We start from the raw sequence: 107,651 nt of genomic DNA on the forward strand, positions 1-107,651 counted from the left end.
GCGGCGGCAGCTGGCCATTTCATAACGCCTTGTCGTCGGATTGGGCCGACATGGTCGACTGGTTCCAGAAGTCGGCGCTAGAGTCGCGTCTTGGAATTCCGATTATATATGGAAGTGATGCTGTTCATGGGAATAACAATGTTTATGGCGCTACCATTTTTCCTCACAATGTTGGCCTCGGGGCCACCAGGTTCATCAATCTCTTTTTTTTCTTTTCTTTTTTTTTTTTAACAATAAATATGAAACTTTCAAGTTCTAAATTTACTGGTTGATTTGATTTGATTAAATGATTTGCTTTTATGTAATTAATTGATATTATTATTATCCTTGTATCTTGTAGAATCATAAAGGTATGACAGTAAAATGTTACAATCATAAATTTTGATTTCAATGATTTGAAATCAATTTTGTTTCCCCTGCAATTAGTTATTTTGAATTATTTTCATCATTTAAGATCAAAGGTATCCGCGATCCATTTAATCAGATACCAAATATTATAAGTTTTCTAGGCTAAATTTAAATTAAAAAAATACCATAAACTTTTCTAAAATGTTCCAATACTCTTTGGTGTTCAACAAAAATTAATATGACAACTAATTACTGAAACCTGCAAAATTGGATAGACAATAGAGGAGGAAGAAGATTTTTTTTTTTTAGTACAAAAGTAGGAAGAAGTCATTTAGATATGAAAGGATAGAGATATTTTTGAAAAAAGGACCAAGATTGGTTATTTCCTTCCGAGAGATTTACAAAAATTGTACAAAAGAAATAAGTATTTATATATAACATTAAATTTAAAATTTCAGAAAAATGACATATATTGAAAATTAATACAATCATATAGGACCAACAAAATGTCACACGTTAAAAACAATACAGAGTATTGATATTTTTATATATACATGTTTATTTTCTGTCATTTAGTATAAATACATATGTATTTTATGTGATTTAGTATAATTTCATTTTTTCTTTTAAATAAGCATTTTTTTAATTCATGTTTTATCTGTTTGTCTACGAGTGGAGAAATTCTAGGTGAATAGGTCTTGTTGCTGGTTCCATTTTTTTTCTTCAAAACATAAAAATAAATTTATTATTATTATTATTTATTTATTTTGCAAAGGAACATAAAAATAAAATTGCATTTAAGTATCTATTCATTTCTTGAATTTTCCTTTTTTATTATAACAAATTAGAACCATATTTTAGTAAAATGTTTCTCATCTCTCTCGCATATTAAATTAAAAAAAAAAAATTAAAACGTTCATTGAAATTAATTTTTCAAAATAAAATATTAATATTTTTATGTTGTATTTAATTTTTTAATATTTGTCATTCCTTCTCTAATTATAAAATTATAAAATAATACATCTTATGTATACATGATTTTGTTTTTAGTTTAAATTTTTTAAGAATTATACTTCCTCCCTTGAAATTTTTCTTAGAAGAATTCAAAAAACAATAACAAATTTTTTTAAATGATTTTTGTTTAGTTTTCAAACTTTGATTTAGATATAAAAATATATAAAAAATTGGTCAGTAAAACAAAGAAGCGTAATTTTCAAAAATATAAAAAAAAGAAAGAAAAAAACAAAAAAACAAAAAAAGAAAAAACAAAAACAAAATGATTATCCAGCCTTAAATTTTGTTGTGCCCTGAGTTAAAATTTATACACAATTGTCTGAAGATTTCTTAAAAGTTAGAAACTTGATGTAGTAAAAGTTATCAGACCAACAATACTTGTGTTTATACAAAAACAGAAATAAAAAATAAAAAACAAGGGTGAACTATTCTTGATTTCTACCAACCTTTGGTTAAGGCATGTGTCTCCTACCAAAAGATCATGTGTTCGAACCTCACCCTCATGTGTGTCCTTTCATTCTCCAACTTTTGAATTTCACTAAAAAAACTTGACTCTTTAAAAATTAAGAACTATTAAATATTAAACGATTAAAAGAGATATGCAAAAATTGTTTTATTATTTGCTTTTCTCTGAGAAATTATTTGTTTTTCTCTGGCTTTAGTAGAATCTCAGTATACTTTAAATGGATGACAGAGATGCTGCTTTGGTAAGAAGGATTGGGACAGTAACAGCTCTAGAGGTTAGGACGAGTGGGGTTAACTATGCATTTGCTCCTTGTGTTGCTGTAAGTAGTAATGCTCAGCTCAAATTATATAAGAAAGTTAAGAATTTTGAACATGGTTTCCTAAAAGAAGATCTTTATTTGTTATAATTTGCTATATTCTTCCCTTTGGATATTCTATTAGAGTGCAAGTTGTATTCACTACAAATGATTACTTCAGGTATCGAGAGATCCCAGATGGGGAAGGTGCTATGAGAGTTACAGTGAAGATACTGACGTTGTTAGACAAATGACTTCCTTAGTTGAAGGCTTGCAGGGGAAGCTGCCTGAAGGATACTCAGAGGGGTATCCATTTGTAGCCGGAAGGTATAGAGACAAGTTTTGTCCATATTTCCTGTAGACACTGTATTTGGTCTGGTTTATTTTTAATTTTAATTTTAATTTTAATTATTTAAGCTTTATAGAGAAAGGTTTTGTCCATATTTCATGTCCATGTTTCATTGACTCTATCGTCACTTATGTCTGGTGAAAACAATTGGCCAAATAATATAATAGTAAGCTCAGTACATTTGCATCTACTGGCCTTGTAGATCCCTTCTAATTGATACTGTCTTTCTATTTACCCTAGAAATAATGTTATTGCATGTGCAAAACATTTTGTTGGAGATGGGGGGACTCATAATGGTGTGAATGAAGGAAATACCATTTCATCTTATGATGACTTGGAGAGGATCCATATGGCTCCTTACCTGGACTGTATTGCTCAAGGAGTTTCCACTGTTATGGCATCCTATTCAAGCTGGAATGGAGGTCCGCTGCATGCTGATCGTTTTCTGCTGACAGACGTTTTAAAAAATAAGCTCGGGTTTAAGCTACGTAGGACAATATATATGATGTGTGAAGGATCATATTTTTGCTTCTCATGATTTGTTAGAATTGAAATTAATTTTAGTTTATACTCCTTCATGGTATCAACTTATACGAAAAGTATGTATGATATAATGAGGCTATTACGAAATATTTACTCATAGAGGCTCTCGTCACAATAAGAAAAATAAAGGAAAATTAATGATTCTCTCTCCTCAAACAACCTATATTTCTCGAAAAATAGAAGAAAATTTGCTTAGAGTGTTTATGGTGGATTTGTAGTTGTCCCTAGGTCCATTTTAGTTTTCTATTATTAGATCATCATTTCCCTTATGCTTTGGTTTCTATTACTGCTAATGGCTGTTACACTGCTGGTGTTACTTGATGCAGGGTTTTGTGATATCTGACTGGGAAGCACTTGATCGTCTTAGTGAACCAAGAGGTTCAAACTATCGGTCTTGCATTTCATCTGCAATTAATGCTGGAATAGACATGGTGCGTTTAACGTCCAAAATTCAAACTCATATTTTATTGGTTTCCAGAGTTTTGCATTTACAAGGACTAAACTAATCGATATGCAGGTGATGGTGCCCTTCAGATACGAACTATTTATCAACGACTTGCTATATCTGGTTGAATCTAAGGAGGTTCCAATGGCTAGAATCGATGATGCTGTTGAACGAATATTAAGAGTGAAGTTTGTTTCGGGTGTTTTTGAACATCCTTTCAGTGATAGATCATTGCTGGATCTCGTTGGTTGCCAGGCAAGTTTCCAACTTTTGTCATATACGAGTAGTCTATATAACATTTGTGATTACTGTAACTCTTAATTGAGACAATTAGACAACTTTTGTTGCTCTTTACCAGAGAAACATAAATGTTATTCTCTAAGTTGACAACATTTCTCAACATCCACGATCTTCAAAGAAATCAAATTGTTTAGTGAAGTACTTATAGGTAAGAATGGTAAAACTAGGCTTAGTGGTCATTACCAATGAAAAATGTGAACGATTATCACTGAGAAACATAAGAGATTAGACCTAATGAGTTCAAACCATGGTGTCTATAACTTATCTAGAAATACGAGTTATTAATATATTACGAGTTTTCTTGACAACTCTATAGAGTATTGGTCTAGTAGTTATCCTCTTAGATTAGTCAACGTTCAAGCTAGCTTGGACTATTTCCAAATAGCAGAAAAAATGTTAAGAGCCATTGAGTAACTAAGGACCGGAAAAGAATGAGCAATGACTATTTTTCACTGCCATGTGGAGAAAATGCGTTGGGTTGATGAGTAGTGTAGTAATTGATCAAATACTTGTTGTTGAACCAAGTCCTCTATGTTGTAAATGCTACAAGATCAGGAGCTTGAACTATCATTTTGACTATAGCATTGGTTGTCCAAAGACCAAAAATGTGGCTTCTGTTATAGCTTACAACTCATATTATAAAAGAACTCAAATAAGTTCTGTACTCCAAAGTTTTTCCTACTCAAACGTACGTTTCAAAATTCTCTTTTGAAGATTCTTCTTTTAATCTCCCTTTCAGCTTCACCGAGATGTAGCGAGAGAAGCTGTTCGGAAGTCGTTGGTTCTATTGAAAAATGGAGAAAATCCAACGAAACCCTTTCTTCCATTAGACAGGAAAGCCAAGAAGATTCTTGTTGCTGGTTCACATGCTGATGATCTTGGATTTCAGTGTGGAGGGTGGACAGCTACTTGGAATGGGACGACCGGCAGAATCACAGTTGGTACATAACTTGCTTCATTGTTAAGGATGAATAAACAACTACTCAACATAAAAGCTTAATTAAATTTATGGATTGGATAAATTTAATTCATATATAGATATCTAAACAAATTCAAATCTCGAATATTGCCATATATACTTGGCACTTTCAACTTCACAAAAAATGAGTGGTGTTTTTATTAGGTACCACCATCTTAGATGCAATCAAAGAAGCAGTTGGAGACCAAACAGAAGTTATATATGAACAATATCCATCAGCAGACACTTTAAATGATAAGGATATATCTTATGCTATTGTGGCTGTTGGTGAAAGTCCATATGCCGAGTTCGCTGGCGATGACTCCGAGCTCATTATACCCTTAAATGGAAATGACGTCGTAAAAGCAGTGGCTGACAGAATCCCCACACTGATGATTCTAATATCTGGGAGACCCTTAGTTTTGGAGCCAACAGTACTGGAGAAAGTAGAAGCTCTCATTGCTGCTTGGCTTCCTGGAAGCGAAAGAAGCAGAATCACAGACGTTATCTTTGGAGATTACAATTTCACCGGTCGTTTACCCGTTACATGGTTTAAAACGGTCGAGCAACTGCCAGTCCATGCAGAGAATAATTTGCAGGATTCGCTATTTCCTTTCGGCTTCGGGCTATCATATGGTGAAGAAAGCTCTTCTGCGTGATCACATAAGCTTGGACTCATGAACAGATTTGGATCCACAGAGCTGATGAAGAAATTGACTGTCCCTCCTTGTCCTTAATATAGGTAAGGTTCATCCAAATCTTTCCACTCTTATCCCCATTGTTGAACTATGTATTTGTGCTTACAGTTTATGGGAAAGTTTGTATTGTATGTCTTGTCTTTATGTTGTGCTCTTATATTTCACCAAATGTACTGGCTCAGATCTATGAGAATAATGTGTGTTTGTATAATAAAAACTGATTGTCTAATATATGTTGTGGCCTGTTTGATCAATCAACTTATGTTGTTGGGGCAAACTTGCTAGGCTGTTATTATATTTTTTGTTAGTTTATTTAATTATTTTTTAATCTATTAGTGTTTGGGCCAGATTAGGTGCACCTAGACTAATCTTACTAAATTACTACTTCACCGTACTACATCTGGTTACCAAGAAAACTCATAAGATATTAAATCCTAGGTACGGCGTAGCCACCATCATGGTTCTTTTTCTACATTCTTTTTGGGTGGGGTATTATAGGAACATATTCCGTTGGGGTTGATGGAGTAGTGGGCTGTTCTGGATACTTTAGCTTACCATCTGTTCTAGATAAGGATGCTTCAACATTGTCAACCTTAGACGTCTTACCCTCTTTACTATCCTCACCTGACTCGTGACCCTCTAATTCTATGGTCTGTGTTCCACTGTCCTTTTTGTCTCCCGACTGCTCTGTATTATGCCCTAAAGTCACGCTAGCTGACTCATTTGGCTGTTTGGCCTGACCTCTTTCCTCGAAAATTTCATTTTTGGCTCTCTCTCCATCATTGTATTCCTCTTGCTGATATGCTGAAGGTAGAGCTCGACCGCTTCACAGTGTTAAAGCCTTGTATTATTGCTTTTTGCCATCCCTTTTTGGCTGCTCCATGTCACTCAGGAGCACTCCCTTTGGCATGTTTTCAGTTCTGTTGCCAACTGACCAATCTGTACTTCCATATTCCATAAGGATGTTGCATGGCTCAGAAGTAACGAGGCTTGACTCTGAACATTGGCATCATTTTTTTTATCATGTAAGCCTTAAACATCTCTTCCAAGCTCAACGTCTCAAGAGGCTTTTGAGTGACCTGTTGATTCTGCCCTGAGAAACTAGGTGGATACTGAGTCTTCTATGGATATGCTTAAGCATTACTTGTTCCGAAATCGTGTCCCGATTGATTTCCCCCCCCCCCCCCAACTAAAGTTGGGGTGGTTTCTCCAACTTGGATTATATGTATTCCCATACACATTATTTCTATTCTGCTGCGGACTATCCAAGTAAAACATTGAGGCGTGATTGCCTGGACAATTCTCAAAATCGTGTTCACCCTCACAATACGATGCATAGCATTCACCTTAGCCTTGGATGCTCCAGCATCACTTGAAGTTGCATTCTTCATTACTATATTACACAACCTGGAGATCTTTAAGTTTAGATATGCTATTGGGTCCTCTGCCACTAAACATTTAGGTGTTGTTAATTATGTCGCCTTGGATTTTCACTATTGATGCTTATTGCGGGAAACTCTCTCCAAAATACCAAATGCCTCTCCATATGGTTTTGACAACAACGTTCCATTTGTCGAGGCATCTATCACCAAATGTGTAGCCTCATTTAATCCGTTGTAATAAGTTTCAATTTGGATGCAGTGTGGTATGCCATGATGAGGGCACTTCTGGAGTAGTCATTCAAATATCTCCCATGACTCGCTTAAGGACTCTCCAGGAAGCAGTTGAAAGTTATTGATTCTATTCCTAAGCTCTGCATTTTTGAATGGTGGGAAATATTGCATTAGAAATTTCACAGCTAAATCATTCCATGAGGTAATAGACTCGGTAGGCAAGAAATCCAACCATGCTCCCGCAGTGTCCCTCAAAGAGTAAAGGAATAACTTTAAGCCCATAGCCTCCTTACTGACTCCTTCTACCTTAAATGAATCTGCCACTTGCATAAAATATCGTAAATGTTTATGAGGATCTTCTGATGCAAGCCCATAGAATGGCCCCACGTTCTGGAGCATTTGAAACATTGTCGGCTTCAACTCAAACCTATTAGCTTTAATTATAGGATCTGCAATTACGGGATTGAAGTCATAGAAAGTTGGAGCCACGTATGCTCTAATTTCCTGCTCGGTATCATCAGCGAGCAAGACAGCATTCAAGGGAGGTATTGGCACAGCTTGGTCAGCTCCAACCCTTTCTATCCTCTCTACCTCCAATTCAGGTGAATTTGGTGCATTCAGATTCATTGCAACTTCTCTATATTGTACCCTCTATTCAGCCCTTCTTCGTCTTAATGTATGCTTTAGTTCTAGGTCAAATGCAAATTCGAATGAAAGAAAATCATTCATCATTGCACAAATTACCCGAAACAAAAGTGAGGAACTCATTAAGCACCGTATTCCAAAATATCAAAAATCAAGATATGAAATCTAGTTCCCTGGCAACAGCGCCAAAAACTTGTTCACTTCCTGACAACTAGGAGAAAATTAGTACAAGTATACACTAAATAACCCGTCGTAGCATAAAAAAAACAAGGTCGTCTCCTCAGAGAATTAGATTATACTTTGATTCAATAATTTCAGAATACCAAAAGAAAAATAAAAAGATGGTTTAAATCAGATTGTTGTATTTAAATTGACTTAAAATAAGAAACAATAGCTTGGAACACAGCAGCTGATTTTTAGACAAGACCTTAAAGCATCCAATACAGAAAACATGCAAGTTACTCGGAAGAAACGATTTGAATGTAAATCGAGGGGGATTTTGCTTACTGCTTTCACTTAATGATATTTATGCAATATCGATTCATAAATACTGATTGCCCAGATCGTCATGGCTCTCTCCCGAGATACCAAAACATGTTTTAACTCAACTCCCGCCGTGATTAAACAAGCAATAAATTCAATCCACAGTAGGGTGAACCTCATCCCTGAGTATTCACCATCCTAGTTCAGAGATAGGAATCTACAGCTAATAGAAAGATACAGTTGCATCTATGTTGATTTTGTAAAAACCTTCCTCTGGTGGCTTCAAAAAACTGGATTTCGGGGATGATTCTGGTGATGAATTTTGGCCTCCGTTGTCGCATGTGTAGAGCGATAGTCATCCATATAAGAAAAGACCCATTCAGCTATAGAAGATGTCCCAAAAGACTCCTCCCTCTTAAAAACATTAGCATTCCTCTTGTTCTGAAGACCTCAAACGAAAACAACCAGCTCCATAAAATCTACCAAATTAATCCTTTCTTTCCAATCCCTGAGCCCAGAAACGGGTCTTGATTGTTGACAAACGACAATAATGTCAACAATTTAGAGAGTTACCACAACCTCAAAGAAAACTTGCAACCCTAAAACACATGTTTTATGGGATCAAAATCGACCAAAGAAATGGGTCTATACAGACCAAAGAGGCCCAAACCAAGCTACGATGGAGGAAAGATCGAGCCGACCTAGGCTCGGTCTCGACCCCTACTCAGCCTGGGCCGAGCCCATCTTCCCTCCTCTCTCGTTGGTTGAGGTGCCCCGGTCCATGAGTCCTTGTGATCCAACAACAACAAATTAGATGAGCTCAACAAGAAAGATATGGAAGACAGAATTCTTATAAATAGAACTACAGACTAAACCCTAGGGGTAAGCAAAAATACCCTAATTACTTTACTAAGTAATTCTCCCATAGCTAACTTAAGCAACGGAGCCTGTGTGACTGAAGTCACATCGGTTTAGTGTTGCTCGGTTTTGCAGGTATTCAGTCCCGTGATCATCGAGTTTGCTTCAATTTTGACGAGAACCAAGGAAGCCAAATTCCAGCATCAATAATTAACACCGTCTGTGGGGAGCGATACGATACAACCGAGCAACATGAATCTGGAAGAAATTCCACGACGCTCTGATGAGGACCACCATCCGAGGAGGAAGCTGAACATGGATGCTCCCCTGTTAGGAGGAGTTGAAGGTGAGACGAGTCGGCAGATTGTCGAACAAATTTCTAGAAAGAATGATCGACAAGTTCCAGAATATAGAGAGGAGCCATTCGAGATCCCTAGGGTTGAAGTTCCTAGGTAAACCAAGGACAAGTTCGCGGCTCTGGAAGAGAAGGTTGAGGGAATGTATCAATGCATGTCCCGATTACTCCAGCAATTGGAACAGCGAGAAGTGAGCCCACCACCCCTCGTCAAGGATCCTCGGAAGGGTAAAACCCTAGAGTTGAACGAGGCAGAAGAGTCGACTAATAACGCCCAGAGCAAGTTGAAGATTGGAAGGAATGATAAGTGGCGAACCTGAATCTTCGACCCATCGGGTCAATAGCAGGTCATGAGGCAACCGAAGTCCCCGATACCCAAGGGGGGCAAAGAACGCCAAGATGACCGAGGAGACCTTGGACTTATCGACAGGAAAGGTCGTAGGATCGACCTGAACCATCGGAGAAGCTGTTGAGCCAAAAAAGAATGGATTCGACCTCGAGGAATTAATAGACCAGGCCGACTCTCCGTTCACAGAGGAAATAATGGGAGAAAAGGTTCCTCCAAAGTTTAAGCTCCCGGTCATAAAGCAATATGACGGCTCGGTCAACCCAGTGGATCATCTCAACGCCTATCGTGAATGGATGGACATCTACGGGGTAACAGAGGCGATCAGGTTCCGAGTGTTCTCCTTCACCCTAAGTGGTTCAACCAGAGTTTGGTTTCGACAATTGAAGAGGGGGTTGATTTCGAGTTTTAAGAAGCTGGCTAGGGCATTCCGACTCAGTTCATAGGAGGACGAAACAGAAGCCGACCAGTGGCCTACCTCCTGACCATAAAGCAGAGGACGACAGAGAGCCTAAAAAATTATGTGGCTCGGTTTAATGAAGAGAAGCTACAGGTTGAAGGTCTAACCGACGTAGTGTCCTTACTGCTTTCACGTCCGGCGTGAAAGATGAGCACCTAACATTCTCGTTTGGAAAGAAAACTCTGAGCACCTTCTCAGAAGCATTAAGCCAAGCCCATAAATATATGCGCATAGGGGAATTCTTTCATTCAAAACGAGAACCCGAGGGAAAGCGTGTCGAGCAAAGTGCCAAAAGATAAAGGTCTGGAGAAAAGCAACAGGGGTCGAGATGGGACATAGCAGAGGCCAAGCGAGATCGAATTGGCCAAAGGGATCCACCCGAAAGTTCAAGAAATACCTCGACCACGGAGCCACTCGAACAAATGCTAATGGAGATTAAAGACCAGAACTGCTCAGATGGCCAGAAAGGATGAAAGAGCCGCCAAACAAAAGAAGTAAGGGGCGATATTGCCTCTTTCATCGAGACCATGGCCATACGACACATGACTGCTTCGACCTCAGGGAAGAAGTGGAAGATCTCATTCGAAGGGGATACCACAAGGAATACGTAGAAGATCCCAAGGCGGCCCCGAACGACGAGTACGATAGCAAATCCACGGTCAGAGAGATACAGACAATACTAGGATGTCCTACGGAGAGAGAATCTGGCAGGAAGATAAAGGCGAGTGTGCGAGAAGCTAGGGTAAGCCTAGGGCTATGCGAAATTTATCATACATTCTTTGCAGATCAAACCTCCAAAATTGAGTTCTCAGAGGATGGATAACCCACCTCTTCCACCCACATAATGACGCACTGGTCATTGCTCTAAAAATAGCTTACACAAAGTTGCATCAGATCCTGGTAGATCGGGGTAGCTTGGCTGACATCATATCACTGGCAGCCTATAAAGCCATAGATTTAGGGGATAGAATGCTGAAAAGTAGCCCAGCCCCACTGGTAGGATCCGGAGGAGAACGGGTCATCCTATAAGGAAGAATAGAATTGCTAGTGACGTTTGGAAGGGGGGCGAAAAGCATCACTAAGATGGTGGAGTTCTTGGTTGTCGACTACTCTTCCTCTTACAATGCGATATTGGGGAGACCGACCATATACATGTTAAAGACAATACCCTTCACTTACCACCATTCTACGAAGTTTCCGACGTCGGGAGGCATATGCAAGGTCAAAATAGAGCAACGGGTACCGCGTGAATGTTACTACTCCTCACTAAAAGGCAACGACAGAGGGCAATAGAACCTCTATCACAGTATGACTATTTTTGCTCGAAATTCATTGGCAAATGAGTATAGTTTTTTATGTTTAGGGTAGATGCACTTTCTTTGGTTTTATTTCTTTATTTTCTTTCTTTCCTCTTCAAAGAGATCTTAGATTATATTTCACAATGCATGTTATTTGATTCCGTACTCTTGGTTTAATAAAGTTCTAATTATATACATACTTGAGTAATAATTGTCATTTTTCAATCAATGCACTCCTCAAGTAGGGGGCATGAACAGTACTGATCGACGAAAACTGGAAAACGGTTAAGATCTCACAGTATTGATCGACGAAAACTAGAAAACAGTTAAGATCTCAACCAGGGCCAAACCAGAAGCGGGCCACCGAGCCTAGCAAGGTTAAAATATAAGGCAGGGCAAATAAGACGGGCCAAGCAACTAAACATATAGGTATAAAACCATTGGTCAAAGGCTAAAACAGGTTAGAAACCTTGGGAAGTCGGAGGCCTGAGAGCCCAGCCAAAATTTGAGTCTAAGGCCAACAAATTCAATGGTGAATTAAACCAAATGGCAGCGCCAAAAAGAGACTTAATTGAAATTCCAGAATAGAGAGGATCCAACGAAAGTCGACAAGATAGTAAAGGATGATGTCGCCAAACATGGAAAGGGAGACAATACAAACGACTAAGTTCACTATTTTTCTACTCATCATTGTCGTCGTCCATGTCATAAGGAGCGTCACACTCGATTCTAAAATGTTTCTAGAGGAAAGAATAGTCCGTCCCAGGATGCTCATTGGAAAGCTGATAGAGAGATCACGAAATCCCGCACTCTATGACGACATTCTGCAGATTGACATATTCCACAGTCTTCTTCAATTCTCCCGCCAAAAACTCAGAATTAGAGAGCTGAGTCTTCACCTCGTCAAGTCTCCTCTCTAGGTCTGCCAACTCGGCCCGAGACCTCCTCTTCTCAATTTCAAGCTCACGTTGGGCGTTCTCCGGCAGACTATTGGCTCGGTCCAGGGAAGAAAGAGCTTAATCCAACTCGTCCCGGGGGCATAATTGCGACGAAGATGATTTATCTCGTCGATGACCTTTCCAGAAAATACAACCAAGCGATTGAAATTCTGTCAAGCCCAAAAACAGACATTAGAATATATACTACTTTGGGTATACAGAAGTAAGTACAGTAAATGACCTGATGATGGTCACTGAGACAGGTGTTGATGCTCTACTGAGGATTCGAGTATCGAAAACTCGATCCGCTAGATGATTCTCCAAGCCCTTGCCAAAGGTAGAACGTCCTCTCTAGTTAAGCCACCTCATTAGTGCCAGCTGTGTATGGGCCCGAAAATGGGAAAGCCGAGGCATAAGAAGAGGACCCCAAGTGACCACAAGAAGAGGATGAGGTAGATAGCCCTTGGAGACGAAGCAGGCCAGCGAGGAGCAGGTGGAGGCATCAAAGGCCAAGCTTGATGCTGATGAGATGGAGGATTATCCTCCGTCAAGTCAGTTACTTCAACATCAGAGGCTCGATTGGACCCAGCTTCAGAGCTCCGAACATTACGCTGGTGTTCCCTCTTGAACAAGGAAGTAGCACGCCTTGACATCTCTACAAAAGAAACATGAAGCTAAAAAAACCGACTTGGATATAAAATCATAAGTAGAGCTCGACCATCACCTGGAGTCCGACGAAGGGGTGCCAAATCAAAATCCACCAAGTTTTGCTCCTTCACCAAGTCAGGACCCCACCGCTTAGATTTAGGTAACTGGAGAACAGTATTGTAGAAGTCCAACACCTCGGCAGTGAGCTCGTAGTTACGGGGGGCTGGCAACAAAAGAAAAATAATATTAAAAAACAACAATGAAAGGAAGTCCCAATAGAGCTAGGGGAACTACTCACTTAACTCCCTACACTTTGTCTGGACAGGAAAGTATAGCCCACTGTCATCACGAGCCAGCCAGTCACCACCAATTCATCCTTCCAATTCTTTACAGAATAAGGACTCATGATTAAGACTTGATTTCGAGAGCTAACATAGAAGTGTAGGTTGTCATCAGGATTGTGTTTAAGATAGTAGAGCGAATTTAAACATTGAAGCAATTTAAATTAGCAGCGGTTAAAAGGCTGATCACCCACTAGGCAAGACCACAAGATGAAGCAATTGATCAACGTGGACCACCCATTAGGAAAATTTAGGAAGGGGCCAGTTGGTTGAAAGCTAGAAAATTTTAAAGAAACAAGGGAAGAGGTAAACGAACATCGAATTTAAACATTGCCTCATAAAATACCACTTCCCCAGGGGAAGACCCATCGATGCTTTCGCCGGGACGTGGAAGTCGAAGGCTAACGGAGTCCGGGATATGATACTTTACGTGAAGACAACGCAGCTCTCTAGTAGTGAGGGTAGAGTTATCAAACCATGAAGGCCGGAAAACCCCAATTTCAGAAGACGGGTATGATGACAACTCTGAAGGGATGTGAATCCCGGAGCGGAAGCGGATTTTCGTTGCTGATTTTAGGGATACAAAATCGAAATTGGAAGAGGGAAAATACAGAGGAAATACGAACCTTTGAAGAACGTTTCTTCAACAAGTTTCCCTCGAACACCACCACTGTGTCTTCCTCGCTATCCTCTTGGGTCTCGGGATCGTGCTGGTGGGAGCAATCCTTTGGAACGAGAGGGAGAGCTTGAGAGAGATCTTTTTTATTGAGAGAAAAATGGTTGGGAGTTGTTCTTCTTCCGTTCTGTGTTTTGCAGAACTGCAAAAACAAAACAGAAGTAGTGACGTGGGGTAACTCCCCACGTCACACTAACCTCCCACTCCCCTGCAATTTTGCACGGGAGTTTAATATTATTAATATTAATAATATATATAATATATATATATATATTTATATAATATATAATAATAATTATAATATATATAATAATATATATATATATATATAATAATTAATATATATATATAATTAATTAATATAAATAATTATTAATCCAATTAATAATTAATAAATATATATATATATACATAAATAATTAACACTTAATTATTTATTATAAAATTAGAATCATATTCTAAAACATTTCTCTCGTATAACCTATAGTTTTAATGTACATCTTATGCACATTATTTTTAACCTATAAATTTAATATGAATCTCATTCATATTAATTTTATTTGAATCTCATTCAAATAATATCTTTCATAATATATAGTTTTAACTATATATTATAATGTATCAATATACATATAATCCCTTAAGTAATTTGAACAATTCAAATTCTTCCAAAAAATTTGATCCTCGTTTTACCCGTTATGAACTAGCAAGGGGACCTACAGATCCGAAGCTCCAACGATGCAAGATTAATCGGTCAAACTCATTGACCGAGTTAATCTAGATTCGTTAACTACAGGTCATTCCACTAAAGACCCGCAGTTGCACTCTTCTCACTGCAGAATGTTTTCGTGTCCATGGATATACGACCATTAATGACGAGTCAATCCTTCACGAGTGTTCGTAACTCAAGTTGGGTCAAATTACCGTTTTACCCCTGAGTTACATCTTACTCCTTAAACACCACTGCTCCTCTAATGAACAACCCGGTTATAGTCCAACCAATAACCGGAAGTCCCTCTCGACCAATGAGAGGGTGGGGCCCCTTGTTCAAGTCCCGGAGTCAGCATTTAAGGGAACACTCATCTACTCCCCTAAAGTCGGGGAGGAGTGAATTCCATCTTGCGAAGTTATGTTCCCAGCTCCCCACTCGGTCTCGTCCCCGAAATGGTAGGAATATTGAGTCGGCGACTCGGGCCACTCTCACCCATACAGATCAAAGGAAGAGCCCTCACGGGCAGGAGTCCATAACTCACTCAGGATTGAGAATGAGTTGCCTGGTCATCCTAAGAAATAGCAATATATTAGTTAACGGTGTTACGCCTAAAGATTGCCTATTTCGCAGTCCGATCTTATACAAACTCATTGTGTAGGATACCCCCACTCGCATGTCTCCACACAAACGACCTGGATCGAGTCGTCTGTAACCTTTATAGAGTGGGTCGTATCCATAGTGTTGTCAGGATAAGGTAACCAGCCTTATCCATATACTATAGACCCTTTAGGTTATTCACGGGACATTATCCATTCATATATCAGGGTTATATCAAATATAAACCCCGTATATCAACTATATACCCAGTATATATACTGTCCCGATTACATCATAAATAACCTTGGATGTTTAGTTTATTGGATTTTGGACAATGCAAAACTATGATTCAACAAAAAATTTATTGCATAAAACTTTATTAAATAGACATTTGTTTTTACAAAATACAAACTACGAGTTTAGGGCAACACACCCAACAAACTCCCACTTGAACTAAACTCGAGTGGGGTGTACATTATCATAAAGCAAAGGGAAAATACAATAAACTAGGGCATACACTATGCTCAATTACATTTCTCCCACTTGCCCTAGACTAACTGTACAAAGCTCGTAAACCTAGACTTTCTAGATGGCCCTCAAACACTTTAGCCGTGAGTGCCTTTGTAAAAGGATCAGCAATATTGTGCTCTGTAGCGATCTTCGTGACAATCACATCTCCTCGCTGCACTATCTCCCGTATAAGATGGTACTTCCTTTCGATGTGTTTGCCTCTCTTATGGCTTCGAGGTTCTTTAGAATTTGCCACAGCACCACTGTTATCACAATAAAGTGCGATGGGCAAGTTCATGTTTGGAACGACGTCCAAATCTGTCAAGAACTTTCTAAGCCAAACCGCCTCTTTTGCTGCTTCACAAGCTGCAACATACTCAGCCTCCATCGTGGAGTCTACGATGCATCCTTGTTTGATGCTTCGCCAAACTACCGCTCCTTCGTTAAGAGTGAATACTGACCCCGACGTGGATTTCCTTGAATCCTTGTCTGTTTGGAAGTCAGAGTCAGTGTATCCTGTAAGGATCAAATCCTTAGCGCCATACACGAGCTTGTAGTCCCTCGTTCTCCTAAGATACTTGAGGATTCCCTTAACAGCAGTCCAGTGATCATATCCTGGGTTGGATTGGTATCTACTGACTATCCCTACCGCATAGCAAATGTCAGGCCTAGTGCACAGCATAGCGTACATCAGGCTGCCCATTGCTGAAGCATAGGATATACATCTCATATCCTCAACTTCTTGAGGTGTCTTAGGACACTACTCCTTAGACAGATGAATTCCATGCCTGAAGGGTAATAAACCTTTCTTGGAATTCTGCATCGAATATCGAGCAAGCATCTTGTCGATATAAGTTGCTTGAGACAGGGCTAACGTTCTGTTCTTGCGATCCCTTAGGATTTGGATGCCAAGAACATACTGAGCTTCTCCCAAATAGTTCATTTGGAACTCAGTCGCTAGCCACTTCTTTATGTCAGTGAGGTATCCTACATCATTCCCAATGAGTAGGATATCATCCACGTACAACACTAAGAAGGCTACGGTGTTGTTAACGATCTTCTTGTATACACAAGGCTCATCAACGTTTTGGTCAAAACCATAAGATTTGATCGTTGTATCGAACCTTATGTTCCAAGATCGAGATGCTTGTTTCAGTCCATATATGGACCATTTAAGCTTGCAAACCTTTTGCTCTTGACCTTGTTCAATGAACCCTTCAGGTTGAGAAATATAAATACTTTCTTCAAGATTGCCATTCAGAAAAGCAGTCTTGACGTCCATTTGTCATATCTCATAGTCATAATATGTGGCAATGGACAAAAGTATTCTAATAGACTTAAGCATAGCTACAGGGGAGAAGGTTTCTTCATAGTCCACCCCTTCCCTTTGTGTGTAGCCTTTCGCCACAAGTCTCGCCTTATAGGTCTGTACCTTTCCTTCGGCGTCTCGTTTTCGCTTGTAGATCCATTTGCACCCTATTGGTTTTACCCCGTCAGATTGATCTACAAGTTCCCAAACGGAATGAAGTACATCGACTCCATTTCCAGGTCCATTGCTTTGACCCATTTGTCCTTGTCAGTATCTTCATTGCCTTCTTATAGGTCAATGGAGCCTCGACGCCGTCATCAGGTATGACAACTTGAGTTTCAGTTAAACCCACGTAGCGGTCAGGTTGTGACACAATCCTCCCACTACGTCGAGGCACCCTCAACACTTGAGGTGGATGCGACTGACGCGATGTGCTGGCTTCATCAACAACTCTTGTTGTAGTGCCAGTTTGATCAACAACTCTTGTTGACGTGTTTGTAGCCTCTTCGGAAATATCGTTAGTTACTACCTTACTTCGTGGTTTATGATCTCGAACACGGCCTTCTTCTAAGAAAGTAGCATTTGTCGATACAAACACTCTGTTTTCTTTATGATCGAAGAAGAGACCACCTCTCGTCTCTTTAGGGTAACCTACGAATAGGCATACTTTTGAACGAGGTTCCAGTTTCTTCGGGTTAGTCATGAGCATGTGTGCCGGGCATCCCCAAATGCGAAAGTGACGTAAACTAGGTTTACGACCCTTCCACAGCTCAAAGGGTGTTTCAGAAACACTCTTTGATGGAACTACGTTCAAAATATAAACTGCAGTCTCCACTGCATAACCCAAAAACGAGTTAGGCAACTGAGCATAGCTCATCATTGGTCGAACCATGTCCAACAGGGTTCTATTTCTCCTTTCTGATACACCGTTTTGTTGAGGTGTACCAGGGGCTGAGAGTAGGGACGATATTCCATGTTCTATCATATAGTCCTGGAATCTCAATTCCATATACTCTCCACCCCGATCTGATCGAAGTGTTTTAATGGTTTTACCTAATTGATTTTCAACTTCAGTCTTGTACTCCTTGAACTTTTCAAGGGCTTCAGACTTATGTTGCATTAGGTATAAATAACCATACCTTGAATAATCATCGATAAAAGAGATGAAGTATTCATACCCTCCTGGAGCTCTAACATTCATCGGACCACAAAGGTCTAAATGTATAAGTTCTAAGGGCTCTTTGGCTCTATAACCTTTTCCAGTAAAAGGTCTTTTAGTCATTTTGCCTTCAAGACAAGACTCACATGGTGGTAAAGAATCGTCTTCTAACTCACTTAGAATGTCATTCTTAACCAACCTCCCAATCCTATTGAGATTAATGTGACCTAATCTTAAGTGCCAAAGATAGGTATCTTCCTTTTGAGAAACTTTTTGCCTTTTATTTTGAGTTCTAGCATTTTTAAACAACTCGGTATTTAAAATTGCTTTAGTTATGGTTGGTCTTAGCACATACAAGTTGTTTTCAAGCAAAGCAGAACAAATATTAACACCTTTTCTCGAAATGAACGCTTCATTCATATGAAAAGAAATTGAATACATATGTTCTAACAAACAAGAAATTGAAATTAAGTTCCTTTTAATTTTAGGAACAACATACACATTATCTAATAATATATACATATTCTTATTTGTAAACAACTTGAGCTCCCCTACCGCCACAGCTGAGACGACCTCTCCCGTTTCGACCTTGAGAGTCATCTCTCCGGCGTCAAGCTGCTTCCAGGAACTAATTCCCTAAAATGAAGAACAAACGTGATTAGTGGCTCCTGAATTCAGTATCCAGGCGGAGTCATCATTCTCCACTAAACATGTTTCCAATACAAGTAAATCATATTTACCTTCGTTGGCTTTCTTCTTCTCGGCCAAGTACTTTGGGCAGTTGAGCTTCCAATGCCCGTCCATGTTGTAGTGGAAACACTTTCCTTTCTCTGCAACCTTGATCTTGCCTTTCTGGGCAGCAGCAGCTGAGTCAGGTTTAGACCCCTTACCAGCAGCCTTCTTCTTCTTAAAAGTCTTACTTCCAGAAGAAGAGAGCGCAGACCTGGTTCCAGAGGACGATCCTCTGCTGAACCTCTTTGAGGTGGCAACATTTGCCTCCCCTTCTTGTCCCTTACATTTCATAAGAGACTGGTAGGTCTGAAGCTCGTTTAGGAGCGTGGTAAGAGTGTACTCCAGCTTATTCATAACCGTATTGCTGCGGAATGGAAGGAAACTTTTCGGAAGAGATTCCAGAATAAAGCTGACCTGACTCTGCTAGTCTATGACGGTCCCGTTCGACTCAGCCACGTTGAAGTGGACCATCAGGTTGAGAACGTGTTCTCGCACTGATGAACCCTCCTTCATGCGGGAGTTGTAAATGAACTTAAGGGCTTCATGTCGAGCTTGTGAGGACGGTTGTCCAAACATGCTCTGCAGCGAGTCCATGATCTCCTTAGCGGTGACCGTATCCTCGTGCTTCTTGGCAAGCACATCAGATATGCTCGCCAAGATGTAGACCTTAGCCTTGTCATTGGCCTTCATCCACCTGTCATAGGCGTTGCGCACCGCCATGGTGGCGTTAGGCGCAAGAGCTTGAGGACAATCCTCTTGCAAGACGAACCTAAGATCATCTATCACGAGAATAGTATTTAGGTTTGACTTCCATTGTTTGTAATTTTCACCATTAAGTCTTTGCGCGGCTAAGAGTGCAATAATAGAAGTAGACATGCTGAAAGTAAAAACAAATCTATATTAGTTTCATGCATTAGCCTTTTAAACCCAATCAAAATTTAGCAAAAGTAATTAAGCACCCTAACAAAATGGTTTTGCAACGACGCTTTAGTGATTTAGAGCAACAGCCACCGTAGGGCGGACATGTACTCCTTCACTGAATTGAGACATTCTCAACTAAATTTTACACCAGAATAACTCTTATTCCTATAAATTTTAGTCATCGTTTATTTGGTCAGAAAATTGCTAACTAACTTAACAACTTCTCGTAAGTGTGACCCAACATTTTCAGACCTCAGAGGTCCACCCCAATAATCATGCCGTAGGGAAGGAAAATATTGGAGCAAAACCTAAGAGACTCCTATCCATTTCTGGAGTTTGCCTTGATTTTGATTCTCATACAATGAACCCTCTGTAGGGATGGTCGCTCCAGGACGACACGCAGGTCATGTATGAAACCGCACGGTGCAAACCAATGGTGGAGACCGCAGGATGTGTTGTCACACGTCCTTCTCCCACTTACTATGAACACTATCTCCATTCACCTCGATATTGAACCATGCAAACACCTTCCGTAGGGAGGCCACGCCCAGGACGACACAAGGCCGAGCATGGAACTCACAGCGTGAATTTAAAGGAGAACGTGAGAGAGAGAGTAAAGTATGTTATATATACTTTGTATATCAAATATATACGTTGTATATTACATATTCTCTTTTGCTCCCACTTAGTATTCTAAGACTAAGGTATATTACTTAGATAAATTCCGGCTAAGTGAAATTAACTAAGTGTATTTTTAGTCGGCCCAATATAACTATTATATCGGAAGTTGTACAATAATGTTTTAGTTTGTTAAACACTTTAATGAACCAACGACATTATTGCTTGTATATAAAATATTGACTAATTCAACCCCCAGGTCAGTTCCCAAGTAGAGGTGTTCCCTTACGGTCAGCTTAAATACCTCAGCCTAGACAGAACTTTCCTCAGACAGGGTTCCCTTATAGACAACATTTTATATTTGGTCTTTTTTTTATTTCATTTTAAACCTAGTTAAAACAAAATAAAAGACTACCCCCTAATTACATTAGAAGATATAACCTAAGGTCTAATTAATTTTAAACTCCTTTAAAATTAATTAACTTAGACCTTATGTTTGCATGCAACTCTTTATTATAGATTTTAATTTCTATCTACCGCATTTTATAACTCTTATAAAATTTTAAGAAGTTAAAACTATAAACATGCATTGAAAGCATACATTAATATAACAATTATATTATCCAAAATAATGTCATGCTCAATGCAACTTTATTTTCATCTAATTAATACAACACTTATATTAATTATGAAAATAAAACATGCATTCATATATTATAACATTTATAACTATATGATGCATGACGATACATACATACTATATATCAAACATACATATTATGCATGTAACCTATGGTGAGATTTTAAAACTATATGGCATACAATATGCAATATGATTTTAATTAAAATACACATTCATAATGCATAAAATAATTAAATAGCAAAGTTGGAACGGTTTTTGGCACCCTAAGAAAACGAAATAATACAAAATAAGAAAACCGACTGCATCTGCCCTCGAACCGCGAACCGGAGCCTCGGAACTGCGTCGAAAACACCCGGGACAGCGCCTCGGCGCCTAAGGGCAGCGCCGCGGTGATACAGTGCAGCGCTGTGGCGCTCTGTGCTGTCCCGCAACGCCATGGCGCTGCTGCATAGCGCCATGGCGCTGTTTGCGCAGTCTGCTTCGTCTTCTTCGCTGTTTTCTGCAATTTTCGCCCAATCCGACGCCACGAACGACTTTCGAGCGACCCAGACTTACAAAAACAATACAGAAACTAAATGCCCAAAACACCGGGCCCTTACATGATCAAATCACAAAGTAAAACACTATCTAGGTGCCAAAAACCGGAAATTTTCCAACCCGCAAACCCATATTTCGAAAATATGAAATCACCCACCAAACTTAACGATTTTGATCCCAAAAAATCAGAACTACAACTTGGCTTTGATACCAATTCAAGGGATGTGAATCCCGGAGCGGAAGCGGATTTTCGTTGCTGATATTAGGGATACAAAATCAAAATTGAAAGAGGGAAAATACAGAGGAAATACGAACCTTTGAAGAACGTTTCTTCAATGAGTTTCCCTCGAACACCACCACTGTGTCTTCCTCGCTATCCTCTTGGGTCTCGGGATCGTGCTGGTGGGAGCAATCCTTTGGAATGAGAGGGAGAGCTTGAGAGAGATCTTCTTGATTGAGAGAAAAATGGTTGGGAGTTGTTCTTCTTCCGTTCTGTGTTTTGTAGAACTGCAAAAATAAAACAGAAGCAGTGACGTGGGGTAACTCCCCACGTCACACTAACCTCCCACACCCCTGCAATTTTGCACGGGAGTTTAATATTAATAATATTAATAATATATATATATATATATTTATATAATATATATATAATAATTAATATATATATATAATTAATTAATATAAATAATTATTAATCAAATTAATAATTAATAAATATATATATATACATAAATAATTAACACTTAATTATTTCTTATAAAATTAGAATCATATTCTAAAACATTTCTCTCGTATAACCTATAGTTTTAATGTACATCTTATGCACATTATTTTTAACCTATAGTTTTAATATGAATCTCATTCATATTAATTTTATTTGAATCTCATTCAAATAATATCTCTCATAATATATAGTTTTAACTATATATTATAATGTATCAATATACATATAATCCTTTAAGTAATTTGAACAATTCAAATTCTTCCAAAAAATTTGATCCTCGTTTTACCCGTTATGAGCTAGCAAGGGGACCTAATGGACCTACAGATCCGAAGCTCCAACGATGCAAGATTAATCGGTCAAACTCATTGACCGAGTTAATCTAAATTCGTTAACTATAGGTCATTCCACTAAAGACCCGCAGTTGCACTCTTCTCACTGCAGAATGTTTTCGTGTCCATGGATATACGACCATTAATGACGAGTCAATCCTTCACAGTGTTCGTAACTCAAGTTGGGTCAAATTACCGTTTTACCCCTAAGTTACATCTTACTCCTTAAACACCACTGCTCCTCTAATGAACAACCCAGTTATGGTCCAACCAATAACCGGAAGTCCCTCTCGACCAATGAGAGGGTGGGGCCCCTTGTTCAAGTCCCGGAGTCAGCATTTAAGGGAACACTCATCTACTCCCCTAAAGTCGGGGAGGAGTGAATTCCATCTTGCGAAGTTATGTTCTCAGCTCTCCACTCGGTCTCCTCCCCAAAATGGTAGGAATATTGAGTCGGCGACTCGGGCCACTCTCACCCATACAGATCAAAGGACGAGCCCTCACGGGCAGGAGTCCATAACTCACTCAGGATTGAGAATGAGTTGCCTGGTCATCCTAAGAAATAGCAATATATTAGTTAACGGTGTTACGCCTAAAGATTGCCTATTTCGCAGTCCGATCTTATACAAACTCATTGTGTAGGATACCCCCACTCGCATGTCTCCACACAAACGACCTGGATCGAGTCGTCTGTAACCTTTATAGAGTGGGTCGTATCCATAGTGTTGTCAGGATAAGGTAACCAGCCTTATCCATATACTATAGACCCTTTAGGTTATTCACGGGACATTATCCATTCATATATCAGGGTTATATCAAATATAAACCCCGTATATCAACTATATACCCAGTATATATACTGTCCCGATTACATCATAAATAATCTTGGATGTTTAGTTTATTGGATTTTGGACAATGCAAAACTATGATTCAACAAAAAATTTATTGCATAAAACTTTATTAAATAGACATTTGTTTTTACAAAATACAAACTACGAGTTTAGGGCAACACACCCAACAAACTCGTCATCTGAAGTAGTCCACTCAACGTTTAAACTACTACTGGACGCTATAGAAATGAAAAGACAAAGGAAAGAAAAATGTAGATTACTTCAGACGATGGAAATGAGCAACGTTCAAAGGGAAATCATAGGTTTTTATAGCCCTAGAATTGAAAGAGCACGATTCAGACCACTGGTCAAAAACCATCGGGCCGAGACCTGCTCAGTTACAAGAGAGCCGGAGACATCTCGGTCATGGGTCTAACCGAGATAGGTCATTACTTGATGGGACGGGTCATTCACGGGTATGACAAGGATGTGACAACACACTGTGTGATAAAGACGAGTCGGTCACGAGTTTATCGGGCACTGCACAAACCAGGAGTAATTAGTGACGACTCTCCTTATGAAAAATCCATGACCTAGACATTCCGACATTTACAAAAATACTCTCAAAATGATGAATCCAGACAAGTGGAAAGTATATCATCTCGAGAGTAGGGGCAACTATTTTGGGATCGGAATCGGCCAAAGAAATGGGTCGATACAGACCAAAGAGGCCCAAACCAAGCTACGTTGAAGGAAAGACCAAGCCGACCTGGGCTCAGCCCCGACCCCTACTCGGCCTGGGTCGAGCTCATCTTCCCTCCTCTCCCATTGGTTGAGGTGCCCCATTCATGAGTCCCTGTGATCCAACAACAACGAATTAGATGAACTCAACAAGAAAGTTCTAAAAGACAGAATTCTTATAAATAGAACTATTGGGTAAACCCTATAGATAAGTAAAAATACCCTAATTACTTTACTAAGTAATTCTACCGTAGCTAACTTAAGCATTGGAGCCTGTGTGACTGAAGTCACATCGATTTAGTGCTACTCAATTTTGCAGGTATTCAGTCCTGTGATCATCGAGTTTGGTGCAATTTTGGCGAGAACCAAGGAAGCCAAAATTCCAGCATCATGGAAGTTATCTTCCCTCTTTCTGTCGCAATGAAAACAACAATAAACATTGGCATTCCTTTGTTCCAAACACGTCAAACGAGAATGATCAGCTCCATAAAATCTACCAAATTAATCCTTTCGTTTGAATCCCTAAGTACAAAAACGAGCCTTGATTGTTGACAAACTACAATAATGTCGAGAATTTAGAGAGTTGCCACAACCTCACAGAAAACTTACAACCCCAAAACACATGGAAGTTATCTTCCCCTTTCTGTCGCAATGAAAGCAACAATAAACATTTGCATTCCTCTTGTTCCAAAGACCTCAAACGAAAACGACCAACTCCGTAAAATCTACCAAATTAATCATTTCTTTCCAATCCTTGAGCACAAAAATGAGTCTTGATTGTTGACAAATGACAGTAATGTCAAGAATTTAGAGAGTTGCCACAACCTCACAGAAAACGTGCAACCCCTCTTCCCTCTTTCTGTCGCAATGAAAACAACAATTTTGCACATCCACACCCTTTGAGCATATCTAAATTTCAGATCTTACTCGGAATATTCAACTTCCATAGCCCATTCCACCAACTAGCTTGCATATCCAATGATGACGAATCCAAAAAAATTAGGATTCTCCTTTGAGCTATTCTATATCCACTCTTCGCCAAATAAACACCATTTTCTCAAAATGTCATACCAAGCTGTCTTCCCCATGTGAAGAGACTAAAGGGATTGCTAAAATGTGTTTAGCCTCGTCTTCTGATAAAATGTATTAGATAATATACTTGTGACACTGACCCCTCTTGATTTATCAAATGGCTAACCTTTGTATCAAGTGAAAGTCTAGGCAGTGATGAAATTTTAAGCAGAGGTTGGTTAGGCACCCAATTATCCTTGTAAATCATCACCTTCTCGTCGTTCGCAAACCTCCATCTCATCCATTCTTTCAATAAATCATGACCCTAAACAATGCTTCTCCATATGAACAAAGGGTTCCATCCTATCTTTGCAGACATAAAACCACAATCTCTAAAGTACCTTCCTTATAGAACTTGAGCTAGAAGGGAAGAACGATTTTTTAAAATCCTCCACCTTGGTTTCGCCAGCAGAGCTTTATTAAAAAGCTCTAAAAGCTCTAGATCATGGAAACTCATCCCACCAATATACTTTGGTCTACACGTAGCTTTCCACATAGCAAGTTGTTTTAGCTCGTTTAAAAGCTTTTTAGAAAACTTGAAGCAAGACATATAATAGCAAGAATCAATAGCTTAAATTACCGCCTTAATAAGGATTTCCTTATAGAAAAAAGTTTACCTTTCCACCCTTGGAGGTTCTTCGACACCAAGTCTTTATTATAGTTGAAATTTGCACTGCAACACTACGGTAAAAACGAAATGAGGCCAAGATACTAGTGGTGGCAATCAGCTAGTCTCACTACTGATAGAGAACTGAGCAGAGATCTGTTCTCATTGCTGGCATTAGGCATAAGCGCAAGTATTGATTTATCATAATTAATGACTTGCTCTGAAGCGACTTCATACTGGTTCAAACAGTATTTAATAACCCTCCCTTCTCTCGTTGTAGCTTTAAAGAAAATGAGGTTGTTATTTGCAAAAAAATTAATGAGTAATTGAAGGACTCCGATTGCCAATAGAAAACCCCGACACTAAATTCACCTTCTCGGCATCCGGGAGTAAGCATGAAAGTCCCTCTTCACAGACAAAAAATAGGTAAGGAGATAAATGATCCCTCTGGCGGAGACCCCTTTAAGGAGACAGAACTAACACATCTCATAATTATATCAATCTAATTCCTATCAAACCTCATTATGGTCATAACGTCTTTCAAGAAGCTGTTTTGCCCAATCTTTTATTCCGAAGAGAATGAATGCACCCATAGCCTAAAATTGCATTATTCATGATATACCTTTCCGGAATAAAAGCACTCTGGTTGGTAGAAATAATGGAGTTCAAAATATTCTTCAACGTGTTAACAAACACCTTCGAAATCATTTTATAGCAGTTCGGCCTGAAATCAGCAACCCTCCTTTGATCTTTGGACTGTGGAATGAGAACAAGCATGGTTTATTTGACACGAGCCATATCCATTTTATTGTTGAGAATATTAGACAACAAACAGTGAGCTCCTTTCCCACAATTTGCCAGAAAGCTTTAAAGAAAGCTCCAGAAATCCCATCAGCCCCAGGAGATTCATTATGATGAATCTGACTAACTGTCGTATTGATCTCCTCTTCACTAAATCTCGTCAGGAACTTGTTGTTTACTTGTTGGGTGACCATTGCCTCAATATGCTGAGTTAATTGTTGAATATCAAAATTAGGAGGGGAGGTTGAGGAAAATAGATCTGAAAATAGTTTGAAATCATACCAGCTACTAGTTTCTGGTCAACTTCCCATCTTCCATTCTGATCTAGGAGTCCCTTGATTTTGTTCACTCGTTTTCTATGAGAGACCTTATTATGAAACCATTTTGTATTGCAGTTTCCCCCACTTTAAGCCAATGTTCTCAGGACCTCTGCTTCCACTAGATTTCTTCTTCGAGAAGCAGCTGTTCGAGTTCGACTTCAGCACAATTTAACCCGTTCTGGTCAGTCCGATGAGGAAGATTCTGAATAGCTTGTTCTATTTGCATTTCAGCCACTTGAATTCGTCTTTTGTAGTTTTCTGTTCGATTGGAACATCAATTGGACAAGGACTGAAGGCAAGATTTTAGTTTGGCTTTTAGAGAACTAGGACTGGCATGGAAAGGGCTACTCTACCAACCATTACCCACATCTTTTAGCCAAGTTTCTTCAAACCGAAGAATTCTCTTTGATCTATTCTGCTTCTTTACAGCCTCAACGGCCACTTCTAACCTCAACAATCTATGATTAGAAGTTCTATAACCCAGATGCTTGACATTGCTATTAGGGAAAAGAGAGAGTTAAGTTGGGTTACAAAAAATCCTATCTAACCTTTCAAAAATAGTTTGACCATTTGACCACCTGTTGCACCACGTAAAAGGGTTCCAATAAACCCTATATCCATAAGGCTACAATCATCCACCATCCTACTAAAGTTGATAATCAACCTATCATCTTTCCTATGCCCACCTCTTCTCCCCATGTTCTAAAATGTCATTAAAGTCGCCCCCAATTAGCCAAGGTGTGGATAAACTACCCCTTAAACTCCTCATTAGATCTCACGATAACTTGCAACTCTCCTCCTCCGGGTAACCGTAGAAACCTGTCAGCTTCCACTCATTTCTTTTGAAAAATGCACCCAACCATCATTGTGGTGGTTGGAAAAAGAATTAAGAGTAAAATTCACCTGCTCCTGCCATAACAATACCAAGCCTCTACTTCTACCCTGACAATCCACCGAAAAACAGTTCCTGAAACCGAGTTAGATCTTCAAATCTTGCCACTTGTCACTCATCACTTTTGTTTCGGACAAAAATAACACCTAGGGTTGCTACACTAAATTGTGCAGACTTCGTAATGTTCGAGTTTCTCACTACTAATTTCACTCACTGTCTCACTAGCTACTTTCTTTTGTTTACCTAAGCCTTGGGCAAAATATCATAGGCCTTTTCACGACTAGCCAGGCCTCTGTCCTGCCTTTTCCATGTTTGCTTGGCCCCCTTTCCACCTTTTTGCAAGGGCCCACCCCAATTGTGGTAATTATCCACCATGTATTTGGAATTATTCGTGGTCAAATGTCCCCTTCCTTTTAAATCACCTTCTAATTCAGCAAATAATTCAAATTCCATATAATCCGCATACCATTAAATTCCTTGTTTTTCTTAATTGCCAAAATTTCTTCCCTCCCAGAAACATCAAGAGACATTGATTGTAAAAGTAAAGAGAGATCCACGATTTCTGCTTAAACTTGTGCTCTTTCCTCCTCCATGGTCGGATCCTCAGCCTCCCGGTGGTGCGCCGCCTCTTGGTACTTCGTGTCCTCCCCCGTCTGCCGCTGCTTAGGTAATGGTTCGTTGGTAGATCTTTAGTTGTCATCACTCTGCCTCCAAGCTCCCCGACCACCTCGACCTCCTTTAAGATGGTGACCCCTACCCGATCGACCTCCCCATATGCCCCTCCCATCATCCCCAATCTTAGATTTCTTTAGGATCGAAGCTCGTAGCAATTCGCCATACTGTTCGTGTTTTCCTTTATCCGAATTCATGTGTCGTTTATCATATTCTCTAGCAAAGTGTCCCAAACTTCCGCATTCATAACGAAAGTCATGCAAATGACACCAAATATCCTTTCCATCACTAGTTTTTACTTTTAGCCTTCTACGGAGAGGTTTTGAGATATTAATTTGACTTTCACATGTATGAAAGGTCCTGCCTAGTCATCAGAACTTGTACCATCAATTTCCTTAACTTTGCCAACTCTAGATCCCAGAAGCACAGCCATACTTTGGTCATACATTCGAAAGGGATGCAATGTATCTGGACCCAGAAGGCACAGAAATTAAAGTTCATATCCAGGGGTTGATCCGTAACTGTTGGTGATGTCAAAATAAGGAGCAATTTATCCAAGGTCCATAGTCTTGAAGTCAGAACCTTCATTTTCTCTGCCAAAGTCTTTAATACAAAACATATATCTTCATTCCTACAGTCTCAATTTGTGTGGAATAGTGGACTGTCCACACTGATTTCATTACCAACTTAAAGGCTTCCTAACTTATCCTTTTGCTCGTAAGGAGTTTCCCTACTAAACAAAGTTGAATGTTCTCTACCGTCATGATCGGTTTCTGGTCGTCAATGGTGACAGTCACTTCCTCTTCACTAGTAAGGGTGAAGTTCTCCCAAAGCTCTGTGATTTCTCCCATTGAAACAGGAACATAAACCACTTTTCTAGAGACCGAATTAGGATTTGGTCACTGTGTCGCCGCCTGACTCTCAAGTAGAGAGAAAACTCTCGTGTAGAGAGACCCCAAATACAAGACCCCAAATACAACTAATTAAGGTTGATTTCTCATCTTTACAGGTAAAGATACTGATGGAGCGTTTTAAAAACTTATTTTTTTTAATGTTTACAAATTTTACAGTTTTAGATTTATAGATTTAAAACTTTTTCCAAATATCAAATTTATCTTTATTTATGGCATTTATGTTTATTATAATTTGTTTTTTATTTAACATATAAAATATTTAATGTTCTTGATTTTTCAAACATTAAATTACTAAGTGATTAAATTTATTACAAAATATTTTTTCATTTCATTACAGAGATTAGGGCTTCATGGAATGAAGGAAAGAAAAAGGGATGGAGATATGATTTTTGAGAGAGAAATAGATTTGAAATTGAAAAATCCCTAAATTACGTATGGTTTCCCTTGTTTACAAGGGTAAAAAGTGTTTTCTATCGTTTTACACTACACTCAGAAACTGTGTTTTAAGTTTAGTTTACTGTCCATAATCTGTCATTTGGGGTTATCTTAGGTTATACATGCATATAGGACATGTTTACATGCTTTAGAGTTGATTTCTAATGAAAATTACAATTTTGTGCAAAAAATACCGAGCTAGACGTCTGGAACCTTCCCCAATTCCAAGAATGCTCTTAATGTAAAACGCAAGTTTTTATGTGTTTTGAAGCTCCCCCAAGCCTCTCCACGTGTCTTCCATGCATTGATGATAGTCAATTCAACCAACAACCCAACTAAAATATGTTGTAAAGGGATGACTCTCCATGAAAGTCTCAACCTCCTAACCACCTTGAAGTTCCTATAAATACAGCAGCTTCCCTCATTTTCAGCTTTCGACATTTTACTCTCAGCTTCTTTACGTTTTCCCTTTTAAGTTTTTAGTTGTTGTTTTAAACTTTGTTTATTTCAGGTTCATCCTTTATTTTCCTTGTTATTCTTAGATTGTAAGTTTGATCTTATTCAATTAAAATTCCAGCAAGTTCCTTGATATCCATCTCTCTCTCTACGAAGTTGTAATCACACAATCTTGTGGAATCGACTGAGTATTGTTCCTCAATCTTGAAAGAGAACGGGTTAGGGTCATTCAGGTTACAACTCCACCATTTTCAGCTTGTTTAAATTCTATCTATCTTTTAATCATGTCTCTTATTTCTATCAACGTTCAATTTTGTTTTTCATTTAAAGTTATGAATTAAATTTATTTTCCCAAGCCTGGTTATGGATGATTAGCTAAAGTTTTTAAAATTCAATAAGGCAAGAGGTGTTTTTCTCTTCTTTTATCATTTAAGGTTGTTTTACAAAGTTACAACTTGATTTGGCCAATTAGTGTTTTAACCAAGCATCAATACTGAAAGGGTTGATACATTTTCACAACTTTAATGATTTAACTTTGGAGAGAAATACTTTAGACATAAAGATTTCGCTCGGATAGCCTAGACATAGGACCTCGACCTAAAGTTATGGTTTGTTTTTATTAAATTAAGTTCAATTTTCTAATAGACATAGTAGGGATGAACTTATACCTTCAAAATCACTTAGACATAAGAAGATGGCGAAGCAAAATCGATGAAAAAATTAAGAGGCACATGGCGCCTAGTTGGAAAAAGTTGTCGTATTTTTAGCTAATTCGAAGTAACTGGGCTGAGTTTATTGCACTAAGTCTTAAAATACCAAAACCAACATTATCCTTGATATTTGCTACCCCAAATTCAATTGCAAAGTCACCAATCAACATCATTTTCATTAAAAAGACCTCATTTGTCTCTGAGGATCGATACTCGGAATACTTATTTCGTTTTACTACTTGGACGGGTGTACACTTGTGCTCTATCATTTATTTTCATTCCAAAATCCCAAACAACACACACAGAGATTAGGGTTTCATGGAATGAAGGAAGGAAAAAAAGGAGGGAGATCTTATTTTTGATAGAGAAATAGATTTGAAATTAAAAAAATCTCTAAATTAAGGATTTTTCCATATTTTGAATTTTTCTTAATTGTTTATTAAATATATATTTAAGAGGGTAAATTTGTAAAATTCTAGAGGGGTTCTATCTTAACCATTTTAAGACAAAAGTATAAAATCTCGAACATTAATCTATTTATGTAAATTTAGTCTCTATATAGTCTAGTAGTTTACTTATGCCTTACAAGTATAACACTAATTTGCAAACGGGTCCTTAATGGTTTTGAAAGTGGCTGTATTTTATTCGCATGGTGCTCCTTCTCCCATAGCTTTTTTATACTGTTGAACTTGTAGTGGTATTTTGGAAGCAAATATGAATTATTTTTATTAGTGGTTTTTAAAATTAAAAAAATAATAATAATAATCAGTTTCTTATTTGATTTTTTTAAAAAAAAAAAATCAATCAATTACCTTTTCAAATTTCAGTAACTAATTTTGTTAGACTGGTGTATTTAATTTTAATGATTTTAAGGGTGTGTTTGAGAGTCTTTCCTTTCCATAAACCATGTTTGAAAATTAGAAGTTTGATTTTAAAAAAGTTTAAAATCTTTTGTAAGGCGTCACTTAGATGGTGATTTTGAAAAATTAATTATACTTAAATCTTTTTTTTTTCAAAATCACTCATTCTACCATCACTCTCCAAGGTGTGTTTGATCTCTTTCTAATTGATAATTACATAAATTCTTGGTAATCGAGATCACAAAGAAGTATTAAATCTTATTCTTAGGTAGCTACTCTAACTCTCTATACCCCACAAAATTGCAAAAATATCCTGCCTCCCAAAGAGTTTTGCCCTTATTCCAAAAAGGTGATACAACAAAACCTCCTCCACCATCGTCCTGTATTCTTCTTTTCTCGTCCTAAAGTCTCTAAAAGGCTCAAAAGATCACGCTCATGACATACTTGAGATGCACGTTGTTTCAAATAAATTGCAGATAAAAAGAATGTATGAAATAAAGATAATTGTCAAGAAAAGTCACTCAGGACTTTATACAACAATCAATCCTATAGTTTACAAATTTAAATTTACCTACCAAAAGGAAAAATAAAAAATAAAAGGAGCAAAATCTCCATTGTAGCATAGACTCATTCACAATTGAATCACCCGCAAGCCAAAATAACAAATGAGAACCCAACAAGCTTTGAAAGAATCTCAACCTTGGCTTGAAATAAGCATCTGCTTTCTGTTGGCCCTATCAGAACTGTTGGTCTTGAGACACAGCTCTGAATCTGATATAGTACACTTCAGTTTCATTTCCAGATTTCTTCTGCATACCTAACAGTTGGGAAGGTCATTTGGAGGAGGAAGAAGAGACTCCTCTGGCCCTTTGCCATTGTCCACTAGAAATGCCATCTTCAGTCCCCATGTGGTGTGCACTTCCAAATGGCAATGCATAAACCAAACCCCTGCCAATATGAAGCAACAAAAACCCCACAAATTTCATGACATGTTCATGTCAATCAATAGATTTTAAGTTTTGTAGCATTTTCCCAATCATTTTCCTTCAAGTCTTTCCCGTCATTAAACATTGAAAGAAAGATGACGGTTGAATTTTGAATTTCAAAATGATATTCCGATGAGGTAGTTAGTTGTTAGTATGATAGAACTCAAACTAGAAATATATTGAAATATAAAAGATATAAGAACTACAAAAACTCCCAAGTAATTCTACGTACTTGGACCCTCCCCTCTCTTGAGTATTCTTACTCAAGCGTAAACCATACTCACCTATTGCCTATCTCACTCCTCACTCACTCTATTTATAACCAAACCTCCTAACAACTTTCCTAACCAATTTCTAATATACCCTTAATACTCTAATAATATCCTCAATTGTATCCTATTAGCAATCCTATCACGCTTCAAATGAGTACATTCTATATAAAAATAAGCCATATTTGATAAAACATGTTAGTTAATATAATGTCTTTTGATGATGCTGCATAATCACTTTGTCTATTAACTTTAACATCTTGTGACACTAAAGTATAAAAATCGAAACTTTTAAAAGGTTTAGAATGAAACTAAAAAGAAAAAAACAAAAATATTGAAGACTAAATTTATACTTTGCGTTCATAAAATTGCCTCTAGTTTCCAGCAAAGTAAAGGTGTTACCTGGATTATCAGCCCGGAATCTGATAGCAACCCATCCCCCAGAAGGAACCCCAATTGTATTTCTCTCCACAGGGTCAATAAGATTGAATTTCTTGGGATCTTTCTTGGGATTGAAGTTCCCTAAGCCACTTCCAACAACAAAGAAGTTGAAACCATGAAGATGAACTGGATGGTTTTCTGGAGCTATCATAGCAGTATCTTGTAACACCAATTGAACCGTAGAGTTATAAGGTAGTCTGTAAAGCCTAGTCCCCTTTGTCGTCTGCAAGTTACTCGGCTGCTTTCCCGTATAGTTGTATCTTATTGGTGGATTTGCAGGAAAGTCATCAGTAAAGACACCATTAATTTTGAAGTAATGAGCTTGAAGAAGTGAAATGGAAGGCATAACAAATGTCACATTGTTTATATCAGCCACCACTTGGTTGCCACTCGAGCATGATTTACAAGGATTAACTCCGAGGCCAACTGTGAAGAGCAAAGAATGATCAACTTCTAATGGGACTCTCGCTGGATAATGTTTTGAGTTCAAGCTGCGGAGGGAGTTTGTGAACTTTGTTGCAATGGGGGTGGCGTTTTGAGGAGGCAGGCCAGTGAAGCTGGTAGGGGTAGTAGAAAGTGTGCCTGAGTAATGTAGAGTGGCAGTGGCAGTCACATTATCAACCGCAACAATGGGGGTGTCCATAAAAGTTGATGCCGAAACCGCATACTTGCCGCTCTCAAGGTTGGCTGTCAAAAGGGCGTTTGTGGTTTGGCCCGGTGCTATGAGGATGGTGTCGGTGCTGAAGGGTTTTGTGTATGCGGCATCGACTTCGACCACAGTGAGCTTGTGCCCAGCAATCTTGAAGAAGAGCTCTTCATTCAGTGCAGCATTGATGATTCGCAACAAATATGTTTTACCAGGTTGTACTGGCACGGAGAATCCTGTGAAAACCAAATATGTCCTTAATCATATATTAGGAGTGTCAAAATTGCCGATGCCTCATTAACAGCTATGCGGCAAATCTTCATTTTAAGTGAGATTAAATATATCCTAAACTATTAGCTTTAACTTTTGGCTTTAGTATTAGTTCAACATGGTATCAGAGAGGTCCTATGTTCAAACCCTACCCTAACAATGTTATGCTCATGCTAATTTCTAAACTCACAAACAAGAGAGAGTGTTAATTATATGTATATATAAGATTTAATATAATGAAACTTATCAACTTAAGCTTTTGAATTTCGCAGAATTTTGAACACTATGATGAAGAATCCCTAACTTCTTTATGCTAAATGAAAACACCATTACCTCAAACAGACAAACCCATGCTCCTGAATTTGCTAATAATGCCTACATTTACCTCGTGTGAGACAACCATGGACAGGCCCAGGATGGCCATTGATGGTGTGAGCATCAGAGACATTAGGAGCCAAACCAGACTTAGTAGCCTCATTAATAACAGCTTCAACATCAGACTTCCACCACTCACCTAAAAGTAAAACAACCAAAAACAATAACAAAGAGTTGGTTGCGGCAATTCAACAAACACCTACAGTGCATTAGCCGAAAAGGGTGGAAATAAGCTCAATTAAAAAGGGCGAGTACCTAATACGAGAACGAGTTCCTTATGGGGCGTGGGGAATGGGTAAGGGACGCCGAGCTTGGGCAAAATGACGATTGCGCCGTAGAGAGTGGCTCTGAGCCAAAGAATATGGGCGTGCCACAGAAGAGTCCCTCTCTGGCCGGTGATGGTGAAGTTGTAAGTATAGCTTTGCCCGCGTTGGATTGGGCACTGCGTTATATAGGCTGGCCCATCTGCCCATCCCGTTCTCAGCTGTCTAATGCCATGCCTGTGTGACCAGACCGTTCAAAAGAGCCAAGTATTATCTTTTTTTCTACATTTTTATTACGATTTATTTCATAAATTTTAATTTCTAACGAAAAAGATCTTTTCCAAAGTTAAGTTTCAACTTAGGTTAGGTAACAATTTACTCTTTGTAATTTATAAACGTTTGTCTCTCAACATTTTATCAACCTACATATTTAGAAACTCCATTAGATTTTAACAACATTTGTCACGATAGAGACCTAAATAAAGTATAAAGGCTAAACTGTTACAAATTTAAAAGTACATTGACTAAATTGTTTACCAACTAAATTTTAGGGGCTAAATCGTTACTTCAATGAAAGTATAAAAATGAAAAAAAAATGATTTTTAACCATATTTATATAATTTTAAAACTTTAGTTAAATTATAAATTTTATCCCTATAATTTGGATCAACTGAAATTTAGTTCTTATGATTTTAAACTTTCAATTTGGTCCCCAAAGGCGGGTAGACTTTACAAATTGTCACTAAATAATGATAGAAAGTTTTGAAACCGTATGAGTTAAAATGAAAATTAACATAAATCACAAAGATCAGATTTGTTTAACTTAAAATTTTAAACTTGTCCTCATTAATGATAGTTTATATTTAGATAATCTTATTGAAGTTTACAAATTAAAAAAAAAAAAAACATTAGTAGTCTAAATCATGAGGTTGTAAAAATGTGCGAATTCAATTCCTATTGAGATATGGAGAATTCAAACTCACGACCTCCTGATCGAATCTCATGATTAAGTTGGCAGTAATCTATTATAATTAATATGATCGTTTTATGAAAATTACACATGTCAAAGTATCAACCAATAGATTGTGAGTTCGATCTCCACCCCACATGTTGTACTAAAAAAATAAAAAGAGATACAATATGTTACTAATTTTCCAGTCAATTATTTTGAAAAAAGAAAATAAAAATCTTATACATGTTTAATAATTACTCTGCTTTTCTTTTCTTTTTTTCTGAAAATACAAAAACTATATGTAAACTTGTTGTTTTTGTTTTGATTTCCACCTAATTAATAAGCTTTCTGTTTACTAAAAAAAAAATAATAACAAAAATAAGCTTTCTGATTCTAGGACAAAATTTTAAAACCATATATATATTTTTTAACTCTTAAAATTTGGCCAAAACGTGTAAAAATATTTCTAGAAAAAAAAAACTTGTAAGTAAACAAATTCATTTGTTTAAAAGAATTAAAAATAAAATATTTGTAAAAAAGAAAAAAGAAAAAAAAAGCCTTGCCATTTGATGAAGCTAGCAAAATATAGTTTTATAAATTATTATTTGAGCACAGTTATAGCAATAAATCAATAATTAATTGTAAATATAACAATAAATTTTATGATTACAAATATAATAAAAAATGGAGGCCTAGCCCAAACGAAAGAAATGGAAAAACTGTTTATACCAATCGTATTGATATATATACCTAATATCAACTATATCAGTGATATGAAGTATATCAGTAACAATGACAAAATTGAAATAAAAAAAACGAATTTTATCATATTTGTAAAATCAACCGACTAATATTATAGTTATAAAGTGGTAATTATTTGCCATGAATGTTTAAGACCCGAGTAACAACGACCCATCAAAATTTTTAGAATTGATATTATTACAACCTCTGAGACATGAAGCATGTAACACAAGAACAGGCTATATTTTGTTTTGTGTGTGTGTTTTTTTTTTTAATCTATATATTTTGTTAATTTTATGGATAAATTTTGAGGTCCAGCTAAATTAAAAAATTTATGAAATTGAAGACTTCAACTCAATTAAGTTTAGTTGGTAGGAAGATAGGATTAGTTGGAAGTTAGTAATTCAAATAGGAAAATTTGAATCAATTTTAATACAAATAAAGTTTTAGTTAATTTTGTTTGAATTATTTTTTTTTAATATAGAGATTCGAATCAATGATCTTTTATTGGAGATAAATATCATAATTAATCAATTGAGCTAAATTTATATTAGAAGTATTTAAATAAATAACATAAAATAATTATATATTTTCATATATATCAAAAAGTTTAAAAGAGAGAATTCAAAATCAAAACTCAAACTAAAATATATGTAAAATACACTAAAATAACATCATGTTTTTATTCGGAAAAATCCTCAATTCGACACTGTCAATTCATCAAAATAAAATTGGTCAATTTTAACAGGTAATTTTTTGCAATAGTAATTCAAAATTATTAATTACATAATAATAACTTAAACTTAAAATTAAAATTAAGCTAAGAGCAAATTTAATACTTTAAAAAATAACTCAAATGAAAGGTGCCTTTTTCATTTTTTTTTTAATATTTTTTTTTCTTTTGAGTATAATAAATGTAGCGTATAGAATAGATGTCTTAACCGATTATTTATACTAAGATTGATTGAAATATTCAATTGAGAGAGGCTGACCAATGGATGCTAACGTTATATGGGACATGGTTGACGACTTTGACCAAAACGGTGTCGTCTTCTCTGGCATAAATGGTGGGACCCGGGAACTTCCCATTTACAGTAACTATGGACTTACTTGAACAAAGCCTGGTAACTTTCTTCATCACCACCTGTTGTAAATTATAGAGGTGAGAATTTGAATCTATAATGTTTTAGAGTGAATAAAGATACTTTAATTATTTAAATATACAAATAATATACTTGAATTGTATAGGTAGAAGTTGATTGTATTAAATTTATTTTTTATTAAAATTAATGGTAAATCCATTCATTTTATGAAAAATAAAATTGATATTGAAATTATTTTTTTACAAAATACCCAATTGTGCGACAACAAGACGAACCAAATACCAATCCAACTTCTTATTATCAACCAAAAAGTCGGAGATTCGAATTATCACTCCATATGTTGTTGAACTAAAAAAAAGAAAAAAAATATTATGTTTCCATGTATATTTTGTAAAATTGTATTTTAAAAATGAGTTAAAACTTCCATACAAATATTTTTTATTAATTTAATTAATGAACATAATTCAACGGTAAATGACATTTAGATTAGAAGTTTAAATTCTCATGCTTCATATTTGTTAATACCGTTAACAAATATTAACGTTCAATGTGACATATTGCACGTTGATTTACTTAAATCGTGTGTTGTATCATGTTAATTAATTTATTTAAAATTTGTCTAATAAATATATCAATCGATATTTTTAATAGAGAACAAATAAAAAAAATTAAATTATAAGTTTGGTCCCTGAACTTTCAATAAGCCATTATGTACTTTAAAAACGTTTCTAAGACGTCTTTAAAATTTCAAAATTATTTTATCTAATTTGTAAAAGGTTTTTGATAAATTCCTTAACTTCAAATTTTGTGTCTATTATTAACTAATTCTTTATTTTAACTATTACATCACCAAACACCTATATATTTGCTTGTGATTAGATGGATAGAATTAGCTTAGACAGCATGACACACGTAATCATTGAATCATTAGAGTGTTAACAATATGACTTGTGAAACACAAAATTAAAAGTAGAGAGACATATAACTAAATTAGAAACATTTTAAAGTACAAAGACTGATATAGCTACAACATCGAAAGTATTGGTTTTAGAGTTTGGTAACCGTTCTTATTTCTCGTTACTTATTTTTTAAAAAGTGTTTTCAAAATTGGGCGAAATTTTAGAAACAACAAATAATCAAATTTCTTATTTATTATTTATTATTCCCACTTCTATTTTTTCCAAAACATAAGATAAATGTATTATTTTATTGTTGAAATACGCAATAAAATATAACATAAAAGTTTTGAATATTTAATTTGAATTCAAATTAAAACTAAAATTAAGTAGGATTAAGTTTATGAATTATAAAGCTAACTATATTATATCTTACATTGAACTTGTAATGACGGACGAGGCATTCCACCGGCGCCGGCGACAAGAAACAAGAAGCGGCCAGCAGCAGCGCCGCCGCTAAGCCTCTGAAGAAGCGCAGCCCCGGCACCGGCACCGCCATCTTCTGCTTCTCTATATTTAACTGTAGCGGCGGAAGAGAGATCGATGGATACGAGAACGATGGATCAAACTATGAATATATAAACAATTTTTTGGGCAGTTGAATTGAATAGGTTTCGTTACGATGTCATTGCATTAGTTAGATTGCCCAAAGGAATTCTCAACACCTAAGCCTTTTTTTTTCTCTCTCTCTCTCTTTCAAATTTTAAAGATGCACCAATTGGGTACCTAAAGAAGGAACAGTATGGAGGAGAGATAAATTAAAGTATTAGTAATTTAGGATTGGTTTGTTAAGAGTGGTTCGGTAAAGTTTCTGTTTATTTATTAAAAATATAATTGCATGTCCCCAACACTCATGAGTTCAAACATGACCAAACACCATTTATATATATGTTTTGTAACAAATTGGAAATGGAAACAAAGTAACAATAAATTTGTGTTGACTGTTCTCAACATTTCTATACAATTTTGAGAATGTTTCCAAAAAATGAGAAACAAGAAATATAATTAGTTACAAAATGTTTAGTTTTCTTAATAAAATTTGGAAATGAGAAACAATAAATAGGAACGTTATCAAGCGAGTCCTAACGTTCCTAATTCCTCTTTTTTTAATAAAGAAAAATATAATTCATGACTCTCAACCCCATAGATGCCAGAATGGTTGATTTTTATTGATGTTGAAACACATTGGAATGAGAACTTTCTAAAATTTCTATATAATTTTAAAAATGTGTTTAAAAAAATATAAACAAAGAAACATAAATAGTTGTAAAATGCTTAGATTTCTTAATAAAACTATAAACGATAAATAAGAAAAGAGAACGTTACCAAACGATTTTTTTTTTTTTTTACCAAGCGAACCTTCAATGGTTAAATCTTGTTTTGGTTCATGAACGTATAGATTTATACTATTTTGGTTATTAGGGGATCATTTATTGGGTGAGAATCAAAATACATTATTTAGATTCTTGCGTTTGTTTTTTAGGAATATAGGATATATATCCAAACACATTTTGTGAACAGATGTTCCGATATCTCAGAATGTCAATGCAGAGAGACATCTAAAGGAGCTTTTGATGGCCTCTTGAAATATATGAGATTTGTAAAGACCCGTTTAGTAACGTTTTCGTTCTTAGAAACGTTAAGCAGATGATAACTATGTCTGTTTCTTGTTTTCATTTTCTTAGAAACGTTTTTTAAAATGGATAGAAATTTTAGAAACAATAAAATCAAACTTCTGGTCTGTGGTTCCCATTTTCCATTTTTTTCCAAAACATCAGGTAAAACTATTGTTTTATTGAATAATATTAAAAAATATTTATAGCATAAAAATATTTGAATATTTAATTTAATATTAAATTTAAAATTTTAGATACCTTACGTTTCTTTTTCAATAAAAAATAAAGAACAAGAAACAATTTTTTAATTTTATAATTAAAACAAATTAATGTATTTATTAAGTATTAAATAACTCTATGGAATTAAATATATTTATATATTACATTTACATTTAATGATATAATATCTCAATTTATTTTTAATCGAAATTGAGGTGTAATCTTCTGGAAAATTTCTAATCCTCCCGTAATAGAAAACTTTCATGCTCCTTCCATTTAAAAGTTGCCACATCTAAAGTATCTTTATTATTATAAAAAGTGAAAAAAATATATAATATATTTTACGTGAAGTCCACATATTTAGAAACAATATTTATTCCATGTAATTTACTTTCTCTCTCTTAATTTAATGTTACATTATCTCTCCTATTTATTACTCTTATACATGATTATTTATTTTTATTTATTTTTTAATCTATTTCTCATCTATTTTTTTAATCTATTTCTCATTTCAGTACTATTTATATCTTCAATTGCTTATCTTATTCTCAATTTTCATTTCCTTAATTTTCTCCCTTAAGAGTTTTCATTTTTCTTACAGAAGGTTGGAACTTCAACTATTTGTATTTCATCATTTAAATTACGTATGACTTTTCAATCTATTTTTAATTTTTATGGTTCTTTATTATTATTATTTTTTTTATCTATTCCATTCTAATCATTTTATATCTTTTTCACTTTTTCTTGAATGCATAAAATACTTTAATGTCTTCATCCACACGGAAAGAAATGAATCTTAAAGTATGTTATGTTTAATTTTTTTCATTTTTATGAATTTTATTATTTGATGAAAATACACTTGTTTTTTTTTGTCATTTTGAGCAAAAACATTGTTGAACTTTAGTTTAACTGAAAATTTTGTTTCATATAAACGGTTAGCCCATAACATTTAATTCAATAAAATGGAAATAAATGGCTAGCCCATAACATATAATTCAAAAAATAAAATTTTCAGTTTTAAATATATGTAAATTAATTAATCATGTTTTATTATTTGATATTGATACGTATATTAAAACAAAAGTTGGATAACAAAATAGGTAACAAATAAAATACATTGTATTTACTTCTTAAGTATTTTTAAGTATCTAGTTTTAAAATTTTTGTTTTTATTTGAAAAATAAAGTTACAAATAAAATTTAATTATAATATTGATTAAATGATACAAAACAATTATTTAACTATTTGAAAATAAAATTACAAACAAAATGAAAATATCAAAATAAAATAAACAAACCTTCTTTCTTATTTTAGAAATCTACGAATGACAATAAAAAAATAAGATATAAAACTACTTAAATACAAATTTTATTGGTTTGAAGAAAGAGAAAAAAGTGAAATAATAGTTACATTAACAAAAGAAAGCAAATCTACCAAATGTAAACTTAGCATAACTTAACTAGTTAAAATATTTATCCGGATCAAAAAGTCATAAATGCATATATATGTCCTGCTGAAAGAAGAAAATTAAGATGTAAAAAAAAACAAGGAAAGAGGAAAAAAGGAAACAAAATAAAGAAAGAAAAAATTAGCAAATAAAAGTTGAGAATAAGAGAAGTGAAAGATGTAAATAAGAAATAAATAAAAAAATTAAAAAAATAAATAATCATATAAGAATTAAGAGTAATAGATAGGAGAGAGAATGTACGGTTAAATTAAGAGAGAAGATGAAATACGTAGAATAAATATGGTTTCAAATGTGGATCCCATGTAAAATGGAAGGAGTATGGAAGTTCTTCATATAAGGAGCAATCTTCTCTTTATTTCACCCTTTCCAATTATTTTTCACTATTTTTGTAACTAATTATTTTTCAATATTTTTGTAATTAATCATTTTTCCCTTTATTTTAATTAAGATGCATCCTTCTGTACCATTGGAATTGGTTTTTTGTTTAGTTATTCCGTATAAATTCTAAAAAACAAAGAATGAATTCCACACGGAGACGTGATAAAAAAAAATTATATCATAAATCAGTATTATTCCTTTGGATTTTTTCTTTTTCTAAACTTGATAATGTATAAATATAAGCCAATGGCCCTACTAGAATATATATATATATATATATAATCCAATCAAGATATTATCAATTATGTAATTGGCTTCTTTTGAAAAAAAAAAGAAAGTTCAAGTTGAAATTGAGATGAATGGCTAATATTAGATATTTTATATATAGAAAAAAAGACTCAAATTAATACAAATTAATTTGTTTTAAAAAATAAAATATAAAATTGGTATAAATTAAATTCATGAAAATACAAATTATTAAAGACATAAAAGTTAACAGTAAAAATTACATAAATATTCGTAAAAACTTTCTTAGAAAAATATATAATTATAAGATACCCCAAGTATAAATCAGGCGTAGCTATTCAAATATACGCATACATCATTATAAGTTTTCTTTTAAAACAAATGTTGTTATCTAAAGATGTTAGATACCTAATTAAGATGTTTAAAATTTCGGACATCTAAAGATGCCGAACATCAAAATCTCACAAAACAAACAACCCCTAAACTTTCAAAAGGTTGGTTTTATTTATAAACTTAAAAAGAAAAAAACTTTTAGTTGTCCTTAAACTTTCAAAATATCTTTTTAAGTCATGAATTAAAAAAAAATATAACCGTTTTGGTCCTTGGTGTATCATTTTTCCATTTAATGTTTTCATTTACCTAATACTCGTTTCCAACATTTGTAGTTTGTGTACATGCTCACATTAATATGTTAATATAGAGATATTCCAAGCAACATTAACAAATTGTTAAAAAAATAAAAATAAAAAATAAAGATCAATATGTTTATTTCTCTAAAGTTTAGGAACTAAAATAAAATGAAATAAGCAATTCAACAACCATAATTGGTATTTAAAAATTTCGAGAACAAAAAATGGAACAAACCTTAAAGTCAAAAGGAATTAAATGAGATCTTAAAACCTAATATTATGTAAGATTAGGTTTTCTACTTTGCCAAAAAAAAAGTTTATTTTCCAAAAAGAAAAGTGATTATTAAGTTAAATCATACATTAGATCAATTATCTTCCAACGTTTGTATCAATTATAGAGGTCAAGAAATGATCCTGCAATTCTCAAATTTACCTTCAATGTATAAAAAACTTTCACATCATTCTACGAAAATTATTAAAATCAACTAAAAACAAGGTGATATCATTAAATTATTATTATATTAAAACATATTTAGACAATCGGATATATAATATCTAACAGAAAACCCAACAAGTTAGACCATCAAAATCTATTTAAATTCATTTATTTCAAGTGGAATGTTCCAATATTAAAATATAGTGATAAAACATTAATTTAATGACACATAAAATGGATAGAAAATAGAATCCTAGAAGAAGGTATAATATAATATAAAAAACTATTAATAAAAGATTCTGAAACTTGAAAATATATTTTAAATTGGGAAGTTGATTTGTTTCAACGAGACGTAGGTGGCGGTAAGAGAAGGCAGTTGCAGGATTTGGTGCAACCGTATTGGGGTGAAGTACACCCGATCCTAGCTAACATAACCAAACACTTGATTCATACAAAAACGGTGGAAAATAGAACTAATAATAATTTTAATCCTAAAAAGTTTTTAAAATTTTATTAAAATCTATTCCTCATCTTTAAGGAAAAAATTTACACGACTCATTTTTTTGTACCTTCAATTTTTTTTTTATTTTTTATTTTTATCATGCTACTTTATTGGATTATAGTCTCAACTCATCAATAAGATGAAATTTATAAGGGTTTGTTGGTGTGAACTTTTCTTAAAAGTTAGTGTTGGAAAAAATCGAGAAATGCCACGTCGGCTTTGGGTCACTGATGTGCGGAGGTTGGCAGTCTAAACTTAGCCACGCAGCAGGAGGTTCCTACAGCTTGGTGAGCCTGAGTTTCCAGCCAGAGCACCTCCTCTCGCGTATATTTGGGAGTAATTTTAACAGAGTTAATAACTGTCAGGATCATGCCGCGATCCTCACCTTAATTCTCATAATAGGAATTCCCATATGAACTCCTATAAGTACACTCTCATTTCAACCAAGCAAATATGCAATTGATCTATCTAAAATCGACTTAGAGATTCAAACTTACAACTGACTTGAGGGTCGAAGCATCTTTTCGTTATTTGCAGGTCTCCTTGCCAAGCTCGCTCGACTTAGCTCGATCTTTCGGATATCATCACGTAGATTTCTTCCAAAAATAATAATAATAATTATTGTTTTTGCTTTTTTTTAGAATATAACACATTATAGTTGTAGGATGAGATTCAAATCATCATAAGGTTACTAAGAGAGCTATGACTTATTAAAACGACCTCCCACATCGGCTTTGATGCACGTGCCGCCGATTGCTGAAGGTCACCAAAACCATGGAGGCTATTGGTTAATAAAATGCGTGGGGGCTGCTTGTTTCAAAAGAAATAGAAAAGAAAAATGTTAATTAGAGAAAAGAGAGAAAGAGGAAAGAAGGAAAAGAGAAATCTCAAGAACATTTTAGAGAGTGAAAGAAAAATATCCATAATTACATCGGAGAGAAAGAGAGAAGAAAATAAGGAAGATAAAACAAAGAAAGAATGTGTTAATGGAAAATAGAGAGAAAGAACCAATTATGTAAAGAGAGAAAGAGGGAAATAGAGGGAAGAAATAAGGGATGGAAATCTAAAATATTAGTGGAGAGGTAGTGTTATGCATGAATTCGGCCTTCTGGAATCTCGCCAAATTTACACCAATCTTTTAAAATTATGAGATCAATGAACCCACAAAAGAGAATGACACTAAGACTAGCGTGACTCTTGCCACACGGGCTTCGATGCTTAAGTTAGAATCGAAGAAGTTGAGTATAAGATGTAGAGGGTATTGTGAGCATACCTTTAAAGTTTAGGTTGTTGTGTTATTTACACAAATTTTCCCTCGAGATCTTCCGTGTTGGGCTTGTCAAGCCTATAGTTGATGGAGTCGTGGAATCGTCGGCCCACTTCGGCTGGGCTACATTACATAACCAGTGTGAACTGCTTGGTGCCGAGTAGAGGTCGGGGCCGAGCCTTGGTCGGCCCAATCAACTTGGGTTCTTGACCTTTATTTCGTCGTTTTTTAGAATTGGGCTTTCTCGTCTACCAATCTAGGCCCAACCTTCTACTATTTATCAAATCTCGTTTTTATTTATCCCATAACAATTTCCCCCATCCTCAAGATGGTGATTTTTTTTTCAATGGTTGAGCTCACTATCTTCAGAGTAAGTTTGTTGAAGTGAGCTTGGGATGTCGATTCAATAGTTGGGCTCGCTATCACGAATCAATGGGTAAAAATCGGGTCTGATAAAATTGGTGTCGTTAGACCTATGATTCCCGGATCAGTCACTAGTGGAGTACATACCCTTGTAGACAGTCGTTCTCGTCAAGGTCTGTAGGCATTGAGTTCTTTACCCGAAAGCTTTACCCTTGTAGGCAGCACGATAAGCAAGACATGGATGGGTCCGGTGTGTGGGTTTGAAGGGAGCTAGAAGAATGGAGTTAGGCATGCAAGTGGAAGAATGAAGTTAAAATAAATTGAAATTGGAGAAGAAAGAGACGTTCGTGTCTCCCAATATAGGTACCCCTTCCATGATTGCCACGGTATTAATTATCCTCTCTTCCAATATAGCTACCCGTTCCATAATTTTAAAAACAATATTTTTGGTTTTTCAACCTTTTTGTATACTCATTCCCACTTTTATGCATTGATTTTACGTTTTGTTAGGATATTTTTCATATTCTTCTACCTCTTAATCTTTATTCATTTGACAGATTTCACGTTTATTTTAGGGGTATATTGTTATATAATTTTAGCTATTTTTGATATTTTTATCACAAAATTTTAGGAGTAATTGTTAGATAATTTTAGTTATTTTGATGGGATGATATATTTGTCTGGTTCATTTTTCAAGTTGCACTATATAATATGACTAATTTTGCTGGTAGGCTTTTACCTTGAAAAAGGCCGAAGATGTTAGGGGTAACAATAGATATAGCCATTTAAAATAGACAATTTCAAAATATGGCAAAACAACTTTTGGTTTTCAATAATGACCAACGCAAAAAAGTAGGAAGATCTTTACTAATGTTCAGGGATAAAATTACTCTATTCTAAAAGTTATTTTTACTCTTAAGAATCCTATTTAACCATATTTATAAGATAATTCAAATATTTTTATAATCTTACTCATAATAGTTTTCCAACCCATTTTAGGGAGAATTATACTAACAAATCTAAGGAAAAAAATATAATATCTAACAAATATTAATAAACAAAATGTAATTAGAAATATACTAACACTCAAGCTGTGAACAGAAAAACAAAAATACAACAAATACGGACAACAAATATGATGAACAAAGAAACAAAAGTATAACAAATACGGTGAACACAAAAATACAAGAATAACAAATACAACAAATATGGTGAAGAGAAGAACAAATACAACAACAAATACGGTGAAGAAATGTCTATTTCTGTGAACAATTAATACAAAAATATAAAAATAAGGAGAAAGTAACAAATACAGTAAATAAGATCAACTAAAGAAATACAAATATTATGAACAAATAAGGTATATTTTTGGGGACAATTAATACACAAGCAGTAGAGAGATACAACATGGGAGAAATAAACAAATAAGGTATATTTTTGGGGACAATTAATACACAAGTAGTAGACATGTGACAAATAATAGAAGGTATGATATTCTCATTTTTAAATCAAAAGTGTCGAATATAAATAGAAGTTATGACATTTTGATTTGGCTGGTCATTTTTCAATGCCAGGTGACAAATAAGACAATTATTAGTTTCCTTTAATAAGTTACTACGTTTGATTTTTCAAAAAAAAAAAAGTACAACGTGTGGCCAAACCAGGCCTGTGCAACACACTGGGCTTTGCCGTACACTAGAATGGGCTTTGCCATACACGGGCCAAAAAATTTTTAAGACTGAGTGCAAGAGAGGTGCGCCAGGCCCAAGCTGTAGTGCAAGGCATGGGCGACCCTCGAAGGCCCAGGTAGCAAGCTACAGTGGTGGGCCCTCCCCCTAAAAAAATAAATTTAATATCATGTGGGCCGATGACCCACGTATCAGATATTAAACTGATAAGAACAGATACTACACTTGATCTTAGCCAAAAGGCCGAGAAAGGTATGAGAATTTCTGTTTTACAAATCCGCTTTTATGACCTTCTTCCATTGTTCCTTCTGCTGCTCCGATCGATGTGGGATTTAATGTTTGCTTTTCACAACCCAAAGGATTTCTCCCCTTCTCTCCGGAAGTCTTCTAAGGAGGACACTTTAATTAATTCAATAATCCTTTTAAGAGTTTAATTAATTCTGGGATAATTGATAATTAATGATTAATGGTATTTTTTAATTTATTGTCAAAGCGAACATAGCTCTCGGTAATTGACATATATCTCCAATCATGAGATTGTGAGTTCAATCTCCACCCCACGTGTATTAAAAGAATATTTCTTGATTTATTTAAGAAGTTTTGACGTGTATTCTACCGAATGTGGTGTAAATGTAACTTGTTTTATATTACATTTAACTTTAAAATTAATTTGGATAATAGGAAAAAATATATTTTTAGTCTCTCAAATTTTAAAATGGACATTTTTAGTGTGATAAATGGTTCTACATGGTTCATGAACCACTTAGTTGACTAGCGTAACGTCTAAATGTGGACTATATTTTATTTATTTGACCAAATAAATTAGTTCAATAGTTTGGAAAGGCAATGTGGTTGAGGTTGAGAAGTTGGGATGTTGATTTGGTTGCGTTGCTGTAATTTGAATAAATCATAAAATTGATTGAAAAAGTGGCAATCAATTCACGTGCATATGGAAAAGCTTGCTATGTGATGTGATGAGGTGGTGGACCAAGTAAGCGCTGTTGTAAGGTAGAAGTTAGAAGGATAAGGCTTTGCAGATATTTTTCCATCGTGAGATTTCTTTTGCCTTCGGGCCCCCAAATCAGTGTACCATCTGACAAACCTAAACCTAATAATGGCGGACTCCAAAATATCTGCCGTTTCCGCATTCCTCCAAATCCCACACCGATTCATCGTTGCTACACAGAATCGATCGTAATGGAGAACGGGAGAAAGCCAGGGAGGAGCGACGCTCGGCTGTCGATGGAGGAAGAAAGAAAATGGAGTCCAAAACCAGGGACTACTTCAATGGCGTCGCGCCGAAGCGCCACACCAAGCCTCAGCGCAGCGAATTCTCTGCTCAGTACGCCGACAAAGTAACTGGCGACGACGATTACATTCCTGAACTCGCTGAATTTCAGCGCCTCGAATCCGATCCTCGCGAGGTTAGTTTTCCGACCAATTCGATCCTCTAGGGCTCCGAAATACTGTGCAGTGATTGCGTTCTTCAAACTGAAACGGAGGTTGAATTTTCGATTGTTTTGAAATTAATTTGAGCAGAGACTTGATTATGATGGGCGTAACGCCAACATCTCTGAGGAATTTGTGGAGACGAAGTATTATGAGGATCTCAATTGTGTAGACAAACAACACCACACGGTACGATCGATGGATCTGTTCTCTTCCTGTGTGTATTTGGGAACTCTGTTAACGAAGAGATTTTTTGAATTCGATTCCAGACAGGAACAGGTTTCATAAAAACGGAGGATGGAGATGGCAAAAGTTTCAGCCTCGAAGCAGATTCTGCAACTGGCATTTGCTGCCATGAATCTTGCAGGGGTAACCCTGCGACCAACGACTGGATTCCGGCCACTAATGATCTGGTAAATTTAGATGAATTCCTATACCTTTTTTTTTGAAAAGTTGGATGAATTATTCCTATAATTGAAGCTCTTGTTTTCAGCTAGTACATTTTATTCTTTTTTTTTTCTTTTTCATTGAAAATTATGCTTGTTTATTAGTAACTTTTTAGGTTAAATTACAATTCTAGCTCAGTTTGAGGTTTGGTTGATTTCAAAATATAATCTCTATAGTCAGGTAAATCTTCCCAGATGTTTCTGTTTGGGTTAAAATACTATTTTGGCTTTTAGCTTTCGTTCGTCCTTGTAATTTCGACTTTAAGTAGAGATAGGTGTCAATTATTGTTGAGTGGCGATTTTGGTCTATAATTTTATTTTTAATCTTATTTTTTTCTATCACAATTTCAACGTAACAATATATTCATATATTTCTTGGAATGTAATCATTATATTATATTAAAAAGTTTCGGTTAGATGTAGAATTTGTTTTAAAATTGTGTAAATATGTACACAAATAGTCACTTTTTAAAAATACAGAGACTAAAACGAACCTTTAAAAGTATAGTGACTAAAATTAACGAAGGACACGGACCAAAACAAACTTTTTACAATAACCAAAATACTATTTTAACCTCCCTAATTCAATGAGATGTTTCTTGGTCTCTAATATACTTTCTAACACGTCGATTTTGGCCCTTCTGCTTCCGACTTTGCTTCATTTTAATTTTTCTAATTTTGAATTGGCTTTTTGGCCATATTTGTAAAATGTTAACACAATTTTATAAGTAATATAATATAACTTTTTAGAGCCATAAAACGCTATGAAAATCAAATCTAAACTATAGATATTAGAATGACCATTTAACTTGAGTTTTTTCTTAAAAATACTTTCAAAACCATGACCAAATTTTTAAAACCCAATTCTTAAAATTTTGCTAGAATAATGGAAACTCTTATTTAAGCTAAAATCACAAAACATCTTAAGAATGAATAAATCATCACTCAACTCAAAAACTTAAGCTGATGGGTTGGGTGAGCTTGGAGAATTACATCAAGACCCAACAAGTGGAAATTATAATAAATGGGGAGGAACAATAATGCATGAGTTTAAACACAAGACCTCCCACTATCTTAAGAATGAATAAACCACCACTCAACCTAAAAGCTTAAGCTGATAGGTTGGATAAATTTAATTCATTTATATGGATTCTGACAAGACAAAAGAAACAGAATATTGCTGCACCGTTAAAGATGATTTATTGACTATTCTCTCTGCCTTCACCAAATTCACAATGTTCTTTTTTTCTTTTAAATAATTTTGAAACTCCATTTCAAATCAAATCTTTTTTTTTTTCTTTTTTAGTACAAAGATTACTTGTTGATTAATAATTTTGAGTTCAAGTCATAAATGTGTACATAAGGATGCTCATGTTGGCATTTGAATATGACTTGTTATCGTGATTAATTTTCTCGATAAATTTAATTGATCAATTGTTCTGGAAACAGTAATCGACTGAAGCGATTCCGATTGATGATATTCATTCAGGGACATCATGTTTCTGGCAAGCCAAAGAGGAGTGACAATTCGTGAAGAAAAGCAACTTATTATTGTCACTCTATGATTTTCAGTTTGGTGAATGGATGATATGTAACTTAAAATGTGGGCACTTAGCACTATGCTATTTATGTAGGTTTAAATTTTGCATTCTTATGGTGTATTAGAAATTTAGAACTATCAATTTAGCTGGGTCACTTCTATTCATGGTCACTGAGTTGAGCTAAATGAATTTTTATACACGTGTGATGTGATTAGGATAGATTGGGCTTAAAAGATATAATCCTTCCTCCAACATTACGTCGGGCAAACACAATTTTGAGGCTCTCCCCTCTTGAAGAGACGAAGCAGAGCTTCAAGGTGGTATGTCGGGTATACATTTTTATCGATGTATCCATATTTTACGTCTATGAATTTGACGTGAGTGACGAGTCACATTTTCATACTATTGTAGAAAAATCAATAAAAAATATTATTAATATGAACATATTATTGATATTAAAAATAAAGTAAAACTATTTCTTGTTAACGGAAATATTTGTTATAAATTTTTTTGTTTTGATAGATTTTTCAGAAATATCTGAAAAGTCGACAGACATTTTTTTAGTGAATGTTTAATCCCTTATTTAATTTAGTTAAATTTGTAGAGGTAATTAACTCATCCATTTTGAATTTTGTATTTTTTAATTTATATATTTTTAACCATAATTTTCTTTTTATTTAGTTATTTTTTTGCAAATTAAATTTTGAACATAATCAAATTATTCACAATAATTCGGATCAAAATTTAACATTTATATCATAGGTCCAACAAAATATTTAATGACAAAGTTTTAAAATAATGGAATAGAAAGTGATCCACGTCATTACATCAAAAGTAAATTTCATCAAACCATTTATAAAAGCATATTTGTAAAGTTAAATTTTCTAACTCTTTTTTTATTATTAAATTTGGAAATCTATTTAATTTTAATTATTTACTTTGAAATTTTGAGAATATAAAGTATAATGTAAACTTTTATTGGAATGTTAGTGGTTATCAAAATATAATAGTTTTGTTACTTTACATTAAAAAAATTAAATAATTTCTTTAACTTGAATAATTTAAAATTAAAGATCATTTAATTTCATAGGTTCGAAATAAAATACCATTTACTTTGCTTAGTTTGAATATAGCTAATTTTAAAATCGATTATTAATATGATGGCCCTAAATTAAATATATATTTTTAAATTTTAATATGAATAAATCTTACCTTGAAATCACTTATTAAAATTTAAATGTGTTTTCAACTATTGCTACTTAGATATGTATAAAAAAAATGAAGATAACAATATTTTTTAAGAAAAATATAATATTATTATTTTGTTGTAGGAAAAAAAATTAGTTTAAATAAAATATTATAAGTGGCGTATCAAGAAGTGACAAAGGAGAACATTCTTCTATAAATAAATAAATAAGAGGTTAAAAATATATTTTAAAACTCATCCAAGCCAACCCATGAGATTATACTTGAGAAATCTATGGTTCTCAAGGTAAAACCCATTCCAAGCTAATACCATTTATTTTTATAATTTGAATATAACTAATTTAAAATTGATTATTATTTTTTTAATTTTAATATGATAACTACGAATAAAATTAAAAAATAACCAATTTTAAGATTAGCTATTGAAATTTGCAATTATAGAATATAATTTGCCGTTATCATAATTTTAATAGGAAATAAGTCCATAAAAAGCTAACATTCTTCTCTTATATTTTGAACCATTGCTATTTAGATAGATACAAATAAAGAGAATAAAATTTGTTAAGAAAAATATAATATAGTCGTAAAAAATTAGTTTAAATAAAATGTTATAAGTAACAAGATAACACTTTTTTAAATAAAAGCAAAAAAAAAAAAAACAAACAAACAATTTTTTCCCTAAAAAGAAAAAGAAAATTGTTTGTAACCCATGAGGTTGAATAGTAACTCGTGGGCCAAACGGGGACCCTAAGTCCCACCCAACCGCATAAGCCTCGAAAACCTTTCAAAATATTGTATTTTCCTTAAAGTACGATCATGAACCAATAAAAAGGTGAGGAAACTTGCAAGCTTCTACCATTGAAATAATTTATCTTTTTTTTTTCTTTTGTACTTTTTTAACTACCAAAAAGAGTACATGATAATGTACAAATACAACAGACGGAAGGGTAATGAATTCTATTCTAAATTGGCTCTCGTGTGATTTCAAGAATGAAAGAGGCAACACACCTTAAAATTGGCCATTTTCAAAGTCCAGTGATGTACAAACTAGCAGCAAATACGATATCGCGTTTTATAGCATTCGATGCAGTTTCCATCTTCTTATGGAGTGCAGAATTACCCATAATAGCCGCTGCATTTTTGAATTCTCGACACGTTTCGTCCAATCTGACAATAGTTCTTACAATCATGCCTTCAGGAACATCGGTGAGCTCACAGATATCTGCAAATGGAGTTCCCTGCAATTCTCAAAAACATGAAAAGCTAAGAGGCCTAGACAACAAGAGCACGAAATAAAGAGGTTCAATTAACTTCTTGCAGAGAAATGGTTACTTTTGCCCATTCATAGACTACTTCGACGAGACCGAACTTGAGATTATCTCGGGCATATTCCTCGGGGCCTATTGGAAGTCTGGACTGAGCTTGAAGCTGGCCAAGTCTAATGGCTGTCTCGTACAATCTGATACAAATGAATTTCCAACATCACCTTCTCATTTCTTAAAGAGTTTTATAAAGCAAATCATTTATAAACGGTTACAAGCCACATGGAACTTGATTTCATGATTTACACAGGACATACTCGAAAAGGGGGCTGGAACTTGATTCCATTATTTACGCAGGACATACTCGAAAAGGGAACTAAAAGCCTGCTTCCCATAAAATGCAATACAATGGGAGAAAAAGTCCTCTGATTTGAATTTTGAGGTGTTCATCATGAATTAATTTTTAAAAAATCAAGCATGTCAAGGACTCGAGAAATTAGAAATGGAACCAGGTCTACTTGAGCATGGACAGAGAATTCAATGAATTTTTGGTAACGTGAATTTTTTTAGGATTATTGGGACTTGGATAATGTCTGGAATAAACGAGCAACTTCATGCCTCTCTTTTCCTATGAGTTCTAAAGTTTTGAAAATGTTCCTCTTATTTTTGACATAGGTGAATTGGGGTAACCCCTGCAATCTTCCTAGCCTTGTTGAAGTGTAGGATCCTTAGGCCACCCTTTTTGGATATTTCAAAAACAATACTATTGATTTGTTTCTTATCTTGGGAAAAAAATGTGTGACAACATGTACCTCTTTTTAGCCATAGACAGCTTTGGAGTAAGAGAGGGTTCGGAGGTATTTTTCTGCTGGAACACAAAAGCAGACATTAATGCCACTGCTTCTTCTGGTTCAAGGTCATCCAATTGATTCTCGAATAAACACTCTGTACAAATCAACTCCTCCCCTGAGTTCATCTCACAGGCAACACGACCTTTGATTTGAACCACGAGGTCAGAATTTATGCAGCCAATTTCCTTTAAAACATCAATCTGTCACGCAACCCCAAAATTTAGAATGCCACAGCATATATAAACCAGATTAATTCACAAAAAAGAAATAAAAAAACACTAAATATCCAGGGAAAAAAATGATTACCCGGCCCTGAAAATCTGGCATTTGTTGAAGTGCTTCATCCGACATTTGAAACTTAAGGTTATTAACTTCCTCTTTGTGTTTCTTCATCTCTGCTGCTAATTTCAGGTGCTCCCCCAATTTTATGCACCCATGGCACTTGTTAGCTACCATCTTTAGCATTAAGTCAGTACAATCCTTGTACGCCTCCACAAGATTTACATCTTTTAACTTCAAATCTACAACGAAATCATCATTATAATGTAAGCTCAAGGAAATGAATATTTAAAAATAATGCATGGAATAACTTTCTAAGATGATAACAGAATCAAAATGTACAATGAATTTTCATTGTGACAAGTACGCATAAGTGCATTGATACCTTAATGACATGATGCAAGGACATAAAAAACTTTCCAAAATGGGCAGGGATACGCACATCTTGTACACGTGCTAAATGCTGGATAATTAATTATGAACCCTTGAGTTCTACCTATGTTTGAGATGCGAGCATGTGAAGAAATGCCCAAGACAGGATCTTTCTTTGAAAACTGATGACATTTAATAACCTAAATAATTGACTGAACGGAACAATGTTAATCGAGGAAAGGCTGATTTCATAAAATTATGTGGCTTCTTCGTAATAGCTTTCTTCCAACTCTCAATTCTTAGCAGGGAAGTTGATTTAATTGGCTTGCTGAGGCATGGATTCCTGATGGAATTGAATTTCATTGAGGCGGAGTAAGGGGATCTTTGGTAATGTTTAGCTCTGAAGGGCAAACTTCTGGTCAAAGCTTTGTGGTTTGAATGTTGGATGAAGCCACTGGTTTGAACCGCAAGCAACTTGAGTGGAGCGTGACAGTGGTCCAGTAGAAAGAAAAGGAAGCTGATTTCTGAAGTAGTCTCTGCTCAAGGTATTAGTCTTGCTAATGATGTCAATATTGAAAGAGAGTTCATTAATTCTATAAGAAGCTCCATACCCAGCTATGGCTCCAGATTTCTCACAGGTGAGCTGCAATGGAATTGATTTGGGTTCGAGCTCAGTAGACAGCTTGACATTCAAATCAATGAGGAAATGGTGTGGAATTCTATCAGGAATTTGGCCCCTGACGAGGCTCAATGATTGGATGTTAAAAGATGAGAAGAACATCCTAAAATTTGTTGTTATGAGGACGATTCAAGACTCCTCCAAGTATTGTTATTAATGTTAGTCTTAATAAGATAAGACTTACCTCATACTTAAAAGAAGATAAATGTTGTCTCTGATTTCAAGCCAACTAATCTCACCTCCTGTATTTACGATGTCATAGCTGAACTTCTACTGATATATTGAGACTTTTTCTTCATCTTAGTATTCATATGTTCCAAGCTGCTTTCGTTAGAAGTAGAAAATAATTGATTCTAGTTTGATTGTTAACAAGGATAAAAATGATTGGGACAAAAAAGGGTATCTTTTGAACTCAATATTGAGAAAGCTTTTGATAAAGTTGATCAATTGTTCTAGGCTATTGTAGTGTCTCAAGTGCCAACTTCGACATCATAATCAATGAGAAGCTAAGGATTAAGATTCTTGCTACAGAAGACTTTCGTAAATAGGATCATTTATCCTATTTTTCACTCGTGACAGTGCACATGGCAGGTGTTGAAAGAGTTTGGGCTGATTTGGTGGTTTCCTAAAGAGGCCTTTTGTGCCTTTTCTCAACTACTTTATGCAGTTCCAGCCACACAAAGTTCTATGAGAGAATGTCTTGGAAGTTACATTGTTCTCTAGATCAAGAATCTTCGTTTACTATTTTTCTTTTTTTCTTCTTTCTACCCAGAAACAGTTATGAGATGTCTTGTGTTCCCATGTTGTAACCTCCTTATTTGGTAAGGACAAGTTGTTCCTTATTGAAAAAAAAAGAACATTTTAACTCACTTTTCTTGGACTTGGTCAAGAATTCATTAGCCAATCCCAGAAACTGTTAAAATGCCTCGGGAAAGTTTCTTGAATTGGTTGTAGAATTCTGGACCCATCCTTGAAATTTTTGAAAGGTTTTTTCTTCTTAGGAACCTAAGTGGCATAGGGTTACTGTAATGAAGTATGGTCTGCACCGTTTTGAGTGGGTCTCAACTATTTGAAAGTTGTTATCTCTCTGATATGGGACTGCAGCCTACCACCTCTGTTTTGCCGACCTCGGGCATTTCTTCTTCCATCTCTTTGGGGCTTTACCATCCTTTGATGGACAAGGAGACGTTGCAGGTTTCAACTTTACTTTTGTTGTTGAGGGATGTCCACATTTGTCACAGGAGGAGGGACCTTCGCAGTTGGTTCCCAATTTAAGGGGTTTTCCAGTAGTTCTATTTTTTTTATCTCTCAAGTGTCCCTTGCTCCCCCTGATGCATTTTTGTTTACCTCCCTCTAGAAGGTTAAAATCTTTGAGAATATCAAATTCTATGCATGGAAAATGGACCATATTAGAAGGCATTCTTCCTTCTTTAAGAGCAACAATGGTGCATCCTTTGTAGATGAGCGTCGAAGGACCTTGATCATATCCTTTGGGACTGTCGGTTTGCTCAGTTAATTTGGTTTTGCTTTTTGGAGTCTTTCAAAGGCCTGTAACAAAGATTATCGGGAGATGGAGGAGGTTCTACTGTTTCCTCCGTTTCAATATAAGAGAATAATTCTTTGGCAAGTTCACTGTGAGGTATCTCCTCACAATACTTCTTGGTATTCAAATAACAAGCCCTTAGGCAAAACAAAGCTACCCCACCAATTCGAGAGGGTGGGTTTCTCTCCTTACACACCTTCTTGCACTCAAAACTAGAATGATCCTCCCCTACTGTCCTCTGGAATATTTCTACCCAATTCCCTTCTATCCGTACACCCTTTTCTCTCTCCTAACCGTTACACCTCATCCCTGATTATTCTCCTCTTCAAGTACATTTCCCTCCCTGCCCTCACGTACATTTACACTCTTACCCTTTCTAGAATAGGTTCTAGTTATCGGGGGTCTAACATTCACTTCTTCACCATTTTGTGGGGCGCTTGGCTTGAGAGAAATAACATCCTTGTGGACCTCCGTTTCTAAGGGTGTTTGCAATTATCAGTTAGGTGTTATTCTTTTGTATTGGAACTCTTTCTGTAGTTTTAGTGATGTAGCTAATCTAGCAGAAGTGTGTAAGAAATGAATCTATCTCTTTATTGAAGGGCTGAATCCTATTTATAGGATTCTTAGCTTAAAACTAAGGGTAAACAAAGTTACCATGGGTTAAAACTAAAGCCTACTAAACAAAAGCTAACAACAGAACTTAAAGGCTACTAACGATTACATCATTTAGGCTCTTTTTGTTGGGCCTTTTTTATGCCTTTGTATATTCTTTCATTTTCTGAATGAAAAAAAAAATTAAAAATCATCAACAATATGAAACGGGTATTTGCTCAACTATTTCTTTACCCAAGAATTTTATGGGTACAAAATAACAAAATTTGAATGTATAGAAAGGTCATAGATAATTATAAGTAATTTAAGAAAGTTGGACACCTCTCATCTTAAGCGAGCTCGAGCTTTACAATAAAAAAAAAAAATTTGCCTACCCCCTCTTACAACCCGATCTATCTAATATATATGTTAAATCACTAATCAACCAAAAAACTTAAGCCGATGTGTTACGGTAAATTTAATATTTTATAAATACTTTAACACTCCCCCACACTTGTGAGCTTAAAATTTTGCACAACCAACTAGTGGTAACCAATATTAAAAGGGGAAGAAATTACGTTACAAGGGTTCGAAGTTCAAACACAAGACCTCCTACTCTAATGCCATGTTAAATCACCAATCAATCTAAAAGCTTAAACTTATGAGTTACTATACATTTAAACTTTATAGATATCTTTAACCATGTATTACAAGTAGTCTCTTACAAACACCTGAAGAACTATTTCGCTAATTACCATATCACTCCTACTCCCTCCTCATTACTCCCCCCCTCAAAACAAACATTGTCCTACAAGGCTACAATTATACTGTACAATTATTTCTTTGTATTGTATTTCCTTGTTTGTATTTAGGTTCTAATAAGTAAGTGTTTCCTTGTGTATGCGTGGGTATTTCATTATGATTTATTGTTTTCTACTTCTTCTAGTCAACATCAATGTCGGTGTCCACTAAAATTCCCAAAGAATCTATTCTAGAAGAAACTAATAAAGTTTCCATGAAGGATTTGCAAAACACTCATCCTAGTTATAGGACATAGGTTGAATGGAAAAAATTATCTAAAATGGTATCAACTTGTTCGAACATTCATGAAAGAAAAAGGTAAGTTGAACCACATTCTTGGGATAGGACCCAAACTAGGAGATCCGAAATTTGATGTGTGGGATGAAGAAGATTCAATATCAGGTCTTCGTTGTGGAATTCAATGACTCCAACCGTTAGTGATACATGTATGATAGAATGCCAAGGACAAATGGAAACAATAAAGCAAACTTATTCAAAAGTGAAAGATGTTGCACAAATACATGATATCAAGACTCGTATCTTGGGAACAAAACAAGAAAGTTGTACAGCGATAGAAGACTACAATTCTTCAAAGCTTGTGGCAAGGGCTCGATCGTTGTCAGTCCGTCAAAATGAGATGTAGTGAGGATGCTGGTACTCTAAAAAGAGTTGTTGAAAAATACCAAATTTATACTTTTCTTGTAGGTCTCAATGTAGAATTCGATGCTGTTCTATTACAAATTTTGAACAAAGATCTCTCATCTCTAAATGAGATTATTAGCGTGGTTAGAAGTGAAGAATCTTGCCGTGGTGTTATGATAGAACTACAAATAGAAGAATTGATCATGAAAATAGGAGGTACTAAAATGACTAAGGTAAAACACAATGCACATGCTGGAGCTAACAATTGGGATTAAAGAGCACACCATATAAGATATTTGTGATATTTGTGAAGGGATATGGATAAAAAAGCTACTAGAAGAATTGAGAGATTTTCAAAAGGCACCCATATGGGTTATTGCGACAACAAGGCTGTCATCTCCATAGCCTACAACCAGTTCGACATGATAAGAATAAGTATATTGAAATTAACAAACATTTTATAAAGGAAAAATTGACACTGTGTGATATGTATCTCTTATTTCCCAACAATAAAGGAGATATGTTGACAAAAGAACTACCAAAAGTACAATTCGACAGGATGATTGACAAGCTGACAATGCTAGATATCTTTGAACAAGCTTGAGGGGTTGAATATTAGCGGTAAATATTTAAATTAGTTGTAAGCATCAATGGTTATTTTATTCTTATTTTTGTTTGTTGGTTTATTTGTGAATATTTGCTGTAAATATTGATGGTTTGATTATTTTACTCTTATTTTCCTTTGTATCTCTTTTTTTTTTTTTATATATTGGGATACAAATATTTTTTATTCCATCAAAATCAAGTTTGTTCTTGCCTTTCTCCTATATAATAAGGTTTGTTATGTATTTGATGTAGTTATAGTTCCCTCTTTGGCTGCCCTTGTCTTTTATTAGTCATAAGCTTGTTCATGTGGCTTATAAGTTGTGATTCTTTTAAGTTTTCCTTTTACTGCACGGTAACTATAAGTTACTGCTAGCTCATAATCCTCTATATATAGGCTTCTCATTCATTAAAAAGAGGTAGATTGAATCATTTCTCAAAATCCTTGTGAGGAGCTACATTAGTTTGGTATCAGAGCACCCAAATTTCTGAGCATTCGATGGTAGGAAAGAAACCAGCGGTGGAAGATCCTTCCTTAGCCAGCAAAGAAACGGAGCAAATTTCCGTCCTCTCACCACGATCATCGACCATACGCTTGCAGTTGGTCGAAGGAGATTTGAAAACCATCCAAAAGGATGTGAGTGACAAATCCTGGAAATCATCCATTGGTAAGTTGGAGAACTTGAGTCTTCAACAAAATCCTACAAGATCCAATCAAGAACCAAAAGGAGTTGATCATCAAAGCAACTACCATCAAGAACAGCACCTTGTGCAACCAAGAAGGTACCAAGATTATATTCTAGAACCAAGAATGCTCCAAGAACCGCGAGCTATCCGGCAAGACTTCAACCAAAATCTTGGAGTTTGTATGCCAAGAAGGTACCAAGAATGTTCAAGCAACAATGTTGGAGTTTGTACGAATTTTAACAAATTAGTTTCATACAAGACTGAGGTATTTTGCCACCAAACTCCAAACAACAGCTGTGAAATTTTTCTTTCTTCTTGTACAAAACTCCCAACAACTAGAGAAAAAAACCCAAGTGATACCTTAACCAAGATGGAAAGATTTTGCCACTAAGAGAGTGAAGACACTTCAAATGATTACATAAGACCAACAAAAATTCCAGAGGATGCAAGAGGTAACTCAAATTTGCCTCAAGTTGATGCCTTCAATGTTCAAATTGTGGAATCCAAAACTCATCTCAAATTGAGGCAATTGAACAAGAAGATGAGTTTTTTTCTAAAGTTTGACAATTATTTTGATGGGGAAGAAGAGGTTGATAAAGAATTGATAGGAACATATGACGATTCTACTTTTTCCTTGGCTACATTGTTCTTTGAAATTGAAATGCAAGATGTTAACGGGCACAATAATCAACAAGAATCTTTATTGAGATGTTTGGGTCAAGAATTTCACAAGAATTGTTGATCTCAATTCATTTCACAAGAATTGTCAAGATGAGCCAATGAAAAGGGAGAATCTTTTATTGGCTTCTGATCTTTTCCAAAGAAAACTCCCTCGGATAAGTTCAAATAACATAGAAGATGAATTTATTTTGAGTTTTGCTGATTATTTTGATGAAGGAGATGAAATTCTATTTTTTTTTTTGAGAAATGTTTCACTAATGCTGTAGAATTTGATAAAGATCCTAATGAAACTCGTGTGGCTAGAGTTGAGAAAGGTTTGGTTGAAGCTAATATTGTTGAAGTTGGAAAAATGGGAGACAGTTCAATTTACCAACCTCAAGAATTCAAATCTGATTTGCTGCATGAAGGTCATGCTGTGGTTGAATTGCAATTAATTTATTTGGAGAACCAAGATCTTGCTAGAAAAAAATTGGGCTCTTTACAAATTAGTAATGTTACTGGTGGAAGTGAAGAGGTTGAGGAATTCAGAATTTTCATCCATAAGAATAATTTTCAGATGGGGCCGACATCCATTTCAGATTTTGGATATTTTGTTTCTAAACAAGAAGAATTAATTGCCCAGAAAATTATTTGCAAATATTTCCGCATTATTTTCATGGAAGAAATTTTGGGTCAACAATTAAATTCCTTATGTGATTTTGCACTCAATTGGATGCTTGACACACTGCTTTATTGGAGTTTTGAAGAATTGAAGACAATATTTTCAGTTGAAGTATATTTGAATCACAAAAAGAAGAGAGATTCAGTTTTGAAAGTTTGCTTGCTTTCTCTGATGACTTCTTTGTAGCAGTATAACTCGAGGACGAGTTGTTTTTTTAGGTTGGGGAAATTGATGTAGTTATAGTTCCCTCTTTGGCTGCCCTTGTCTATTGGTCATAAGCTTGTTCATGTGGCTTATAGGTTGTGATTCTTTTAAGTTTTCCTTTTACTGCACAGTAACTTAGTTACTGTAGTTACTGCTAGTTCAGAATCCTCAATATATAGGCTTCTCACTCATTAATAAGACGTAGATTGAATCATTTCTCAAAATCTTGTGAGGAGCTACGTTAGTATTTCTTACTCTTTATGAATTGGAATACAAATATTTTATTCCATGTCAAGTGTATGTTTTATTTAACAATTATTTAGTTCCTTGATGTAAATATTCCTAGTCTTAAAAAGGAACAATCACGTCTTGGTTATTTTAATACTTTTCTTCACTTTCTCCACAAAACATGTCCCTATGTATCTTGAGCATGCCCAAACATGTTCACACATAGAGCTGATCATTGGTCGGTTGGGGTCGGTTTTTGGAAAAATGGGAAACCGACGATATTGTTCACAAAACATGTTCACATAATATGGAAACCGACGGTTTCCCTCTGCAATTTGGAGCCGACTGGCCGACCGATCGATTCGGTTGGTCGGTTTAACCGACAATTTTTTTTTTTGGTCGGTTTAACTAAACAATCTGTCAGTTGACTGGGTTGGGGCTGTTGGGACGGGGAAGGCGACTGACGAGTGTGCTATTAATGTCGTTGAGTAATAAGAACTAAGAAAACTTCGAAAGATTGCGTCGTCGGTGAGAAATAAAAGAAAAAGTAGAAGACATGGTAAAGAAAAAAAGATCTAAAATGGTAATGGAAGAAGAAAGGAAGAAGATGGAGAAGAAAGACAAATCGTGGAGTGAAAATGGTGAGAGAGAAGATTTTGAGAGATGAGAGGAAAGAGAGAGAGAGTAATAAATGAAAAGGTAAATAATGAGTGATTTGGGGAAATGGGAGATGGGAGAGGAAAGAGAAACCATTAAAATAATATAAAAAAGTTGGGTGGTTTCTAGAAAACCGTGAGCGCCCATGGGTTTTTTTTTTTTTTTAACAAGAAACAAACTTTTCATTGATAATATGAAAATGAAGAAAAAAGTTCAAGGATACACGAAAAATGAAAAAGAAAAAAAAACAAACAGCACATAGAAAACAAAAACCCATAAAAATATGAGAACTGAAGCCCAAGAACAAAAGCTCTGCGCCCATGGTTTTTCTTAAAAACCACCTCGAAAAACGGGCATCTTTCCCAATCTAACCTATAAATCGGTCGGTCAATCGGTTTTTCCTTATTTGGAACCGCCAACCGACCCAATAGTCGGTGACCGACCTGTAGCTGAAACCGACCGAACCGTTCGGTCGGGGCGGTTTTTCGGGGTATGATGCTCACCCCTATTCACACAGGTCATCACATGTTCCCAATATGTCTAAGATTCTGAAATTTGAAAAAGAAAATCTAAAAGATTAGTCATTCTAAATCACGTGTCGAACATATCTCAAGAGCATGTCCGAGCACGTCTATGTCTAGCAAATCTCTAAACTCCCATCAAAAGAGGGGGGAAAATGTAGGTAACTTAATTGTAACAGCAATATGTATAGTTCATTGTGAAAATCATGCATTCAAAAGCTACATATCTGTTCAATAATAAAGAATGCTCAATATATCAGGTGTTTTACCACTGCAAGAATTGTTTGTTATGTTTATATGAAGGTAATGAAGGTACTACCTTTTACTGGATCTAGGGCTGGAGGGTACTTCCCATCAGATTTTATATCCAAAAGCTGTTGAACTGTCTGGGAGTAAGCAACATTACTTACTTCTTCAAGAAGCCTACCTGGATCTAACTTTATCTTTTTATTGCAAATGCACAAAAATTCTTTGGCATCGACTCCTCTAACCTCATAACTTACGCCAGCAGCAGCACCGCCATGTGGTAATCTTATATTTACAACACCAGATCCTTTACGTGTAGATGGAGAATAGTAATCATTTTCAAGACCACGTTTTGACTTCGGTACCATAAAGTAACCTTGGGGAAAATCCTCTTTTTTCTTGTCTAAATCACCACTTGAAGAACTTTGGACAGGTGGTGAATCAGGTTTCAGCACCAGAACAATATATTGCTTGCTAGCCATGGAAAGGGCTTTGACAATGACTGCAAGTAAGTGATCTTTGGCCTGGTAACAGTGAAATTGAGTTTAGTACTTATATATTGTACCGATGAGCCATAAAACAAAATGAAAAAATAGAAATATTCCAAGGTTAAAATGTAATATAAATGAAATTCCACATCATATCATTTTCCAAAAAAAATGATGGCAAAACAAGCAATGTACATTTATTTGAAAACACTAATAAGAACTCACAGACGGTGATTTTACAACAACCACTCTTCCAGCAGTAAGAAATTGTTGAACTGCAGACGATTGCATGACTGCTTCTGAGATCTGGTTGCTATGCTTTTCAGCTACAGCATATAAGTCGTAGTATTCCTCAATGGTTGGCTCGCCTTTAATACATCTACAGTGGGAAAAACAGATTTATGAGTCGTTTATTATGCGTTCACTAGAATCTTTATAAGCCTCCAACGATTAATTCATGCCCCATGACTGCATAATTCCAAATATTAGAATGATATATAGGTGCCTGAAACAGGATCCATGATTGAAGTTATAAAGCAAGTTTTTTCCTAGCAATGTGAAACTGGTGTATGAAAATAAGATTTCAACTAATATTTCAATACGGACGAAAAACCACCTATTTATTTCAGATATGCTCCAAGCAGAATTTTTATTTGCAGATTACTCTTGTAGCTCCATTCGTCTTTCTTGTGAAGCTCTTATTTCTCTTCAGTTTCCTTATTTTTGTTATTTTATCTGTTTTCTCTCATTTGTGGGAGAATTTTTGTTCCTTTTCATCCGATCAATGAAAAGTTCGTATCTTGTACGACAAAAATATGAGTTCAGATGTCATCATAAGAGAAGGGTTGCAGGAGTCCTTACATGTAAATCAAATTAGGTCAATATCATAATGATAAGGAGGGGAGATAGAAACTCTGTTCTATTATTTATGTCCAGAGGTCATTACAAGGGTCAAGGGAGCATTAAAGAGCTCTCGTTCTTCTCCCAAAGGTCCTAGATGAAAACAGCCAAAAAGATAACCCTCTACCTCTTAACACAACGTACATACCCTAGCAAAATACCCCTACTGCCCTCTTACTACCATACAGGTCCCTCCCCCTTTTAACGTTTTTCTACCCTTACCCTTTTCTCATTTGTACAAACACGTCCTCTTCTTCTAGAATATACATTCTTCACCCTAGGTCTATCAATGGGTTGCACGGGCATGGTAGTAAGTATAAAAAGTGTGATGTGGTATACAGATACAAAGCTAGAAGCAAGAGTCAGGGTGATGTATTCAGTAGTTGCTATTAAAGCTTCTGTTATTAGCTTTTATTTTAAAACCTATGTGTTTTAGTTTTAGTTTTAACCCATGGTAACTTGGTTTACCTTTGTTAGTTGTAAAGCTTAAAAGTCCTATAAATAGGACTCAATTCTTTCAATAAGATTCATTCTTTCATTCTTAAAAGACAGCACTCTAGAGCTACATCAATTTTGGTATCAGAGCACCCCAAAATTCTGGGAACTCAATGGCGGGCAAGAAACCAACCACAGCGGAATCTTCCTTAGCCAGCAAAGAAACGGATCAGGCGACCGTTCTCTCACCACGATCGGCAACCGTACGCTTGCAGTCGGTTGAAGGGGATATGAAGATAGTCCAGCAGGAAGTGGGTGAGATTAAACAAATATTGGAAGTAATTCATGGCCAGCTGGAAAGGCTGAGTATTCAACAAAACCCAGCAAGAACAGGCCAAGAAATGCGGAGGACGGACAATCAGGGCGGTTATTATCAAGAACAACAAAGGGTGCAGCCAAGAAGACATCAAGAAAATGTTCTTGAACCAAGAATGCTCCAAGAACAACGGACAATCCGACAAGATTTAAACCAAAATCCCCTGTTTCAGCATAGGAATGATTTCTTCGTCGACTCTTCCAGTGGTGAAGATGATATGCCGGAGTTGGAAGAAGATCATAGGGGACGACGGGGTCATCAAAGACAGTACCAAGAGACAAACGAATATAAAATGAAGATTGATCTTCCAACTTTCAGCGGTAAGATGGAAATCGAGGGATTTCTTGATTGGGTAAAGAATGTAGAGAACTTTTTTAGTTACATGGGTACACCTGATCATAAAAAGGTTCAATTAGTAGCATTTAAGCTGGAGGGGGGCGCCTCTGCTTGGTGGGATCAGTTGGAAGTCAATCGGCGTCGTTATGGTAAAAGACCCATCCGTACATGGGAGAAGATGAAGAAACTGATGCGTGAACGATTTCTGCCGATAAACTACGAACAGATCCTATACAATCAGTACCAAAACTGTAAACAAGGTACACGCTCGATTGTAGATTATGCTGAAGAATTTCACAGGTTAAGCGCTCGGACAAATTTTGGAGAAAGTCAGCAGTATTTGGTGGCTCGTTTCATTGGAGGATTAAGGACAGAGATAAAAGAACATTTGGCCCTCCAACCAATTGGATTCCTCAATGAGGCTATTTCCACAGCCACAACAGCTGAAGAACAACTCAATAATAGATACAAGAAGCAGTATACAAGACGCAGTACGTGGGATCAAACAGGGGGATCGTCCAAAAAACCTTTCTCTACGACAGAACAGAGTGCTGCGCAAGCTCCTACAACCATGGAGACGAAAGGCAAGTTGCTGGATTCTGAGGCGATAAAAGGAGGTAAGGGTACCGACAACACTTTAAGTAAACGACCGGTGGGCACATACAACCGCCCCACTTTAGGGAAATGCTTTAGGTGTGGTCAAGTTGGTCATCTCTCAAACGAATGTCCCCAACGGAAGGCTGTTGCCTTCTTAAACGATGAAGATCCAAGAATCGATAGCGAGGAGGAGGACATGAATGGAACTGACGAGGTGGATTACACGGGCCCGGATGAGGGAGATTTGGTTTCATGCGTGGTCCAGCGCCTTCTCTTAACACCTAAAACAGAGACGGCTTACCAACGTCATGCCCTGTTCAAAACACGTTGCACTGTCAATGGAAAAATCTGCCTTGTCATTATTGACAGTGGCAGCACTGAAAATATTGTGTCTAGCAAGCTTATTTCCGCCCTCAATCTTTCTTTAACACCCCACCCGGCTCCTTATAAGGTCACATGGATAAAAAAAGGGGGGGAAGCTCAAGTCACCCACACTTGTACTATTCCTCTATCTATAGGAGCAAGCTATAAAGATCAAATTGTGTGCGATGTGCTCGAGATGGATGTATGCCATATTCTTTTAGGGAGGCCTTGGCAATACGATACTCAAGCATTACACAAAGGCAGGGATAATACATATGAGTTTATGTGGATGGGTAAGAAAGTGGTCTTACTACCTCTTACTCCATCCAAATTACTAGCTCTTACCGATACTAACAAGTCCAAAGGACAATTATTCACGATCCATTCGGTAAAGGAGATACTGGCTACTAAAGACATGCCTATTCTTGGGTTGGTTATAAAATCTTTTGATACAGGGGATTTAACCAACCCCATTCTCCCTGAAGTGCACTTATTGCTTGATGAGTTTAAAACCATTGTGGATACACCTACGGGTTTACCACCCCTTCGAGACATACAACACAACATAGATTTTCTACCAGGCGTTACACTTCCTAACTTGGCTCATTACAGAATGAGCCCGTCGGAATACAAGATCCTCCACGATCAAATTCAAGATTTGTTGGACAAAGGCCACATTCAACCAAGCCTTAGTCCATGTGCGGTTCCTGCACTCCTTACTCCTAAAAAAGATGGCACATGGCGAATGTGTGTAGATAGCAGGGCCATTAATAAGATTACGATCAGGTACCGTTTTCCCATTCCTAGAATTAGTGACTTATTGGATCAACTAGGGGGAGCTTCAATTTTCTCAAAGGTTGACCTTCGGAGCGGCTACCATCAAATACGCATCCGCCCGGGGGATGAGTGGAAAACGGCGTTTAAGACTAATGAAGGCTTGTTTGAATGGCTTGTCATGCCTTTTGGCCTATCTAACGCGCCTAGCACTTTCATGCGACTTATGAATCAGGTACTTCAACCCTTTATAAATAAATTTGTTGTGGTGTATTTTGATGACATCCTTATCTATAGCCAAACCATGCATGACCATTTAGGACACCTTAGATTGTTATTTTCTGCCCTAGCTGCCAATACTTTAGCTATTAACCAAAAAAAATGTCAGTTTGCAGTACCGGAAATATCATTTCTAGGGTTTATTATAGGGCACAATGAGGTTAAAATGGACCCTATAAAAGTATCTGCTATCACTAATTGGACAGAACCGAAAACCATTAGGGATGTGCAATGTTTCTTGGGGCTTGCTTCTTTTTACAGAAAATTTATCCGAAATTTCAGTTCAATTGTTGCCCCCCTCACAAATTGTCTCAAGAAAGGCCAATTCACGTGGGGTACAATCCAAACCGAAAGCTTTAACCTCATTAAACACAAACTAAGTACTAGCCCCATTCTCACTTTACCCGATTTTACCCAACCATTTGAAGTGGCTGTAGATGCATCCGGAATCGGGATAGGAGCTGTTCTTTCCCAAAATAACCATCCCATAGAATATTTTAGTGAAAAACTAAGCCCATCTAGACAAAAATGGAGTACCTATGAGCAAGAATTGTATTCCTTAGTTAGGGGCCTTGAAACAATGGGAACATTACCTTTTGAACAACGAATTCGTCCTTTTCACGGATCACTTCTCACTTAAATTTCTGCACACACAAAAATCTATTAGCCGTATGCATGCTCGTTGGCTTTCCTTTCTTCAACGTTTCGAATTTGTTATTAAACATAAATCTGGCATCACTAACAAAGCTGCAGATGCTTTGAGTAGAAAGGGGAATTTACTAACACTTCTAAAAGGGGAGATCATTGCCTTTGAACATCTCCCTGATTCTTACGAAGGAGACTCCGATTTTGGTCCCATTTGGACCAAATGCACAACAAATACAGCAGCCGCTGACTATCATTTACTGGATGGTTTTTTATTTAAGGGCAACGCTCTTTGCATACCCCATACGTCTCTTCGAGAGGCTCTTATTAAAGATGCTCACTCGGGGGGCTTAGCGGGCCATTTGGGACGAGACAAAACCTTTGAGATACTATCTGTTCAATTTTTTTTGGCCACAACTACGCAAGGATGTAGCAAATTACATTGCACGCTGTTTCCTATGTCAAACATACAAAGGGACTACCCAAAACACAGGTTTATACACCCCTCTGCCCATACCCGACAACATATGGGAAGACCTATCAATGGACTTTATACTCGGTCTCCCTAGGACTCAAAGGGGTCTCGACTCCGTCATGGTCGTGGTGGACCGATTTAGTAAAATGGCACATTTCTTGGCATGTAAAAAGACTTCGGATGCCATTTACATTGCTACTTTATTCTTTAGAGAAATAGTGCGCCTCCACGGCATTCCGAAATCCATAGTTTCTGATAGAGATGTGAAGTTCTTAAGCCATTTCTGGCGCACGTTGTGGAAAAAGTTCAATACTAGTTTAAAATTCAGCACAACTAGTCATCCACAAACGGATGGCCAGACCGAAGTTACAAATCGATCTCTCGGCAATCTCATACGATGTCTTAGTGGCGAACATCCTAAACAATGGGATTTAACACTAGCGCAAGCCGAGTTCGCCTACAACAATATGAAGAATCGAACAACAGGGAAGTCCCCATTTGAGATTGTTTACACTAAAATCCCTCGATTAACACTTGATCTAACTACTCTTCCTTCCTCTGTTGATCTCAGTTTAGAAGCAGAGGAAATGGCTACCAGATTTGCCGAACTACACCAAGAAATACGTGACCATATTACCAAGTCAAATGAGCAGTACAAAATAACGGCTGACAAAAAACGAAGGTTCAACGAGTTTCAAGTGGGGGACTTGGTGATGATTCACCTAAGAAAGAGTCGATTTCCAGCAGGCACCTATAATAAGTTGAAGAAGAAAAAACTAGGCCCTTTTTGTATCTTAGAGCGATATGGTGCCAATGCTTACAAAGTTGATTTACCGCATAACTACAACATCAGCCCCGTGTTTAATGTGGCGGACATATATGCCTTTCAACCTCCTGATGAATTTACCTTGGCTAAATAACTCGAGGACGAGTTTGTTTTTTGGGTCGGGGAAATTGATGTATTTGGTAGTTGCTATTAAAGCTTCTGTTATTAGCTTTTATTTTAAAACCTATGTGTTTTAGTTTTAGTTTTAACCCATGGTAACTTGGTTTACCTTTGTTAGTTGTAAAGCTTAAAAGTCCTATAAATAGGACTCAATTCTTTCAATAAGATTCATTCTTTCATTCTTAAAAGACAGCACTCTAGAGCTACATCACAGGGAGTTATTTATCCCTTGCCTACTAAATATGCAAGTCTATTTTTCTTCTGAAACATACTAGTCCTCAGTGGTGCCAAATGAAAAGGGTAAACAGCATAGCATTAGACATATAACCACAGAAGAATTAGAAGATAGCCCCAAATCCTGTTGCTTTTCATATAACAAAGAGATATCAACTCCCATTGTGTTGATCATAGAAACCAGAGTAGGGAAAGATCAAATATCCTGGTCAGAAATCAACTTTTCCAGAATATATTGTGTTCCCACCATTACGTCCAAGCAGATCAAGCCTAATTTTGGCTGAAAAACATCAATTCATCTCTCTTCGGTCTTAAACTTTGGGGGCTGTTTGATTGCGGTTTACTGGGTGGGAATGAACATGGGTAAGTAAAGTTCTTGTTTGTTATATAAATTTGAAGACTTTGCCAAGAAATAGCTTATTCCCAGGCATTTTTATTCTCATGGACAAGGCCCTTAAAGAAGGGAGGGTTTTGTGCCATGCCCATCTGTCTCTTTCTTTTCAACAAATTGTTTTTCTTTTAATGTAACTATTTAATTTATTTTATTAAAATTAATTCACTAAAATTAGGTAAAATATTTAAATTAAATTTATAATTGATAAAACAACATTAAAATTTTGCTAATGATGTATTAAATTAATTACTCTATTGTAATAAATTAATTTATTTTTTATTTTTTTTAGTACAAACATGCGGGATGGAGGATCGAACTCACAACCTCTTAGTTGGAGATATATGTCAATTACCGCTGAGCTATGCTCACTCTGGCGTAATAAATTAATTTATTAAAGTATGTCCTTAATTTCTTTTAATAAAAATGTAATAAATTGATGCAATTAAATTGAACAAAATGATGAATTTGGTTAAACACATTTCTTTTATGATAATTATTAAGATTCATGGCTAAATCAAAGTGAAATCAACAACATAAATTTAGATATTCAATTCATTTAGAATGGAAGTTAGCAGTTGTTGCATCGATGGCCACTGGTTCACATCTGCTGGATGGAGGATCGAACTCGCAACCTCTTAGTTGGAGATATATGCCAATTACCGCTGAGTTATGTTCACTCTGGCGTAATAAATTAATTTATTAAAGTATGTCCTTAATTTTTTTTAATAAAAATGTAATAAATTGATGCAATTAAATTAAACAAAATGATGAATTTGGTTAAACACATTTCTTTTATGATAATTATCAAGATTCATGGCTAAATCAAAGTGAAATCAACAACATAAATTTAGATATTCAGTTCAGAGATGACATTGGACAATGCCGCATCCAAAAAATTCGTTCAAATGGTCTATGGTTGTTGGAGTGGGTGGCGTGGCCTTCTACTGGTTATCGCAAGAACGTTGTTATCCCTTCTGGAATCAAGAGGGGTGGATGGAATGCATTTTGGAAGATGATGAAAACATTCTCTATGCGAATAGCATAAACTCAAGCATTGTTGTTGGCAACGAATGCCCATTCCTCTGGTGACAAGAATGCAAGTGCACTCGAGGCTCTGAGTGTACAGGGGATTAGGAAGGAACCTTCAATCCATAACAGAAGTTGCCTTTAAGGAAAGAAAGGACTTATGCTGAAGTGGTGGCTGGAAAGGAGTGGTTTCATCCGGCTCCCACGAGAGGATCAAAGGACCATCTAGAACTCAAGGTTATCCACAGCCAAAGTCCAAGAATATTGGGTTATAAAAGAAACAGAGGTGATGGAATTAGACTGAAATCGAGTAATGGTGGTCTCCAAAGGCTACGCACACGACGATTGGAATGAGATTTCGAAGGCTCTAAAAGAGAAATTTTCTTTAGACTGTATGATAAATCCTATCATGGTTGACAAGGGTATCTTGAAATTTACAGGAGATAGGATTCTCAAGCCAAGCCAACTGAGTAGATCGGTAAATGGAGAGAGATTGAAAAATTTCATTTGAAATTAGAAAACTGGAGCCCTCACTTGCATAACAAAAAAGAGTTCATTCACGGTTATGGCGGCTGGTTAACCATTCAAGATTTTCCTTTGTACTATTAGACTCATTCAATGTTTGAAGCTATTGGAAGAGCTTTCGGTGCGTTGTTGGAAATTTCTACCAAGACTCTCAACATGTTATATGCCTCACAAGCTTTCATCAAAGTTAAACCTAATTATTGTGGTTTTAATCCCAACTACCGTGGCTATCACTGATGAGAAGTACGGATCATTCGAAATCAGGGTTTCTGCGCGTCGCCCTTTAGCTCCAGACGTTTCAGGTGTTTCTAGCATTTATCTAGATTCATTTTCAAACCCCTTAGATGTTGAACGCTTTCAAATGATTTTGGAAGACGAACCGATGGAATCTATAAGGTTTGGCTTGGAAGGTAAAAGGTTGAACGCTTTCAGATCATGCTCCTATTCAGCCAGCTGAAATCTTAATTAGCGAGGGCGAGAAAACGGCAGTAGTTGAGAAAGCCAAGGAGTCTATTACTAGGTCATTGCTTGATATGCTAATTAAGGAGAGAGAGAATGCTAAACATTATGTAGAAAATCCTCGTTACTACGCAGAGGAGTTTGGAATATCTGGAAAGAGAACAGAGCACGATGAGGTGACAGAAGAGGATCTGATTAAGTTAAATTTAAATCTTCTAGCATCTCAAAAGGCAGTAAAAGAGATTGCACGAGACTCAAGTCACAATGAAACGCCTGTTCGGACTACGAGACACTTGAAAGGCTCTTCACTTCCATTCGAAACAAGAAAGTCTAACGGTTGTGTGGCCCCACCTTTTTTCTATTATTCCAGGAACAAGGATAAACAAGAGGCCATTAATACTACGAAAAAGACGTCTGCGGTTAAAGAAGTAACAAAAAATCTTCTTGAAGAATTTAATGAAGAAAGAGAAATTCTTCTCCCAAGTAAGTAGTAACATTTTGGTTTCCCCCTTGTTTTCGAAAAGCTGGATTCCATCCTCTTTTTCACATGGTATCATCAACTCCTCAAAGATCCAGTCCTTTCGCCTCCCTCTCCTAGAATTGGGTGAAGATTATGATTCAGAGGTAAGTGTTAGCAGTCCTGATTCTTCTCCGATTCCTAACACTATTGAATCTTCGGATGAGGTGATTTGTCAGCAGTCTTACGAGGAAGCTATACAGAGCTTATTCGGTGAAGCAAAGGAACAAGTAGAGCTAAATTTTGTTCCATCCTTCTTCAAAGAGGTGGGCATTCCTTTATTCCAAATCTTCGGCTCGCAATAAAAGTAATTTCGTGGAATGTCGAAGGTCTGTGCAATGAAGAGTCAAGATTAAAGATCAAGAAATTCATCCAGAACCACTGTCTAGATGTAGTGTGCCTTTAAGAAACGAAGTTATAGCATTTTGAGCAACATTTGATTAAATACCTGTGGAGCTCTAAAGATATCGGTTGGTCTGCAATCGACTCTTATGGAAAGTCTGGAGGAATCATAATATTGTGGGATGAAGACCGGATTTGCGTCAAGTAGGGGTGTACAAATATATCCGACAAATCGAACCAACCGACCAAAACTGACCGAACCCACGTCGGTCGGTTTTGAGTGTATGTCGGTCGGTCATCGGTTTTGCTGACTGATAAATCGGTCGGTTGTAGAAATTTAGAGAAAACCAACCGACCGACCTATATTTAGAAAAAAAAAATTTGGTGATTCAAAATTTAAAATTGAGTCGCCTAGGAAGTCTAAGTTTCATTTTCCAATGCATGCAGGTCGAGTGGCGTGTGGGAAACCAACGCATCTAATGCGTGGGTTTTCACTTTGTTTAAATTTATTATTTTCTTTAATTTACTCAAACCCTCTTCCTCGGGAATCCTCATCTTCCTCCTCTTTTCTTTTTTCATTTTCTCTTCTTTCTTCATTTTCTTTTCTTCCTCTGCATGGCTTTATGTTAATTCATTTCATCTTTTTTTCTTTTTTTTCTTTTTCCCAATCTCTCTTGTTCTGCTCTTGCTTCACAACTGCATAAATCTTCTTCTCTCGTCGGCCGCCGCAGTCCAACCGTCCTACGTCTTTGCAGTTTGAAGATCGTTGGACCCCTTCCCTCTTTCGCACTCGTCGGACCCCTTAACACTAGATATTAAAAAAAAAAAAGTGAAAGTCGATTTGTTAGTTGGTCGGCGGCAATGGTGACACATCGGATCGTCGGTTTTCATTTCTGAAAATAGATCGTATGTCAGTCGGCGTCGATTTCAGCCTGAAAACCGATTCGACCAACCGATGTGCACCCCTAGCATCAAGACATTATCAAAGGGATATTCCTTATCAATTCTTATTTCCTTTTCGAGTATTGATAATATTTGGCTACCCACTACCTACGATACAATAGACTATAAGGAAAGGAGGTTTTTCTTTCAAGATCTCAGGGATTTCTCTTCATTGCACGAAAAATGATGGTGTATTGAAGGTTATTTCAATGTTATCAGATGGTCATCAGAAAGATCATCCTGTCTTAGAACATCAAAAGCCATGAAGTTCAATAATTTGATAAGCGACCTAGACATGGTGTGAAGTTCAATAATTTGATAAGCGACCTAGACATGGTGGAAGTCCCATTAACTAATGGCAAGTTTACTTGGTCTAAGCCAGGCCTTGAATCCACCCACTCCTTGCTCGATAGATTCTTGGTATCAAATGGATGGGTGGATGTCTTCTCAAATTCCAAAGTACCACGAGGTGAAAGGACTACTTCGGATCATTTTCCAATTATCCTGAAGGCATGGGATTTCCAGTGGGGTCCTAGCCCTTTCAGATTCTTCAATTCATGGCTCCAGAATAAGAATTGCATTAGCCTAATTGAATCCAAACTTGCCAATGATCAATCCATCCAAACTTGCCAATGATCAATCCTATGGGCTGGTTACTCTTTAAATTCTAAGCTGTGTAATCTAAAATCATCCCTCAGAGCTTGGCACATCAAAATCGAGAAGCGTAAGAAAGAGGCTGAAGCTTGGTTACTTCATCAAATCTTTTCTTTGGATGCCAAGGAAGATGACCGGGGACTTTCGGTGGAGGAAGTTGATAAGAGATGTGCTCATTAGAAAGAGTTACTCAGTTTATACGTGGAGTACGAAAGGAACATGCTCCAAAAAAGGAGAATTCATTGGCTATAGGAAGGGGACGAAAATTCCAGCTTCTTTCACAAATATCTAGCTGCCCGCAGACAGAAGGCTGTGATTTCGAAATTAGTTAATGAGCAAGGCACCGTACTCATTAACCAGAAGTACATTGAAGAGGAGATTTTAAGCTTTTTCGGAAGGCTTTATACTGCAAGCTCTGGCCCTCGGTTCTCTCCAAGAGGGATTAATTGGCACCCAATATCTCCATCAGATAGGCAATGATTGGAAAGAGGATTCGAGGAAGCTGAAATCTAGTCCACTTCGAATGATCTCTATAAAAATAAAGCACCAGGCCCTGATGGATTCACCACGGAATTCCTCATCAAATTCTGGCCATCTTTGAAAGATGATTTCGTTCGTTTGTTCAATGAATTCCACGGGAACGACCATATTAATGGGTGCCTCAAAGAGAACTTTATATGCCTTCTCCCCAAAAAAGTCGCAGCATTAAGAATACATGACTTCAGACCAATAAGCCTCTCTTCTTCAATTTACAAAGTGTTGGCCAAAGTCCTAACTGAACGTCTCAAAAAGGTTATTGATGTAGCCCTTTATGGCTTTGGGTAGTTTTAAAAAGCTTTAATGATATAAGCTTAGTTTGTAGGTTACAAACCCTTTTACTGTATAGTAACTACAAGTTACTATTGTTTGTTAGATACTTATTGTTTGTAATCCCTATATATAGGATACTCCTTCAATTAATAAAGATAGATTGAGATTCTTCTTACTTTCATCAAGAGAGTCTCCATCAAATTGGTATCAGAGCTCCCAAAGTATTTCTGGGCACTCGATGGCAGGAAAGAAACCGACGATGGGAGGCAATTCTTCCATGACAAGCAAAGAAACGGACCAGCCAGCCGTTCTCTCACAACGGGCAGTCACCAAAAGCTTGCAGTTGGTTGACGGAGAGATCAAGAATCTACAAAGTGATGTGGGTGAGATTAAGCAAATACTGGGGGATGATACACCAGATTAGAGGCGCTGAATGTAAACCAGAATTCAGCAAAGAATGACCAACCTCTGCCTCCAAGAATCAGCCAAGATGTTCGCAAGGATGATAGACAGGGTATTCGTATCCAAGAAAGGTCGTTAGCTCCGCAAATATTCCAGCAAGATTATAATGGGGTCCAAGATTACATCAAGATTATCATCAGCATCATCAAGAAGTTAATCTCAACCCTCTGTTCCAAAGATGCCAAGACCTTTACCTGGATTTTTCAAGCGACGAAGAAGAGGATTATTTGGAGATGGATGACAACCAACGGGGATTTCAAAGGAGGCAGGTTAGACACCACGATGCACCCGATTTTAAGATGAAAATCGACCTTCCAACCTTCAGCGGCAAGATGGAAATTGAAGGATTCTTTGAGTGGATCTGGAACGTGGAAAATTTTTTTTCTTACCTAAACACTCCGGAAGAGAAGAAGGTACGTCTTGTTGCTTTTAAACTCAAAGGGGGCGCATCTGCGTGGTGGGATCAGTTAGAACTTAATCGACAACGGTATGGTAAAAGACCTATTCGAAATTGGGAACGTATGAAAAAGCTAATGCGAGAACGCTTCCTTCCTGTCAATTTTGAACATATTTTATATAATCAATATCAAAATTACCGGCAAGGAACTCATTCCATCGCTGACTATACCGAAGAATTCCACTGGTTAGGTGCAAGAACTAATCTTTTAGAAAGCCAACAGTATTTGCAAGATTTGTTGGTGGACTAAGGGCAGACATCAAAGAACAAATTGCATTGCCACCAATTGGGTACTTCAATGAAGCCATATCCATAGCAACCACTATTGAAGAACAAATCAATAACCGGGATAAGAAGACGTACGTTCAGAGAAACACTTGGGACCAAGGGGGTTCCTCGAAGAAAAATGTTGTAACTTCTGACAAGACTTCGGTACCAATGGTAGGGGGTTCCTCCAAAGGAAAGAACATCGCCAATGACGTTTCTGCAGAAGACAAACCCGCCGACATAGCTACCGGCAAGAAGGTAGGTAATACTTATAACTGCCCAACCTTGAGCAAATGCTTTCGATGTGGACAGGTGGGGCATCTATCGAATGAGTGTCCACAAAGAAAAGATGTTGCCTTCATCGAGGAAGAGGACCAACCGAACTATAGTGAGGAAGAAAATCCAGAAGATGACATTGAATACATAGGTCCTGATGAAGGTGAGGCCATCAATTGTGTTGTCCAATGCCTCCTTCTCACTCCAAAAGTCGAACCAGCCTACCAACAACATGCTTTATTCAAATCTCGATGCACTATCAACGATAAAGTTTGTAACTTAATCATTGATAGTGGTAGCACTGAAAACATTGTTGCTAGTAAGCTAGTTTCAGCCTTACATTTGACGTTACATCCCCATCCAACGCCATAAAAAGTTTCTTGGATAAAAAAAGGTGGGGAAGCACAAATCACACACACATGTACGGTACCTTTGTCCATTGGAGCTAGTTACAAGGACCAAATCGTGTGTGATGTTTTGGATATGGACGTTTGCCATATTCTACTTGGTAGGTCGTGGCAATATGATACGCAAGCAGTCCATAAGGGATGCGATAATACGTATGAATTTTGTTGGATGGAAAAATGGGTGGTTTTACTACCTATCCCTACATCTAAAACTATACCTTCAGAAGAAGGTACATCAAAAACCGATACTTTATTCACTTTATCCTCGGCAAAACAACTATTAGTACATAAGGATATGTCTGTTCTTGGACTTATAGTAAAAAATGTCGGGATTTTAGAACAACCATATTCCATTCCAACCGAGGTGGAACAATTGCTTCTTGAATTCAAGGCCATTACAGACACTCCTACGGGATTGCCCCCCTTAAGGGATATTCAACACAATATTTAATTCTTTGTCGGGGCTACTTTGCCTAATCTAGCTCATTACCAAATGAATCCACATGAATACAAAATTCTACACGATAAGTCCAAGAGCTCCTTGATAAAGGACACATCCAACCTAGTTTAAGTCCGTGTGCTGTGCCCGCTTTGCTCACTCCTAGGAAGGATGGCACATGACGGATGTGTGTGGATAGCAGAGCCATAAACAAAATAACCATAAAATACCGCTTTCCTATTCCCCGCATCAATGACCTCTTGGATCAACTTAGTGGTGCTACAACATTTTCAAAGATCGATCTTAGGAGTGGATACCATCAAATCCGAATACGGCCGGGAGATGAATGGAAGACCGCGTTCAAGACAAATGAAGGTTTGTTTGAATGGCTTGTCATGCCATTTGGCCTCTCCAACGTTCCAAGTACTTTCATGCGCCTTATGAACCAGGTATTACTTCGTTCATTGGGCAATTTACTTCTATGTATTAGTGGCAATCATCCAAAGCAATGGGATATGCCGCTTGCACAAGCCGAATTCGCCTTCAACCATATGAGCAACCGCACCACAGGGAAGTCTCCATTTGAGGTTGTATACACTAAACTCCCTAGATTAACTATAGATCTCACTAATATCCCTACGTCTGTTGATCTTAGTGTGGAAGCAGAGGAGATGTCAGCTAGAATTACTCAACTACATGAAGAAGTTCGCCGACACCTAGAAACTTCAAATGCTAAGTACAAGGCTACTGCAGATAAGAAGCGGAGATTTAAAGACTTCCAAAAAAAGCTCTGCCCCCTTCACCCCCACCCGCTAAAGTGGTAAAGAAGGGCTCTTTGAGGTCTCATTTTCTTTCTATCTGACAGGACAAAAAAAACTCAAGAAAAGGAAGCTGGGTCCTTTTGTTATACTTGAATGGATTGGGAAAAATGCCTACAAAATTGACCTCCCAACTGAGTATCATATCCGCCCGGTCTTCAATGTTGCGGATGTTCACCCTTTCCATCCCCCTGATGAGTTTGCATTAGTGGATTAACTCGAGGACGAGTTCTTTTTTTTTAGGTGGGGGAAATTGATGTAGCCGTTTATGGCTTTGGGTAGTTTTAAAAAGCTTTAATGATATAAGCTTAGTTTGTAGGTTACAAACTCTTTTACTGTATAGTAACTACAAGTTACTATTGTTTGTTAGATATTGTTAGTTACATTTAGTTATTGTTAGCTGTAACCCCTATATATAGGATAGATTGAGATTCTTCTTACTTTCATCAAGATTCTTCTTACTTTTATTGAAGGTCGACAGATTTATTGAAGGTCGACAGATTTTGGATCCAATCTTGATTGCCAATGAAGCAGTGGAAGATTATAAGACTTCTTGAGTTCTTTGAGAAACGAAAACAGGTTCTTGGGGCATTCTTGGAGCTGGCATAGCGTGATCTTGAACAGTTCTTGGCGCAGCCATCTGACAATCTTGACCAATCTGGATTCCTGACTGTCATATCTCTTTGTTTTTATCTAATCTTGGAGGATTCTGTTGAAGGTTTATCGCATCTATCTTATCAGCAATCGTATTCAGCAGTTGACGAATCTCTACCACATTCCGTTGGAGGTTTTCGACAGCCACCTCAACCATCAATAAACGACTAGTTGTGGATCGTAGAGAGAGGATGGGTGTTGAATCCGTCTCTTTTCCGGCAAGGGAAGGTTCTCCCGAAGAACCCTTTTTGCCCGCCATTCTTCGAGCCCAAGAAAGAAAGAGCTCTGATACCAATTGGTGCAAACCAACTAGAGATAAATATATTCTTATTCAAAACTTAACCAAACTACAGAGAGAGGCCTCTTTAAAAACAAACAAGTTGGATTAACTAACCCAACCGAACTACTAACAACAAACTAACTAATACATGAGTAAGGATTACATCAGAAACAAAGGGAATATATTCCAGAACCAAGACCCCAACCATGGAAAGACAACCAAAAGGCGGAGGGTAGCCAAAGAACTATATAATCACAGCTTTCCAATCTTGTATAATCAAACCAATTTCATCTCTCAATCCTAGTGTACACTGTAAAAATCTCAAGTAAAGTCAAGATCACATCTTCTCTTACTACCAATTCAGTAAGAGATGATGAAACTTCATGCTACAAAGTATTAACATACACTTTCACTTATCTACAAAAATAAAAATTATCTCAGACATTGCAAGTATATCCACTAAAACACACACACACACAAAAGAAAAAGAAAAAGAAAAAGAAACCCGAGATCATTAGGGTAGATGCAAATGCATCAAGGCAACCCTTGCAAAATGAACAAAATGAAAGGGTCTTCAATGACAAGGAAATGCTATAGATAGCTAAATTTGATTGTTCACTTTAGAGTCCTTTGTCTCCATTTTTTTAACTAATCCCCTAAACATGATTAAATATGAACTGGATGGCTTCTTTGTAAAGAATAGTGAATAGCTTAGCTTTGACCAAGAGGGGTTCTCTAAGGAGTTTTACGTCTGCCTTAATGATAACCTTTTTGACAGATCCTTCTAATTGCACGTTTCATTTGATCAATGAAAAGTTTTTCATTTTGTGAAAATAAATACTGAAAAAACTTAGTTTAATGTAAGAGGTTAAAAAAAATTCATAAGGAAACGTGTTTTCTAGATAATAATTCACAAAGTAACAAGTTAACCATAAGAGACTAATTCATATAAATGTGGTAAACATACTCTACGATTCTTGTAGGTTGAGCTAGCTTTCGCATTAGAAGTTGCTGCTTTTCAGGGAGTTTCTTCTGGGAATGGAATTCAGCAAAACTTCTTTTCAACATGTCTTCTACCTGCAGAGATGATTACCAAGACATCTTAAATCGACAGTGCACGGATATATTTGATAATCAACATAATGGAAAAAAATGAGAAGATGAGAAGTTTTACAACAATGAACAGAAATGCTTTGTTGCTCACACCGAAACATTCAATCCAAATATACAATAAAAATTTCTCATTAAAAATGTCTTAATATAGTATTCTTTGATAAATATCAACTTAAACAGAGATCATCTTACTATTCCCTTGGGGTTTAAGGGCAATGAGAATAAAAAGAATGAGGGCTCTTTTATTGAAGCGCACAAAAAAAACTATACATAAATTTATGAAGAACGTATAGTATTTTGAATAATAAGATAAATGAAAACTTTATGAAATTAGAGTTTTGTAAGTTGTTTAAAGAAATGAAAGCTTTTGGAGTATATTTTCAATTTATTTATAAAAAATTAGACAGACATATATATATATTTCAAAAATAATTTATAAGAAATCGAGATAAAAATTGATGCACGTCACCTTGCTTCCTAAGTGAAATTCTTTTCCAGTGGCTTTTCTAATCTAAGAGAGCGAACCTTTTTCCCGAAGCATTTTAACACAAACATACCTTTAACTCTTCAACCCGAAGGAGATGTAGGATCATTATATAGGTTAAACGGAATTGAGATTCAAGCTTGGTAGCACTTCCAACTATCACACGCTTCAAATCCTTCTCTTCTGGAATCTCCTCACGACACATTACAATGACAGTTCCAATTTTATCCAGTCCCCTTCTACCAGCACGACCTGCCATTTGGGTATATTCCCCTGGTAATAATTGCCTAAACTCCTTTCCATCAAACTTCCTTAAAGTGTCAAAAACAACCTGCAAGTAATGATTAGAGATCAAATATAAGATATGAAAATGTCAATTATCCATATGAACTGAGCAGCATACTGTCAACTAAGGTCCTGGCTAAAAAAAGGTGTGGACTATTAACATAGCAAAGCAACGAATCTTTCCTACCTTTATTGTTGACCATGTGTTCACATTATGAAACAAGAAAATAGGACTATTAGTTATACACCATCTCAAAATAAACAAGAAAAACACAGATGTCCCAATAGTCCATGTTCAGTTTCATGCAAGTTAAGCTGATGGTATACAAAAGACAACCCACTTTAAGAATCTAAGATCAAGACCTCCAAACAGTCTAGAAAAGATAACCAAGGCAGCACATGAGACACTTGAATTTTTAGGTACATCTGCTAAACCTACTATTTCAATTACAATCCATGATGATCAATGACACCCACCGTTCTTGCTGGTGCATTAACTCCCATTGCAAATGTTTCTGTTGAAAACAAAACCTGCAACAAAAATAGAGGTAAGCATAGACCTATTGTTTTCACTTGAACTCCATTGCATCTGATGAATTTAGTTACTATGATAGAATGGTGTAAACTCTCAAGATGCAATTGTGACTGGTTACCACATCAAAAGTATATAAACAAAGCACTATAGAAAATTGAGGCTGTGAAGAAGGCAACTTTACCTTTATCACCCCACGGCAAAATAGCATTTCGACGACTTCCTTAACAATTGGAAGTAGACCTGCATGATGCACTCCAATCCCTCTATGAAGAAGGCCTTGAACTCTAACAATCTGTATACGGTATCTTTTTATTACATTGCCGCAAAATTTGATTCAATAATTAATTAACTAGTCAAGCTTCCAATATACCAAACCTGAGGTAAACTTCTGTCAGATCCCTTTAAACGAGAAAATGCTTTGTCACAGAAGACACGAATTTCACTTTTCTCAGAACTACTAGTGAGGTCAATGCTATAGATACTATCAGCTGATTTATCACAACGATTTTTTGAGAAGCAAAATATAACCACCTATACATGGCATGAACAGCAGCCAAAAATGCGTTAGTAAACAAATCAAGAAAGAAGTCATGTACTATCTAAAAAAATCAGCAAAATAAGCAACTTCTTCACGATGCAAATTGACACAATCCATGCACAATAAATAAGCCTTTTAACATTATTGGCTACTTCAAGACTGAATTAACTTTGGACATATTATACATCATAAAACAACTACATACATACATACATACGTGTATATATATATATGAACTCACAAATATATGTGTTAAAATGGTTCAGAATGCATACAGGTAATAAATATTTCTTTGAGAGCCTATTAATAAGTAACAACCACAAAGAAGCATCTGATCTCCTTGATCCCCAACTGTTTTGGCTATCTCCATTCTTTTGATTTCCCCAACTTGTTCCTGAAAAGTTCCCTAAGTTCTGGGAACCTGAATGCTTATTCTGTTTGTTTCGATTAAAATTTTCATGTTTTCGATTTCGTGCCCCATCATTTGCAGCTGAAGCCCCAACATGGGATCCGCCTACACTGCTAATGACACTCAAACTCTTTTTCTTGGACGCATCTTTGGCAGCTTTTAGACCATGAGGTAAAAAAATTTCACTTTCACATATTTTATATAATTCACCAGAATAAAAAACGCAGTGCTCCAGAGGTACTGGTCTTTTGGTAGTCCTGATAACGACAAATAATAAAAATAATTCCATAAATTTCAAGAATAAAATTTTATAATGTCAAGACAACTAGAAAGTAGAGAAAGAAATCTTACAGCATCTAAAATATAAAGCAAGCACGGAAAAGAAAAGGGCAAAGAAAAATAAATCCTATCATAAAAATTTTAGGTGTATGTATATTCTAGATGTCGTTCTTAAAACTTGTTTTGCACAATAAAAGCCTACTTGAAATTCATGTTTAAAACAGAAAAACAGTTCTTTTATGTAGAAAATCTATTTGGTGGAATAACTTAACAGTTACCAGAAGAAAAAAGTAAAACAACATAAAAGAGGAACAGTATTTTTCAAATGTCTTTTTATGTTTCCTAGTATAACTTTTCATACATAATCATTAATTTAAAGTATGATTCAAGTGTGTTAAACAAATAAATTGATAAGATTGAAATAAAGGCAGAAGAACAAAAGTAATCTTTCTAACTGTTAAAAACAATGGAAACAGTTTTAAAAGAGCCTGCAAAATAAATAAATAAATAAAATTAAAACAATTTTTTATTAAAAAATACACCTGAAGAGCACCTAACTTTTCAAATTTGCTTTCTATTATTTTTTAACTTGAAAAGTATCTGGAAAGATATTTTTTTGTTCTAATGTTTTCATCTATTCCTACTTGAAAAACATATATAAATCATGTCATACTTGAAAAAAATCATTTGTGATTATATACAAATAGTTAATTTAGCATCACATGAAATTTTTTAACATCTTGTTGTTTGTTGATCTCAAAACTCCTTTAATAAATTTCTAGGTCAAAACACTATTTCTTTAAAATAGAATAGTAGTTTTTAACATGACTCTCAAACAACTCCTGAAGCTCTGAAAATATGACTGCTGGAAGTGGAAATCACTTCTTACCCAGTGACATGAATTCTCTTTTGCTTCGTCCGACCAATCCAGTCAGCAAATTCAATAGTGTTTGGAACCTAAAATAGAAAATAAATTAGCAGTTTGTGTTGCCACGTTAACAAGCACTACAGTCCATACATTCAAAAACTGTAGGATATCTTATTGGTATAATATCGTGGCTCTCAAAGTTAGAAAGTTTGAAACTACAGGATTATAAAAGAATCATTTTAGCTCCACTTACACCCAATGTTACCTACACATCCATAGAGAATTAAATCGAGAACAATACCGTGGCTGAAAGAAGGACAATATTGATATGTCGTGGAAGCATAATGATAACTTCTTCCCAGACAACACCTCTTTCAATATCATTGACATAGTGCACCTCATCAAATATAACCTATCTCCCCATACATGCAAGCAGGAAAAAATTGCAGTCATTTAGTATATTATTATGAAACTAAAATTTACACCAAAAATTTAAAACAAAAGGTACTCAAAAGAGGGAGGAAATTACAGTTTAAAATATTAGCACATAATAAGCTCCTTTACCCATTCAATATCACGGATAATATCAGCACCTCGATAAAGCATTGACCTTAATATTTCAGTGGTCATTATAAGACAAGAAGCCTCTGGCCTCAAGCTAACATCTCCAGTCAGAAGTCCAACATCAAATTTCCCACAAAAATCCCGATACTTCTGATTACTGATAGTTTTGATGGGAGCTGTATATACAGCCCTAGTACAGTGCTGTATGGGATCAAGATCAGAAATAAAACCTTAGCATTCATAAAGAATAAATAGTTTCACTATCAATGAATAATCAAACTTGAAAACAAAATAAAGACTCTTGAATCCATGGCCAATTGTTAGTTCAACGATGTTGTTCATAAAGATGTATGCATGGCTTCAGAAGTATTGGTTCATACTTTGGTGGTTAGAGCAAATGCATACTCTGCAACAACGGTCTTTCCAGCTGATGTATGTGCAGCAACAAATACAGAGTCCCCCTTTTCAAGATGATATATAGCCTGTATCGGTCACAAGTCAATAATAGAAATAACTTATTCATTCCACAACTAACAAACTTTTTGATTGACCTTTTCTTTCAGATAAAAGTTTTAGGTCATAATCACTGTGAAAGCTACATAAAGTAAATAATATCAACACCACCACCACAAAATAGGTAATCAAGTACTTAAAATATGGAGAGGATCAGGGGATTATGTAATTTTGTAACCAGTGGCTGTTTAGGGGATTTCTCTTCCCCCTCTTCTGTACCACTTTTTTGATAATGAAATTCTTTGTTTCCTATAAAATATCTATATGATAGAGTCTGCTTCTATTATTTATGTACTAGAGGGAAAAATTACAGCCCAGGTAGAGGGAGAATTCGAGAGCTCCCTAGCCTCTCCTACAATGCCTCAAGCAAAACCTACCAAAAAGATACCCCACCCCTCATCACAGCAGACCATATAACCACTCATTCTACTCCCAAAAGTACCCCCTAACTAACTTGGGCCCACACCCGTATTTCATCTTCCCCTATTACCCTTCCTTCTAACATACCTATTTATAATCGGGGTCTATCACTATATATATATATATATGGAATTCTGTTGGGTGGTAGAAGGAAAGGAATGCAAATGACGCCTCATTAATATTCTTTTTTCAACAAGAAACGAACTTTTTATTGAATTGATGTATTATGTAAACAAATCAAGGATACAATCTCTCAAAAGGAGAGAACATTGGCAAAAAGGTAAAAACAAAAGCTAACGAGGGGATATAAAACATCCCAATTAAAACAAATGTCATTACAAGAAATAGAATAATGGTGGAAGACTTGATCTTGGCTAAGTCAAACCACTCTCTCCAAGCTAAAAACTTGTCTTTGAAAATCCTCTAATTTTGTCTAACCCAAAGGATTTGGGCAATTGAAACATGGATGGACCACTTAAAATTTCAATTAAATCGGATTGAGAGTTGGACCCAGTACCCACTGGATAGAGAATACACTGAATAAGAAATTCCAACCATTCCATTTCGGAAGAATCATAGTCGTTTCATGACAAGAGCCTTATTTCTTTCCTTGGTTTACCCTATACCAAGACCACCAAGCCTCAATGGAAATGAAATATAATTCATCTTTATCATGTAACCTCCCTCACAATTAGCACCTTCCCAAAGAAGCTTCCTAATGCGTTTTTCAGTAAGGATGGCCTTGGGAGCTTATAGAAATGAAATTTATTCTCAAGAAAATCCATTTCTTATCAAATAGATATATATATAATACTAATAATTACCTCCTTCTGAAAAGTGTCCAATTCGAAAGGAAAATCAAGTGCCATGTCAGGTACGAGCTCATGAAAGTGCAAAGAAATCTCATCACGGCCACCAGTTACGACCCAAGCCTGCTTATCAACCACCACAATAAACAGTGACAAAGAAAGGACATGATATCTGCACAATTAAAGTTGATTGAAACAATTACTTACCTCCTTCTTTTGTCCTCCACCATCAGTAGCTTGATCGGGTCTCAATGGCAATCCTCCAGATTCAAGGGACAAAATTTCATCCAACACAGATATTTCAGGTGCAGGTGCAATGCTAGCGGCTTCGGGTTCGTTAACTTGAGCTTCAAACTTCATGGATTCTAACTTCATGGATTCTGCTTTTGATGATTGGTCTTTTCGACCATTATAACAGAGAACAAAAGAATGAAAGATGGGAATAAAACAACAAGAACAATACCATCACTTAAAACATATACTCTCATAAAATAAAGTTTTCCTTAATTCATGCTTCCAGCAACTATATATTCTGTGACAATTCTATCAAGGCACAATACCAACCTCACGGGAAGCATCTACTAGCAAGAATATATTGGTTAGTTCATTTTCAGTATTGATGATAGGAACACTCTTTCTATTATTTATGATAAATAGGAAATTACAAGGAGCCAAGGGAGAATTAGAGAGCTCCTGAATGTCTCCCAAACAAGCCTAGACAAAATAGCCAAAAAGATGTCCCTCTAGCTCACTACCCAGGTGTCTATATCCCTACTACAAAATACCACACTACCCTTCTACTACTCGTACAATGGTCCCCCCTCCCTAACAATTTTTTGCCTCACTCTACGCCTTACCAATAAAACCCCTTTTCTAGAATATACATTATTAATCTCATCCAATTGTTTGGAAGAGTTCGACCAAATTGCCCCTCCATTTAATGAGGTAGGTATTGCAGCATGCCAAGATAGAGTGGAGGAGGGAGCATGGGATACCGGAAAGCCAAAGGTTCATTCTTTCTCCCTAGACCCTAAGAAGTCCAAGCGTCATATTCCACCCTTTCCATTCTACTACAAGTCTACACCAGACGAAAATTAAAAGGAATAAATGTTGCTAAGAAGTTGAATCATCTGAGATTCCTCAAATAGATTTGAATACAGCTTTTAATAAAGAAGATGAGGGGTCTTTTGTTAATCTCTCAAGTGATCCTTCCAACAAGAAGGATAATTTAGAAGGGTTCAAGTCTCTTTCTTATGGCTCAATTAATTCCACCAATGTTAGTATGGGTCGTCAGATTTCTTCTTGTGAAATTTCGGATATTGAAGTTAGTGAAGAAGAGGAAGTGGTTAGCATAAGTAGCTTGGATTCTTCCCCAAAACCAGTCACTCCTCTTGAAGACTTTAGTAAACATTCGTCTAAGGAAGACTTTCAGCTCCTCTTTAGAGAACAAGTTGAAGATGGAAATCCAGAACATTTAGAACAATCTAACATTCCTTTGTTTTTTGAAGAATTGGGAATTTCTCTTTTCCCGATTGATAAGGCCTATTGATTTTCAAGTATTTGGAGAATTCGAATGCCTTATTTTTGAAGTTCATATTAGTGTTGCAAGGTTAATATGGTTCTCGGGCACTTGATGGTTGGTTTTTGTCTTCGCATAGCTACTGTTTACTTGGGCAGAAAATCTTTGGGGTCATTTATTGCAAGTTATTCAAAAATTGTGGGCAGTTTGATGAGTATTCTGGGCAACCTTTCATGTTCTTCCTTACTATTCAGAATTGGTTTTTGATCGGTGTATTTTCGGTGTGTTTCCATTTTTTCAAGACAAATAATTGAAGGTTTGGTTGGGATGTGTCTTTTCATTTTCCCACAGATTTTTTGTTCCCATGATTCCAGATTTCTAGACGCATTAATGCTGGCTACTGGACTGAATTGTTGTTTTCCAAAAGTACATTTAAAAATCTTATCTTTTTTTTTTGAACAAGATACGAACTTCTCATTGAAATAATGAAAAGGAACAAAATTGTTCAAAGATACAAACTCTCGAGAGAGTGAAAAGCAAATAAAATAAAATTACAACTAAAAACTAAAAACTCATAAAACTTAACACATAAATTTGAAATAAAAGCACCCCAATTTAAATTAATCAAACTAGGACAATAAGGAATAAATAAAGAAGATAAAGAACTCCAACGGAGACTATTCTTTTCTTCAAAAATCCTTAGGTTTCTTTCATACCACAGATCATATACTAAAGTCTTGACTCCATTTAACCAGAGAATAGAAGCTTTAGGATTCATAATAGACCCTGATAGCAGCTGAATCATGTTGTCTGCCACCTTTTGATCAAAAACCCAATCCATATTGAATTCCTTTAGCAATAAATACCAACACTGACTTGCGTACAGGCATAAGAAAAAGAGACGTTCCATGATTTCTTCATTGGCCATACAGCAAACACAAACAGAAGGCGACAGACTGCAATCTGGGAGCTTCTTTTGTAAAACCTCAGCTGTGTTGACCTTCCCATAAATAAGAATCCAAGAAAAAAAACTTGCTTTCTTTGGGCATTTAGTTTTCCAAAGAGCCTTGAATAAGACTTTTGGCATAGAGGCAGCAGAGGGTTTTTTACAAATTGATTCTACAGTGAATGAACCCGAACTATCCAAAGACCAAAGCCTTCTGTCAGAATCATTGCAAGGAGAATGATGATGCAGCAAGGACAGCAGCAAAGAAAATTCTTCCATTTCATCATCTTTTAGTAACCTTCTTGTGAGAATTTTCCATGATAATGTATGAGAATCCCAAAAATCTGCCACAGTACCTTGAGGTAGGATGGAAAGCCTGAAAATCTTTGGGAAAACATCTCGAAGAAGCTGATCACCAATCCATTTGTGCTGCCAAAACAGGATGGATGTGCCTGAACCAAGTTTAAAGAATGAAAATTGGTTCCAATGCTGCCATTGCCGAGAGATGTTAATCCAAGGTCTTCTAAGGCATCCATTTGACAAAATGCCGGGGACCAACCCAAATCAGACTCCCCATATAAACTTGATATTACTTTACGCCATAATGCATTAGGCTCTTCACCAAACCGCCATCCCCATTTAGCCAACAAAGCATGATTTTTCTTAGAAAGGCCACCAACTCCTAGACCGCCCTCTTCCAAAAGCTGAGAGGTTAAATTCCAATTCGCCTAATGATTTAAAATATCGAGTTGATTGGCTGGTTTTGGTATTGGCGAATTATGGTAGACTCTTTAAATGTTGTTTGATGATCACTTTAATTGCTTTTTTCTTATCAAGACAACCTTTAGACTTTCAAGGTATTTAATGGTGTTTTCTTCTCAAGGCAACCTTTCGGCTTTCAAGGTATTTATTGGTGTTTACTTCAGAAGACAACCTTTTGGTTTTCAAGGTTTTTAATGGTGCATGTTCCATGGCATTTACATTAGCCAGCTTTTATTGTCCGATTTATTGACCGCTTTTGGAAGACGAGGGGTCTTAAGCTTCATCCTCGGAATTTGAAAAGTCACTCGAGCAAAGTTGTTATGTTTAATGTTACCTCGTTTTTAAGTTGTGAAGTTGAAAGGTCATCTTGTTTTGAGTATTTATAGAAACTTGCCTTGAGGGAGGATCACAACAACTTTGCTTGAGTGACTTTTCAACTTCCGAGGATGAAGCTTAAGACCCTTCGTCTTCCAAAGCGACCCGGACAATAAAAGCTGGCCAATGTAAGTGCCATGGAAAAAAATTAGTGGAATCTTACCATCTCTTCCAAAAATATATTAGCCACTAACACTACTATAAAAGGAGTGTTCAGGAGAATGTGCATATTTAGACAGCCGATCAACCACGACAAGAATGGAGTCAAATCCCTCGAATTTGCATAGCCCCTCAACAAAATCCATGGATATCTCCTCCCAAATGTGATCCGGTATTGTAAGAGGTTGTAACAAGCCCTTGGGACAAGGGAGATACTTAGCTTGCTGGCAATGGATCATTCACTAACGAAAATTTGAATCTAATTTCACATCCCACTCCAATATAGTTCCCGGTTCACACGTTGAAAGATCTTCATATACCACCATCGCCCCAATCGATGAGCAATGAAATTCTTGTAACAATAATGGAATAGAGGGTGAGGTGTGTGGTAGGATAATTTTACCTCTATAATATAGCATACCAGCCTTTATAGAATAACCTTATGGAACCTCATGACCTACCTTTCAGTCAAGGACAATTTTTTATAATCTCGGGTCTTTCAAAATCTAATCATCGATCACCTCTAAATTAACCCATCCTTCCACTGTGAATGACTTGAATTCGATAGTCTCCAGCCATCGAGAGAATGCATCAACTACCAGTATTTTCCAACCCAGGCTTATACTCGATATCAAAATCGTACCCCATCCATTTGGTGATCCATTTCTGATAATCCCCCAGAATCACCTGTTGGTCAAGTAAAAATTCTGGGGCTTTCTGATCTACACGCACGAGGAACTTACGCCCCAATAAATATTGACGTCATTTTTGGACCGCCATGACAATAGCCATTAGCTCTTGTGTCATTGTGATTGAGGTAAGGCGTGGCTAAAGAAAGCAATAGGGTGATGATCCTACATCAATACTGCACCAAGGCCCACACCCAACGCATCAAATTGAATAATAGAAGGCCAAGAAAAATCTGGTAATCGAAGAACTAGGACTGATGTCATGGCAATTTTCAAATCTTCAAATGCTTATGTAGCCACCTCACTCCATACCAACCCATCCTTCTTTAAGTAGTCGAGTTAACGAAAAAGCGAGGGAGTCATAATTCGCAACCAACTTGCAATAATATCCACTAAGTACTAAAAATCCTCTCTAAGTCCTTCAAATTAGTTGGGATTGGCCAATGTACAGTCGCCAATATTTTCTGTGGGTCCACCGCCACCCTTTGGCCTGAGACAATATGCCCCAAATACTCAATTTGGGGAAGCCCAAACTGACATTTCTTCACTGTAGCTATTAATTTATGTTCTTGCAAAACTTGTAATATCGTACGCAAATGGCCCAAATATTCTTGAAGAGGAGCACTGTAAATTAAAATATCATAGAAGAAAACTAAGGCGACTGTGAGAGTCCTATTAGAGAATATTAGTTTGTTAGTATGAAGGGGTAGTATGGTAATTAGAATGATAATTAGTTAGGGTGAGTTGTTATAAATAAGGGTAGTAGGGAGAGGAGGGAGATATCTTGAAGAATTGTATTTTGGTAAGGAACTTGAGAGAGTTCTTGGGAGAGAGATAGCCCTCTCGAAAGGCTATCGGTATTGTAATTACTCTTTTGTATTGCAATATAGTGTTCTTGTTAGGTTCTTGTATTCGGATACCCAACAAGAACTTACAAAGAAAGGGCCGAAGAAGTAAGAACATTGTTCATCAGTGACTGAAAAGTTGAACGGCATCACCAAAAATTCATAATGCCCTTCATGTTTTCGAAAAGCGGTCTTATGACTATGCTTGACCTTCACTCAAATTTGGTGGTACCCATATTTAAGGTCGATTTTAGACAAAAATCGATGTGCCACGTAACTCATCCAAAAGTTCCTCAACGTCACCTTTTTTGAAGTTCGGTGCAAATGCGCCGACTCCCATCTTTTTTCTTAATAAGTAAGACTAGGCTAGAATAAGAACTACAAACTTGGTGAATTACACTGGAAAGGAGCATCTCTCGAACCAAATTCTCAATCTTGTCCTTTGAAATTGGAGGTATCTATACGACCTGACCCAGACCAGCCCAGCTAAAGGTAGTAGTTCGATAGCATGATGCTGTAGTGGGGAAGAGGATTTTGGAGCGGCCCGAAAAACAGTAGCAAATTTAGAGAGGATGGGGATTAATTATGGGGAGATTTCTTCCCAATTTAACATTCAATTGTTGCGGGTATCCCTTCTATGGCGTTTAATTCAATTATAATCCCCTATTTTTCTGCAAGATATAATTCATAAGGGTCTTTATAAATTATGGATACCTGAGTAAATTTTAGTGACACGTCACCCTGTTAGAGATTTTCCAATTGTCCAAACAGAAATGCACCGACAACGTGCTATAATCGGTGGTTACTAGACCTTAGGTGGATAGTCATTGAACTCCCAAGGCCAATGACTATAATCGGTGGTTAATAGACCTTAGGTGGATAGTCATTGAACTCCCAAAACCACATTGGCCTACCCAAGATGGATCGCTATGTGAAAAATTTGTCAGTTTGTGGCAGAACACCATCCACTGGAGCTCCGTCTCTTCGAAACAGCCGTTTCTTGCCGCAAACTGACAGATCTTTCACATAGCAATCCATCTTGGGTAGGCCGAAAACTAAGCTACAGTAACACACGAAATTTCTCCCAAGCCTCAATGGGTTGTTCTTTCTCTTCCCACTAGTGCCACACTAGGGTCTCTCCCACCAAACATGATATCGCCACTTCTAACTTCTCTTTATCTGAGAGTCTGTTTATCATGAAGTAACGAGCAACCCAATGTAACCATCCATCCAGCCATCAGAGTTTGTGCCATCAAAGATGGAGACCTCCAGTTTCCTTAACTGCAAATTGAACATTGAGGCCAATGTGTTGGTTAGGCGATTGGCATTGTCGTTGGATCTGGCGTTGCTAGCCTCTCTGATGACTTCGGATGCCTTTTCAACTGCAAGTGCTTTTCCTCTATCTTCTTTTGTTATCTCTTGCTCTTCCAAATTGTGTTAACGTGGCCATCGACATCCATATATCCTCTTTGAATACTGCTATCTCTTTCTTCATCTCATTCTGATTTTTTTCGATGATGCTTAGTGTCACAATCGCACCTTTTCAAAGTAGCTCGAGCGATTGTGCGGCACTTGCTCTAACTCAAACGAGCAAGTCAGCCGAGAAAAACTGTGAGTTGCGGGCAATCTCGGTCGTGGGTCTAGCCTCCGCTCACGTTTTACGAGAAAATTGGTTTTAGAAAACGTGAGATAGAAAAACAGTTGAAAACATTTTTAAAACAAGCATTGTAGACAATGGAGGCAAGAAAGCTTTGATTGCAAGAAAGTATACAACACTTGGTCGGGGGGAGGTTTGATGACTACTTGGTTCCCCCTAAGGTACATTATAAGGCATTTTTGGTGTGGCAGGTGTAGACGTCCTAAGTGGCGAGGAGTCACTCGGTGGCCTACAGGGCCCGTGTGAACTCCGATTGGCTTGAAATTTGGCGTGCTTACATATCTTACTAATACACACCTAGTTCCAAAGCCGCTCGGCCCAATTCCACCTACAACCCCAAAAACCCGATACAAGAAAATTACACTAGAAAGCTTTAGAGACATGAAAGAAAATCGAGTGGTGAGGATGGTTTGGACATGCGGCCATGGGTAACACACCCTGGACAAGCATGCCCACGACACTTAGCGCACTTGAAACTTCTGTTCAATAGCCTCAATCCTAGTTTCTCTAATACCAAAATGATAAAAACACCCTGTCTATCATTTATGATCAGAGAAAATTAATTACAAAGAGCCATAGAAGAATCCTAGACAAAATAGCCAAAAATGTGTCCCTCCATCTCACTACCTAAGTGTATATACCCATACTTCAAAATACCAGACAGCCTTTCTACTACTCGTACAGTGGCCCCCCTTCCTAACGATTTTCTGCCTCACTTCTATGCCTTACCAGTACGACTCCTTTTTCTAAAATATACATTCTTAATCTTGTGCCTATCAATTGATTAAGCATATTTACCCCCAATGTGGCAAACATTTCCAACCAAAAAGATGAAGTTTACTTTTCAATGCATAGCTGCAAATGTCATCAAATGAAATTGATTTTAATCATTCTAATCTTTTTGGAATAAGTTTAGAGGCAAAAAGAACGGGAAAAGAACCAAATTTATTGATAAAGAATTGATGCAACCCAAAGGAAAACCAGCAGAGCCAACAACATTGAACCAGACTCAATAAAAGGATTCATGACTTACAAATATAGCAGAATTCAGTATTTAATTTTTAGTCTCAAAAGACATTCATGTAGATGATATCATCAATTTAAATTTATAGAGTAAAGTGTCAGCTTAAAAATACCAGAATACATACCATCTTCCACGGATACTATGGCATCCTCTTCCCAAGCCTTCTTGAACAAATCATCAAATTGTACAGACAACTCACTCTGCTGTGTCATTGGTAGATAGTTCAGTCAGAAAAGGAAAACCTTATTATCCACACCTATTAAGGAAGGTTTTCAAGATATAGTCTCCATAAACGAAAACACTTTTCAACAATTAATAATGAAACTAAGGCATTAAAACAAACCAGGTTTCCAACTGATGAGCTCTTGAATGAACTTTGGTCCTCATAAACATTCCAAGAGTTTGGATACACCTTATTACCCAGACAAAAGAAAGTTAAAAAAAACAGCAAAAAAATATAAATGAAGTCAACACATTCTGCAGTAATATAATTTGGTTGGCCATTTCTCAATGATAATAGAATTTACCTTTAGATCACCGAGGTCCAATCCTTGCTTTAAAATAGGTGGAACAGATTGAGCAGGACCACCATTTAGAACTTCATGCACCCACTCGCCATTAGAAGCTGCATCAGGAAGAATTCTTTCAATAGATTGAGAATCATCCAAACCACCAGGTCGAAAAGGGCGATTATTTATGCTTCCCCTTACAAAATCTTTTGCTGGTCCTGGCACTCGTGGCTGTGAACCAGATTCTTGAGTTTCCACATTTAATTCTGAAACATCCACCTGAAAAGCGACATTAGTCAGATTGGAAAGCCATTCCATAGCATGATTAGCATTCAAAATGAATAAATATAGCCAAGATCATTGACTTGATGACCCAAACCCTAGAAACATAAATATGTGAAATTTATCGTAACAGAAATCTTAATTCAGTAAACCTAACCAACATTTTTCATGTCATGGCAAATAGACTGAACAATCAAGCAGTACCTGCACAGAACCAGGTTCCCATGTCCCTCCAGAAGTTCCATCCTTCTTTGGGCGTTCAAATGGCAACACCCATGTAGGGACCATGACTGATCTTGGCTGAGATGGATCCAAAGATACTTTTGCCATTTCAAACCAATCAAAATCCCACTGTCTTCCTGCCTTTTGTGGGGAAAATTCATCAGGGTCTAACTCCGGCCGGAGAAAAGTCTCTTCAATGTAGCCTTTTATCGTTTCAGGAGTTTCCTTAGGAAATGCAGGTGGCTGAATTTGAACCAAAAATTTAAAAATAAATATGATGCATAATTGACGCGTTGATGGCAATTAAAAAACATCCTTTTTTCTAGAAAATAATATTATAACATAGGGATGGGGATTCAAAGCTTCGACCTATAAAGAAGATTACTATTGTCGTAATCAATTGAATAATACTCAAGTTGAGCAAGAAGAGTCTCCTTCTTAAGAAATGGAGAAAAAAAACAAAGATATAGGACAGGGAACATTATTAAGATGCACTGCTTGCCAAATCATCACAACTTTGGCCACAAAGCCTACAGTGGCTTGGAAGCAAGCTACCTTTACCATCTTCTGAAGAAAAAAAATTGACTGATCAAACATGAAGAAATTCCACTGCAGAGAAAAATTGAGAAATAGATAATACGAAAAGGAGAAAGGGGGCATACTGTTTTCACCGACTTTATATGTGGCATACTATTTATAAATTGTTGTTTAGTCATTTGAACTAGTGTGTAAGTATTTGGAAGATTTCCTGAAATTGCTTTTCGGTCAATAGAAGGTACTAAGAGTCAAATCTTGGTTCCGGTTGAGGTGCAAGGAACAGGCTAGGTTACTTTTTTGGGACATGTTACTCGAGTTCCAATATCTCTCTAAAGGCATGTTTGATTCCTTTTGCTTTTATTCATCTGTTCAACGAGATCCCAATCTTTCAGATTGTGGCTTGTGGGACAAGTTTTTCCGTGAAAGAAGATGTCACTTTCTTACATGGAGATTGGCTTAAAAAGGATGACAATGGGGTGGCTATGGATTTTCAGTTGATCTTTGTAGTCTCGAGGCTTTGCTCTTTTGATGATTGGAAATCTATTTCAGAGATTTTGAAAAATGAAGTTTCAAGGAGTTGTTCGATCAATTCATTTTCAGTAGATAAAACATTGCTTAAAATTGATGATAGCATTGGTTTTAAAGTTGGAGGTTTTTCTTTGGCATTGGCATAACTTTGGAGGGATGCATATCAAGATCGAAAAATGGAATGCGGAAAACACAATAGGATGGAGTGGATGAAGTGCAATGGTGGTTGGATCAAAATTAAGAATTTACCTCTCTCTTTATGGAATAAGGAAAATTTTGTAGCCATTGGTGAGAAATGTGGAGAGTTCATTAGCATTTTGTTGGAAACCATTAATTTGTTGAATTGTTTTGAAGCATCAATTGAGGTTAAGAGGAATCAATGTGGATTCATCCCTGCTTCAATGATTCTTTTGTTCACGATTCTTTTCTCGACGATGTGACCTTTCAAACTTCCCCTTCTATTGTTTGTGGCTCTTCAATTCGAGCAGAAATTTTGAATATAATGGATTCATATTGGTTTAATAGTCCTTTGAATTGAACTATATCAGTAAAGGAGATGAAGGGTCTTTTTTGGAGGCTGATCCTCCTTTTATGGTTAATTCCCATGTGAAAAGCAGCTGGGGATGAAGGAATTGTTGGCTTGCCATTGCCCTTGGTTCAAAGTTGTCAAAGACACAAAGGAGATTGATGTGTGTGATGGAGTCAATTTTGTGGTGCCCGAAAAAGTATTTCATTCTGATGTTGAGTTTCCTGAAGCAAACTTCAATGAGGTGGGTCTGCTCGCTAAACTTTTGGAAGTAGAAGCTTATGAAGATTTTTCGGTTTCCTCTTGTATGAAGAATCCAGCTGGAGATTGGATTAATCCTCCAATACGAGGAGTGATTTGGAAATTAAAAATGTTTTTATTGTGATCATTTCCTGGCTTTGAGAAACCGAATTTTCTTGTTTCTTGTTGTCATTTCCAATTTATTTCAAAACATAAATAAAAATATTGTTTTATCGTTCTTGTTTCCATGGGTGTCATGGTATGCAATTTTTTTTTTAACAAGAAACGAACTTTTCATTGATAGATGAAAAGGAACATAAAATGTTCAAAGATACACACTCCCAAGGGAGTGAAAAAACATAAAATAAAAAGATACAATCCAGAATAGTAAAAATAAAAAGACAGAGTATCATCCTATGTATGTCTAACTAGGGAAAATGAAAGCCCCCCAATTAACATATATCATGTTTGGAGAATAATTAGCAAAAAGATTGGATAGAGCACACCATTGAGACGCTTTAAACTTAGCCAAGCTGAAGCACTCCACCGAAGGAAACATAAGGAATTTTTCTTTATTAAAAAAAGAAGGAAACATAAACAAGAAATGGACATGTTACCAAACAGGCCCTTCATTTCTAATTTTGGGGAGGAAGTGTTTCAATTTTCTATTCCGACTTCTAATAAGAAATCCAATGGGGCTTCCTCTTTTGCAAGTTTGAAATCTCCTCATCTGATTATTGATGGAAACTTAGGCGTTTATTCAATCTCTCCTGTTTTATCGAAAGGGAATGAAGAGTATGAGACCTTTTCTACGCCAAAGGAAAGCATCGGAAAGTATTTTTCTCCAGTTTATGGCAATAGAAGAATAAGAGTCAAATCGGCTATTAACAAGGATATTTTGCTAATGCATTCGATTTTATCTCAGGAAACGGCAGTATATTCCTTAAAATTTCTTTTTGAAATTGTTTGATGTTTAATGGTCTTTTTCTTTGGGTGTCGCCTGTTCCAAGTGGTTTTTTTTTAACTGCTTCTTCTCCTTTGTTTAGGTGGCTACGGTTGCTTTAGGGTTTTTTCGGTAGAGCCTTGTGGTTTCTTGGTGCCGTTGTCCATGGTTCTTTTAGTTTGACGGCTCATTGTATTCGAATTCATTTATTTATCTTTTATGGCTGCATTTCTCCTCATTGAGCTAAAACCCACATACTAAAAAATGAAGAAGAATTGTATAATACTGATAAACCCTAGAAATAATTTTACACGTAAATATTCAAAAACTATACGCAGACACCTACTGACCGTAAGCTTCCGCGAGGGCTATACTATAAAACAAAGCACTGCTTACAAGTATGAAATCCGGGAGCGATCTAACAGGGCTGGGGCGCTCCACAGTTGCAAGAGGCTCGATTCTGAGATGGCCGCTGTGGCCGGAAAAGCCGACGCGAAACGATAGCTCCTTCGTTGCAACAATTGGATCCATTTCGTGTCACGAGTTCAGCCACCGGAGTTCAGCTCTGTTCCAGATTCTGAATTTCGACGCGGAATTTTGCCTGAATTTGATTGTGTCGATTTTGGCGGGTTTTGGAGTGAGGAGTGCGGAAAGTATCAAGCCGAGAGAACGTTCCACTCCATTCTCCGGTTTGATACGCAGCCAACAACCAAATCGTGACTGCATCTACTTCGGAACTCAAAAATATTCCATGTTGCTTTTCCATAATACATTATATGTTAAATTTAAAATTTAAAAAAAAAAAAAAAAAGAAACTCAATTTTTTTTTTTTTTTTTGCAAAAGGTTAAACTACAAATTTTTTTATATCGGTTAAATTACAATATTTTTAAGAGTATACATACGTCGGTTAAACTACTTTTTTTTTCTTAAAAAAAAACTACTTTTTATTTTATTTGTAAAGGGTTAAATTTTAATTTTTTGTATTTTTTGCAAATGTTAAATTACAATCTTTTGAAGAATATATATCGGACAAATTACAGACTTTTTCTTTTTGCAAAAGGTTAAATTATAATTTTCCTCCTTGTCAAAAACAAAACAACCATTGAAAAACCTTCCCCGTGTTCTTCTACCAAACTTTTTGTTAGTCAAGGAAGATTCGTGGTTTCAGATTCCTTTATAAACAAATCTATACCATATCTAAATTGAGCGATGGAGGATAATCTTTACTTTCTCATTTTGCCTTTTATACACTGTCTCTTCCCACATAGGTGTGATTGATCGAGAGGTATGACTGTTGGACGAAACAATGTGTCTATTCCTTTACAGAGCATTCATAAAAATAAATAAAACTATTGTGATACTATAACAAATTTTGTATTATTTTTTTCTCCCAAAATGTCTACAAAGATCTTTTCTTTTATCAAATAATTCATACCTTTCCAAAAAGAATGGAAACTATAAGTTTTGTTCAGGAAATATTGAAACATGCCAAAACCAACATTTGCGAATACATAAATTAATTTTAGATGAAAAGGTAGAGTATATATTCAATGTTCCTATTTATATCTTTGGATCATTGTTTTCATGATTATAACTACTTTTGGATTTCTTGTGGATTTCTTATTTTATATTTAAATTATTCTACATATTACTGGCAAGTAACAAAAATTCAAGTTGTTATGTTAAGTTATAGAGAAATTTGGAATATTCTTCATAAACATAAATATTATTTAATTGAAATTTGAAATGTGAAACTGTGAAGGACAAATATACAAAATGTAAATGAAGAAATTGAAATTAATATTTATTTGTACGAATAAATTGAATAATCATTTACTCTTCAAATGGTGAGGTATAATTTGATCTAATATTGTGAGGTTGAATTATCTTTTGAAAACATAAAAAATGATAGATAATGACTTATATAAAATAATTTATATATTAAGTCTATGAATAAATCAAACAATACAAAAATCAAAGAAAGATATTTATAATATATAATCAAAGAAAGATATTTTTAAGTCTATAATCTATAATATATTAAAATGTTACAATATCGGAGAAACTTTTTTTATCATTATATCCCTATATCCATTTTCAAATTTATTAAACATGTCATTTTTTTTAAAGATGTTTTTTTAGAAGGAAACACAAGTAAGTACTCCTTTGAGTTATTTGAAAAAAAAGAGATATATATATATATATATACACTGGGTTCAGGGGAAGAGATTACATGTTGATGAAACTTTTTATTATTTTTGTTTTTAAGTCTATAATCTATAATTTATATCTATACTATATCTAAATGGGGCTATGGAGGAGAATCTTTGTCTTTCTATTTTGCCCCCAATTTTTTAATATATACTTATTTTGCCCTTTAAATTTCTACGAGAGACACGATTGTTCGAGTTAAAGTGTCTGTTGAGATAACAAATCCACAAGACCATTTGTTCTGATAATATTGAGAAATAATTGGAGATGCTTGAAGTGCTGATCTACAGTATTTGAGAATACCAGAATATCATCAATGTAGACTATTGTGAATTCTTGGTATTTGTTGAAGATATCGTTCATAATCTTCTGAAATTCGGATGAAGCATTCTTCAATCCGAATGGCATGACGTTCGAAACCAAGTGCTATTTATAGAAGAGAACCGATAATTGCACCAGGGTACAATTATTGATTTCTTACTATTGTCTTGACACTTGTCTCAACATAATTTGATACAACCTAAAGAGATAAAGTATGGCCGACAAGACAAGTCCTTGACTGGCATCTTATCTCTTTGGAATCTACTTTAAAAAAGTAAAGATAAGCGTGGCCAAACTGACAAAATAAAGAAAAGTTAGAAAATAAAAGCTGATATGACTGTTTTTGGACTGGATGCTTGCTTTAGAAATCTGTCGAAGTCACACCGCTTCTCCTGATTTAGCGAGGATTGCGGATTCTGTATATCAATCGTAAAGGCTTATCTGGTTTCCAATTAGGTCGTTCCATCCAGGGTCTTACTCTCGGCTTCCCACCTATACTGCCCAAGGAACACCATCGATTTTCGATCAGGGTTGCCTTATGAGATATGGAATCCTCTCAACTGAGTCAATCCTATACGCTACCTGCGTTACCTTGTGGTTGGTTACTCCACATCAGAAGCTTGTCATCTACTGCAACTAAATTTCTTCTGCAAGTCCTTCACAAAAACAGACTGAGATAGTGACGATAAGATCGGAATACAATGATCTTATCTAAAATTCAAAACGAAATTTAAACAAATTAATTTACATAATTTACAATAAGAAAATTAAATTAAACATTTGAAATATCTAGTCTCAGCTAGGCTGTGAATCTAGATATGGGTCGTTGATGTCGTATCCTTCGAAGGGATCGAAGTATTCTTCGTCGTCTACGGCATCATTGTTGATAGAGGCGGAAGAGTCAACGTCTGTCTGAACGTCGTCTGGATCAGAGATCTGAACCGCGACTGTGTTGAGTATTGAGTTGAAGTCGGCTTGGGATCCGGCCCCAGCTAGCGAGCTCATGACAGCATTCTTGGCCAGAAGGAAGCTCTCATCTTCTTGCCTTGTCATGTCTTGAAGATGAACGTTGGTTTTCAACCAATCCTTCATCTTGTCAGATTCTAGGTAGAAATAATCGAATTTTTCCCACCATTTGATGCGTAAAGCTTTGCTCAACGCTTTGAAGTTTCCACTGGGTCCTAGCTGGAAATTCCAGCAAAAGATCCATGGTATTTGAAAATACAAAGCAAATCTAAACGTCTTAGAGAGGGGAGACAAATAGATACTTTGTTGGAACAGGTGGTACGATCTCCGAACTTCCACCAGAAGAATTTCCTCGGACAGTCCAAAATATGTCCACCAAGTTTGAAACCAATTTGGAAAGTGCGATTTGTAAGCTTGCTTACAAAAAGTCACAAACCAAGAGTGGTTGTAACATTGCAACCAGAAAACAATGTACCACACTTTCATGTAGTCGAGGTAGTTGTATGTCTGAGGTTGAAAGGTTGCCGTCAGTTTCTTCCCTACAAACATACCCTGTTTCCAGGAGGAAGGGGTAAGGATGCGGAAGATCTTGAGTTTTGAGTAAATGGTCCTAGAAGGATCATTTCTGTCTGGAATATGAGTTATCTCTGCAGATTTTGAATCTACCAGAATAAACTCATAATAAGTTCGGGTCTTTTGAAGATCCTCTGGCAGGAAGTTAAAGCCATGAGGAAATATTTGACTACAGACTTCTTGGACCGAAGGTCCGTCGAACTCTGATTCAATGGTTGAGTCCACCAGGGTTGTTTTGGTGAAATAACCATAAATTGGCGGCCTGGGCTGGTAAACCTTTGGCCTGACGATTTGAGAAAACGAGGAAGGATTCCTCGGAATCGTAGGTTTTGGAGCTGCTGCTGCCTTAACAGGGCGCCTGTTTCTCGTTGTATTGCCGAAGGGGCGTAACAACGTACTTGAGGGAGTTGGAAGGCTCGGAGAGCCTGATTGGATAGTCAAGGTTCTCTGGGAAGAACCTGGCTGGCGCCTGGATACCGTTTCAAACTGGATATCCATGGCATAATTCTCTGCACTCATCGGAGATGGTACAGATGTTTGAGTAATGGGCATTTTGCCCTTTGAGATAGCAGTCCTTGAAGAGGATGCTATTGTTTGAGGAGAAATGGATGATTCATTTCTCGGCGACGGAGGTCGCTGATTGCTTTGCAGCGGAGGCCGCTAAGAGTTTGGCCGTCTCCGGCCGGGAGGAGGTTCCATTGGAAGGGAGAGAGATCAGAGCTGATTTGTGGGTCTTTAAGAGATGTTCTCTTGAGAGGTAATCAACAAGGGAATTCTCGCTTCCTTTTATAGGCTCGATTTTGAAATCAAAGCAAGACAGTATGGCCTGTCATCTTGCAAAGATCTACTTTGAGACAAAATTCTTTACATCTTTTTCAAAGATGTATTTGCTTGCTTTTGAATCTGTTCTTACGGTGAAATCTTTGTTGATAAGATCTCCCTGGAACTTCTGAATGCAAAGCACTATTGCTAATACTTCTTTCTTTACCGTGGAATAGTTTTTCTGGGCACTATTCCAGATTCCTGAATGATAACGGACTATGAAGATTTTTCCGTTAACTTCCTGTTTGAGAACACCGCCGTAACCGATTTCTGAAGCGTCGGTGTCAATTATGAGGTTTGCCTGTTCATCCACTAGAGATAAGCATGAGATGCTTTTCGCCAGTGATTTGATGGATTGGACTGCTCGTGTATGTTCTACAATCCAAGGCTTTGGATTCTTCTTCAATCTGTCATATAGTGGCCGACAGATTGTACGAAGATCTTTAATAAAGTCTCCAATGTAATTCACACAACCCAAAAATCGCCGTAGTTGTGTTTTGTCCTGTATGACATCTGGAAATTTATCCACAAATTCCAGAGACCGTTGGATTGGTTTGATAGTCCCTTGATTAATATCATAACCGAGGAATCTAACCTTTGTTTGGAACAACTTAATATTTGGCTGTGAGACCACAAGACTATTTGTTCTGATAATATTGAGAAATAACTGGAGATGCTTGAAGTGCTGATCTACAGTATTTGAGAATACCAGAATATCATCAATGTAGACTATTGTGAATTCTTGGTATTTGTTGAAGATATCGTTCATAATCTTCTGAAATTCGGATGGAGCATTCTTCAATCCGAATGGCATGACGTTCCATTGATACTGTCCGAATGGAACATTAAAGGCCGTCTTGTAACGGTCACTTGGATGAATCTGAATTTGCCAAAACCCAGATTTTAAATCAAACTTTGAGAACACATTTGCAGAAGTGATCCTTTTTAATAAATCCTGTCGATTAGGTATAAGATACCTAATCCATTTGAGGACTTTGTTGAGAGGCTTGTAGTTTATTACGAGCCTAGGAATTCCACGTTCTTTTTCGGCCTAGTTGTTTACATAAAAGGCCGAACATGACCATGGGCTTTTGGAAGGACTGATTAGTCCCTTTTTGAGAAGATCTGTTATCTCATCGGTACATGTTCTAACCAGATCTTTGCTCATTTGAATAGACTGAGCCTTGGTAGGGATTTTGGCCTCTTGGAATCCATCTACATATGGCAGATTCACCATATGTTTCTTCCTATCCCAGAAGGCATTTGGGATATTTGAACAAACTTCCTTTTCAAGCTTTCTCAGGAAGTTTTGAATTTTCTGCTGAACGGATGACACATTGATTTGTATTGCCACCTTGCAGATCTTTATATCATCTTGAAGGAATTCAATCTGTTTTTCCTTCTTTGCGATACTGTTGATATAAAGACTAATGTCTTCTTCAATTGATGAAATATATCTTGGAATTATCGGCTGACTGAATTCGAAGATAATCTCCTTGTTGAACTTCTTTGATACTATTCCTTTATCAGTGACTGAGAAAGGATATAATTGAGTTAAGAAGGGGTACCTAGTATGACTCCTTCATTAAGGTTTTTAACCAGGATGAAGATGTTGATGAGGCACACGTCGTCTTTGCAGATGTGGACCTTTGATAATTTGTATTTGATATTCAACGGATTCCCGCCGGCTCCGCTGAGGACTTCTTTGGTTTTTTCAAAGTATTTTGAAGGGACCAATCCTTCTTGAATAACGTTCTGATCGGCTCCAGAGTCGATAAGAGCGAATGTTTCCAACTGGAAGTCTCTGATTTTGAATATAATCTTGGACATCCACTTCTGATTTTGAACTTTACTGATGTAATTGATCCCACTTGGTGAACCAATTTGTAAAGTTTGCTCAGGTTTTGAGGAGGTTTCTCCTTCTGTTGTTTCTGACTCTTGGATTTTTCTGAAGGTGAATTCAGGAGTAGATTAATTGATTTACCATATCTGGCTCATCAATCTGCATAGCATTAGAACCTTCCTGCTTGACAACCGATTTAGTCGCCGTCAGGATTTTCGTTCTATCTTTGTCGGTTAGCTGGTTATGCCACCAGCTCCTTAGGTTTCCGAAGTGACCCGAAATAAGGATTTGGGCTGTCTGTAAAACCGGCTTCTTGGTGCTGAAGGCAGTGGCTGCCATCATCATTTCTTGAAATGTATTCATCATTTAAGCTTCAGAATACCCATCGATATTCCAAGTGATTATAGAAGATCCGTCATAAGATCGTTGATCATGGCGGAGATCGTCACATCCCATATCCGGAGGAGATGGTTTAGGATATTGATTCTTTACTTCCGTGTGCATGGTGACCGGAAGTATTGTTGAGGATGAGGCCTGAGATGTAGTTGGTATAGTAGCCACTACATTTATACTCTTGGTCGCCTCAGTCTGTTGAGAAGAGTCTCCTTTATTAAGGGACAAAGAAGAAAGTCTTCTGTTGATCTCAGCAAAAAGATCTGAGGGGTCTTATTTGAGAGGTCCAATCTTAAAACTATTTGGTTGAAAGATTGGCTGGCAGGATCTACGGGTGGGATCCCTGATATTTTGGAGATGGTAGGAAGAACCAGATTCTCGATTCTTTCTACAGCTTTAGATACCTCTGAAAGGATCTTATTTGAGTAGTTGAGTTGATGTTGGATGTTCTTAATCTCTCGAACACCAACTTTCTGAACCTTGTCTTCATCTATCGTCTTATAGGGTGAAAACACCATCTTTATGGCATGTATTACTGGGTGAGAGAAGGTAGCTTTTCTTCCGGAGGAAAGGTGGAAGCTATTTCTTTGCCTCTTGTTGTGACCCAGACAGTGTCATTTCTTATGACTGCTACCTGTCCATCGGCCTGGAGCTTTTTTATTAGAGCTTCGTTCCTAACCAGCTTTCGTTCTTATATCTTTGAGGTGAAATCGTCAAGGGTCATGACAGGTTTCCTTGTTTCTTTTGGTGCAACAATCCACATATCGATGTATTTGCTGTATAGTTCCTCATAACATTTCTCAGGTTTTGAGATCACGTTTATTTGGTTGAAGGCGGATTCAGTTCTCTTTTCCATGTCGGATTGAGTTGGGGAGAGTGATCCTTCTTCATAGTGAACGTCAGGGATTAGATGAGTGAAATCAACTGACGCTCGCATGGATTCAGATATTTTAAAAGATCTATTAATAGTGCTTACCGACCTTGCATCTGAAGATACGCTTGGACGGCTGCTCATGACTTCTCTAATTCTGGGGTATCTTGCCTCAGAATTGAATTGTACTTCGACATTTCCATCTGGAAACTCGGTGATTGATGTCTCCGTATTAGTCCTTCTAGGGGGGCTGATACTCCTTGAAGTCTCCAGACAGTGTGTCTAGAGATTTCATCCCATCGAAGCATCTTCGGAATGGTCATCGAAGATTTTTCGAGATTGACTTCCATTA

General features: G+C 36.4%; 3 protein-coding genes and 3 non-coding genes across 9 annotated transcripts in view; 3 read left to right on the top strand and 3 right to left on the bottom strand.

Annotated features, from left to right (window-relative positions):
- Nucleotides 1-6,272, top strand: part of LOC111018940 (uncharacterized) — a 6,627-nt gene extending 355 nt beyond the window's left edge. Inside the window, exons 2-9 of the mRNA XM_022295207.2 lie at nucleotides 1-190; nucleotides 2,057-2,147; nucleotides 2,305-2,450; nucleotides 2,713-2,954; nucleotides 3,340-3,446; nucleotides 3,533-3,715; nucleotides 4,500-4,701; nucleotides 4,884-6,272. The exon at nucleotides 1-190 is cut by the window's left edge and continues 15 nt beyond it. Coding sequence (XP_022150899.2) covers nucleotides 1-190; nucleotides 2,057-2,147; nucleotides 2,305-2,450; nucleotides 2,713-2,954; nucleotides 3,340-3,446; nucleotides 3,533-3,715; nucleotides 4,500-4,701; nucleotides 4,884-5,377 — 1,655 coding nt within the window. The 3' untranslated portion in view covers nucleotides 5,378-6,272. The remainder of the gene's footprint in view (nucleotides 191-2,056; nucleotides 2,148-2,304; nucleotides 2,451-2,712; nucleotides 2,955-3,339; nucleotides 3,447-3,532; nucleotides 3,716-4,499; nucleotides 4,702-4,883) is intronic.
- A 791-nt stretch (nucleotides 6,273-7,063) lies between these two features.
- LOC148212142 (small nucleolar RNA R71) lies at nucleotides 7,064-7,170 on the top strand. The gene has a single exon (XR_015790066.1). It is a non-coding gene; the product is annotated as a small nucleolar RNA R71 (small nucleolar RNA).
- Nucleotides 7,171-32,618: 25,448 nt separating this feature from the next.
- LOC111018939 (laccase-4) lies at nucleotides 32,619-39,710 on the bottom strand. The gene is made up of 6 exons (XM_022295206.2): nucleotides 39,556-39,710; nucleotides 38,113-38,264; nucleotides 35,420-35,664; nucleotides 35,175-35,303; nucleotides 33,835-34,755; nucleotides 32,619-33,125 (listed from the first exon to the last, which is right to left on the bottom strand). The coding sequence occupies exons 1-6, from the start codon at nucleotides 39,676-39,678 to the stop codon at nucleotides 32,995-32,997; spliced, it is 1,701 nt and encodes a 566-aa protein (XP_022150898.2). The 5' UTR covers nucleotides 39,679-39,710; the 3' UTR covers nucleotides 32,619-32,994.
- An 8,341-nt stretch (nucleotides 39,711-48,051) lies between these two features.
- Nucleotides 48,052-48,247, bottom strand: LOC148212143 (U2 spliceosomal RNA). Its single transcript, XR_015790028.1, has one exon. It is a non-coding gene; the product is annotated as a U2 spliceosomal RNA (small nuclear RNA).
- A 797-nt stretch (nucleotides 48,248-49,044) lies between these two features.
- On the top strand, nucleotides 49,045-51,591 carry LOC111018993 (uncharacterized). Its single transcript, XR_015789942.1, has 4 exons — nucleotides 49,045-49,415; nucleotides 49,531-49,629; nucleotides 49,710-49,853; nucleotides 51,376-51,591. It is a non-coding gene; the product is annotated as an uncharacterized LOC111018993 (transcript).
- Nucleotides 51,592-53,466: 1,875 nt separating this feature from the next.
- On the bottom strand, nucleotides 53,467-100,037 carry LOC111018945 (RNA helicase, ATP-dependent, SK12/DOB1 protein). 4 transcript variants are annotated; one of them, XM_088121396.1, is made up of 23 exons: nucleotides 99,695-100,037; nucleotides 96,507-96,767; nucleotides 96,039-96,299; nucleotides 95,855-95,923; nucleotides 95,636-95,711; nucleotides 87,743-87,933; nucleotides 87,551-87,658; nucleotides 86,174-86,275; nucleotides 85,794-85,994; nucleotides 85,531-85,641; nucleotides 85,251-85,318; nucleotides 83,949-84,339; nucleotides 83,511-83,666; nucleotides 83,317-83,427; nucleotides 83,078-83,131; nucleotides 82,389-82,646; nucleotides 81,686-81,795; nucleotides 64,855-65,008; nucleotides 64,215-64,665; nucleotides 55,053-55,267; nucleotides 54,708-54,946; nucleotides 53,966-54,092; nucleotides 53,467-53,871 (listed from the first exon to the last, which is right to left on the bottom strand). In XM_088121396.1, exons 1-23 carry the CDS (start codon nucleotides 99,827-99,829, stop codon nucleotides 53,659-53,661), a joined length of 4,062 nt encoding a protein of 1,353 aa, XP_087977522.1. In that variant the 5' UTR covers nucleotides 99,830-100,037; the 3' UTR covers nucleotides 53,467-53,658. The 4 variants fall into 4 exon arrangements, with proteins under 4 accessions (XP_087977522.1, XP_087977521.1, XP_087977524.1 ...); XM_088121395.1 differs by having other exon boundaries at nucleotides 95,636-95,714; XM_088121398.1 differs by lacking the exon at nucleotides 99,695-100,037 and having other exon boundaries at nucleotides 95,636-95,714; nucleotides 96,039-96,136; nucleotides 96,222-96,299; nucleotides 96,507-96,673.
- Nucleotides 100,038-107,651: the final 7,614 nt, after the last annotated feature.

The sequence above is a fragment of the Momordica charantia genome, assembly GCF_013281855.1.
Source record: "Momordica charantia cultivar OHB3-1 chromosome 3 unlocalized genomic scaffold, Mcharantia_2.0 BLBB01000003.1, whole genome shotgun sequence".
NCBI classification, from domain to species: Eukaryota; Viridiplantae; Streptophyta; class Magnoliopsida; order Cucurbitales; family Cucurbitaceae; genus Momordica; species Momordica charantia.

What these genes read in the sequence shown, in the direction of transcription:
- LOC111018939 (XM_022295206.2), bottom strand. Translation starts at nt 39,678, where the DNA reads ATGGCGGTGCCGGTGCCGGGGCTGCGCTTCTTCAGAGGCTTAGCGGCG. An exon ending in GGAACTCGTTCTCGTATTAG is followed by an intron (nt 35,304 to 35,419) that starts GTACTCGCCCTT and finishes TTTTACTTTTAG; the next exon opens with GTGAGTGGTGGAAGTCTGAT. An exon ending in CCATGGTTGTCTCACACGAG is followed by an intron (nt 34,756 to 35,174) that starts GTAAATGTAGGC and finishes TGGTTTTCACAG; the next exon opens with GATTCTCCGTGCCAGTACAA.
- LOC111018945 (XM_088121395.1), bottom strand. Translation starts at nt 99,829, where the DNA reads ATGGATCCAATTGTTGCAACGAAGGAGCTATCGTTTCGCGTCGGCTTT. An exon ending in TGGACCTCGGTGATCTAAAG is followed by an intron (nt 95,924 to 96,038) that starts GTAAATTCTATT and finishes CTGGGTAATAAG; the next exon opens with GTGTATCCAAACTCTTGGAA. An exon ending in TTGTCCTTCTTTCAGCCACG is followed by an intron (nt 85,319 to 85,530) that starts GTATTGTTCTCG and finishes TTTCTATTTTAG; the next exon opens with GTTCCAAACACTATTGAATT.